The sequence below is a fragment of the Castor canadensis genome, chromosome 12, assembly GCF_047511655.1.
Source record: "Castor canadensis chromosome 12, mCasCan1.hap1v2, whole genome shotgun sequence".
Lineage (NCBI taxonomy): Eukaryota > Metazoa > Chordata > Mammalia > Rodentia > Castoridae > Castor > Castor canadensis.
This window is the reverse complement of record NC_133397.1, coordinates 68,664,957-68,809,135: the sequence shown is the minus strand read 5'-3', so window position 1 is coordinate 68,809,135 and position 144,179 is coordinate 68,664,957.

The following is a 144,179-nucleotide window of genomic DNA, read 5'->3' as shown; positions in this document are numbered from 1 at the left end:
ATTCTGTAGAAATTTTAAGATGTCAGGACATCAGTATAATACAGACAAAATTAGAAATGAATGCCAGGTAAGCCCAATTCTTCTAAACCTCTTTTGTATCTTAAAGTTGGCTAAAAGGATCAAGTTGGCACTGATTCCCACCTGTCCTGCTTGTTACTCCTCCCCATCCCAATGTGGGACCAAATCAACATCCAGAAAAAAGCTATTTCTGGTGACAGGAAACTTTCATTAACCCGAATGGTTATTGATGAAATATTAAGAGGAAACTATTCAGAGACAAATGGTTTGTAGACAAAGGGGGAAAGCTGTCACAATCTAGATGCAATCACTTATGCCAGACTTCACAAAACTTACTAAAGTCAAGAGGTTTTAAGGAAATATTCTTACTCATGGCTATTAGAGATCCAAACCCTTGCAGGCACCTCTGACAGAGGGCAAACTCACATTTTTGGCCAAGTTCTTTTATGTAAATAAAGACAAAAATGACATTTCTATGGGCTCTAAACATATCTAGGTAATCTATGCTCATGGAATTATTTTAAAATAGGTATCCCTACATAATTTACTTAACTGGATTCTGTCTGACTTTTACTTCCTCTGTATTATGCTTTATAATAATGTTTACTGTTTTAGACTTAAACAAGTACTTTTGACTTTGCTGTCAGCTGTCCACTTCTTTTGTACTAATTTATCACTGGCCAAAAACGCCTCATTGTCTCAGGATTAAAAAGCAAATGTTCAAAAGTAAACATAAGAGTTACTTAAACTACTTTTGCTGAAAAGCACTGACTCCTTATTTGGATCACAAATTAACTAAAAGTAGAAAAAATATATGATGACATCTCTCTACTTTGTATTTGTCTTTTCTCTGAGTCATTTTCTTTACAGTCACCTATTACCGCCTTGAAATCAAAAAAGAACAAAAATAATCAATAACATCTACATTACAAGGGACTGAAACTATCCCCAACAGTAGACCACCCTCTAGATAACAACTCTGAAACTTCTCCATAAACAAGAAGTAAGGTAATGGTCAACCAGAACACATCTGGACTGCTCAACTGGGACAAAACCATTGTCACCTGTCCCTCGTTCTTTTGTCTACTTAAATCTATAGGCCATATCTGTACCCCAAAGATCCCTTGGTTTTCCTTGTTATGCTGATAACTATTGACCCATACATATTTAACTCATGTCTTGCTTCATCTCCAAAATGTTACATTCCTTATACAGGTGGTCATTCAAAACCATGTCCATAATGTACTCATACTTCTACCAAAAAAATAATGCTATTATTATGCAACCATTCCACGGTCATTCTTGATGCCATTAAGAGACTTCCAGAACTTGTTGTCAATCTCTGACAACAAATAACAGAAAGCTAGAAACAGTGGTCTTCCTGGGCTAAGTGAATGCCATGGATGGTCCTTCTATTGGAACCCCTTATTTTTTTCTTCATTCTGCTATTAGACCTTGTCTCTTTCAGATGCTTTTTCACTTTGCTTTGTCTAGGATATTACCCAAAAGCAGATTAATCCAGTCTGGTTCCTCCTATGGGCCCGCTACAGTTGTCTAGAGCAAGAAGACCCTGCCAATATCCTCTCCCCTTAAGACACCTTAATGCCCCATTGCATCAGGAAGTAACTAAATGAAATTCCATCATCCCTTTTCCAAAAATGTACACATATCAGAAGGCAAGAAAGTTAGAGTGAACAGTAAGGCCAGCCATGTTAGGACAAGACCCCCTCCCCCTACCAGGTGGCTTACTGAAAACTCCCCACCTGACCCAAAAGACTGACAAGGGGACAGTTGTAAATCTTTATCTCCAGGTGGATGCCAAGGACAGTTGAGCAGATGAGTCATCTAACCACAGCCTATCTTCTTTAGTTGCCCAGCAACAGCAACTAATTCTTAGTGACCAACAAGAAAATATTCCCACCTAGATACCTCCCCCAAGCTAGAGCCATGGGCTCTAGCTCTCCTGCTGGAGACCCCATCCACAGGCTCTCTTTTCCAAATAAGTCCTGTGCTGATGTTGAGTTTCTCCCAGCCTATCCTTCCATGCTTCTCTCCAGTCAAACATGGACATGTTACTATAACTATCATACTTTTGGTATTAATTCTATTATCTATACACACACACATATACACAAATTAATATACACACACATTTATAGTCCTAGGGATCAGATGGAGGACCTTGTAATGCTAGGTAAGTGCTCTACCACTGAGCCTTTAGGGTTTTTGAGATTACATCTCACTACAGAGTCCAGGTTAGCCTTAAACTACAGATCTTCCTGTCCATTCCTCCTGAATGCTGGGATTATAGAAATGTACCACTATGCTTGGCTTATTACATATAATTTTAAGCTTTTCCTGTTATATTGTATATCATAATTATTATATATTTGTTCACTATTCAATTAATATGTATCGAAATGTAACCAAAACTGAGTTAAAGAGTTGGCTAAAACAGGGATGTTTTGCCCTCACAAATCTCACTGTTTAGTCAGAAAAATAGAAACATATATGTATACATGATATATATATATATATATATATATATATACACACACACATATATACATTATGTATTTGTATGTGTAGGATATGTTTGTATGTATATGTCTGTATGTGCTTGTTTAAACAGCTACATGCTTATATATGTATAAATTATAGATATAACATTTATGTACTTATTTATATTTGTACTTGTCAATAAATAATCACTTAGAAAACAAAAGCAAGGTAAGGGAATAGGATATAACAGACTTGGAGACTGTTCAGATGAAGGAAAGTAAGTGCAGTCCCAAAGGAAGAGGAGTCCATCCTGGGAAAACCCAGGACGTGAACAATCCAGACAAATGGAATAGTATGCACAAAAGCTGTGAGGTGAGAATGAGCTTGCAGTGCAATAGGACAGCATGAAGGTCAGTATAACTAAAATAGTCATAAAATTAACAGGAGACAGTCAGATAGTAATATTAGGTTAAAGACTTAAAAAAAAATCATTGCAATAATAGCCAAGCAAGGGACTCATTTGAAAGCTATTTTCTTTGTGTGGGTGAAACATGCGTGGAGTATGTGGTAGCAGTGTGTGTGGAGAAGACTGGTTAGATATGGGGTATATTTTCAACTGAAAGCTGAGTTCTCTTGTGGATTAATTTTGCACATGATACAAAAGCAATAGTGTAAGTGTTATCTGAGCAACTAAACAGAGGTGACACTGTATTTTGAAGTGAGAACAACAGAAAAAAACTCATATATCGGCTGAATAAGTATTTGTGTTTGCTAATTGAAATATGTAGACTACATGCCAAGTGGAGATGCTCTGGAAGTGAAGGAAGAGATCCAGGCTGCAGTTTAGGTTTAGGACTCCATAGGGAGGAGATGGTATTTAGCCCATAACTCCTGCTGAAATCACTAAGATTTAGTCAAAAATAGTAAAGAGAAGAGGTATAGGCACAAAAGCTGAGCAGTGATTGGGTGGAAGGGAAACAAAGGAAACTTAGAAAGAGAGATCAGTGCCAGGAAAAGCTCCAGGAGAGTATTGTTACTCAATTGCAGAATTACTTCAGGAAGAAGAGAAACTGCCAAGTATTAAGGAGTGATTTGAATTTTTTGAGAGTTTTGTTTGTTTGCTGTTATCTTGTGGCTCTGGGAATTGAACTCAGGGCCTTGTGAATGTTAGGCAACTGCCTTATCAATGAGCTACAACCCCAGGCCCAAGAGAGTTTTGAGTAAGTTGAAAACTTAAGAGTCCAGAAATGCATTTCAGCAAAGTGGAGATCTTTATGAGTTTAAAAAGAGCTTTTTCAGTGGAGTAATGGAAGGATACTCTGTATGGTGAGTGTTAAAAGACATATTGGAGAGTAAGGAAAAGAAAGATGACAAACATGCCAAGTATATAAATGGGAATGGGGACACCGGGAGGTAGAAACTCCACTTCTGTAAATGGAGGGAACAGAAATTTTAAGGGACACTAAGCATATTTGGTTCTCAAAAGGTAGAAGTGTTTTCCCAGGGATTGCTTTCCCACAACCATATAAGTGGATAATAACAAAATGTGACCTGAACAAGAGTCAGAGTCAGAGAGCCAGGAAGTGGGGTTTTGATGTCCAAGAAAGTACAGGAGTACCGAAGTGTCAGGGGAAACATTAATGACCCAGGATGGACATTGAAGTTATAAGATGGGTGTTGGAATGGAGTATCTGCCCAGATGCAGCCAGATCAGGAGTCAACATGGACCCACAGGTCCAAGTAAGGGCGAGGTTACCTCAACTGGCACTGCTCTGGGGAGAAAAATCTTGGTACCATTGTGCTGTGCAGAATCTGAGTGTGGAACTTGTACAGCCAGCCAAAAATCAGTGGGGAGGAGAAATGGTACTAAATTGGGGAATAGTGAAGAAATAGACACTAATCCTCCTGGAGGAATTCTTGGCATCTCTTATTTCTCACAGTTAAAATAACAGAAAAGATCAGGAGGAATAAGAGAAGGAAAGTTACTATTATGGAAGGGGAAAACACTAATTTTGAGAATAAGATGAAAATAGAATATGACTACATAGCAGAGCAGGAAGAGGAAGGGAAAGGAGAATGAAGGTAGCAACATAGTGGGAAGAGAGTGTGAGGAAATGAGAGAGAGGGTTACCAGCATCTAGGATGTGGAAACTCTGTGACATCACTGCTATCCATCATGGGTACAATCAAATTTGGGAGGTTTGCTTTATGGCTATCCCTGCTTTTAACCTCCAATATTTCAATTTGATAGAAATATATGACTTCAGGTTTATAGACTTGGAATTCTTTTTCTCTGATTTTCTGGAAAATGTGAATAAATATTTGTGTTTTACTTTTGAAGTAAGTTAAGTTCCATTATTAAGTAGATTATTTCTAGGCTGTGGTCCTATGATGCTAATTTCAAATTTTTAATCACACATTAAGTCATTAAGGTGATTGTTTTGCCAGAGGATGATGATGTAATTTGATTTAAGTGGATTTCATCAATTGTATGCCAGAAGGAAGTCAATTCCTAATTCCCTCAGAACTCAAATCACATTCTTACTTTTTTATCCTGTCCTATCCGATGATGAAAGATATAATTTAGTGTTCCGTTGGAAGCAGATGAGAATTCTTTTTTATTTCCATAAAGCTGGTAAGTAATACAAGCAGACATGCAGTTGTTATATGGAGAATGTATAGGATTGATTGAAGTCCTATCAATGTTAAGATAGTGAATATTCCTAAGCAAAATTATGCCATCATTTGTGCAGTCTTGCAGGCAATTGACTGTAATAACTACCATATTATATTTTGTTATTTTATGACAGATTAATATTTTCAATAATTTAATCAAATAAGTAAAATATATGAAAAGGTTTGGTACTCTATTTACTTTATATTCACAATTATAGAAATATCTCTGAGGTATACAAAAGGCTCATAGGCCTGTTTTTGAAATTTTGGACACATGGAAAGGTATTTAAATATGCTTTTGGAATATCTCTCAATATTCATCTCCTGTTCCTCATGAAAACATCTGGTCTCCAGTTTTTAAAGCTGTGGCATATCAAGCTTCAATCCTCTAGTTAATAATGGATATGACAGTTTATTCTTTAAAAGAGGTTTGTGGTATCTTTTGTGGGCTTGCATTTGCTTTCTTTAGTTTGATCCTTTCCAAATTGAGAATGCTTTATAGAAATAGTATTTTTTTTTTCATTTTTCGTTAGAAGAAGACATTTAATCATAAAGAAAAATAAAATGAAAACTAAGTATTTACAGATAAGGGAAATATACAATGATTAAAAATAGAATAAGATGCATAAGCTGTTAGAAGGTGTGAAAGAAGAAGAAAATCCAGGTAATTGTTTCACCTGATCAAACAAAATAAAAATTCAGTTTAGCTAGTTTGCTAATAGTTTAGGACAGTGGAATAATCATAATACCTGTGAATTATGTATTAAGCTCTTACTCTGTGCCTGTCACTTTCCTAATTGTTTGAATATGAGTTAATTTATTAAAGACAGTTTTTCACTCTAAGCACCATAAACAATTTGGGACAGATAACTTTAGTGGGGATTATTGTTTGCATTTTATGATGTTTGGCAGAATCCTTAGCCTCCACCAATAAATGCCAATAGCACCTGCCTCCTGTATGAAGCAACCAAACACATTTGTAGCCGTTAAAACAGCCTGTTGGGGGATACATTTCTCCCATGCTGAAGTTTCACTGACTTAAGCCTTGAAAAAGTGTTACTAAATTCATAGACATTCTTCTTGCATGATTTCTTTCTTTCTTTTTTTGGCAGTACTGGGGGTTTAAACTCAAGGCCTCAAGGCCTCATGCTAAGCAAGCATTCTACCATTTAAGAGACATGCCTTACACTTTTTTGCTTTAGTTATTTTTCAGGTAGGGTCTTAAGCCTTTTTGCCTGGGGCAGACCTCAGATTATAATTATAGGTATGTGCCACCATGACTGGCTTGCTCTTTGAGAAAAGACTTTTTTTTTTTTTTTTTTTTGCCTGGGCTGGCCTTGAACTGTGATTCTCCTATCCCAGCCTCTCAAGTACCTGGGATTCAGGTGTGAGCCAACTGGCCTTCAATATGATTTTTAACAAAACAGAGATAAAAATCATTTAAATAAATTTTCCAAGAGCAGCCAGTAATTATTTTTGGCACTGAGCTTTGAACTCAGGACCTGAAACTTGCTAGGACCCCACTCTACCACTTGAGACACATCCCAGACCGTTTTTTGTTGGTTGTTTTGAGATAGGGTTTGCTTTATGCCAGGCCGGCCTGGATTGAAACCCTCCTATTTGTCAGTCTAGCTGGGCTGACAGTCACACACCACTGCACTCAGTCGTTTGTTAAGAAAGGGTATTGTATAGCAATAAACGCAGCACGGTACTGGCACAAAAACAGACAGGAAGACCAGTGGAACAGAAGAGAGGACCAGGATATGAATCCACACAACTATGCCCAACTTATTTTTGATAAAGGCACTAAAAATGTATGATGGAGAAAAGACAGCCTCTTCAACAAATGTTGTTGGGAAAAGTGATTAGCTGTCTGCAAGAAGCTGAAACTAGATCCATCTTTATCACACTGTATCAACTCAAAATTGATGAAGAACCTTAATATCAGACCCCAAACTCTAAAGTTAGTACAGGAAAGAGTAGGAAACACTTTGCAAATAATAGGTATAGGCAAGGACTTCCTCAATAGAACCCTATCACCTCAGCAACTAAGAGAATGTATAGACAAATGGGATTTCATAAAACTAAAAAGCTTCTGCACAACAAAAGAAATGGTCTCTAAACTGAAGAGACCACCCACAGAGTGGGAAAAAATATTTGCCAGCTATACATTAGACAAAGGACTGATAACCAGAATATATAGGGAACTCAAAAAACTAAACTCTCCCAAAAGTAATGAATCAATAAAGAAATGGGCAACTGAACTAAACAGAACTTTCTCAAAAGAAGAAATTCAAATGGACAAAAAACACATGAAAAAATGCTCACCGTCTCTAGCCATTAAGGAAATGCAAATCAAAACCACACTAAGATTCCACCTCACCCCTGTTAGAATAGCCATCATTAGCAACAACACCAATAGCAGGTGTTGGCGAGGATGCGGGGAAAAAGGAACCCTCTTACACTGTTTGTGGGAATGTAAACTAGTACAACCACTCTGGAAAAAAATTTGGAGGCTACTTAAAAAGCTAAACATTGATCTACCATTTGATCCAGCAATACCACTCTTGGGGATATACCCAAAAGACTGTGACACAGGTTACTCCAGAAGCCCCTGCACACCCATGTTTATTGCAGCACTATTCACAGTAGCCAAGTTATGGAAATAGCCAAGATGCCCCACTACTGATGAATGGATCAAGAAAATGTGGTACTTGTACACAATGGAATTTTATACAGCCATGAAGAAGATCGAAATGTTATCATTTGCTGGTAAATTATGGAATTGGAGAACATCATTCTGAGTGAGGTTAGCCTGGTCCAAAAGACCAAAAATCACATGCTCTCCCTCATATGCAGACATTAGATCAGGGCAAACACAACAAGGGGATTGAACTTTGATCACAAGATAAAAGCAAGAGCACACAAGGGAGGTGTGAGGATAGGTAAGACACCTAAAAAATTATCTAGCATTTGTTGCCCTCAAAGCAGAAAAATTAAAGCATATACCTTAAAAGCAACTGAGGCCAATAGGAGAAGGGGACCAGGAACTAGAGAAAAGGTTAGATCAAAAAGAATTAACCTAGAAAGTAACACACATGCACAGGAAATTAATGTGAGTCAACTCCCTGTATAGCTATCCTTATCTCAACTAGCAAAAACCCTTCTTCCTTCCTATTATTGGTTATACTCCCTTTTCAACAAAATTTGAGATAAGGCAAAATAGTTTCTTCTGGGTATTGAGGGGGTGGGGGTGAGAGGGAGGGGGTGGAGTGGGTGGTAAGGGAGGGGGTGGGGGCAAGGGGGAGAAATGGTCCAAGCATTGTATGCACATATGAATAATAAAAAAATAAAAATTAAAAAGATAATGTGGTATTTATACACAATGGAATTCTACTCAGCCATGAAGAAGAATGAAATCTTATCGTTTGCCATGTAAATGGATGGAACTGGAGAACATCATTCTGAGTGAGGTTAGCCAGGCTCAGAAGACCAAAAATCATGTGTTCTCCCTCATATGCAGACTTTAGATCTAGGGCAAATACAGCAATGTGATTGGACTTTGGTCACATGGTAAGGCAAGAGCACACATGGGAAGTATGAGTATAGGTAAGAAACCCCAAAAACATGATAGTATTTGATGTCCACAATGCAAAGGAACTAATGCAGAAACTTTAAAGTGACAGATATCAGTAGGAGAAGGGGATCATGAACTAGAGAAAAGGTTAGTTCAAGAAGAATCAACTTAGCATGTAACACATTTGTACATGGAAGCTATGCTAGGAATCTCCCTGTATAGCTATCCTTATCTCAGCTAGCAAAAATGCTTTGTCTTTCTTATTATTGTTTATACTCTCTTTTCAACAAAATTAAAGATAAGGGCAGAACAGTTTCTGCCTGGAAGCTAGGGGGTAGGGGGGAAGGGAGGCTGTGGGAGTGGGGGGAGAAATGGCCCAAACATTGTATGCAAATATGAATAAATGAAAAAAAAAAGGTATTGTATGCTTTTTGCCTGGGCTGCCCTTGATCTGTGATGCTCCAAATTTTTGCCTAATAGCTTCAGGCTTGGCCCAATCAATAGAATTGAATCTAAGAACTTCTAAGTCGTAGCCCATTTTCTTTAGTGCTATGCTATATAATCTCACATACTTTATTCTGAGAGAAATACAGTTTATATAACTGACACAGGAAAGTAGACTTTAAGAAATAAAAATTTTTAATATTACCTATGCATGTCATATTTATCCTGAGAAGAGAGGAATTATAAGGAGCAGTAATTGAGAAAGATTTTAGGAAATGTCACTTAAGTTGATCTGATATTGGGTAAGACCCAACAGGAAACACAAATCTGGAAAATTCCACCATGTTATAAAGCAATCTTAAGCACAACCATTCCCTAGGTATTTATGAGTTGTCTGTGTTTTCCATTTTCCTATGTTTTAAACAAGTGAAAAACAAAAATAGCAACAACAAAACATTCAAAAAAGTTGCAATGTCAAAAGAGGTGGCCTGGTTATCTTTGGCTTGTTTCACAAATGATGTCTTCCAGCTTTTCTGTGACTCTGGAGATAATTTAGTAGTGGTATAAGTTGAACTTGTTGATTTTATAACAGTTCTTTTTTCTTTTTCTGGTTTCAAAAGCTGTTCATACACTTATGCTGACCATAATTCTTTCAGCCAGAATAGTTATGAGCCCCTGGAGTATGCTAAACGACCTGAAGCTCTAGCTTTTAGTTCCTAACTGACAAGCATGGAAAACATTAGGAGCATTTGTAGGGGATAGTAGCACATCTCTTATAAAACATTCTGGGGAATCAATTAATGAGGATCTACAATGTCAGTCTACTTTAGGATGAGATATAGCCAATTCTTGAGTAATATGTTCTCTAAATATAAAACAGTTTTCTGCAACTGCTTTCAGTTTTTGGAATTTCTTTCTCTTGATATTAATGCTGTAAGATTTCTACCTGTGATAAGTACTGAATGAGATCAGTTTCTAACTTTTCTTCTCAGAGCCTCATATCCTTGGTGATGATATTTACAGCTATGAACAAGAGTAGAGATTACGCACAGCTGAAGCTAAGTGTCAACTTATATCTTCAGACAGCAAGTAAACTACTTTAACCCATTTTCTTTTTTCTAATCTGGCAACCAAGAGATCTTAGTTCCAAACTAACAGCATGGGCTATTCTCAAAATATGACTTGACTTCTCTGAAATGCAAAGTCCTCATTAATACTGTAGGAGTTTGCTGGTTTTAAATGTTTAGAATGTAATATTTTATAGCTAATAACTGTCTTCAGTATGAAGCCTCATCTTTACATGGTTTAAAGGCATTTCTGAATTTTTACTTTTATGAGGTAGAACTGCATTGGAGGAAGAGATGATCTCAGCATGGTAAAGCTGAGAGGGCTTTGAATGTAGCTCAATGATAGAGCACATGCCAGTCTGCACCAGACCCTGAGTTGGATCCTCCACACCCCAAAACGAACAAACATGGTCAGGTTGAAAATCCTAGAAACAATATGCTGAGTATTTGTTATTTTTTACTTGTCAAGTGTTTTGTTGTTGTTTCAAGTATGTTGTGTTTTTGTAGTATTTTTTAGACTCTATTTTTAGGGTTAGATCTTGCTAACAAAATACTTTTTATTTCCATTAATTAGAAAGCTGGGCTTTGCAAAATGAAGGAAATTCCTAGGACTATTTGATTGTGTTCCACACATAGACTTGTCTGAAGTCAACCTGGAAATAAGATATGTCCACTGGATAAAAATAAATATAAAAAATTAGCCAGTACCTGTTTTGATATGACATCTTGCACTCATTTTCTAAGTCGGTTTAGATTTGATTTAGAATTTCTGACTTCAGTAGATGATGTTCATCCTAAAGCTAAAACAACAGAATTGATTGCTAAAGAAACTGAAGAACGTGTTGCAAGATATCCAGGCTTTTAATGGGAAGATGAATCTACAAAGTAAAGCCATTCCAAATTTACTATGTAGGGATATTGGGACATATTTCCTGACCACCAAATCTTCAGCAAGACCCAGGAGTCACATTCTACCAGAGGAACACAGCAGCTGTCCACAGTAAAAAAGCAAGTCATCTCACATTAATGCAATATTTCAAGGATGCAAATTACACTATAAGACAACATGTGCCCAGGAAAGTATCACTCGGATTTAAAAACAGAACAATTTTCTTCTATGGTTAGTTCAATTTTTTTAACACATAAATATTACAAATTGACTTATGTGCTTTTGGATTCTTTCTGATATTCTTGTACTCAGTGAAGTCATTGCTCCCTTGATTTTTCAATATGCTGACTGACTCTATCATCAATAATTTCTCTATAGCTTGACCAGAGAACATTAACTAAGGCACAAATTGATATTTAACTGTTATTAAATATCGTAAATGATATAAATGACATAAATGATGCCATGTTATAATTTGTTGTGATCATTCAACATTATGTTTTTGAGATTTATCCACACAGATGTAATTCACTAATTGTATTTCTGTATAGCAACCCATTATATGAACTTAACCACAATTTAGTCATGCATTTACATATGGGTAGGTATTGAGGTTATTTCTGATTTATCATCTGATCAGAGATTGCTGCAATGAACATATTATATGGGACATTTTATTCTAGTAAAGGACTTGTGTAGAGATTGACAAATTGTTTTCTAAAATGGTTTGTAAAATTTTCATTCCCTGCAAGTGAATACAAAAGCTCTCTCTTATCCTTATTAATAACTGATGTTATCAAACTTTAAAAGTTGTGAGATTGTATCTTAGGTTAGTATTCCATATGTTTTGATATTTGAAGTTCTCAATTGTATTAAATCTTATACAATCAGTTATTGCAATTTATATTTCTTTATTTAGCTAAGAAGTATTTTGGAAATGTCAAAAATAATTTGGCATTGTTGTATGGAGTGGGTAAGAATGGAGCACAGTTTGTACCCTGGGATCTTCCTTGGCAAGAGCTATTCACTCCCTCTGGGGCACTGGGGTGGCCATTCTCCTTCCCAGGGAGCAAGGAAATGTGGAGACCCCAGATCATTGTTGATTCTTATTCCATTAGACTTTGGCTTTGGAAGGGAAAAATGAGAGAACACCAAGCAATGCCATCACCCTTTTGGACGATATCCTGGCTGCTTACGGAAATACGTGTGTACACAACGTGAAACAAAATAAGCCAAACTGTTCTTACTTTCTTCCCAAATTCTTACAAGGAAAATTATTTGCCACATTTATGTTTTCTGTATGTTATGCATTTTATGGATATTTGGTAAGGTTGAAATAGGAAATCTGACATCTTGCAAATGCTCACTTGTTAAAAATAATCATAGAAAGCATATGCTTCTGGAAATGACTTTTGGAAGAGAAATTGTAGGACCACCTCAGCAAGTAACACCAAGAGATACTGAGGGAGGTGAATCGGGACACAGGAATGGTATTGCACATTATGTGCCTGCAATAGCACACTTGAAGCTGAGTGTTCTGTAAAGAAAAGAGCTTTATTTGCTTCAGGATTCTGGTGATTGGAAAGTTCAAACTGCATGGTGCTGGCATCTGGTGAAGGCTCTCCTGGTGCATCACAACATGGTGGAGAAAAGTGATAGGAGAAATGGCTCTGGGCAGAGACCAAACACATGGAGAATTGTCACTTCATTACCATCCACTCTTCCTTTTCTATTTTTTTTTTTTGGTGGGACTGGAGTTTGAACTCCAGTGAAAAGCAGGCACACTGATGCTTGAGATCCACTTACAGTCACCACCCACTTGTGAGAGAACTAATTTAGTTGCATAATACCTAACTGACTCCACTGAGACAGGCATTCATCTCTTTCAGGGATGGTACCCCCATTATCTAATCACTTACTACTAGGACTAACTCTTAAAGACCCCACCACTCTTTCATGCCATTACATCGGAGACCAATCTTCTAGCACAAGAAACTTTAGGGAACACACTCAAAGTGTATAAAAACCAGAAGGAAGAATAGAAGATGGTTTCTATGCCAGATTGGTCATATTTAAAAGATGTTTTTGTTTTACAATTATTCCACCTGTACATTTTTTTACTACTGACTATATAATTGGCAATGTTAAGTGAATATATATATATACATATAAAATATCTATTATATATGTAATATTTTTACATGGTCTGAAGCATTTGATTATCTTAAAGAAGATGCAGTGATGTAAACTGTTTGTAAATATTCTTTTGTTTAAATTTCATGTGAACTATTGTTTTTTTACAGGAATTTACCCAGTGCAGGTGTAATGCAAGTGGGTTTGCTGGATTATTAACTCCATCTCATACCTCCTTGCTGCTCTCTTTGGGGCTAACCAACATTCTAAGTGTCCTTTCCCTCCTGCTACCCAAGCTACAGTCAACCACCAAGTTCCTCAACACAGGAAGGGAATAGAAACTGGCATAAACTTGGCAAGCTCACTTATGGATCCTTGATATGACCCTCATGGGTCCAAAGGCTTAATTTTATGGTTCACTCATACTTTTTGCAGAAATTAGAACTCCCCCTCTATTTTCTGGGTGGGTACAGTAAACATTTTTCTAGTTGCCACAGCAGCAGCAAGCCCTGCCTTACATCATCCATCCTAGAAAGTGTGGTATTGTTACATACTACGAGGGGCAACCCCACGATTTCTAAATAGTAAAAGCTGAGGAGTGCAATTAATGCTTAATATAGGTTGATAGATATTTTTTCTTGTAGTTTTGATTATATTTTAAGATGAAATAAATCAAAAACAAAATTCCAAATTGTATGTCTATTTGTGGTAGGTTTGATAGGGAGAGAGATAAGAGACAAATGCCATTCCTAAGCATTGGCTATTTTCAAATTTGGCAATAGTTTCATAAGAAGATACAAAACATTATCACATATTATCCAAAGAAGAATTTGGGAAGGGAAAAATATATATTCTTTTTCCTTTTAAATAAGCCATCCAGTAATTCTAAGAATTAGGAAGAGGATATAATTTTATAGGGAAAGTTCAATTAATTAGAGTAGAACAGAAAGAAATGTGATGATGGATGCTTTAAGGAGAGATTTTATGAATGGTAGGAAGAGTGGAGAAAGAGAGTTCCAGTAGAAACAGAAGTTTTAGATTTCACAAGCATGTCACAAAACAGGGGCTTGAGCAATAAGCCCTGGGAAATTTCTGAGTAGTTTAGAGCAGATGGTCTAATAACATGCTGTTCCCCCTGTAGTTTCTTCTGCATGTAAATAATGATACAGTTAGATGGAGATTTCTTAATTAATAAGTATTTTTTCTTCTGTGTTTCTCTCACAATGGGATAACTAGGATCCAGGTTGATCTTTTGACTTTGTCTCCCAGATTTGGTTCAGTTGATTGTTTATCTCTTTTTCATTTTATATTGCTTATTTTTAGATTTTGCATGGTTTACTTCTCTAATATTGAAATTCAGAAACATTTCAGTCAGAAATATTGCATCTGAGCCTATAATTCCAGCACTCAGGAGGCTGAGGCAGGAAAAATGTGAGTTCCAGGGCAGCCTGCTTCAAAAACAAAAACAAAAAAGAAATGCTTCATGTGAGCCTTTATTATTAAGTCTGGTTTACAGAAAAGATCTACTTCCTTTAAGATGAAGAAATGGTTCCCCAAATGTTGCTTTAAATAGTATATATCCTTATTTAGTCTTTTCTTTCTTTTTCAAGCATTGTTATATTCAATGTCTTGACTCTCTGCTCCATCTCTCTTTTATACTTCCTATTCATCTTTACTCTCTTTGTTTAGTTTATTATACATTAATGTTAGTCAACAGGCCAATTTTAATTTTGAATGTTACATTTGTGTTTCCCCTATATCAGAGAAACCTTTCTTGATTTTAGATATGTCACATTTCTCAATAACTTTCTTCTTGAGAAACATCTATGCCCACAGCCCTGGCTTACATTTCTTTTGCTTCTCATTGAAAGCTTCAGCTTCTTTCATAGTATGAATCTTGCTCCAAAAGTGAGTGCTTTCAAATTTTGCAGGAAGATTCTTGCTATATGGTTAGGTTAGCCTCAGTCTCAAACTCTCACTCCCCCTGTCCTGGGCTTATGGTTAGGTTAGCCTCAGTCTCAAACTCTCACTCCCCCTGTGCTGGCCTCACCCAAGTGCTGATATTATAAGCATGTACCACCACACCTTGCTCCTTCTTTTGGGCTAGTAAGTATTTTCATGAGTCTAGCAATTATTTTTCCTCCTTTTCCTTCCAAATTGGCTGTGACCACAAGATAGTACATCATCAAAACTCTAAGATTTGAAAGTAACTGAAAGACATTTTCATATATAGTCTCAGCAAATATGTTACTTATGTAGCCTGCTCAAAAAAACCTTAGTTGTATATATTTTCTATTGTACCATTGATAAGAACTCAATAATAAGAAATTTAAAATGGGAAGATTTCCCTTTATGTTAAATTATGTCTGTTACCATAAAGATATATTTAAATAAAGGAAAATAAAATTAAGTAAAGTAAGCTAAAGTGTAAGATTTTTAGACACAATTTGCCTATATTTTGATGTCAACACAGTAAATTACTGTCTTATGTTTGCCAGTTTCCTTTTTATTTTTGCTTAAGTCCTCATTTTACTATTTTAATACATATATACTGAAAATGGGCAAGGATGAATTTTCAGTATTTTATTTGTTACCTAGAAGTTAGAAGTCCATGGAACAATTAGAATGTACACACACATGCACACACACATGCACACACACATAAAAGTATTCTGGTACAACAAAATATGCAAAGTCACCTCCTGCCTTACAGAAGTTTTGAAAAGTTGTTTAGATGATGCAGTTTATTGCAATTTTAAGGAAATTGTGAATCAAGAGGGCTTTAGATATGCCATTCACACATCAGAGATCCTCATCTTAAGAAGGATGCTGATTGCTAAGGAGAGGTCAACAAAAATGAAGACAGTGAATCACAATATATCCAGCTACCTTAGAGAAGGTGAGGCAGGGAAATAATAGAATAGATGTCATCAAATATTTGAAGAGGATAATAAATTTATTCTTCTGTGCTCCAAATGGGAGAAGTAAAATTAAAGGACAAAATTCAGTGAGAATATTTTTTTCAATGAAAGGAAGACATTTGTAATAGAACCCTTTGTTGCTAGAATCACTGAAGCAGGAGCTGGATGGAAGTTGGTAAGATTTTTGGGACTGGGGGGAGGTTTCTTTCAGGATCTTGAATGAGCCTTTCTTCTCTGAGCTCATGTAATGATTCCACTAAATATCATGTTTAATTTCACCAGCGTTTTAGAGGTTAGGAGTATTTTTTTCTATTCCATTCAAATGAACCTTTATAATTAAAGGAGTATTTGAATTGTGAAATCTGCAAAGTTAAATTTCGTTGCACTTAATTGAGCAAAATTAAAATACCTAGTGACATCCTGGCTAGAACATTAGCCATATTTACACTGGCAATTAATGTCTAATTGGACACTAGTACTCAATTTAGTAGTAATGAAATAATGGCTAAAAATACCAACAAATGTCTTAAAAGATATGTGAAATACATCCTGAAGCAATTTTCTTAAAATGCCAATTTTACTTTGATATTTAGAGACTGAGAGGTGTGATTGCTGATGAAAGTCATACTGTAATCTTATGGCACATGGCTATGCATTATGATTTGAGAGATATAAAATGCTTTTCATAATTCATAAGAATTTTAAAAATAAATATTTTACTTTTGGGAAAAAAAATTTAATTAAATGTACTTGTATGACATAGAAACTAAGAGAAATGACTTTGCTAGCAATTCTAAGCACATATAGGACAACTTTCTGTCATATAACCAGGTAAAGTATGAGGAAGCAACAGAATCTTTGGAATTTTATGACTTATTATGCAAAGAATTTGAATTGAAATTAACTTTTGATGTTGCTGACAGCTTGGAATTTTCCTGCCCAGAAACTTCAGACCTTTGTTATGCGTTTTGATTTCTCATTAACCTTTATAGGGTTTGCCCTGATAATTAAATCACATGTATTATGAAAAAAAAAAAAGAAATTAACTTTTGAGTACCAATTATAAAACAATTATATGTTGTCAATTAAATATAGACTTATGATTTAATTGACATTTGAGAAAAAATTGTCTTATAATATTAGATGAAACTTTGCCAGAATGTGTTACAGAAAGACACTTACTTACTGTAATGTCTTCCAGATTTGAGCCAAGGAGTAGTGTATTAATCAGGATTCCCCAGAGAAACATTTTATATATATACGTATATATATATATATATACATATATATATACATGTATATATATATATATATACGTATATATATATGTATATATATATATGTGAGAAGAGATTTATTATAAGACATTTGCTCATGCAATTACGGAAGCTGGCAAGTCTTATGACCACAAGGTGATTCAGTAAGCTGGAAAATCAAGAAGGATGATGGTACAGTTCCAATCTAAAGTCTCAGAGACTCAGGACCCAGTAAAAGCCCATGTTTCAATTCACATCAGAAGGCAGGTAAAATCTAATATCCCAGTTTAAAGGTAGTTTTGCAGTAGGAATTCTCTTACTTGGGGAGGTACAAAAGACACCTTGTTCTATTCAGGTCTTCAGAAATTTTTATTTATTAACTAAAAAAAATTTAAATTATTCATTTATTCACATGTGCATACATTGTTTGGGTCATTTCTCCCTCCTGCCCCCACTCCCACCCTCTCCTTCCCCCCCTTCCAGGCAGAACCTGTTCTGTGTTTTTCTCCAGTTCCACTGAAGAATAGAAATAAGCAATAATAAGAAAGACATAGCATTTTTGTTAGTTGAGATAAAGACAGCTATACAGAGCAATTCTTAACATTGTTTTCATGTACAAATCTGTTACAATCCAGGTTGATTCATCTCTAACTGATCTTTATATTGGTTCCTGATCCCTTTCTCCTGTTGACTTCTGTCCCTTTAAGGTTTCTGTATTAATTCCTCTGGAGTGGGGACATCAAATGCTTTCATGTTTTGGGTTTTCTATCTAACCCCATACCTCCCATATATGTTCTGCCCTTGTCATGTAACCCAAGCCCTACAACATTGCTATATTTGCCCTAGATCTAACAACTGCATATGAGTGACAACATACAAATTTTGGACTTCTGAGTCTGGCTAACCTTGCTCAGAATGATGTTCTCCAGTTCCATCCATTTACTTGTAAATGATAAGATTTCATTTTTCTTCATGAATGAGTAAAATTCCATTGTGTACAGGTACCACATTTTCTTGATCCATTCGTCAGTAGTGGGGCATCTTGGTTGTTTCCATAACTTTGCTATTGTGAATAGTGTTGCAATAAACATGGATGTGCAGGTGCCTTTAGAGTAACCTGTGTTGCATTCCTTTGGGTATATCCCCAGGAGTGGGATTGCTGGATCATATGGCAGATCTATGTTTAGATTTTTCAGAAGCCTCCAAATTTTTTTCCAGAGTGGTTGCAGCAGCTTGCATTCCCACTGGCAGTGTTCAAGGGTTCCTTTTCCCCCACATCCTCACCAATACATGTTGCTGGTGGTGTTTTTGATAGTGACTATTCTAACAGGAGTGAGACAGCATCTTAGTGTCATTTTGATTTGCATTTCCTTTATGGCTAGAGATGGTGAGCATTTTTTCATGTATTTTTTGTTCACTTGAATTTTTCTTTTGAGAAGGTTCTATCTAGATCAGTTGCCCATTGCTTTATTGGTTCATTGATTTTGGGAGAGTTTAGTTTCTTAAGTTCCCTGTATATTCTGATTTTCAGTCCTTTGTCTGATATATAACTAGCAAATATTTTCTCCCACTCTGTGGTGGTCTCTTTAGGTTAGAGACCATTTCTTTTGTTGTGCAGAAGCTTTTTAATTTTATGAAGTCCCATTTGTCCATCCTTTCTCTTAGTTGCTGGGCTGCTGGGGTTCTATTGAGAAAGTCTTTGCCTATACCTATTAGTTCCAGAGTGATTCCTGCTCCTTCCTGTACTAACTTCAGATTTTCAGGTCTGATATTAAGGTCCTTGATTCATTTTGCATTGATACTAGTACAGGGTGATAGACATGGATCTAGTTTTAGTTTCTTGCAGATGGATAACCACTTTCCCAGCAGCATTCGTTGAAGAGGCTGTCTTTTCTCCATCATATGTTTTTGATGACTTTGTCAAAAATAATCTAGGCATATTTGTGTGGATTCATATCTGGGTCCTCTATTCTGTTCCATTGTTCTTCATGTCTGTTCTTGTGCCAGTACCATGCTGTTTTTATTGCTATTGCTTTGTAATATAGTTTGAAGTCGGGTATTGTGATACGGGCAGCATCGCTTTTTTTGCTGAGTATTGCCTTTGCTATTCGTGGTCTCTTGTGTTTCCAAATGAACTTTAGGGTAGATTTTTCAATCTCTGTGATGAAAATCATTGGGATTTTGATGGAAATTGCATTAAACATGTAGACTGCTTTTGGTAGTGTAGCCATTTTTACTGTGTTGATTCTTACAATCCATGAGCATGGGAGATCTTTCCATCTTCTGTAGTCTTCTTCAATCTCTTTCTTCAGGGGTTTATATTTCTCCTTGTAGAGGTCATTCACATCTTTTGTTAAATTTACTCCTAGATATTTGATTTTTTTTGAGACTATTATAAATGTTATTGTTTCCATGTATTCCTTCTCAGTTTGTTCATTGTTGGTGTATAGAAAAGGTAATGATTTTTGTAAGTTGATTTTGTATTCTGCCACTTTGCTATAGCTGTTTATGGTGTCTAAGAGTTCTTAGTTAGAGTTTTTTAGGTATAGGATCATATCATCTGCAAATAGGGATATTTTGAGAGTTTCTTTACCTATTTGTATTCCCTTTAGTTCTTCTTCTTGTCTAATTGGTCTGGATAGAAATTCCAGTACCATGTTGAAAAGGAGTGGGGATAGTGGCCATTCTTGTCTCGTTCCAGATTTTAAGGGAAATGGTTTTAGTCTTTCACCATTAATTATAATATTGGCTGTAAGTTTGTCATATATAGCCTTTGCAATGTTGAGGTACATTCCTTTTATTCCTAGTTTTCTTAGAGCTTTTATCATGAAGTGGTGTTGGATCTCGTCGAAAGTTTTCTCTGCATCTATTGAGATGATCAAGTGTTTTTTGTCTTTTCTTTTATTAATGTAACGTATTACATTTATAGATTTGCATATGTTGAGCCACCCCTGCATCCCTGGAATGAAGCCCACCTGGTCATGGTATATGATCTTTCTGATATGTTGTTGGATTCAGTTTGCCATTATTTTATTGAGGATTTTTGCATTGATATTCATTAAGGAAATTGGCCTATAGTTCTCCTTTTTGGAGGTGTCATTGTGTGGTTTTGTAATGAGAGTAATATTGGCTTCATAAAAAGAGTTAAGCAGTGTTCCTTCCCTTTCTATTTCATGGAATAGTTTAAGGAGGATTGGTATAAGTTCTTCTTTAAATGTCTGATAGAATTCAGCAGAGATTCCATCACGTCCTGGACTTTTCATTCTTGGGAGATTCATTATTGCTGCTTCAATTTCTTTTTGTGTTATAGATCTAGTCAGGTGATTAATACCCTCTTGGTTCAGTTTTTGGATGGTCATATCTTAAAATCTGTCCATTTCTTCAAATTTTTCAAATTTATTTAAGTATAGGCTCTCAAAGTAGTCTCTGATGATTTCCTGGATTTTTGTGGTATATGTTGTTATCTCCCCTTTTGCATTTCTGATTTACTGATTTGAGTTTTTTCTCTCCTAATATTAGTCAGGTTTGCCAGGAGTCTGTCAATCTTATTTATTTTTTCAAAGAACCAGCTTTTTCTTTCATTAATTCTTTGTATGTTTTTTTTCTATTTCATTGATTTCAGCCCTTATTTTAATTATTTCTCTCCTTCTGTTTGTTTTGGGGTTTGATTGTTCTTGTTTTTCTAGGAGTTTGAGCTGTAGTATTAGGTCATTGATTTGAGATCTTTCTGACCTTTTAATGTATGCACTCATGGCTATAAACTTTCTTCTTAGGACAACCTTTGCTGTGTCCACAGGTTCTGGTAGGTCGTGTTTTCATTTTCATTACTTCCAAGAAACTTTTAATTTCTTCTTTTATTTCATCAATAACCGATTGATCATTTAGCAATGTGTTGTTCAGTTTCCAATTGTTTGCATGTTTTTTACTGCTGTTTTTGTTGTTGATTTCTAGTTTTAATGCATTGTGGTCAGATAGAATGCATGGTATTATTTCTATTTTCTTATATTTGCTGAGGCTTGCTTTGTGCACTAAGATGTGACCAATTTTGGAGAAGGTTTTAGTAGCTGCTGAGAAGAATGTATATTGTGCAACAGTTGGGTGAAATATTCTATAGACATCAGACAGGTCTATTTGGTCTATGGTGTGACTTGGTTCTAGAATTTCTTTATTGATTTTTTGTTTGGATGACCTATCTATAGGTCATAGGGGAGTACTAAGGTCTTCCACTGTCACTGCGCTGGAGTTTATGTATGTTTTTAGGTCCTTCAGAGTACGTTTGATGAAATTGGGTCTGTTGACGTTGGGTGCATATAGGTTGTTAGTTGTTATTTCCTTTTGGTCTATTTCCCCTTTTATTAGTGTAGAGTGTCCTTTTTTATCTCGATTGATCAATGTAAGTTTGAAGTCCACTTTACCCAAGATAAGTATTGCTACCCCTGCCTGTTTATGGGGGCCATTGGCTTGGTAGATCTTTTTCCAGCTTTTCAGTCTCAGCCAGTGCTAGTTTCTGTCAATGAAGTGGGTCTCCTGTAGGCAACAGATTGTTGGATTTTCCTTTTTGATCCAGTTTGCCAGTTGGTGTCTTTTGATGGTGGTATTAAGTCCATTAATGTTTAGTGTTAGTATTGGTAGGTATGTGGTGATCCTTGTCATTTAGTTCTTTTTGTTGTTTAAGGGTTTGATTATGTGTAGCTGAATCAGTATTACTCTTTACTTTTTTGCCTTTTCTTCTCCTGTGGCTTGGTATTGCATGACCTTTCATGGTTTTGTTTGCTTTCACTTTCTGTGTGCAAAATTCCTTGAAGAATCTTTTGTTGTGGTGGCTTGGTGGTCATATATTGTTTTAGTTTCGGCTTATCATGGAAATCTTTTATTGCTCCATTTATTTTGCATGACAGTTTTGCTGGGTAGAGTATCCTCGGGTTGAAGTTATTTTCATTTAGTGACCAGAAGACCTCACTCCATGCTCTTCTTGCTTTGAAGGTTTCCATGGAGAAATCTGCTGTGAGTTTGACAGGTTTACCTCTGTATGTTATTTGTTTTTTCTCTTACAGCCTTCAATATTCTTTCTCTAGTCTATGTGCTTGTTGTTTTAATAATAATATGCCATAGGGTAGCTCTATTTTGGTCAAGTCTGTTTGGTGTTCTGGAGGCTTCCTGTACCTGGATGGGCATTATTTTCTCTAGATTTGGAAAATTTTCTGTTATTATTTTGTTGACTATATTACACATTCCCTTTGCTTGCACCTCTTCTCCTTCTTCAAGTCCCATGATTCTCAGATTTGGTCTTTTAATGGTGTTATTGAGTTCTTGCATATTCCTTTCACAGGTCTTAAGCTGTTTTACTAATAGTTCTTTGGTTTTCTCCTTTAATTACCATTTCATCTCCAAGTTCTGAGATTCTGTCTTCTGTTTGTTCTATTCTGCTGGGTAGGCCTTCTATTTTGTTTTGTATTTCTGGTTCATTCTTTTTTTTGAGGTTTTCTGTGTCATGGGTTACTTCCTCTTTAATGTTGTCAATTTTCATCCTTAATTAATTTATCTCTCTATTTATGGTATTTTTCTGTTTCATTTTTGTTTTTATTTAGGGCTCCTATGATTTCATTTATTTATTTTTGTGTTTTCTCACATTCTTTATTTTCATCTTTTTGGATTTTTTTGAGTGCCTTTTGTACGTTTTGGTTGACTATGTCTAGTAACATCTCCATGAAATTCTCAGTGATTACTTCCAGGATTTCTTCTTTCACTGTGCTCTTATGGCTTCCTTGGGTTCTTTGGCATAGTTTATCTTTATTTTGTTGGAGTCAGGATCTCGGTATTTGTTTTCTTCATTTCCCTCTGAATCTTATACTAATTTTTTGAGAGGGGGAGAATGGTTTCCATATCTTTCTCATCTTTTCATATTTCCACTTGGTATTGTTTCTGTCCCTGGAGTATGTGTAATTTAGTGTTAGCTGAGTTACAATAGTGAAACTAACAAAATCAAGGAAGAAGGAGAATATAGAGAAAGCAAGAGAAGTAGAAGGAAAAAAAATTAAAACTAAAAAATAAAAAAAGAGAGTACCAAGCAAAACAGCAGGGAGAGATGTAGGATGATCAAAGAGCAAACCAGCCAGCCAATCCTTTAAAGGAAGGCAAATAAATAAACAAATAAATTTAAAAAATTATATTAAAAACATAGAAAATAAAATCACCAATTCAGGAACAGTAGAATTTCTGTCTTAGTAGTTCTGCTGTTAGTCCTTTAGCTTCCAGGCCTGTCTGTGTCTACTAGGCAGGTTTAGAGCCCTCTTGTGGCAGGTGACAGGTGGTTGGGTTCCCATGGGCCTGCAGGCAGAGGCCTGTCTTTGATCTAGCGGGCCTTTGGAGTGCGTGCCTGGTGTGCATGAAGGATGCAGGTTTGGCGGAGTGGAAATCGTGTGTGTCTGTGGATCACTGGCTTGGCAGGACTTAGGAGCATGGTCCCAGCAGAAATCATGTGGGCCTGTGCAGGTCAGGCCTTCAGAAAATTGAATGAGGCCTATGTGTACTGCAGAGGGCCATATGCTTTACTCAGTCCACTTGTTTAAATGTTAATCTCACCTTAAGAAATACCCAGAATAATGACTGACTAAATATGCAGGATTCTTTTGACACAGTCAGCATAGCACAATATTAGCTATTAGAGTTAGTATTTACAACCAAGATCCAAAGTTTTCTTGAAAAATAATTTGAAATGATTTTGTTACAATTCTATGTTATTAAGACAGCAACATATACTGACATAAGTATATCATCCTGGAAACTTTTGGGCAAATTACCACTAACAAAAACCAATTAAAAATCAAAACCAACAAAACAACCAAACAAAAAATTATTTAAGACCACAGAGGTGGTCTAGTTTTAAATAGTGTCCAAGGTAAAAAATTGTTATTGGAATAATTATTATCATTATTATTGTCATCACCATCATAATTTTTATTTGGAGATAGTTCATAGAATAAAAACATTTATAGCTTTGTTTGTAGGAGAAAATCTGTAACCATACAAGGACACTTTTGTTATATCAGTAGTACCAAGATTTTTATAAAAATTATGATTAACAAAAAAAAACTAAGCACATGAGATAGCAAACATTACTGACGTATCTAAAGAGTTTTTTGAACTACTTATACTGATTGTTTAGTACATAGTCTCAGAAATAATAATTTCAGAAAATGGAAGCTCATTTCTCAAAAAGCTGACATTGTATTTCAATATCCATGTGGCTCTGTAGATGGATTCAGTCTTACTGGGTTTATCAGGCTATGGAAGCAGAACAATGACTGCCAACATCTCATTTAGAGGTGAAAATATAATGCTGTTACTACATCACTTTAGAATTTACATTTTCACTATTTAGATTTGCTGTTGTTTCATATGTGTTTGAATATTTCGACTTTATGTTCTTAAAGGATGTTGTGTGGCTCATACTGAGTGCTCTGCTGGACACACAACAGGTGCTCAATGAATATCATTTGTTCAGATGGTAGAAACAGATCTATGATATATATTTACACAAATGAGTTGATTTTTGAAAACTCCAAAAAGTTATTCACAATCAGCAGACCAACTGAAAGTAAAATGAATGGCCATGAATTAGCACACAAACCAGGGTGTTCTAGATGACATCTCTTATAAAGTTGAAGGTATCCCAAATGAAATTGTGATATTCAAAAATCCTGGAGAGGCTGAGTGCCAGAATAAAAGAACACATTTTGGAACGTAAGTTAGTACAACCACTATGGAAACAGCATGGAGGCTCCTCAAAAAAAAAAAAAAAAAAAGTAGAACTGCCATATGATCCAGCAATTTCACTTAAGGGATATACCTGAAGGAATATAAGTTAGGTTGGAGGAAAGGAACCTGCACACATACATTTATAGGAACATTATTCACAATCACTAAGCTATGAAAACAGCCAAGATGCCCCACTACTAGTGATGAATTAAGAAAATGTGATATTCCTATTTAGGGTGTTGGTACAAATGGCAGTGGGGAGTATATAAGGAAAGGTTGTAGGAGAGTGAATATGATGGAAATACTATGTACACATGGATGTAAATGGAAAAATGAGACCTGTTAAAACTATTCTAGGAATGGGAAGAAGGAGGATAAAGGATACTGATGGAGGAGTGAATTCAACTATGATATATAGTAAGAACTTTCGTAAATGTTGCAATGTATCCCCAATACAACAATAACAAAAATAAGAAAACATTCATGTTAAAATTGAGCTTGAGGAATATAGGTAGGAAAAAAATCAATAATAAATAGTAGTAAATTTAGAATAAATATCAACAGTGTCATTAGTGAAATCAAGTTTAGGGGTAGGAAAATGTTGAATAGATTATAAAATAGACTGTCAGGAAAAGTAACTTGGTTCTATTTAGTTAAATAATTCTAGAGTTTTGTTGTCTTGTGATTTTTTTCTAAAGTTTATTGGCTGTATTACTATAGTCTTTGGAGAAGGAGAGGTTATCAGATTATGAACAAGAATTACCTTCAGAATAAAAAGCAAAAAAGTCCTACTTTTCTTTTGGAGTAATTTTTCCTTCTGATTTCTATCTTCATTTTCATTATGTCAGATTAGAATACTGCCTTATACCACCAATGAAAGAGGAGTGTGCACTTTTTCTAGCTGGTGGGCTAGAAAAAAGTCAGGGCCTACCTACGAAATAGAATGGAGCTTTGCGTTCTCTTCAGCTGATGTGATATGGTTACATGGTAAACTGAATTTTTAAAGCTCATAACTTGGTTTTGGGCTTTTTGCTTGAAATCTTTTGCTTATCTATATTAGAGGCTGCATAACACAAAGGGAGGTACATCAAAGTAAAAATCTAGAGACAGAATCTATATCTTCATCTTATACTATCTACAATTTCAACACCTTCTGTTTCCCTATTTACGAAATGTAATAACACCTCTATTACCTGTTCTACAAAACATATATGTTAATGCTTTCTTGGGAGGTACAATCCCAGTGGAAAAAAAGGGAGGGGGAAAGGGAAGTGAGGCACAGCAATAGGAAAATAGGAAAATAAATATAATATGATCCATTGCTGAGTGAGCTACAACTTCCCAAGAAAACATGGCCATTTGCTACACCAGGTCGTGAACTAACACTAAATCCTTAGCTCATTTTTTTTCCACCCCCATGAAAAAAAGAGAAATAGATTTATCTGCTAGTCCCTTTCATTTCTTCTCTTCTCTCTTTTTGGTCAAATTTTTGTTCATGCCATATTAATTTCACTGTGCTTCCAAGTGAAGTTATTGAGTCCACTTATGAAGCTGCTGGAGAAATTAAATCTTATGACTCACAGGACAAAGTTTCTTCCTAGCCTGTCAGTCAAGGGAGACACTACGTTCTCTTATCCAAAGTGAACGTTTTTTTGAGCTTCTGTGTCTCCTTCAGTAGCTGGCATAATGAAAGTTGTGTCACAGCCCAATCCTTTCCTGAGGGAGCCATAAGATCAGGGGATATTAGACAAAGAGCTCTAGTGATGGTTGCCAGGGCTGTTTGTTGAACAGCTGGATAAGTTAGTAGAAGTTATCTGGGTGCAAGCAAATTGGGCTTAAAACTTGAATGATTTAAGAAAGAATGAATTAACCTTTCTAAAAATGTGCCAGTTTTTATTCTTGTGAGACATATTGAAGAAATTGCAGGCTGTTTATATGGTACCAGCTAGCAATATAAGATCGGTAAGACCTGGTAGGCAGAGTGTTCTTTTATACTACCCTAAGATTTTAGGGATTCTGGTAGAAGTAATGTACTAGTAAAGCTATTAAAATTATCCTAATTTGCCATCCAGGAAAAATAAAGTATGCTGCAGGATTATTTTACACTTAGTGATAACTCATACAAATACTTCAGTTAACTGTTTATGAGCTGTGCAAGTATCTTTCTACCTCAGCAATTAAACATCATTTCTGGCTCTGGCTTGGAAGTCCTTTAATATTCCTCAGATGGGCAGAAAAATGTGCATAATAAACACATGATATCAAGTAGGATTGACATACCTTCAACCCTCCTTTCCCTTTTTCCTTCTCTCTATCAAAAATCTTATCTTCCTCAATATAGAACTTTACATTGAAGGAGAAGGATCTCAGACACCAGCCAGTTGGGGTGGTAAACTCCAACTTAAATTCAAAATTGTATCCATATGATGCCATCTAGTCAGAATGTAATTAGAGTAGCAGTAAAATGATGAAAAGCAAATTGCACATTTTTCTTTTAATTATTTTGCATTTCCTTCTTTTGTTAAAGATAAGAAAGCTAGTTATAAATGCTTCAAAATGAACATTGTCCTACAGAGTAAAGTAACAACAGGGCACGTGCAGCATTGTGAATCCTGCAGCTGAAAAACATTCCAGCAACAGGACTCAAAGCTGCAAATAAATTACACAGAACTCTGCAAAAGTTTTAAACAGCAACTATGTGAGTACAAGTTTTTCTCTCTCTAGGTAAGGGTCAAAACTAATCAGGCAAGGAATTTTATTCCTGAGATGAAGGAATATTGCTCTTGTTTAGTGAATCAGTACTTATATAGTCTATTTGAGAAGCCAGTGCCTCTCTTATATAAATAAACCATTCATTTGGGAAAAATGAAGTGCTGTAAAAAGTTTGAAAGTGCTGCACTTTGTGAGCCAAATGTACTTGAATGTATCTATGTGTGTGTTAAAACAGTTCTTGCAGTAAATGCTGTAATGCAAATATTTACCATGGTATGAAGAATTTTTTCCCCTAGTAAATTGTTACTGTTTCAGTTACTATTAAAGTTGTTAAACAAATTGACAACTTCTTTTTTTAAATTAGGATATATTTTTGTGTGGGGGTAACTTGTTGTGACAATTCCAAATAGGTTCATATTGTACATTGGTTAGATCACCTCCGCCCTTTCTCCTTCAGCCCCCTCCCTGACCCACTTAAAGCAATTGTGAGAGTTTTCTTTGCTCTATTTCATATGAGTGTAGAATAGTTTTGATTTGGATTTTTTTTATAGCCAGGAAAGTTGAACACTTCTTCATGAATTTCCTGCCCATTTGTACCTGTTTCTTTAAGAATTTCCTGTTCAATTCATGTGCCCATTTCTTCATTGGGATGTTGATTATTTGAGGATTGGGTTTTTGGAGTTCCATGTAGATTCTGAATATTAGTCTCTTATAGGATGAATAGCAGGCAAAGAATTTCTCCCAATCTGTGGGCAGTCTCTTAAATCTAGTGACTGTTTCTTTTGCTGTGCAGAAGCTCTTTGGTTTGATACAGTTCCAATTGTTCATTCTTTCTCTTCAATGATGAGACTTTTGAGTTTTGCTTACGAAGTCATTCCTTAATGCCTACATGTTCTAGTGTATTTCCTACTACTTCCTGTGGTGGTTTTAATGTTTCAATCTTTAAAACCTTTCATCCAGTTTGAGCTGATTTTGGTATAGGGTGAGAGGCAGGGATCTAGTTTCAGTCTTCTGCATGTGGATATTCAGTTTTCCCAGCAACATTTGTTGAAGAGACTGTTCTTTATTCATCATGTGTTTTAGAATCATCGTGTGTTTTTCTTGAAGATCAGTTTGTTGTAGCTGTGTGGGTTTATGTATGGACCTTCTATTCTGATTCATTGGTCTTCCTGTCGGTTTTTGTTCCAATTCCATGCTGTTTTTATTGTTATGGCTCTGTAGTATAGTTTGAAGTTGGATATTGTGATAGTTCCAGCATTGGATATTTTGCTCAGAATTGTTTGGCTATTCGAGGTCTTTTGTGTTTCCATATGAATTTTTGTGAAGAATGTCATTGGAATTTTGATAGAGATTATGTTGAACATGTAGATTGCTTCGGGTAGTATGGCCATTTTTACAATGCTGACAATTTCTTTGTTTTTGGCTTGTCTGTTTTAACTAAAAAAATACAGTAACTCAGTACATTACCACGTCAAAGGAAAGAACTATGGATATTATATTAATAAATGTTCTGTAGATTGAATTTTGTACTATAGTACCAATTTTGTACTTCGAGTGTAATTACGAACTTTTTCTGTTCATTTATTTTTAAAGAAGTAGTAAATTCTCTCACAATATCAGAAAGAGGTATGTTATGGTTTGAATTGTGTCCTCCCTAATAAGATATGCTAGAGACCTCACAGCATGACCTTATTTGGATGCATTTGAGATGATATGTTTCAGGGTCTGGGTGCTCCATAGATTATCTTGGGAAAATGATTTAGTCAACCTCATTGTTACTGAGAAGTTGAAGACAGGATAATCAGTTTGATAGATTTTATCATATAGGAATGCAATGATTTGGGGAAAATACAAACAAAATGCTAATCCTCTGTGTAAAGTTTTTGCAGTTGAGAAAATAGCACATATATGAGGAAATAGCAAATGTGATGGGAGGAAAAGAAGTGTGATTATGCAAATAGTAAAGTCTACTCTAGGAGCCTTGTGTAATCCCCACTCTCTGAATGTAAGGGGAACTTGAAATAGGATGGGATTGTACTCTCATGATTATGTCACATTATATGGCAAAAGGGATTTTACAAAAGTACTTATGTTTCTAAATTAACTGATTTTGAGTAACTCAAAATTGGAGATTGTCCTGAATGTGCCTGACATAATCAGGCGAGTCTTCAAAAGTAGGTGGAGAGATTGAAAGCAGGAGAAACTTTGCTGCTGGCCTTGAAAGAGACAATTTATTTCCATGTTGCAGACAGTGTAACATCACAGGAAACAGTGGATAGTTCCTATGTACGGAGAATGGCCATCATTTGCTAGTTGACCAGAAATTCAGGAACTCTGCCCAATACCACTAGTGATCTTGGAAGATAACCATGAACCTGAGAGGAATTCATATTGCTGGACAACACATTTATTTTAGCCTGTAGAGAATCCAGTTATTCTGAATAGAGAATCCAGTTATTCTGAAGTTAGATTTCTGACCTGAGGACTGTGAGATAGTAAATGAATGCTGTTTCGAATTGCTAAATTTGTGGTAATTTATGATATTACAACTGAAAGCCAAAAACTGTCTTCAAATACATGGAAATGGTATACTATTATCTTAAGATCAATTACTCATAATTAAATAAGTATACAATTAAGCACAGGGTAACCAATAAAAATAATTTTAAAAGGTAAAAAATTAAACTAGTAATGCAGTAAAGTAAAATGATTAATAATATTCTAATAATCCAAAAGAAGAAAACAAACAAATTCAGATGGAGCTAATAGAAAAACAACTGGCAAGCTAATAAACTCTTATCAACTATATCAGTAGGTTAATACATTATAAAGTACATAGTTTAAACACATTAATAAAATGACAGCTTTTTTAGTTAAATAAAAAAAATTGTGGTTCAGGCATGGACCACCATGCTTATAATTCCTGTCAGTTAGACTGAAATACTAGAGCAATTGCCTAACAAGCCTGAAGTCCCTATTAGGGTAAAATCCCTATTACCACCAAAAAAGATATATATGCTATATATAAGATATGTAAGAAATCAATATAACTATAAAGAGATAAGTTATAGAAAGAAGAAAATGTCATTCTACCACTAATAGAAATAAAGTAAAATATTTATATTCATATTAGAAAAAATAAACTTTGTAACAAAAATATTACTAGGACAAAAGAGAAACATTACATAATAATAAAGGAACCAATTTTCCATGGAGACATTACAACTTTAAAAGCAAAATCAACAATATAAAATTTTAAAATATGTGATGCATAACTGATAGAACTGTAGAAGAAGTAAATGATTCTCTAATTATATTTTCACATCAGTACTGCTCTTTTAGTAATTAATAGAACAAATGCATAAAAATTTAGTTATACAGGAGAGACCTAAAATTACTCTGCCAACCAATTATGTAACAGGTACAGAATACTCCCCTCAACAACAGTGAAGTAGTTATCTTGAGTTGATGTGAAATATTCATCTAGGTCATAACAAACAACAAATTAAAATTAAATTATACAGTATTTATTCAGATTAAAATACAGTATACTAAAAAATCAATAATCAAAAAATGTCCAGTTAAGAGACCAAATATTTAAAACTGAGCAACACATTTCTAAATATTCCAAGGCTCAAAGAACAGAATATGAGAAGATTAGAAAATATTTCAAGTTGAATGAAGACGAAGCTACTTGTGAAGTTATCATTATTAGAGTCATAGGATTAAAAGTTTATATAAAAAAAGAGATAAGGATCTCTACTTACTCATCTAAGCTTCTAAAGTGGGAAACTTCAATAAAAGAAGCAAATTAAATTCAAGGCAAGAATGTTGAAGGAAATGATAAATATAAATATAGAAGCTATTTGAGAAAAGAAAATAATAAAAAGAATTTTTATTAAAACTGGCCTTCTTGCAGGAAACCAAAAACAAACATAAAAAAGAAAGCATGACTCTGAAAAAATAATAAACCACTTAACATTGATCAAGATGGAAAAAAAAAGGGTTACATCAAAATAAACATATTTGTAGGATTGGTATTACTCTGTAGTAAATTAAATAATGTCAATATTAGACATGTGTGTATATGCATAAGTACATGCACTATCAAACTTTAAATTTTATTTTTCTGTTTTTTGTTGAGATAGCATCTTACCATATAGACCAGACTTGCCTGATGCTACAAATCCACCTACTTTAGGGGTCTGGGGGCCCAAATTTTTTCGATGGTGCAGGGGTTTGAATTCAGGGTCTTGAACCTGCTAGGTAGGTGCTATACCAGTTGAACCATGCCTTCAGCCCTTTCGTCAGTCTTTTACTATTGCCCTAAGAACCTAAGTCTCTGTTCATATTTTTCAATACTTATTTGTATCTCTGTTCTTCAAATTTTATAATTTTTATTAATCTGTGTTCAACCTTACCAAGTTTTTCTTCAATGTTCTGCTATAAAATCTATTCAGTGAACATTTTTATCTTTAGTGTTGCATGTATCAATTCTAAAACTTGCATTTTCTTTTATTTTTTATATATTTCATGTCTCTTTTGAAGTAGTCTATCTTTCATTCATTGCAATCATATTCCCTTTGATCTCATGATCAGGGTCCTATTAAATTCTGCGATGCCTTTTTTTTATAATTATAACATTTGGACATCTCCAGATAGGAATTTGTCAATTTTTGTTTACCTTTGGAAAAGGCTGCATTTTCCTAGCTCTTTGCCTGTCAAGTAATTTTGGAGTACATAGTATGAAATTAATACAGTGGAGTCTCTGGATTCTGCTATATGCCCCCAATGAGTGTTGTATGAAATTTAACTTGATTGGACTCTGAAATTTTAATCCTAAGTGTTGGCAGTCTACCTTAGGCATGTAGAACTTAGGTGTTGATCATATATTAGGGTAAACTTTATTTACTGAGTTTGAAGGGTTTATATTTTGGTTTTTGTTTTGTGGTTGGGGTTTCTCCATCACTTTCTTTTGAACTTGGTTGGCCCAGACTCTTTTCAGTTTTTTCATAAGAAATCATATTTCCAGAAAAAATGGCACATTATTTTTTAAAACAAACTTTTAACTATTCTGCATTTCCACCATGACTGCTAGAGCCCTCTAGGCAAAGCCACATAAATAAAGAGGAACTTGCTGTGTGCTGATTGCATATTCTGTTCAAAGCTCTTAAAACTCTTGCCTACTCTGACAATCTCTAGAGTTGCCAGAGATATTTTCTCATTTATTTAAAAGTTTATAATTGATATATGTAGGAGTGACAGTTTTTTAATCCTATATCTTCAATAGATGGAAAAGTATTTAGATGGTTGTGTGTGGGGGGGTGTTTGACAGATAAAATTTTTTTTTGTGTTCAACATGATGTTTTAAAGTATATATACATTTTGGAATGGTTAAATTTAGCTAATTACACATACATTGCCTTACATAGCTATCATGTTTGTGGTAAGAGCACATAGCACGCACTTTCTTTGTTTTTCGATAATGTGGTACCTCATAATTAACTCTAGTCACCTTGATGTACTTAAGGTTTGCAATTGTATGGATGAGCCTGCAAACATTATAGCCAGGCACAAAAAGACACATTTTACATGATCTCACTTGTATGTGGAAGCTAAAAAGTTGATCTCATGGAAACAAAGTAGAATGGTGGTTACCAAAGGCTGAGGTAGTTAGTCAGAAGAGAAAGGATGGCCTAAAAATATTACTATAGTCAGATAGTTGGAAAAATTTCCAGAAATATGTGTGTGCTTTATCAAAGTATGTTGAACTTTTTGAAAATGTACATTTAGGGCTTTCTCCATATTCTTACAAATCTGAAGAGCTTTTGTTTAGTTTTCATATTACCCTGCTAATGCTGTTTTGTCCACACATTGGGAACAGCTCTTCACTATTGCCAAAGGAGAAAGAAAATAAATGCTTGATCACATATTGTCCATATAAAAGCTATATATACCATGGTATGCTTAGGAAATATTTTCTGATAGTGAATTGGTAGTTTAGTGAGACTAGAAATCTTACATGATTACATGGGTTTTAAAATTAAGAGTATAAAGAAGACATTGTAAGAAAATACTGGGATTGGAATGAGAAGATAACGTATTTAAGAGAAGATTTTCTGTGTAGCCTCAGTTATACTTGAGATTACAACCAACACTCAACTGAAAGATTAGTTTTTACATGTCTTTTTTGCATCTCTTTGGATCATTCATTTGTGATATGGAATCTATCTTCTTTTATTATCCTGTATCCTCTATTATCATAGACTGATTTTTTATTGTTGTGCTAAGTGGGGTGCATTGTTGCATTTGTAAGTGTTCTTACAATATATCAGATATATCATACTTGAATTCACCTCTTCCACCATTCTTCTTTATCCCTCCCTCCCACCATTTCTGGAGTAGTTTCAACAGGTATCATTTTTCCATTTACATACATGTGTATAAAATATTTATACTATATTCACCCTCCATGCCCTTTCCCCACCTTATCTTCCCTCCCTGGTACCAGTCCTCCAGGTAGGACTTGCGCTGCTCTCCTATTCTCAGATTTTGTAAATAAAAAAATGACATTTTTGTTTGTTTAAGATACCTACACAGGGAGTTTTCTTATGACATTTCCATGTATATATGTATTGTAACCTGAATTGGTTCATCTCCTCTATTTTCTCCTTTCTGTCTTAATACCCTTCTTATGGTGTCTTCAACAGGTTTAAAAATTCTATGATCATTCTTGTGAAGGAAGTACATCAACCATATTCTCCTTTTTTACTTCCTCCTTTTATACTCCCCCTCTCATATGTGATCTCCCTTCAGTGCGATCTGTTTTGCATAATACTACTATATTTGTATTAGGCCTGCATTCCACATATGAGAGAAAATGTGTGGCTTTTGGCTTTCTGAACTTGGCTAACTTCACTTAACTTGATGCTCTGTTCCATCCATTTATCCACAAACAACAAAATTTCATTCTCCTTTGTGGCTGAATAAAATTTCATTGTATGTAAATACCACATTTTCTTAACCCATTCATAAGTAGTGAAGCATCTTGGCTGTTTTCATAGCTTAGCTTTTGTGAATAATACTTCAATAAACATGGGTGCAGGTGCCTTTATTGTAACCTAACTTACATTCCTTTGGGTATATCCCTAGGAATGGAACTGCTGGATCATATGGCAGTTCTAGTTTCTTGAGTAGCCTCCATACTGTTTTCCATAGTGGTTGCAGTAATTTACATTCTTACCAACACTGTTTTATGGTTCATTTTTCTCCACACCCTCACTAACATTTGTTGTTGTTTGTGTTCTTGATGGTATCCATTCTAACAGATGTGGGGGGAATCTTAATGTGGTTTTGATTTGCATTTCCTGTATGGTTAGGGATGCTGAACATTTCTCCATGTGTTTTTAGCCATTTGGACTTCTTCCTTTGAAAAAGTTCTGCCCAGTTCACTTGCCTATTTTTTCATGGGGTCATTGATTTTTTTAGGAGTTTAATTTCTACAGCTCCCTGTATGTTCTGGTTATTAATGTCTTATCAGATGCATAGCTGGCAAAGATTTTCTCCCATTTGCAGGCAGCCTCTCAGTTTAGAGACTGTTTCTTTTGCTGTACAGAAGCTTTTAAATTTCATGTAGTCCCATTTGTCAGTCTTATCTCTTAGTTGCTGAGCCATTTGAGTTCTATTGAGGATGTCATTGCCTATGCTTATTAATTTTAGTGTATTCCCTGCTCTTTCCAGCACTAGCTTCAATATTTTAGGTGTTATATTAAGGTCTTTAATCCACTTTTAGTTGATACTTGTATAGGGTGAAAGACATAGATCTAGTTTCAGTTTTCTGTGTGCAAGTATCCAGTTTTCCCAGCAATATTTGTTGAAGAGGCTGTCTTTTCTCCATAGTATGTTTTTGGTGCCTTTATCAAAAATCAGGTGGGCATAGCTGCGTGTATTCATATTTGGGTCTTCTATTTTGTTCCACAGTTTTCGTGTCTGTTTTTTTATTTTTGGCAGCACCATGCTGTTTTTATTGCATAGACTGATTTTGTGATTTTTATAATTTATTGAGTTCAAATTTGTCGTATGCTTGTTTTGTACATCTTATGCATTGTCTTCTAATACAATATTAAGAGATGCAATTCACAAATATGAGAAATATCTTTAGTTCAAAACAGACACACTTTCCATGAATGATCTTTCATGATGGAATTACATCTGGGCACAAACTTTTAAGTATAGTTGGTGAAAACCCTTAGGGTCAATACCACCTATAGATAAGTATTTTGGACTTGGAATTTATGACAGTAAAAACATTGTATTCTCACTTAAAATTAAGTTCTTGATTGTTATTCATCATTCAATGATGATGAATAATGTAGGAAAGAAGTCTGGAAAATGATATTTTTGAACAAATATATATTATATATTGTGTTGTTTTCAAAATTTGCATATTTACTGGAGCTCACAACATTGTTTTACTTGCTGTTATACTACTGGCAGGTATCATAAGCTCAAAAACTTTTCCAAGATTCTGTTAGAAAACCATTTTCCATCTTGTTTAAACTAATCAGCTATCCGTGGGAAGCCATACTTAATAAGGGGGCCCCCAGTAGTGGTGACACAATTTGTATTAGCATTTTCTAGGTAATCCTTTCCTATTTTGTATAATAACTGGTATCCATTTAGTTTCTAAAAATCAGCTCCAGCAGAAATGCCCTTCTTCCCAATTCTTATTCATAATGTCAGCTACTTTTATAATAGCTGCATTTGAAATATATTCATCTTGTCATAAAAAGCAAATCTACCATCTATTGATAAATGTAAGACAGCAAAGGGGTTCGATGGCATTCATAAACCATATCATGCTTCTTTTGAGAAGCATCAGAAAATAATGTGAATAGTTTGAAAATGTTCACTGACAAATCTCTAGCCCATTACTGAAATGTAGTTTATCTCTGTGCTCATATTGATTTTCCTAAAAAGAGTTGAAATTTGAAATACATTTCAAACTTGGAGTTTGTTCTTCTGTAAAGAACTATAAATATGACTCATAAAAATTTTTCAAATATTAATTGACACATACTGAAAATGTATTATTACAAGTGTTTTAAATATGGTTTAAAATATAATTCAAAAGAATTATATCCTATACACGATTTCTCTGTGCATTGCATTTTTACAGTGAGAAAAATGGATTCAAAATGATGAAACAATGTTTCAACCTTTTTCTCAAAGACAGTTTTCTGTCTATCAAAATGATAGACAAGGGGAAAGTTTTAGAGTTAACATTTCAGATCCACTTCTGGAAATAAATTTTTTTAAAACTATGTTTTATGTATCTTCCTGTTTCACTCATCTCATTGATGAATTAAAGAAACTAATATTTAAAGCTTCAAATAAATGTTAGATATTGGTCAACTTACAAAGTAATGAGAGTTTTCTGGGTTTTTTTTTTGTGTGTGATTATCTTTCCCCAAAGCAGTCTCTTAGGAGCGAATGAATTATATCCATAGGATTGATTTTGTCCATGATGCAGCATAATATTACAAAAATGAGATATATTACAGTTAAAAGGTATACTTTAAAAAATAATGTTCAAAATATCAAGACATCTAACCTCTTCCATTTTAATTTCCAAAAATTTGTTGTGTCCTGATGAAAGCACAATACATTATCAATAAACATAATGACTGAAAATAGATCAAAAAGGAGAAATTAAAATATTTTATGTGTTATAAATAAAAATAAATCTCTTTTCTTTCTGGAGTTTTTATAAGTATAATTGTTTTAATGTTAAATAAGAGTCAATTTGGAAGAAATTCCAAAGAAAAAGTTATAACAAAGATTTTGAAGCTCCAATACAATTTGACATATTAGTCAATTTGTCATATTTATAACCACAAAAGGCTTGTGTGTATTCAAAGCACCTATCAAGAGAAATAACCTTCAAATTGGAGTGTGGAAGGGAAAAAGGAAGTTGTTTAACTCACTTTATTTATAGTTTAGCCAGATTGTTACTTGCCATCTTTGTTCTTGCTGGAAGCCTCAAAAGTAAGGTTATTTTTCTAAATCTTTTGAGATGTTGCTACTCATTATAAAGCTTTTCAAGTTATGTTCTCAACTACTTTCATGTTTTCTGACTTCCAAAGCAGTATATCATCCAAAAATCTTGAAATTGGTAAACCTTAATACTCTTGAAAATCAATTGAACTTTTATCTTTGTTCACTATTATTAGAAGTCTTGATACTGTTTCAGCCCACTTTAATTTTGACTACAATAAGGAAGTGCCCCTTTTTATCTAAAGGAAATTAATTGAATATATCTTTCATTTATCCATTTGACTCCATTTCAACTATCATTGACGTAATATGAAATGCAATGAACTATTTCTCAAATAAAGTAACTGCTGAAATGTTTCCCTCCATCTGTGCAAATATTTGGGTACTTTTTTGGACCATTAACCTATAGAAGATTTTTTAAGAATACCACCTCAATATATATTGTTTATTTAAAAAATATTCATTACAATTTCAAAGATAAAAATGATCTAAACAGAAACTGTAAGATTTTTCGTTCTTTCTACTATACCAGCCTGCATTCCTTATTTGTTCACCAATACTCTCTGTTAGCATAGTGCTTTAACAACAATCATGCTATTTAGTTATTTGAAGTCTTTCAATATTTTTCTTCTGCTGTTAGATAAAAGGCATAAGTCTTTCACATAGACACAAAGCTGTGTATTATTTTATCAGATGCAAGTTGTTCAGAACTCTCTTTTATTACTCTTTTCCTCTCAGTGCGTTCTGGCCCCTGGTCAGTATTTTGACCCTATCATGTTAACATCTACCACAAGGCCTTTGTTCATTTAGTTCTATCTTCCTGGAACCTCCAATTCCTATCGTGCACAGGACTTTATCAATCTAGCTCTCATCTAATGAAAAATGCTTAAGATTTAGAACACAACTTAAATGTCAGTCTCTCCCAGTTGCCTTTTAGTTTCATAATTCTGCTTTAAAATATAAACTGTTTTTCAATAAATACTCCAAGATAGCAGGCTTTTGAAAACCTAATTTGTATGTTAGGTGCTCAGTACCTATCTCTTGTATACATGACTGTCTTTTGCTATTATCTATATATATTTTGATTTTGTTCACTTGATATCTGCCTCCTTCCCAAACTATAAGCTGCAAGGTAGTGGGCAGTTCCTGATGGTCTGCATCACACCAGTAAAGTACTTGTCACATGATAATTTTGAACAAATTTTTGCTGTAATTTTTATCTCCATGTTGTAGCCCAAGGATGAACTTGACATATGATTAATGTGTCAGGAGGACCCAAAGGAAAAAGAAAAGGGAAAGGAAATAATTTGTCTGACTTAATTTCCAAGTTAAGAAGATGGTTTATGGAATATAATAGTAAATCCTGTCAGAAAGTAAAATACAATAAAAGGACTTTGATCTATTCACCAGTTGTACAGCATCTGGGTCGGTTCCATAATTTGGCTGTTGTGAATAATGCTGCAATAAACATCAGGTGTCTTTATTGTACCTTGACATAACATTCCTTTGGGTATATTCCTAGAAGGGGTAATGCTGGGTCATATAGCAGTTCTATTTTTAGTTTTTTGAGGAGTCTCCATACTGTTTTCCATAGTGGCTATGCTAATTTATGCTCCCATCAGCAATGTATCAGGGTTCCTTTTTCCCCACATCCTCATCAACATTTATTGTTGTTTGCATTCTTGATGGTAGCCATTCTAACAGGAGTGAGATAGAATCTTAATGTGGCTTTGATTTGCATTTTTTTTATAGCCAGGGATATTGAGCATTTCTTCCTGTGTTTTTTAGCCATTTGGACTTCCTCCTTTGAAAAAGCCCTGTTCAGTTCATTTGCCCATTTCTTTTGATGCTTTGGGAGGTTAGTTGTTTGAACTCCCTGTATATTCTGGTTATTAATCCCTTGTCAGATGTATAATTGGTAAAGATTTTCTCCCATTGTGTGGGCTGCCTCTTCAATGTAGTGATAAGTGGTATATACAACAGAGTTTTATTCAGCCATAAAGAAGAATGAAATCACGCATTTTGTGTGTAAATGGATGCAATTAGAGGGCATCATGTTAAGTGAAGTAAGCCAGGCTCAAAAAGACAAAGGCTGCATGTTTTCTCTTGTATGTGGGAGATAGACACAACTTAAATGCAAGCAATATTATTAAAAACAGGTTATGCTAAGGGGAGGTCACCAACAGGAGGAGGTGAGTAAAAGAAGGAAGTTAAGAAGGTGATTGTGGGTGATGTAATTTCTATACAAGGATAATATAGAATTTTTAACCTGTTATAATCATCATAAGAAGGAGACTAAGGTAGAAAGGAGAAAAATAGAGGGTATGAACCAATTTGAGTTATAATACATACATACATGGAAATGCCCTGTAGAGCTATCTTAAACAAATACAAATGTCTTATTCAAAAGGGGAGAATAGGAAGGTATATAACAAGTCCTGTCTAGGAGTTGTTGTCACTGGGGGAGGGGAGAGAAAGGGAGGATATAACGAAAGACTGAAGGAGGCTGAATGTAGTGGGAATATTATGTACTCATATATGAAAATATAAAATAGAGACATGTTGAAAGTATTCGAGGAATGGTGGGAGTGGAAAATGATAGAGGGCATGAACCAGCTATGATATGTTACAAGAACTTTTGTAAATGTCACAGTGTACCCCTGAACAACAATAATATAATGAAAAAAAGGAATTTTGAGAAATAACATAAATTGAAACTTAATACACTAGCAGTAGGGAGAACATTGAAAAGAAAAAAGCTATTTTCTGACACAAACAGGAATGAAAGAAAAGAAATATACTCAAAAAGATATCTGTGGACTCATCATAAAATCTCAGTTGGGAAGTCATTGATCCTCCTTGTTCCTCTCTTTTAGGATCCATTAAGAGAAGTCACTTGAAGTGAGTAAAAACAAAAACAAAATAATACACAACAATAACAATAACAACAAGTTAACAATGTACTGGAAAACACAGAGGTTGCCTTGACAATGACAAAAAATGAAAAAGATTAGTACTCCATTTGAAAATTTCAGGTGAAAGAATGGGACATCACCATTCAATAGACTAGACAAGGAAAACCCCACAAATGAGTTTGTGGGAAGATCTTAGAAACACGAGGAAAAGTGTGAAAAATGGTACATGAAGGCCAAAGGAAATGTCTTTCCCCTTTAACAAAGGTAGGGTGATAATGGTTGCTAAGATGTTAGGATACTCCAGCGCTGAGAACATACGCGTTCGTAATCTAAAAGGACCTTGTTGTGAAGATGACCAGACCATGAACAGCACAGTTAATCCAAAGCTTCCTATAACCTGGTCTCTCTCTCTCTCTCTCTCTCAATATATACATAAATATATATATTTATATATAGGTATAAATATACAGTTTTATTAATTTTGTGCATTTTGAATCTTAATATATTTAAATATATGAAAGATAGATCATCTGAATAGATGAAAAATTAGGGAAAATCAAAATAAATATATAAAAATAAGATGAAACTGGGGTAAAGTTAGTGCACAAATATTTGTGGAAGTTTTAAAATTTTTTTAAACATGGGTTACAAACTTGGATTGAGCTCTCAAAGACCAAACCAAACCAAAAAAACAGAACTATGAAGAATGAGATGTAAGACATTTACAACAGGTTGGTTGAGCTGAGAATGCAGATTATTTTCTTTGACAGGAAGCTGAAGTATAATCATGTAAGATTTCTTAAATAATTAGGGCTGTGTTCATATGGATTGATGGTAAACAGAAAGGGAAAAGAGGCAGGTATTTTCCTATACAAATACATGTATACTTGGCTCATACACATAATTGGATAATTTAGGTCAGTATCTGCATAGCAATATTTGATATCATTAATTCATAGATACTTTAAAAGTTATTGAATTATCTAATAAAGACATTATTGTGTATGAAAATAAAATTACAAGCTTGGAGATAATTTTTCTATTGATTTTAACAAGCTGATGCATCCGTTCACCTAGAACTTATTTTGAGGAAGTAAAAACTAAACATGTTACATTAAATATTATGTTATACAACATTTTAAATAATATATATTATATTCAAATATATAATTTTCCTACAACTTAACATTATTGTTAGATCTTTCAGGACAGTGTACTTGAAGGCATTGATACTTAGATAATGTTAAACTGAAACTAAAGGACTTATAATAAAAGTACCATTAATCAGAATTACAAAAATGCTGTATGGACTTCAGATGTAAGAAGTTCTTTTTTAAAAAAATTTTTTTAGAAACCTACGAAGTTCGATTTCACAGTGTTTAGATGAATCAAAATCAATGGACGTTAAAAAAAAAACCTCATATTTTTCCTGATAGATACATGAAAAATGTTACAAAGTTTAATAATGGAATACCCAAGTTGAAAGCCTACTAACCCCTTACAGAAAATATAAGCTTCAGCATTTTAAATTATGCTTATAAAGCAGCCATATGTTTCAAACATCTGGTGTAGATTCATGACAAGAAATCATTCATAATCTTGTGCAATTTTATTGCTATGTTCAAAAGCAGTTCTTCTGAAAGGACACTGTTCATCCATTCTATCCACTTATTTATTCCTTAAATTGCTATTGAATTACTCCTTTGTGTCAGAGACTGGTCTGCAGGAGCTTCTCAGTTACAATAGTTGAAAGCTTTTTCCCCATTTTTAATGAAATTTACAAGCCAGTAAGTCATAAACTCATAATTTTTGGGTGGATTACCATGTCCCAGGCATTGTACTATGTTTTACAGAGATTACTATGGAATTCTCATAGTAAGACTTTAAGTGGATATTATGTTTTACATACATTTTCTTGTTCATGAAGTTGACAAGTAGAGATATAGAGTAAAATGTGCCCAAGCTCCCATAGCATATGTCAAGGCTATGATTTATATCCAAGTGGTCAGACTCAGAGTGTTCACAGTGAAACAACTCCCACACATATTATTTTAGGACAAGCCAAATAGACCCATGACTCTGAAATATGCACCCAAAATCTCAGAATGTAACAATACATTCTGAGAAAGTACTTGAGGTCACCTTTAAATATGGAAATTTTTAGCATAATAACTTCAAAAGTAGTATTAAAATTGAAGTGTTAATCTCTCTACAAAAATTTGAAGGTAAAACTTTCAAGGCTATATTTTTGTAGGAATATGATGAATTTATACGTATGATATTGGGCCAAACAAATTATAGTACGGTATTAATTTAATAGCATAAGAAAAACAAGGTTCTAAGTAATGTGTTCTTGGAAGTGCTTAAAAGATGGTCTTAAAACGACTGTAATTTTGAATGCAGAAAACAAAGATAAAAAACAGCTGAACAAGGAAATCAGAAGTTATTTAAGACAGATTTCTAACTTCCTATTTTGCTTAATATTGACTACAAATGACAGTAAAATTATCCACACATTGCCCAGGCCATCAATTACAGATGTCTACAAATCACAAAACACAAATTTTAATTGAATTACTCTACAGTCCAATGTGGGTCTGATATTTGGAATTTCCTTCTGGGGTCTATTTCCATGTTTTTTGATATTTGGAGCAGATTTCTCATTAGGGTGATGTAATATCAGTCTTCTAAGAAGTTCAAAGATCTATAGCATAGCTCAAAGAATTTTTCACCCCGTAGGACCAAATTAAAGATGAAAGGGAATGAAGGAGAAATACTCATTGAAATATAAATATTTCATCCTTATTAATTCTTAAAGCAGGTAAGAAGAATTTTAAAAGGAAAAGGTGAATAGAGCTATGTATTCCTGATGTGAATGTTTTCTCTGTAGTTGGTGACTTCTGTAGTTAAAAAGAATTTATGCCAAAAATTTATCATTTATGTTCTGAATCTTAATTGAGGTGAATCATTTTGGGGCATCTTTTTAACTAGTTTAATGCAATAGGATTTTCTCAGATTGGAATGCTTTTGTGAGAAGTATCTGTAAACATAATGGAAATGTTTACAGGAAACAATAATAAAATGCTGATAAACCTTTCCAGTGTGTCGTTCCCTTAAATCCCTACTATTGCTTATTATCCTCATTTATTACTAAAATTCTTTTGAACACTTGACAATAACCACAACAGTAATATCAACATAAGTGTAAAGTATAATACAGATAGTCAACATCACTGGAAAAAATTGGAATCATTCTAATAAAGGCACTTGGTTTGAAAATAAAAACTCTCATTTGTATTCCTTCCTTCCTTCTTTCCTTCCTTCCTTCCTTCCCTCCCCCCTTCTCTCTCTCTCTCTCTCTCTCTGTCTGGCCAGGCTGCTGTGAAATTTGTGATCCTTCTGCATCTGCCTCTTGAATGCTGGAATTTCAGGTTTCTGCCACCTCATACAGCTAAGTAACCGTGGTTCTAAGCTCCAGAAGATGGAGCAGTGATTCTTTCCAGAGCCAGGTAGAAGTTTAGGGTCTCCTATTTGTTGCCATCTCTTCATAAGACAGTCCCTAGGAAACAACTTGACAAGACATATAGTAAGTAAGGACTGAATTTAAAACTTTCCTTTTGAATTATAGTTCCTACAAATGGTAAGCTTTGCTGAAGACAAGAGAGCTTGAGACACACATTTCATTTTATTTATAGAATTTATTTTCCAAGATTAAAAAGCTTTGGCTCACGTTTATTATATTTATTTTTATTTATGTTTAATATACTTGCCATTTCTTTATATTATTTACATTATGAAGCACATGCACAATGTGAGTTTAAGATCTTTAGAAATACCTGTTATAGTAGTTATTAATAACACAAAACTTTAGTAATTTTAGTGAGGGTAATGTGATGAAATTTATTTTGCAAATTGAGAATATTGGTGGTATACTTTAGGGTACAACATTTCCAGAGTTTGGTTCTAAATTCACTTAATTTCTCTTCTTGGTTTCATTACAGGTATAACTGAGAATGACAATCCATGAAGGGACACATAGATCCAAATGAGAAAAGTACTTCATCATTGCTACGTAATATACTAGGCTTTTTACTTTTATTCCTTTCTACCATGTATTTAATGTTTTATGGAAAAAGTCTGTTTTGGAAACTTTAGTAGTGGTGTTCAGAAGCTTTGTTTATAAAGTAAGAGAAACAAATTGCATTTTTTGTTTTTTTAAGTGATAGGTTTAAAATCACAGTAAAATTTTATTCAGGATCTTCACTGGGTGCTTTTGAATAGACAGATTTTTCCCCCAACTTAAATGCAACGAGATTCATTCATTTTGATAATGAAATAATTTAACATGGAAAATAAGTCAAGAATGTTCTTACTTTCAATAGATTATTTTTTTAAATAATTTTTCCATGCTTGGTAAAATTTCACTTTTAACTTAAAAGAACAATTGGATGAGTATTATATTTGCAAATATATCTTCTAGGAAATAGAATGGTGGAAAAATGGGACCATTGCTAAAGAACATGGAAATCAAACTGAAGAGTATTGAATTTTATCCCAGAGAATAAATATCCATGAGTCTGTATTATTATAAATAAATAAACAAATAATAACGAAATGCAAAAATAAATGAAAGAGAACTGACAGCTCTTTTTCTACAGAATCCTAATTAATAACATGAAAAGAATAAGGGATATATGAAATCATCATTGTGTGTGCAACACAGTAATAACTTTTGCAATCTACAAATTAAGCCCCAAATCAGCAAGCAAAATGGAAAGATAAAAGGACATCTGAATAGTTTGAAGAAAATGAATTCATATGCACTCAGTACAGGGGAAAATTAACCTAATAGTGGAGGATAATTGACAGATCTCATCTTAACCAGGTGATTAAACTAAACATCATTTACAATAATACACATTGATTTAATGTGCCTAAGAAAGATGTAATGTAAATCCTGAAGTGTCCTTGACAAAAATGTGTGTTGCTCTTTTTATTTTATTTTTACTATCATATTATTGTTATACATGGGATACGTTGTGACATTTATAAAAGTGTTTACAATCTATCAAAGTTAAATTCACCCTTTACATCATTCTCTTTTATCCCCCTCCCATTCTTAGAATAGTTTCAACAGGTCTTATTTTTCCATTTTCATACATGAATACACAATATTTGCACCACATTCACCCTCCTACACCTTTTCCTTATATTCTTCCCCCTTCCACTGGCAGCAACCCCCAGAAAGGACCTAATTTACCTTCCTGTCCTCCAATTTTGGAAAAATACATTTTTGCTTGCTTAAGATAGCCACACAGGGAGTTTCATTATGACATTTCCATGTATATATATATTGTATACTGAATTAGTTGATCCTCTTCATTAATGTGTATCATATTCTATGATGAGAAAGAATTGGAATATACCAAACTGACTAATATTCACCCAAGATAACAGTCATGACAAGCAGAAAAAGACTGAAGGACTTTATAGCTTGGAGGAAGACTAAAGAGATAATGAAATTGCAATGTGAAATTCTGGATTGGATGCTGGAACATAAGTATGTGATAAAAATGGTGAAATTCAAATAATGTCTATGATTTATTTAATGTTGAAGATATCTAGATTTCATCATTGTCCAAACATCATAAGAGTACTTACTTAATCATAAATGATGCATTATATTATACACCTAGGCTCTTTCTATGTATATGCATGTAAGTGTGGTATAGCATATTACTCCTGGGGCCATGATGAACAACAACAGAGATTAAATCAGGCACAAGAGAAAGTGATTCAATTAAAATGTGCTAAACTTGAGATGTAGGAGGCTGCTTTCCAGCTTAGCAAGACATATTGTTTATAGTAAATCTGTCTTTCCTCATTCTTTTTTTGGGTAACTAGAAGGAGCATAGTCTAAAATAATAAATTCATAAATGAGTATAGTTGTTTATTATCACTATCATATATTATAACCTGTACATAAATTTTATATGCTACATATGACAAGCAGCAAACAAGGTTTGTTTACAGCAGCATCACCATAACAGGTGAGACTGCATTATGTCATGATGTTACAATGGTTGAGCTTTTCACCAACCAATGGGTTTTCAGTTTCAAGATAATCTTATGGGACTACCATTGTACATATAGTCATCACTAACCAAAATGTCATTGTCTGGTACATGACTGTACTATTGTACCAATGATGATTTCATTATTTTGATAATTACACTGTGAGATATATATATTCACATGATATGAGTGTCAGGTATTCATGAGATCTTTGTACTACATGTTCAAACTTTTATGTGAACCTAAAAGTATTTCAAAATGAAAATCCAAACATAATATTTCTTCTGGAAAGACTATGGCTGGCAGTTTCTTGTCAACACCGAAAAGGATATCAATTTGGGGCATGAGTCTTTGCTCAGGGAAAAAAAGAATTACAATTCATTTTAAGTTGAACAGTGCTTTAAGAACTTTGTCATGAGATACCAGTAACTTTTGCTCTGTACAAAAGAATTTTCATGTTTATCCCTCCCTCATTTCTCAGTGCTATTAAAGGTTGCTGTGTTTAATGTTTTGTTTTTCTGATTTTAGCAATTGCCAAATATTTTGTGTCCCATAATCTTAATCCCTAAAACTTCATCTTTATTCCTTACCTTAGTGAAATTCATATGTATTACAATCCATGTATTGCTAGCCTGGAATGAGTCTATAATTATATTCACTGAGCTCTATTTATAGTTAAAACACTTTTTTGTTATTATGTTTGAGACAAAGTCTTCCTGTGTATGTAACCCAGGCTGGCTTCAAACTCCCTATCCTCCTTCCTCACCCATCCAGGTGCTGAGATTATTGTGTGCACCACTATGCCCAGCTATAATTTTTTGTTATTAATGAAGTTTTGTACTGTTGAGAATGTACTTTTGCTGTAAATATTTATTAGTGTTTGAAAATGTAATTAACAGCTCATAACTATGCTTTTATCCAACTCTAAAATAAACATCCCACAATTCATGATCTGTACTAGCACTGGTTACTTCTAGTTTTAGTTGTTTTTTAAAGTTAATTCTTCTAATAGTACTTGCCCACAAACAATATATCTTCCTTTGCACTATGCTGTTTTTCTGTGTATCATTTCAGTTGCTATTATAATGACATAAATCAAGGATTTACTGAATTTGTAAAGGTTTTGCCTTTTGATTTTATGAAAAAAATTACAAATGGAATATTTTTATTTTATTTTATGATTTAGAAATTGGGGAATAGGTCAAATTGTAGAGCTTGGTCTTCATGAGCTGGATGCTCAGATACCAGCTAGTCTTGAATGCTTTCCACAGCCATTATCAGCTATCTCCAGCCATGTTATATGCTGAAGGCAAGGCTTAAATCCTAATAATATTTTATACAGTGTCAGGGGTTGTCATCTGCTTTCCTGATCTACTGATGCTGTCATTATCTCCTAGTGACCAGATAGAGGTACAACCTATCAACTCAACCATTTTCTCCTATTTGCATTATTAATATTGTCTTCAATCAGAAGTTTCCTTGAAAGACAGCTTGCAAGCAAGCCACTTCTCAATATTTGAAATTTGACCTCTTTTGGAAAGAGAATATACAATCTATAAATCCATTTGATCAAGCTTACACCGTCCTCAGTAAGCCCTCTTGGTAGCGCTTCAGTAGTGGAGCCCCACTTTTCTCCCCAGGTCACCTTTGTTCACAAGACTGACCTGGTGGCACCTGACAAAAAGTAGCAATAATGTCTTGTGTCACATAAAATGTTAATAAAGATGCATGTCTGATTTTTTTAAGCATAAATTAAATGTAAATTCTAATATTGTCTTTAAAAATGTCTCATCCACTTCATTTAAGAACTGTGAAGACTAATCTTGTACTATTTTTCGGCATTGTACCATCCCAGCAATGGCCCTTGGGCAAGTTGATTTACATGTCTGAACCTTAAAATACTAATCTGTAAACTAAGGGTAATCTTGCTAAATTCAAGAGATTTTTAGAAAATATTAAATAAAATAATGGATGTAAAATCTTCTGTACATATCTGAGAAATAGAAAAATGGTTAAAATGAAACTTTGGATGCTGGGATGATAGTTTATGAGTAGTAATAACAAAGATATCAATGGAGTAATAATAGTACTACCAGATACTACTACAGTTTTACTTTTAAATTCAGGTGTACAATTCATAACTTAAAATGCACACATCTTAGATGTCTAGCTCAGATCTTTCAAATATTTATTTACCCATATTAACATCATTATCTATAACCTTATCCTCATAAAAGATATGGAAATAAGATATGTTTGGTACTTGTTTTGTTTTCATAGTTTTATTTAGTTGAGATTTTCTAATGTTATTTATCTAGTGCATGAAAATAAAAAGAAAGCAATAATGAAAACCTGACAGGGAAAGCATACAGCTTGATTTATCTTAGTTATCATATGACCTCAGAATGACTGGTGACAAAAAGCCAATTGGATAGTAATTAATACATAATGACTTGTTAAGTTCCAACATTAGGATAGTATCATAATTCCTCTGTGCTTAAATGCCAATTTTTTCAACTGACCTTTGGATTTTTTTTTTCATCCACAAATCCAGATGTAATGACAAGAACTTCCCAATTCAAAACGAGAAAAGATGGAATTGATGAATTGTCTTCTAGGGTTTGTGAAAGTAAGAATGTGTATGGCAAAAATTTTAAATGAATGCAGAGGCCAAAGAGATAAATTGGTAAAATAGAACTGCTCTAAGTGATAAACAATGACTATATGAAGCTTTGAGATACAATAAGATCCATTCAACCCCAGGAATTGGGAATGCTTACGGTGAGCAAATTCACATGTGGCTGTCTCCAGGGACAGGTGCTATCAAATAACATCACATACTCATTTCCATGTGAGAGCACAGACCCCTCAATCATCCTACCCTATAGCTTTTTATTTCCCAGAAAAGACAGAAATCTATACTGTAATGGGAAATATTCCAATTTTTGAGTGTTGACATGCAATTTAAATGCAAGTCCATGTGTGGATCAACAGTTTGTGGAAAGAGAAAAAGCACCTGCAGGTTAGAATGTGGTCACAGCAACCAGTGTGGACCTCTGGTATCATTTCCCAGCATTTCCTCACAAATCTATAAAAATTAAAGTCATTCGTGTAAACACAGCCTCAACAGACAGCACACAATTCTCTAGAGGTGTATTATTTTATTGAGTAATATATTCATAGACTCATATTACTGCTTTACAGGAAGTTCTTTCTTTTCTCTTTCTCTTGCTCTTCATTTGGAAGGATCATTGAAAATGTTAATATTAAATTTCATTGCCTGCAGTATCTTTGTCAAGTAGGGAATGATATATTTACTCTCTAGAGAAATTCTTTTTTTAAAAAAAAATGAAAGTGCCTACTATCCTAATTTATTTTTTGATGTCCAATTTTTATTTGGATTTTAAAAATTCATGTATCCTCACAATTATGAATCAATTTAATTAAACATTTCTTTGCCGGTTCTTGTAGGGTTTCAAGAAAAAGTGATAATCTGCCTCATGCATACTTTTAAATTTTACTTTAAAATGCATACTGCTATTGCTAAATCCACTTAGTTCATTCTGTCTTGAATAACAGAGCCAATTTCCCAGCATCTTAATCATTTTCATTGCCTCTTCCTGGATCACCTCCAAAGTATCTGTATCCTTGAACTTGTATAGCTTGTGAAGGAACATAATCTATAGTGCTAATTAAAGCAAAAATTAAGTATTAGTAAGTCCTTTTTTGACAGTGATTGTGAAAGTTCATATTTCATAAAATGGTGTGAAATGCAATAATTTTCACTACCCTATACTTGCCCTCCACCTTTAGAATTACTATCTGCTTGAAATAATTTGATAATTTGGAACAGCAGGAAGTCAGGATACAGAGTGTATGAAATGAAAGTGGTAAGGAAAGACAAATGATTAATGGAGGGTGGATGGATGGTATTCTTTAACTCCAGCAGTCAGAGAATCTTCAAGAGAGAAGAGGCATGAGCTCCAGTCACAAGTTATTCCTGTTCTTATATTTTATGTGTGGTTACTTACACATTTCTTATGCATTTTCAGTGCTGAAAAATTCCTTGCTTCTCAAAGCATTCTATTTCTTTTTTAAATAGGAATTATCAAAACATTCTTACTCACATTATACCCAAACCTTTCTTCTTGCAAGCAGTGTTCAGTGAGTACGGAGGGAACAAGCATGGGATCTGAACTTCAGAAATCCAGTGTACTTTACCATGGTTGTTGTTCTATAGAAAAGTCCCCACTACCTTAGATATCTTGTTTACATTTCACATTGTAAACAAGGAATTAAATAGCTCACAGAAATTTGCAGGCAGAATTTATATAGACTTGAGCTTTACAGGAATATTGGGACATTCCAGGATTTCTGTCCAAATCTTGCAACCATTGTGGTATGTGTGTGCCTAAGTCAGAAAGCTACTTGGGAGGTCATAGCATGTAATTATGACCCAATTACAGACATACTTAAAGTAACTAACTAAAAAGTGTATTTGTTTAAAATCATCCTAGACTTAGATGAAATAATTGGATAACCATGAACACAAATTAAGTCAAAACTATACTGATTTAGAGGGTGTACATTATTTATTAATTTTGTAACTTCCTGCCAAATCATTTGTTAAGTCAGGAGGTATAAAAAATTGTATACTTGAAACAAATAATTTCCACACTACAAACTGCAGGAACTTGGGCATAGATGTTTCATTAATATAAACATATTTTTAAATTTTTAAAAATTAGAATATGTTTATTGTACAGGGGAGATTCATAGTGACAACTCCAAATAAGGTGATATTATACATTGGTTAGATCACCCCCCCCCCCACCGTCTCTCTCTCTCAACCCCCTCCTGGTCCCACTTAAAGTACTTGCAAGAGGTTTCTTTGTTCTACATCATACAAGTAAATGAAGGCCATCAACCATATATCCTTACCTTAATCTCCTTCATTCACCCTCCCCACTCTCACATACCCCTCCACAATCTTCCTATTTTATAGTCCTGTCTTTTGCTACTAATAGTTAAGTCGATGTTCAAATGGGTTTCTTAATGTATTCCTGCTGTGAGTATACTCTGCTTTGTTATGTTCAACCACTTCCCTTACCCTTTATCTCCCACCTCCCATTGTTCAACAGCTTTCAGTACATATCCTAATATCCTCTACCTTCACAGATATTATTTTATGGTAATTCTCTATCACTCTCTTTTCCTTTGCCTCCTTCCCTGAGTTCCATAGAGTAGATCCACTATTGCAAACATGCTCTACATATGAGTTTTTATATGATCATGTTTGTTTTTGTGCATGTTTATCTTTTAGATGTATCTTTCATGTATGAGAGAAAACATGCAGTCTTTGCCTTTCTGAGCCTGGTTTTTCACTTAACATGATATCCTCCAATTGCATCTATTTACCATTAAACCACATGTCATTATTATTTATGGCTAAGTAAATCTCCATCATATACGTACATCCATTCATCAGTTGTAGGGCACCTGAGTTGTTTCCATAGCTTCACTACTGTGAATAGTGCTATGATGAAGGTGTGGGGTGTCTCTATTTTATTCTGAATTAACGTTCCTTTGTGTAGGTGCCTAGGAACAGAATTACTGGGTCATATGGCAGTTCAATCTAGCTGTTTGAGGAATTGCCATTCTGCCTTCCATAATGGTTGTGCTAATCAGCATGCCCACCAACTGTGCATAAGGGTTCCTGTTCCACCACTCTTTGTCAGCATTTGTTGTTATTGCCCTTGAGTGTGGGCATGTAACTGGGGTGAGATGAACTCTTAGAGTAGCTTTGATTTGCATCTCTTTTATAACCAAGGAAGTTGAAGATTTCTTCATGTACTTATTGGCCATTTGTACATCTTCCTTTGAGAATTTCCAGTTTAATTCATGTGCCCATTTCTTTACATTCTATGAAAGTTTTCAGTGAATCCATGTTAGTGTATCAGTGTATATTCTGTATTTAAGAGTTCCTTTACAAGCATTTTCCAAACTTTTAACTGGATTGATATTCATGAAATCTTAATATCAATATGACTAGTTCATGAAGATGTTTCTAGTATAAACAAAGGTATAAGTAACAGTATGAAGATAATGTGTTTCTTTTGTAAAAAAAAAATTAAAAATTCAGTTTTGGCTATTGCAATGCTCAAGATCAACTCCAAAAATGCCATGAGTGGGCAATAAACCAGTTATCATCATTATAAACAAAACTAGTGAATTAAAAAAAAGAATTGCTATTTATCTTCATTAACTGATCCTTTGATTAATATGAAGTAAACTTCATTGTCTCTTCTGACTAATTTTACTCTGAAGTCTTCTTGATTAGATCTGAGTATTGCCACTCTTGCCTATTTGTGGAGTTCACTTGCTTGCAAAACTTTTTTCTACCCTTTGACTCTAAGCCAGTGTGTATATTTTCAGTGAGCTGAGTCTCTTGTAAGCAACATATGGTTGGGTCATATTTTTTAATCCTGATTGCTATTCTATGTGTTTTCACTGGGGTATTGAGGCCACTGACTTTCAGTGTTAGTATTGAGGGACATTTTTATTCCCATTGTTTACACTTTACCTGTTCCTTCTTTACTGATCTGCTTAGTCAACCTTCTTTACTGCTCTGCTTAGTCAAAAGGGTTCATTCTTTCTTGCATCTTCCTGTCTCACTATAGTTTCTTCTGCTGTGTATAAGAGTCCTTTATGTGTTTTCTGCAGTACTGACTTGGTAGTCATGAATTCTTTTATTCATTTTTTCTTGCTGTGGAAGGTTTTAATTTCTCCTTCAATTAGGAAAGATAGTTTTGCTGAATAGACTCGTATAGGTTGACAGTTGTTTTCTTTCAGGGTCTAAAATATGTCTTTTAATGATCTTCTTTCATTTATAGTTTATGTTAAGAAATCTGCTGCTATTCTCCTGGGTTTGTCTTTGTATGTGACTAATCTTTTCTCTTGCAACTTTCAGTATTCCTTACTTGTTTTGTATGTTGAGTGTTTTGACTGATTATTTTTAAGGATCTCCATAGTTTTATTGATTTCCTCTTTCATATACTGCATGGTCTTCTTAATTTCATTCATCTGTTTGTTTGCACTCTTTGATCTCATTTAGTTATTTAGTCACATCTTTGAGATTAGACCAGCTTTTGTGTTTCTTCTTTGAGCTAATTAATCATTCTTACTATTATTTTTTGGAATTCAGTATTTGATATTTCTTCCTCTTTGCTGTTGGTTAGATCCTTCGTGGTGGAGTTGGCTTTTGAGGAAGAGCTATTGCCTTGCTGCTTCATATTTATGCTCTGAGATTTACTCATCTGTAGTTGTTTCTAGTTCAGGGTTCCAATCCCATTGTTGGAATTTTATGAGGGATTGTTCAAGACTGGACATAGATTGAGCTCTGATGTATCTTCTTGTCTCTTTATTGTGGAGTAGAGGTGCAATACTATTCTCCTTTGCTTCTTACTCTCTGGGTGCTGAACGCTACCCCCCGTTCTACTTAGGGCAAGTAAACTTAGCTATTAAATCTGCTACAGTTGTTAACTTTCAGCCTTGAAATTACAGTAAACCTTAATGATGATCAGTTATTGCTACTGTTCTAGTATCTTGGTTGTCTATTGGAGAAAGAATGTATCTTTGTGGTCCTGAAAAGCTAAAGGTAGTAGGAGTTTTGTGATGGGAGAGAGATAGAGGGAAAGCTCCAGTGGGTTATATAAGGTGAGAAGTTTATGTAGCAGGACGTGATGGTAGCTTAAGTATTAGAAGGGGATGATTAGAAAGACTGGGATGTGATGATGAAGAGAGTCATTAGATGTTGAAATGGGTGAGTGGGGGGATAACAATAGAGAAAGTTGAACACATGAGCAAAGAGATGCGGACACAACAAAATTGCAAACTTGACATGGGAGTCAGTTTAACCACTAATAGTATTGTTGATGGAGCATGATTATTTGTGGATGAACAGTGAAAGAGGAAATTAAAAGCTAGGGAGTGGTTGTGGTTGTTAGGTGGATAGTGTTTGTTGAGGAGGGTTATAGAAAGGGGGAGAAGAAGTGGCATAAGATTAAACACTGAAATGCAGATTACAGGGCTCTCTTATGATGATGGCACATAGTGGGAAGGGTGAAGGATATGGCTTATAAGAAAATTGGAGGGTGAGAATGTGAAACTACTATTGGAGTACACAATACAAAAAGATATTGAAAGCTGAATATAAAATCTACATCACAGTCTTAACACAAATTTTACATTAAAATATTTCAAATTGTTTAGTATTCTTGAGAACAATTTACTTTCTCCCACCTTCTGAGTGGGGGAAACTGAGACTTTCAGTCCACTGTATGGCAGTCTATTTTGGATACCTGGCTCTGGAGTGGTGTCTGATGATGCGGAGGAGAGAGTGTTTGGAGATCTAAGCTCCGTCTCTTGTCAGTTCGCCAAAATCTCATGTCATCACCTGTTGTAGCTTTCCCCTTCTTCTGGCTCCCCAGAACTTACAGTCTATAGCTGTGCTCCAAGGCAGGCTTTTGCCAGATGTCCTCAGTGACAGAAGACTCTGGTGCCAGCAGTTACTTGAAGGCTTTCACTCCCAAGGTTCCTGTGTTTGCCCAGTCCAGGGTCCTTATTCTAAGGCAGTCACGTGGAGCATGTCAGCTTTTTCTCCTGGAGTTCCAGCAACTTTCCTCTGGGAAAGGGATATGGGAAACCTTACACCATGCACCAAACTAGGTTCTTGTGGTGCAGATTACTGCTTTCCTCCCCTCAATGGAGGAGCTAGTACTCCTGCTCTGTGAGGAAACAGCAGGGATTCTAGGATAGGTGCAGTGGGGAGCACTAGGCCTCTGTGTGCAATGGGAGAATCAGGCCTTCTGGCACCCACAGAGCGGTGGATGTGGAACGTGGAGACCACTTGTGTGTGACAGCGGGTTTCTGGGCTCTGAGTAGTGTTGACAGCTGCCCGTGGGACAAAAGAGCCAGTGAGTATGAGCTTTCTGGTGTCTTTGGGGCAGAGGGGCCATGGGACTGCTTGTGTGGGGAAGTGAGCCTCCCGCAGTGCCAACCCATTTTTGCTGGCGAGTGTATGCCTTCTGATGCCCACGGAGCAAAGGGAGCCCTGGGTCCTGCTTGTGCAGGGGCACAGGTTTCCCCAGTGCTTCAGGGCATGGGGTGGTGGGTGGCAGAGCAGGGGTAATGTGGAGCTCAGAGCCTCTATGCGTTGAGTGGAAGCAGGACTCACCTGCTGAGCTTGGTGGAGTGGAGCAACAGAGCCTTCAGGGACAGGAAAGTGGAAGTGCCGAGTTGTGAGTGGTATTTTTTCACATAGTTGCTTCTCTCTTTGTGGGTTGGAAGAGAGCTTTGTTTCTCACTGGTTATGGGACGTCATGGATGTCCTGGGGAACCCCCAGTGTCTTCCTTTGTCAGGGTTGCTAAGCACTGGGATTTAGGGATGTCAACAATCCACCATCCTGTCGCTTCTCTCAATATATTTCCTGGACTACAGTGTTTTCCTTGTTCAGTGAAAACCTGTCAAATCCTGCATATATTGAACCTTTCTTAATTTATGATGCATTGTTTAATTAAACAATTTGCTTAATAAATGCAATAATTGCGAAAAAACTCATATATATGGAAGCCTTTTTCTAAAATCCAAAAGTACATCACTTCATAAAATACATTAGCCTTTACAGTTTAGTTGTTTGATTAAACTATTTTCCTTTGAGCTGGGTTAAGGACATATTATTTCCAAAGAAGAGAAGAAAAAGTCATCTATGCAATTTTCAGGAAAAAATTAATATTTTAAAAGATGCAGCACAGATTGTATAGAAAAGAGCTATTAGGGGTTAGGGGTATGGCTTAGAGGTAGAGTATACTTTCTTAGCATGTGTAAGGATCAATACCTAACATTGCAAAAAACATAAAAACAAAAGAGTATGTGTTGGTCTTTGAAATTTTTATTATAATTTCATTTGTGTCATTCTTGGTACTATGGTGAATCCACTGGAAAGATATGGTAAGGCTATTAACACATTCTATATCATTTGTAACATTTCAGGTATCATAAGGATTATCTATTTAAGGAATAATTGGCCTACATTTCTTCCCATGACTGATGTAGAGCTATTTTTTTTCTACATGTAAGATTTTTTTTAATTGCTGTTGTATTGGGGGTACATTGTGACATTTACAAAAATTCTTACAATATATCACAGTTGAATTCACTCTCTCCATTAATCTCCTTTATCCCATTTCCTCATTCCTGGATAGTTTCAACAGGTCCCATTTTTCCATTTACATATATATGTACATAATATTTCTACCATATTCACCCTCCTACACCTGTTCCTTATATCCCCCCCCACTACTATCAAACTCCCAGACAGGACCTGTTTTACCCTTCTGTTCTCCATTTTTATTTTTAAAAAAAAGGCATTTTTGTTTCTTTAAGATAGCTACACAGTGTGTTTCATTGTGGCATTTCCATTTATGTATGTATTTTAACCTGAATTAGTTAATCTCCTTCTTACAGTGATCTTAGCAGGTTTAAAGTTTCTATATTCATTCTCGCATAGGAAATATATCAAATCATATTTACCTTCTTAATGTCCTTCTTTTACCCTCACTCTCTTATAGCGTTACCTGTTTTTCATAATATTGCTTTATTTGTATTGGGTCTACATTCCACATATAAGAAGAAACATGTGGCTTTTGGCCTTCTGAACCTGGTTAACTTTACTTGGGGTGATATTCTTCAATTTCATCAATTTACCTGAAAATGACAAAATTTCATTTGTCTTTGTAGCTGACAAAAATTCCATTGTGTATAAATACCACATTTTCATAACCCATTCATCAGTAGTGGGACATCTTGGCTGTTCCCATTGCAGCATTGTGAATAATGCTGCAATAAACATGAGTGTTCAGAAGCCTTTACTATAGCCTGATTTACATTCCTTCAGGTATATCCCTAGGAGTGGAATTGCTGGACCTTACGGCAGTTATTTTTAGTTTTTGGAGGAGTCTCCATACTGTTTTCCATAGTGATTGTACTAACTTACATTCCCACCAGCAGTATATAGGGTTCCTTTTTACCACATGTTTGCCAACATTTGTTGTTTGTGTTCTTGATACTAGCCATTCTAACAGGAGTTAGGTGGAATCTTAATGTGGTTTGATTTGCATTTCCTTTTGGCCAAGGATTTTGAGCACTTCTTTCATGTGTTTTTTTGGCCATTTGAACTTTTTTCCTTTGAAAAAGCTTGGTGCAATTTGTTTCAAGTACTTTTCCATTTTTGTCAACATGTAGCATCCTATTACTGTAAAGTAAATGGGCACATTATCATATATTATTTGTATAATGAAAAACAATAATTTTAAGTATATCACTGGAAAAATAGTAGGATCTATATCTTCTTAATAGAGACAAAAATAAAAAATGTTTGTGCATAGAATGCTTTGACTTGTCTATTTCAGTTTATACAGTACACAAAAGTTATCCATTAAGTGCTGTACCTGATGGATTTAAAATCACATAAATAAACTTCTGGTTGTGTTCAAGGCCCAGGAGCAATTGTAGAAGCTATCATGATTGTTCCTCTCATAGCTCAGAACTTTGCCCAGAGTCAGTGCAATCATAGACATTAAACCAACAAACAAGGCAGCTCCTGTTTTGAGGCAGAGAAAAATAAGCTGCCACAAATGACTCACAAGTTTATTATTGCAATTGATCACATTTATGAAGGCCTCATAAAGTTGCAAACAGTTATAATACAAAAAAGGCAGTTATAGGAATGCAAAGTGGTCTATCACTACCTCTTGATGACAGCTTTATTACTGCTATGGACCAATATTGTACAGGGGAATCTAGTAGCCATACGTTATTTTGAAGTGAAGCAGCACGGCAGGCTAGAGTATTACTGTGTAAAATTTATTTTTTATGAGACACAATAATTATATCAAACAGTTACCAAAATTGTGGAAACTACAGGATCTATTAAGATACCACAACAGAGACATCTCCTTTATATTCCTTGGGAACAACAATAAGCATTACTACCTGGGTAGAGAGACAGATTCTCACAACTCATCCTTGGCGTGCCTACAAGTGACTGTCACAGATGACTAGCAAAGATGAAGCTTAATAACAGTCTCATGGAGAACACCAGAGTATATAAAGGGACTCTCCCAAGGATAGGGATTTGGCATTCATCAGCATCTAATTAGACTATTAAATTTCTGACTATGAGAGTCAGAAGGAAAGAGGTTTACTATCACCTGCAAGCTGTTGCCTCTTCATTCTTGAACAATTTTACTAAAAAGATAAGAAACAAGAGACATGAACAATATAATTAATTTCCTTAGGTGCTTCCTTATAAGCAAATCTGATATGTCAATCTTTAGATGAATGGGATAATCAAAATGTCACAATGGGAGTTTCCAATATGTTGACTCCACTTCAAATCCATGTCTAGGAATCATCACAGGAATTACCAAATCCCTGAGATTGTGCTGAATTTAATTAGAGACTCTTCAGAACTCTAGCATCTCCTTTGGAAGCTGTACTGCTTGTATTTTTTGTTACTCATTTGAAAAAACTAAATTTGTCTACTGGGTATCAGTTGAGAACTGTGCAGAATGAGAACTAAATCAGAATTTATTCCTGAAAATTATGACTAATGTGAATTTGAATTGTAAATTTGAAAAATATTTTTACAATACTTATTTGAATCTTTGAATGAATATAGCAAAGATGTCTTTGTGTAACTAACATAGAGGCTGTTTATACACCTGAACATTTTAATAACCTGCTTATTTATCCAAGATGAGTAACTTACGCTAACTGGCTATTAAGGTAGCTGTTCTGTTTTATTTGGAATTTCTCTCATTCTTCCTTGTTACCCTTCTAACAATTTCCCATGTCTATATATTGGCTGGTATTTCTACTTGTTTCATTTCTACTGTATTTGGCATTCTGTCATCCCAGCTATCACTCTTCTTGACTCTGACTTCATGAAATATATCTGGTATGATCATCCCCCTGTTTTTGTCTTCCAGTGTCAAAAGTGAAGGTTCATGCCTGGGGATATGTACCCTGTCTTGTAATTCAGAGACTAATAATGCATTACTGAAGTTGTGGTGGTTTTTTATTTAAACTTAAAACAGTGTAAAATAAAAATATATCCTTATAATATTCAAACAAAAATAGAAATACATAGATTAGTCAGTCAAAGTCCCTGTTCACATATGAACAAATCTACATCTTCTCTCAAGGTTTTTTTTTATAGGATTGTTTTTCCTGATACTATTTTAAGCAAAACTTGATCTTGATTTTATTGTGCTGAGTCTTCTCACCTATCTGGCAGTTTTATCTGGTTGTGCATGATACAAAAGTCATTCTGACGGATAGCTCCGCTGTTGTCTCCACACTTACCCTCTCTTCTCCTTTCTGAGTCCTAAACAGTCTTACCTTTGTGGTATGTACTGTAGTGTTTTACTCAATGTTTTCTGCTTGGGTTTGGACAAAAGGAGCATAAGTGAAAGTTCACAGTGTGGTTGGAGAGTAAGGAAGATGTAGTTATTCCTCTGGCTCTTGTCCTCCTTCCAGATTTTCAAGACTGTTTCTACCAATGACCTCCTGTCCTGTGAACCACCTTCTCTAACAGCCACTTCCTCAGGTACTGGCTACTGTTTCCTTCCTCTTAAGCCACTGAATAGTAAGGGAAATCATGGTGCCAGCCCGTGAGGTCTGATTATCTTTTATATTCACACACTTTCTGCTTAAAAAAATAGTTTTCTTTAATTACTCTCCAATTGTCTTGTCACTGGAACTTAAGAATTTTATAGTACTCGGACTTGATATCCCATCAGATTAAGTGGATTTTTATTCACATATTGCTTTGCTACTCATCAGTTTCTTCCTTTGTAAGATGAGCAAAGCAAAAGTGCAAAGTTGATTTCTGAGAATTAAATGAGATCAGATATGCAACATACTTAGTACAATGCCCATGCCATGTACATTATCAGTAATGTGGCCATTTTTAGATAGAAAATTTCTTTGCTGCCTGTCCTCTACCCAGTCATTCCCTGCATCAAGAATATGTTTGTGTTATTTTGCATTTTACTATTGTTTCAGTGATCCATTCCTTTTAAATGCAATAAAATTAAAATTAACTTGGCATGCTATCACCAAGATATTCATTATACATCTCATTAAAATTCTCAATAATATTGGCAAAAGAATTTCATCTTACCCTGAATATATATTTTTTCATTATTTTAAGTGTTTTTCTGTAAAATAAAGGAAGGGTATCACATTAATTTTTAGATGTTTAAATTTTCATTTATAGTGTGGCTAACATACATTTTTACTTTTGGGCATTTATTATCCCTAAAGCTATTAGAATGTGCAATTTTCAACCTTATCACACTTATTTAATATCATATATATATATATAAAACTTTTGAGTGAATCCCTTAGAGTTTTTGTTTATATCTTATAGAACCCAAATATCTCTCCATGCTTTATAGTATGGTAATCTCTTTCTTAACATTTAGTTTTGAATTTGGTAGCACATAATTTTGGAGTGAACCCACTGGATCCTCAAAATAATGATACTTTTCCCATTTCCTAGTCTTTATTTTTCATAAACTTAACTCCGTTTATAAAAAGCCAAAGTATAGAGAATTTCTTGAGTCCAATTCCTAACCAGATTAATGGCTTGAAGTGAAAATGTGATTTCTTCTCCTACATCTGCTATAACTAATTCTAGTTGTCTTAGGATTCCTCAACTACAGTTTGGCTGAGTTATTGTCTCTATCTGATTCTTTTTTAGATGAAATCAATAAAGCATCTAGAAATGGATGTTTCTTAGGCTTCATTATGAACAAAGATGTTTTCCTTCTTTAAATTCTGTTTATGGTTCAACATTCAAAATCATGAAAACACATCAACATCTTTGCTTATGGAGCTTAATCTTTAATGTTATGAATGAACAACTGGCTGAGATTAATTAAGCAGTGTGTTCAAAATTACAAAGATAGTTAAAGATAAAATGATGGTAAAACCTAGTATAATGCACAGGAAAGAGCATTGGTTTCGGGAGTATGAATCTCATGTTTACATTCTTGCTTTAGTCTAAGTAATGCAGAGTAGTACATTACCTCTGGTTTTGAATTTGAAAATAAGAAAGAAAATATTTATCCTAAAAGATTTTACCATGGGCCAATTGAAATAAGAGAGATGGAAATGTGCAAAATTATTAGTTTGCTGATTCTCATGCTTTTGTGCCTATCATACTACTTTGCACTTTTTTTATGCATAATCTTCAACTGTTACAAATCTTAAGTGACTATTCATTTTATAGTAATCTTAACTTGACCATTGCTATTCAATGCCCTCCTTATTAATATTTATTTTGAAGGACATAATTTTGGGTTGTTTGGTCTAGATTTACATTTTATTTTCTTTTAAAAAATAAATTATTTTAGAGTTCTTTGGTAAAATAGTGGATTAGAAGCTTTCTCCCTGAGACTGTATGAGTGAGAAGAGTCAGCGAGTGGGAAGAGAGTCATGTAACAAAAGAAAGGCTGTATTGTGAGGGGAGGAGGAAAAGAAGAGGATTAGGAGTCAAGAACATTGTAATAGGACATTTAAAAAGCATTGAAAACCAGTAAAGGTAATGCAGAGAAATATAAGAAATAGTCCACAGATCCAACCCTGGCTGCAGGTAGGAAAAGTTGCAACCACATTGTAAGCTAGACTGGCAATCTTAGCTATAGGAATATTCCATGTTATAAATGTGGAATACACATTCATCCCAGCAGCCCATGAAATTTTTTCAACATTTTACCCCATGAAGCAAATATTTAAAAATATTTAAAATTTAAATAATTTGTTGTATTTTTTCAGATCATAATGTAATAAAATTAGAATTCAATAACAAATCACAAAAATTATACAACACACACAGATATTGGGCAACACCCTTTCTTTTATTGTATTGGGGTTTGAACTTAGGGCTTCACACTTGCTAGATAGGCATTATATCATGTGAGCCACACTTGTAATCACGGACAACATACTTTTGAATGAAAAGTGTATATTTGAAGAAATAAGAAACTGATTTTTTTTTAAACCCTAGAATCAAATGGAAATGAAAGCATGCCTTTCTATAACTTTTGGGATACAAAAAGTTTTTAAGGAATTCTATAAATATGTGTACCTGCAATTAAAAAGTCATAAGTACTAAGTAAATAACCTAATCATGCATGTCAAAGTATTAGAAAATCAAGATCAAGTCAAAGCCAGTTCTAAGAGATAGATGAGAGTTATAAAGATCGAGTAGAATTAGATCAAGGGCAAACACAACAATGGGATTGAACTTTGAGCACATGATAAAAGCGAGAGCACACAAGGGAGGGGTGAGGATAGGTAAGACACCTAAAAAACTAGCTAGCATTTGTTGCCCTTAACGCAGAAAAACTAAAGCAGATACCTTAAAAGCAACTGAGGCCAATAGGAAAAGGGGACCAGGTACTAGAGAAAAGGTTAGATCAAAAAGAATTAACCTAGAAGGTAACACCCACACACAGGAAATCAATGTGAGTCAATGCCCTGTATAGCTATCCTTTTCTCAACCAGCAAAAACCCTTGTTCCTTCCTATTATTGCTTATACTCTCTCTACAACAAAATTAGAAATAAGGGCAAAATAGTTTCTGCTGGGTATTGGGGGGGGAGAGGGAGGGAGCGGAGTGAGTGGTAAGGGAGGGGGTGGGGGCAGGGGGGAGAAATGACCCAAGCCTTGTATGCACATATGAATAATAAAATTTAAAAAAAATAATGAAATGGAGACTCAAAGAACAATACAAAAGAGTAATGAAACAAAGAGTGGGTTCTTTGGAAAGATAAATAAGACTGACAACCTGTAACCAAGCTATCAAAAACTGGAAGATACAATTAATAAAATTGGAAATGAAAAAGGGTTTATTATAACAGATATCACTGAAATTCAGAATTTCATTATGTCATATTTTGAAAACTGATATTCCTGTGAATTGAAAAATCTAGAAATGAGATTGAAATTGTAATAAAGAATCTTCCAAAAAAGAAAAACCAAAGCCCTGATGGATTCACTGTCAAATTCTACCAGAACTTTAAAGAAGAACTACCATCATTATTCTTAAATTTTTCCATAAAACAGAGAAAGAATGCTTCCAGACTCATTCTATAAATCAAGTATTACCTTGATGAAAAAAATGGATAGAAGAATCAATACAGTGAATAGCTGATGGACCTGGAACCCTGGTCTCTCACAATTCCAGAATAATACATCAGATTGGTGGTGGTGAGGATCAGATAACCTGGCTTTTTTTGCCAACTAAGATAGTGCCAACACATAGAGTGCACATAATGTACAGTGAATGAGCCTTAAATCAGCTTTCTATAGAACACAACAGCCCTGGAAGTTTGGGTACTGCAGATCATCATCTGTAAGCCTTCTTTCAGGAAAGTCATCCTCCCCACCTTTAATTAATTAATTAGTTAGTTAATTGAGAGGAAGCTCTTTTTTTCTTCTGCCTTAGAAGTGGAAAAAATTCAATGCAAAAAACTGCAGAACGAATCTGCAATCATCTGGCTTGTCCTGGATCCACCATAACTCTCGGGACACAGAAAGTCAGACTGTTGTCTGCCTGAACCATCCTGGAGCTGACCCAATTTTCACAAGGCCAAGTGAATCTGTAACTCTGCCAGGTGGCTGCAACACATCTTCTACTCTGGAAGGAATCACATAGTCAAGCACAACTGGCAGGCAAGTTGCACCTCTCCTGAACAAAATTGGTGGCCAAATAAATGAAGGGAAAGTTTCAACTTTGCTTGGTGGGGGGTGAGGCTGAATATTGTGTGAATCCAGTGCGCTCGTGCGCGTGTGTGTGTGTGTGTGTGTGTGTGCTGGGAGTGAGGTGGCCTAGCCACATTTTGGGGAAAGAAAATAACAGCACATTTGACCACCTTGGAAAAACTGGTAGTGACCTGAAACTGACAGACTTCCAAGAGAAAAGCACTCAACCAAAAAGCTCAATTCTATCTCCCATTCTTGCTCTCTGGGAAGTAGGCATAGATGACTACTCACACACCAGATCCTGCTGAGACAACTTCAGACAACCTGCCTTCACCAGAATGTCTACCCACCAAAAAAATTCTGTCCTCAAACACTCTGAGTGGGTCTCCCCAAAAGCTGTCTGATGGGAAGGGTGACATCTGTTGCACACAGACCAGTATACCAACCTTAAGAAGGGCAGAGACATTTAAAATGCCTGTCAAATTGTCAGCACCTGGATTAGAAATCAAAGGAAAGAGTCCAGAACACTCATTGAACTGAGAAGAAACACATTCCTCTCCATAACATGTATATATATATATATATATATATATATATATATATATATGTTATGCAGATACATGCATAATATATATACATAATATATACCTATATATACACATACATGTATAATATATATGTAATATATATATTAGTTTTAGTTTTTTTAATATTTAAATTTGTTTCAATTTGTTGCTACTTATCTGCCTTTTCCATTTTGTCCAAATTTGTTTGCTTAGCATTCTTTCACTTTCCTCTCCCTCCCCAGTCTTTCTCTCCTCTTTTTCTCTTCCTTTTTTCTCCTTACTTTCTCTCCTCTTCTCTTTTGCCCCACTGTCTCTACCTCCTCCACACTAACCACTCACTGAATAGTCTATTATACCAACCTTATAAATTACCCCCATCTTCCCTTATCCCTCTGCAATTTCTGAAAATAGCACTCTCACTCACAATGACTGAACTACATCTCTACACACATTAGGGCCTTATTAAAGCCCCTGTGCCTTACACCTCTTCTCCCACTCACACCATCCTCACTCCATGCTAGTTAAGCAGTCTATTTCCATGCAAGCAATTATTATCTTCCCAATGCCAGTTATTTATAGATAATATTGCCAAGGTTTTTTTTATATATTATATAAATAACTGGTTAGGCATTGAATGTGTGAATTTGTTACTGCTAAGTTATACCTACAGGTCAGGGAACAGAAATCATACAACTACCGAGCTAACAACTGAGCTAGTCAGAGCATAGAAATTAAAGTCAAAGAAAAAAACCCAAGTGATTAAAACCCTCACCTAACTAAACAAGACATGAGCAAACACAAACTAGAAACATGGGGAGAAAAAGAAGGCAGGGGAATATGATTCCTCAAAAGTCTAACAAAAACATAATAGAGGATTTAGTGGGAAATAAAGGGGATGAATCCCCAGTTGCTGATGTTAGAAGAATGATGATACAAATGTTCAATGAGCTTAAAGAGGATAAACAAAAACAACTAATGAATCCCAAGAGAACATGGATAATGAACTTGAGAAGACACAGAAACAACTAAATGAACACAGAGAGGATTTTTAACAAACTCTGAAAGAAAACTAAGGAGATTATAATAAAAGAGATAAATGGAATAAAGAAGACAGCACAAGATATGAAAAAGGATATACAAAGATAACAAAGATATGGAAAGTCTCAAAAGAAAAAAGTATCAAACAGAAATTCTGAAAATAAAAAGTTCTCAAGTTAGATTTAAAAAAAGCCACTCCAGGAGACTAGAACAAGTGGAGAACAGAATTTCAGGACTCAATGACAAAACAGATATTAAAGAAAAAACAGAAGAATTCTTAGACAAAAATCTCAAGAGCTTCAAAAGGAATATGCAAGGACTTAGTGACTCCATCAAAAGACCAAACCTATAAATCATGGGCATCAAAGAAGGAGAAGAAGTTCAAACCAAAGTTATAGGCAATATATTCAACTAAATAGTATTAGAAACTTTCCCAAATCTCAAGAAAGAGATTCAGGTACAGAAAGCCTCCAGAACATCAAACAAACATGATCAAAATAGAATCTCTCCATGACATATTACAGTTAAAACAATTAACAGAGAGAATTGAAGGCTATAAAAGAGAAAAATCAAATAACACATAAAGGTAAACCCAACCAAATAACACAGATTTCTGAACAGAGTCCTTAAAAGCAGGAAGGGTATAGAGTAAAATATTTTGAACACTGAAAAGAAAATAATTTTAGTTCTAGGACAAACTACCTGGAAAATCTACCATTCAAAATTGAAGGAGGAATAATAATCTTTCATGATAAACAAAACTAAAATAATACATGGCCTCTAAACCATCACTACAGATTCTGAAAGGAATCCTATACACAGAAAATGAAAACAAACATAGCCATGAAAGGATGGGAATTATTAAACCTTCGAAAAGACCAGACAATTAATCAGAGAGTAACTTAGAATTAGTTGCACACATACAAACCCTTATACAACAAAAACAACTAAATAGCAGGAATTACCACTTACTTTTCAATATTAACATTGGATGCTAAAGGCATTTATGCTCCCATCAAAAAATACCAATTGGCAAACTGGATTAAAATGGAAGACCTGACAATCTGATGTTTACAAGAAACCCACCTTACAAACAGAAGCAAATATTGCCTTTGGTTGAAAGGGTGGAAGAAGATTTACCAAGCTAATGACCCCCAAAACAAGCATGAGTAGCAATACTTATATCACATGAAGTGGACTTCAAACCTAAATTAGTCAGATGAGACACAGAAGGTTATTTCATACTAATAAAGGAGCAATACATCAAGAGGAAATAATAATTGTTAACCTATTTGTACCCAATATTGGTGCACTCAACTTCATTGAACATACACTACTGTACTTAAAAACACAGATAGACCCCAACACAGTGGTGGTGGGAGACTTCAATACTCCTCTATCACCAATAGATAGGTCATCCAAACAAAAAAATTAACAAAGAAACTCTAGAATGGAAGGACACCATTGATATAATGGACTTGACAGACATCTACAGAGTATTCCATCCTGCAACTGCATAACATATACATTCTTCTCAGCAGCCAATGGAACTCTCTCTAAAGTAGGCTGCATTTTAGGTCACAAAACAAGTCTTAACAAATAAGAGATAACTGAAATAACCTCCTGCATACTCTCTGACCACAATGCAGTAAAAGTAGAACTCAACAACAAAGGAACACTGGAAAATACTCAAACACCTGGAAACTGAACAACACATTGCTCCATCATCAGTGGGTCATCAAAGAAGTAAGGCAGAAATCAAATTGTTCCTGGGATTCAGTGAAAATAAAAGAACAACCCATCAGAGCCTATTGCATACACACAGGGAGGTCACATACGAAAGAGGGATGATAAAAGAAGGAAGTTAAGAAAGTAAATATAGTGGATGTACTTTCTACACAAAAATGAATATAGAATTTTTAAACCTCTCGAAATTACCATAAGAAGGGGACTAAGGTAGAAAGAAGAAAAATAGAGGAGATGAACCAGTTTGGGTTATAATGTCTATATACATGGAAATGTCACATGGAAACTCCCTATGCTGCTGTCTTAAACAAACAAAAATGTCTTTTTTTTTCTTTTAGAAAATCAGACAATAGGAGAGATGAGTAGGTCCTGTCTGGCAGATTTGGTACTAATGGGAGGCATGAGGAGATGGGGAAAAGGTGTGGGAAGGTGGATATAGTACAAATACTATATACATATGTATATAAATGGAAAAATGATACCTGTTGAAACTATTCCAGGAATGGGGAAGGGAGGATAAAGGAGAAAGACGAAGAGGGTGAATCCAAATATGATATATTTGATACATTGTAAGAACTTTTGTAAATGCCACAATGTACCCCTACCCAGCACAACAATGATAAAAAATTTAAAAAGTGGGTAAGGATACAGCAATGACAACCACAAAAAAACCCCAACACTATAGACCAATATTTCTGATAAACATAAATCTTTAATAACAATACTTACAAATCAAAATAAACAACACATTACAAAATCCTGCACCATGGTTAATTTGGTTTCATATCGGGGTTGCATGGTTGAATGTACACAGATCAGTGATGGTAATACAGCATATGAACAGAATCAAGGACAAATACCACATTATCATCTCAGCAGTTGCAGAAAAGTCCTTTGGCAAAATTCAACATCCTGTTTTGGTAAAAGCCCTGAAGTAGCTAGGAATAGAAGGATCATACCTCAAAATAATAAAACATATGAACCAATCTATAGCCAAAATTATATTGAATTTGTCAAATCTAAAAGCATTTCCTCTAAAATCAAGAATGAGACAAGTGTGTCTAATCCTTCTTCTCTTATTCAATCATTGCTTGAGTGTTTAGCCTGAGCAATAATAAAAGAGAAAGAAAAGGAAGGGATACAAATAGGAGAGGAAAAAATCAAATTATACCTATTTTCAGATAATATAATCTTATACTCAACAGAGCCTGAAGACTCCACCAGAAATCTCTAAACTCATAAACTCCTTCAACAAAGAACCAGATTTTAAATCAGCATACAAAAATCAGTAGTTATTTTATGTATCAATAATGAACATGCCGAGAAAGAAACCAGAAAGACAATTCTATTCACAATAATCTTTAAAATACCTAGGAATAAGCCTACCTAAGAAGGAGAAAGATCTCTACAATGAAAAACATAAAACACTGGAGAAAGAAGTTGAAGACCTTAGGAGATGGAAAGACCTTTCGTGTACATGAATCAGCAGATATAATATTTGAAAATGGCTCTTCTGCTGAAAATGATATGTTGATTCAATGTAATCGCCATCAAAATTCCAATGACACTCTTCACAGAAATAGAAAAAAATACCTAAAGTTAAATGGAAACACAAAACACCCTAAATACACAAAACAATCCTGAGTAAAAGGAATAATTCTAGAGGTATCACAGTATCTGACTTCAAATAACACGACAGAGCCATAATTGCAAAAAGCGCACGGTACTGCCACAAAAACAGACACATAGAGCAATTGAATAGAATAGAGAACTCAAAAAATAAACACACACAGTTGCAGCAATCTGATCTCAACAATTATTCCAAAATATATGTTGGAAAACAGACAGCCTCCTCAACAAATGGGGCTTAGAAAACTGGATATCCACATGTAGAAGACTGAAAGTAGGTCCGTACCTCTCACCCTGTACAAAAGTCAATTCAAAACTGATCAAAGATTTTACGTAAAAGCCGAAACCTTGAAACTGTTAGAGAAAAATGTAGGAGAAACTTAAAAAATATTTATTAGGATACATTCGTTGTACAGGGGGTTTCAGTGTGAAAATTCCCAGTAGGCTTATACTGTACATTTGTTAGATCACCCCCACCATCTTTTGCCCTCTACCCCTCCTCAGCCCATTTAGGGCAATTGCAAGAGGTTTCTTTGTTCTATTTCATATAAGTATATGAGGTCCATCAACCATATATCTTCACCTTAATCTCCTTCATTCCTCCTCCCCCTCCCACAAGTATCCCCCTGCGTACACACACTGTATCTATTTAACAGTGGTGTCTTTTGTTATTAATGTTTAAGTTGATGTTCAAAGGAGTTTCTCAGTGTATTCCTGCTGTGGGTATACTTTACTTTGGTCTGTTCAACATTTTCATTGCTCTTAGGGGAATCTCTTAAGATATAGTAACAGGCAAGATTTTCTGAATGGGGCTCCAGTTGCTCAGGAAATAATACCAAGAATTGACAAATGGGATTGTATCAAATTGAAAAGTTATCCACAACAAAGAAGACATTTATTAAGATAAAGAGACAGTCCTCAAAATTGGATAGAATTCTTTGCCAGCTAGACAGCTGACAGAGGCTTATATGTGAAGTTTATAAAGAATTCAAAAAAAAATACCAAAAGAGCAACTAATTCAATCAATAAATGGACAAATGAACTGAAGAGTTTTCAAAAGAAGTACAAAGGGCAAATAAATACACAAAAATATGTTCAATCTCTTTGGGCATGAGGAAATGCAAGTCAAAACTACATTGAGATTTAGTCTCAACCAATCAGAGTGTCTATCATCAAGACAACTAACAAAAAATGCAAGGGAGGATGCCAGGGGATAAAAGAACCTTTTACATTATTTATGGAATGTAAATTAGTCCATCCAATTGTGGAAATCAGAATGGGATTGTCTCAGAAAATCTAAGATACAACTACCATATGATCCAACTATACCACTCCTGGGTATTATTTTGAAGGAGTCAAAGTCAGCATACAATAGACATAGTATATTAATTGCAGCCATGTATGGAATTAACCTAGGTGTTAACAGATGAAAGGATAAAGAAAAGATGGTATATAAAGACAATGAAGTATGAAATTATGTTATTTGCAGGATAATTGATGGAACTGGAGATCATAATGTTAAGCAAAACGTAAAATTGGAAAGACAAATATTTCCTATTTTGTCTTATATTTAAAATCTAAATTTTAAAAAAAGACATGAAAATATATGACGAAATATTTGGGAAGATAAAGGGTTCATTTCTTTTAGCTACGTTTAAAACTAAGTCAGTCTTTTTTGTTCTATAGATTTAGTTTTCTAGTTCATGGATCACTCTCAGGTTTTGAATATGCAATATATGTTTTAAATGTACAAGCATTTTCCCTGGTAGAAATCATTGGGAAAGCCAAGCATGTTGGCATACTTATAATTCCAGCACCCAGTGAAGGCTGAGGCAGGACGATCATGAATTTTTGAGGCCAGCCTCGGCTACATAGAGAGACCCTGTCTCAAAAAAGAAAACCTTGAAGTCAAGATACTCATTAAGTCCATTACTTCAGATCATGGCTTCACTAATTCTCTGGAGTGTAAGCATAAATCCAAGGAGTTCTGCTTATTCAAGTTATGTAGGGAAAATCATGTTCCCTGAATTGTTTAAAAAGTTTCATCATTCACATCTTTGGTTAAATTTTATTCTAAAGTATTTTTGTGGTAAAGCAAGGAGATAATTTCTTGTACTGTTTATTTTGTATCCTGTTCCTTTTCTGAATTTTTAATTTAAAATTCCAATAAACTTACTTCTTAGAACCTTTAGGGTTTTGCACGCACATGCACACACACACACACACACACACACACACACACACACACACACACACACAATCAAGTGTAGAAACAGGGACAAAGTTAACTTTCTCCTTTCCAGTTCAGATCCCCTTTACTTCTTTCTTCTACCTAATTTCTTGGCTAGAATATCCAGTAGTATGTTGAGTAGAATTGGCAAAAGTGGGCATCCTTGACTTTTTCCATAGGGTAGCAGGAAAGCTTTCAACTTTTTTTCTGTTCAAAATGACATTAGTAGCAAGTTTGTTATATATGTTCTTAAATGTAATGAAGTACTTTCCTTCAGTACTTCATTTGTTGAGTGTTTTTGTGTGATGAAAGGATATCAAATTTTTTCAAATACCTTTTCTGTATCTTTTGAAATGACCATATGGGCTTTGTCCTTCATTCTGTTAATGTGATAAGCCGTGTATATTGTTTGTTTATATAGAACATCCTTGTGTTCCCACTACTCAGATTAACAAATGAGCAAAAGTCTAGAAAAGACATTTCTCAAAATAAGACCTATAAATGGCCAACAGATCTGTAAATATGCCCAACATCACTAATCCTTACAAAAATACAAATCAAAATCATAATGAGTTATAATCTTACTCTGATTAGAATCACCAAAAGGACAAAAACCAAAAGTTGACGTGGGCATAATAAAGGGGAACCCTTACACAGTTTTCATGGAAGGTATTATGTAAGTACCTCAAAAAATTAAAAATAGAGCTACCATATGCTCTAATAATCCTAGTACTGAGCATAAATTCAAAATAAATTAAATCAGCATTTTGAAAATATATCTGCACTGTCATGTTTGTTGCAATACTGTATAATAGTTAAGACATGGGATCAATCTAAATGTCTATCAGCTGATGAACTGATTAAGAAAAATGTGGTACATGTACACAACAGAACACTATGTGGCTTAGAAAAAGAAATCCTGATGTTTGTTACAGAGTGGCTATATCTGGAGGGCCTTATGTTAAGTGAAACGACCTAAGCACAGGAAGATAAATACCAGATGTTTTCATATATGGAATCTATAGAAACTCACAGAAGTAGAGAATAGAACACTGGTTACCAGAGGATGGGGAGAATAGGGGAAGAGGTTGACCAAGTGATATAAAATTACAGGTAGGAGAAATAAATTCTGGTTCACTACTGCACAGCAAAGCAACTCTGGTTAACAATATTGAATTGAGTCTTTCAAAATCACTAAAACAAAAGGTTTTAAATGTTCTTACCAAAAAGAAATGATGAACGTATGAGGTCATGGGTAGGCTATAAATGTCAATAAAATTATTACCCAATATATACGTGAATCAAGACATTACATTTTACACTGTAAGTATAATTATGTGTCAGTTAAAAAAAAAGCAAAACAAGAACAACAAAACACAATTTTATCACTCAGGTTTCTTGACGTTTTAAAACAGGAAGTGATTTATACATGGAAACAGAGCAATTTCCCCTTATCTGTGTGGGACACCTTCCAAATCCTCCAGTGGACTCCAGAATATGGTATGATAGCATTGCTGCTGCTACAGGTGGTGCAGGAATGTTCAAGTCCTCCACTATACAACTCTGCATTTCAACAGCAGTTGCCAAATCAGCCCTAAGGTCGCCTCTTCCACGCTTCTGATTTCATCTGAGTACTCAGAATTTGTAGGAACGATTTCCCACTCAGAGCTTCAGCTACAAGGGAGTCTGGGAAATGTTCACTTTAGCTTTCAAGACTTTTAATGAAAGGATGTAATCTAAAAGTAGGTTGAAATTGACTCTGAGTGAGTGCCAATTTTCCTTATACAGCATGCCCTTCATGTTGGACATAGTGTCTTAGTTTCAATGGGTCCTCAAGAACTTCAAAGCACTCCCAGTGAATACAAATATAGCATCAACATAACTGTCAAAAGCTGGCATTTTTTACAAATTTTTGATCACCTTTGTATTGTGATTCTTCCATAGAGTCTCTTGTGGAGAATCCCTCTATTTCAGACATTGAGACTAAAGTTTTCTATCACAAACTTGGAAGCCACTCAGAAAAGTAAATATTTGTATTACTTTTTTGAAGCCTTTTTCTCAACAATCAGTTTCATAGTCTTATATTCTTCCAGGCAAACATGGCCTCTTCATCTGAAAAAAATAAACGACTTCAATTTTCATTTTATTTTTAAGAATGTATCAAATGAAAGAACTGTACATATACAACTACCACTGCAAGTACAGCTATGCATTTTATGCCTGAAAAGTTATTGATTATATTCTCGAGGAAAACTGATGGAAGCTTCATTAGTACTTCCTTTGATTTTTAATACTCATTCATTTCACAGAATCAAATTATTTTTTTCTTGGCATAACTAGAATTAATTATGGGCAGTTTTTCTAGGATATCAAAGTGAAGAGAATGTTTTTTAGATGTGAAATTATAATTCTAGTGGTGAGTCTACCACAACCTTTTATGAAAAGTGCTGGCTGTTCTCTGGGCTTCTCTATAAGTTATGAATTTCAGCTATTTAATATTTTCTATTATTCTTCTATAGTTTACATCCTTGATCACATTCCAAAATTGAAAGTAGTAGTAGTCAGCTTTCTATTGCTGTGACAAAATACTGGGAATAATCAGTTTAATAGGAGGAAGTGTTTATTTTTGTATTGTAGTTTCAGAGATTTCAGTTTATGGTTGTTTGACTCATGTGGGCCTGTGGCAGAGCCACAGGAAGGGGTCAGGATTCCTTCAAGGGTGCTCTTTCTGTGACCTACTTCCTCTAACTAGGTCCCACTTGCTAAGTTTCTACCACCTCCCAATATTTCCATTAACTGGGGACCAAGCTTTTAACACATAAGATTTTTTAGAGGATGATTAAGATCTAAAGCATAATAAGGAGTTATTGAGAAAGAATTATCCAATGTAGAATAATTATTATCCAAAAATGTGAAGAACATTTAGGAGCACAGATTTTCCCTAAAATATTTTCGAACAGATCATTTCTTACTTATCCTTTTAAACTAAATTTAAGAAATCACAAGTATTTTTACCTTAACAGAAGAGACAATTAGTTTTCATGTTACAGCAGTAAGGGAGATGGAGATAGATATCTGTTAGGTTTAAGACATTCTAATCAACACAAATAAAGTATAAGTCTGTTACTGCATTTCAATTCATGGCACCTCCTTCCTTCCAATTGCACATGCCAGAAATTTCAGCGATGATTACTTCTCAATATGTCTTCTATTTCAATGCTGGTCCGAGCATTGAAATCCCCCTCACAATCACTAATATTTTTGCCAATGTTAGTGACAAAATTGCAGTTTTACTTGCTTTGGTCCTCACCTTCTTGATCCAACATGATAGTCACAGTGATCCCTTCAAAACTTACATAGGGCCCTTTACCCTTTTGCTCACTATCTACTGTAATTAGCTTGCCAGAGCTGCCATCATAAAGTACCTTAAACTAGATGGAATAAAAAAGAGACATATTTTTCTCACACTTCCAGAGCTAGTCATCCATGATCAAGGTGTTAGCAGGGTAATTTCATTCTGAGGATTTTGAGCAGGACTGTTTAACATCTCTCTCCTAGAGTTGATTGGTTTGCTTGCCTATCTGATATTCTTGTATGAGAAGCATCATGCTGATCCCTCTCTTCATCTTCTGATGATATTCTACCTTTGTGTGTCTATTTCCAGATAAGAATTTTTTTATAAGGACACAAGTCATACTGGATTGGTGTCTATCCTCAGAATCTCAGTTTAACTAATTACATCTGCAGTGACCTTGTTCAGATGAGATCATATTCTGAGGTTCTCGAAGATTACATATGAATTTTGTGTGGATAAACTCAATCCACAGTGTGTACTAAGGCTGACCTTCTCACACAGAATGAGAGCCGACATCTTTATACTGGTTTAATGTGGTGTTGCATGACTGGAATCTCCATTACTTCTCTAATCTCCAATTTAGACATCTGCTGTAACCACCCTCTTACCTTGGAATCATTGCTGTCATGATTCCCTGCAACATGATTTCATTCAGATGACAGACACATGTATAATGTCCTTGATTCCCTCATATATTTGCTTAGTGCCACTTTTTACTTTTTAAAAAATATTTTTATAAAAATATAGTAGTTATCTGGGGGGGGGTATTGTGACATTTACATATGTGCTTACAGTGTATCTTAAATAGATTAGATTAATGCCCCTCTATCATTCTCTCTTGCTACCTCTCCCCTCTTCTTAGAACAATTTCAACAGTTTTCATTGTTCTATTCTCATACTATAATACAAAGTATATCAACCATATTCATCCCCATTCACTCTCTCTGTTTACCCTTTTCCTCCCATTGGTACTCATCCCTGGACAGGACCTGTTTTACCTTCCTGTCCTTCATTTTACAAATGTGTATTGATTGTCCAAAGGGGTTTCACCTTGGTATTTCACTCATGTATATCATAGTTTAATCAGATTAACTCCCTCTATTATTTACTTTCTCCGTTGCTCTACTCCCCTATTATTCAACAGCCTTCAGTGCATTTCATTGTACTATCTTCATACATAGAAGCAATATATTTTAATATTATTCACAATTATTCTCTTTTCCTCCCTCTCCCACATCTTTGCTCTTCTCACAGACAAAACCACACTTGCTATCATGTTCTCTCTCTCATATATGTGTGTGTACATATATATGCATATGTACATAAGATCATATATGTATTTATGTGTATATTTACCTTTTAGCTCTACATGTGAGGGAAAACATGTGACTTTTGTCCTTCTGAACCTGGTTTATTTCACTTAACATTATGATTTCCACTTACATCTATTTACCTGTGAATAGAATATAGTTTTATTCTTCATTATGGCTGACTAATACTCATATATATATATGAAATGGCTTTATAAATAAAAAAAAAATATATATATTTGGTTGTGGGCCATCTGGGCTGTTTCTAAACTTGGCTGTTATGTATTGTGCTGCATTAAGCATGAGTGTGTAAATGGCTCTGTTGTATCCAGCTTTACATTCCTTCATTTATATGCCCAGGAGTGGTATTGCTAGATTCTATGGCAGGTTTATTTTTAGTTTTTTGAGGAAACTCCATATTGCTTTCCATACTTGTTGCACTAACTCACTTTCCCACCAACAATTAATAAGTGTTCCTCTTTCCCCACATCCTAGCTAATATTTGCTGTTGTTTGTGTTTTTGATGCTGGCTATTCAGACTGGTGTGAGGTTAGATATCAATGTTGTTTTTTTGATTTCCATTTCCTTTATGGCTAAAGATGTTGAGCATTTCTTCATGTATTTACTTGCCATTCATACTTACTCTTTTGAGAATTGTCTGAATTTCACTTGTGCATTTATTCAATGACTTCTTGTTCCTTTATGGGGTTAATTTTTGAGCTCCCTGTGTATTCTAGTTATGAATCTCTTTTCAGAGCATAGCTGACAAAGATTTTCTCTCATTCTGTAGGATGTCTCCTCAATCTAGTGACTGTTTCCTTTGGTGTGCAGAAGCATTTTAGTTTGATGCTGTCCCATTTTTAATCCTTTCTTTTAATTGCTAAGCTATTGGAGTTTTATTCAGGAAGTTATTACCTATACCTATATGTTCCAGTATTTCCCTATTCTTTCTTGTAGTAGTTTCACAGATTCAGATCTTACATTAAAGCTCTTTGATTCATTTTGAATGGACATTAGTATGTAATGAGTCTGGTATCTCGTTTTGAACTTCATTCAGTATCTAGTTTTTCCAGCACCATTTGTTGAAGAACCAGTCTTTTTTCCAGCACATGTTTTGGGCTCTTTGTCAAAAATCAAATTACTGTAACTACATGGATTAGCGTCAAGGTCTTCTATTCTGTTCCATTGGTCTTCATGTCTGTTTGTTTTTGTGCCAGTGCCATGCTGTTTTTATTACTATGAATCTGTAATATAGGTTGAAGTCAGGTATTGTGATACCTCCAGTGTTGTGGTCTTTTTGCTTTTAATTACAATAGCCACCTTAGAAGAAATTGGATCTGCCCCATCTATTATTTCTATTACCCTTTAACTGCCTAGCATAAGGAAAGGCCCAACATTAGTGAACTGAATGCTGGGTTAATGGTCCCTTGCCAAATTATAATGAAAGGTTATCTCTAATGGAGAGGGCAGAATACTATGGGACTACTTATTGTCCAGAGAACCTGAAGGCGGACAAGAGAGGTAATTAGCTGAATCTGGTGTTCTAATATAAGTTGGATTACCTCTACTTACACAGAGAAAATGAGTGTTTATATCATATTTTAAGTGAGGGCATCTTCAAATTTGGGAGAAGAAATATGTGTGCCAACCACTAAAGGATAAAGTTCAACAGAAAAATTCATGGAACAAAGGATCAGTTCATAATGATTTTTCTGTTTTATGGAAATGGGACTCAATTCATATGCACTTGTAATCATTAACAATTGATACAGAGTCACCTAGTAAACCTGAACAGATGGACAAGTGAATGAGATTTCTGGAGCTGAATCACACAACAGCATTATAGGCAAGAAAATTGTAACCTCTTCTGTAGCTGCATCTGGAAATGTCCTATTCCCTTTCCTTCCATTGGTTTGTTTTATTGAATAATTTATGAGATATCCAAATATTCTTCTAATAAGTTATCTTTTTGTTACCTAAAGAGATAGTTAAGGAAAATGTTTGCTTTTTTTAAAGTAAAATTTAATTTAACATTAAAGATTTCCAACAAACAAAAATATTGTAACAAAAGCTCACTTTCCTTTTTATACACCACTTCTTCCACTTTTTGATCTTGGATTCACCTTTCTTTTCATAAATAATTTATAACATAATTTGTGCATAATTTGGTTATGCAATTCAGAAATTAAAGTTGATTTCTTAATCTTATTCCACTCTATTCTGGCCTGTATTAATACTGGAATTCTGTGATCAGCCTAACATTCATTTTTAGATAAAATTTATTGACTTTCCCATTTTTAAGGCTTTTCAATCTCTTTTGGATTCTACAGCTTGATAATATAATATCTAATATGAGTTATCTCCATTTGTGTTGTTCAGAAAATTGTGCATGTGGAATTTGAGAGTATAGGTTTGTAATCAATTCTGGAAAACACTCAGCAATTATGTCTTTTAAGATTGCCTCTCCCATTCTTTCTCATTCCAATGGCAAGAGCATACTCAACATCCCTCACATCTTCTCATTTTGTATACATTTCCAGTAGCTTTTCTTCTTAATAACAATTTTTCTTCCCTAGAGTCACTGTTTCCTTTTCAATCCCATTCTTTTTTTCTTCTTACAATGTGTTTCTTTCTAGAGTTTTGATTACCTTTTAAAGCTCTTTCATGTTTCCGTATTCATATTTTTTGCCCTGTTTATTATCTTTTTCCAACCATCTTAGAGCTCAGCTCCTATTGCCTATTGTAACTGACTCTGAATCACAGTAAATTATTTTCTCATTCCTTTGCATCCTGTAGCATGAACTCCTGCTTTGGTGAGTGGTAAAAGTCACTGTGGTAGGCATTGCATCTCCAGTGAATTCTGAAATATTCCACCTGCTGGGTTATATATTTGCTTCCTAAGAAGTACCCTGGCAACATTACTTACCATTGTCATGGTAAAGTTCACATCGTGGATTCTGGATTTACATGGATATTGTAAAATCATTCCTAAACCCGGTGGTTGCACATGCTGTTGGATTTTGTATTTTAAGGGAGAGTATCTTTTCCTTTTTTTTTTTTCCAAACAAGAAGACACCAGATAGAGGCAAACCAACTTCATTGTTATGTCCCTGTGCTGGAGGATGAGTTTCTATTTCCTCATTGTTTTCTTGTAATAACCCATTTTTGTTTATGTGCTCAGTTCCAACTGTCTATACTACACTTGATCAAAACCCTTAGTAACTGAGGGACGAAATTTCCTGTATTTAATCCTTGAGGGCAGTCTCAGAATATTTTTTCATTCTTACATATGTGATTTTCACTCACCTGTGCAGGGATTTTTTGGCTGCATTTTCTTATTTTCCTTAAGATCTTATGTATACTTTCAAACATTTTTTATGATATAATTCCCTAGTATTTCTCATGTAACCTTATTTTTCCATTATGCTTATTTTTATCTTGAAAATATGCAGGACATCATTATCAATGTCTGGTTCTACTGTTGAATATCTTTAACCCAACTCTTTCAAATTTTATCCAAGTAAATAATATTTTAAGAGACAGAACTATTTAATGAGCTGAATGTTCTTTTTAAAATTTTTATTGGCATAATTAATTATATAAAGAGGTTTCATTATAATTTTATATACATGCTTATAATGTAGTTTGATCAAATTAATTCCATCTATATGACTCTTTCTTAACACCTTCCTCCTTCTCCATTGACAATTCTTTTTAATATAGCATATAAATTAGTAGGATATGCTTAATTCATTTCACATGTCTAATTCTGCTCAGTGTCACTAACATGTGAATCAACTTCTCCTTTTGAAGGCTGGAACACAACCTGTAGTGAGCATAATTCATGGCAAAACTCCACATCCTTCTTTGCAGGGAGACTCTAGCTACATCTTGGCTAACAATAGATGGTATTGTTTTAACAGAGAGAATGCTGAGTGAGACACGGATTCTCTCTCAAGAGTAGGGACAGCCTGAGATTCTTGACTTAAATGACACACTGGTGATTAGGAGAGAAACTGATCTACTGCCAGGCGCATAAGACATTTGTAATGACAGTCACATTGCTAAAGGTTAAATAAGCCCAGGTAGGTAAAAATAAGAAAATAAAGGCAAATATTTTATTTTAAAAAATCTACTTAAAGTTAGAATCTTTTTGTCTTAATAGTGTGAAAAGCTTGGAATCAAAAAGTACAAGAATAAATAGTAAGTAATGCATTAGAGTTGAGAAAAAAAAGATTTTTTTCATATATTTAATCCATTCAGCTTGGACCATTAACTAAAACATGCCCAGAATCTGGCTCTGTCTTAACCATCACTCTCTTCAGCCATTTGGTCTCAGACACTTCCTTTTTTTACCAGGATCATTGCAAAAGTCTTTAATTGTTCTTACAAGCACCACTCCCAGAATCTATTTTATCACAAAAATGTTTTCTCACTTTTAATTTTCAAACAACCAAAAACTTGAGGCAACTATAATGACAACTGTATGATGCATCCATCACTAGCTTTCAGTAAGTCTCAATGTTTTGCTGATCATTTTATATCTCTTCTATATTTCCTAATTTGCTAGTCCTCTAATAGTTCTTTAAAATTGAAACTGATTAAATTAGATCAAATTATCATTCAACATTCTATTTAAAATTGTAGCCCACCTAAAACCAGTTCTTTTCCTTTTTATTTACTTTTTTTTTATTTTGATTTTTTATTATTGTGCTGAGTAAGGTGTACATTGTGCCATTTATAAAAGTTCTTAAAATATATCTTACAATGTATCAAATATATCATACTTGAATGTAGTGGAGGTATTTCCTTCATCTCCCCACTTCCCCCATTCCTGGAATAGTTTCAACATATACCATTTTTCTGTTTAAATACATGTGTACACAGTATTTACCCCATATTCATCCTCCTTTACCTTTCATACCTTCTCTCCCCTCCTACTGGGACTAATCCCCCAGGCAGGACCAGTTTGGTCTTCCTAGTCTTAGGTTTTGTATAAGAAGAAAAGAAGATGGGAGTATCCAAGGTGGTGACTAGAGGGCAGAAGCAGACAGCATGAGCTCTGTAAATCAAAAATTTTGCTGAGATGCTGGAGCCACACTTGGAAGAAAAAACCACCAAGAAGAATCAAAACTCTGACACCCTGAACCTCCAGCCCATACAAATCTTCTCCATGCCATGTTACACTGAGAAAACAGGAGGGTTCCCATGCTGCCAGATGCTGCCTCCAAACCTGCATGGGAGATGCAGACCAATAGGTGAGCAAATAAGCAGCATGTGATATTCCCACAGCTACCCCTGGGATAAACCAGCATAGCCTCCTGGACAGTCTGACCCTTGCTCTGCAAAAACAAAAAACAAAACAAAAAAACCTGAATAATAAACAAGGAACTGAAAAGGAACATGCAGCAGAGGGGGCGGAGTGCTCTGAGTGCACTGGAGAAGGGGGAAGGACAAGGAGCTGATCTCCACGTGAACTTTCAGTAAACAAAGACTGGAAAGATAAAAGGGCCAACAATGAGCTGGTGATAAGCTGCTGCATGAAATAGGGCAGATAGTGGTCCACAAAGCTCATCTCTTGAGCCAGTGAGCAACATCCAAAGTCAAATGACATTGGAAAATTGAAAACAGTCAGCAAATTAGCATAACAGCAGAGAGCCAGCTGACGGATCTCTGAGCTTTTGCCAGACAAAGGGTGCAAGGCAAAGAAACAAGTCCCCAATAAATCAACATAGCGAAAACCCAACTTCAAAGCAGGATGGCTAGTGGGCCACAGAGCTGATCTTCAGAACTTAAAGACAAGCCACACCTCACTGAGGGAGGAGCTGACTAAGCAGCTGCTGCTGAAAGACAGGAAAAAAAACCTGGCAAGTCTCCTCAACCACCTGACGAGACTGACAGCTTCTGCTTAAATACCAACATCAGGACTGGATGCTGAAAGAGTACCACCAGAACTACTAAGAATTCTATTATTCCTGAACCTGGAATTTTTTTTTTATGCATTTGCTTGTTTTGTTCTTTGTTTGTTTGTCCACTACCTCTCGCTGTTGATTTCTTTGGTTCTCTCTTTTTCTTTTTTTGTTTTGTTAGTTTTACTACTGTAAGTTAGCTAATACTAAATTACACACAGACCAGAGATAGAAACAGCACTAAATGGAGTGATGGGAAGATGAAAAAGGGATGGAAACTATTCTTCTCCCCAAATAAGTTAATATAGAATTCAGAGGGAAATGAAGAAAATGGACACCCAGTTCCAGACTCCAACAAAACAAAGATAAGGAACCCAATGAATCCCAGAAGAACAACCTGAAAGAAGAACTCCTGCAAGTAATCACTGATAATTTCATGGAGATGTTATGAGACATGGCCAACCAAAACATACAGAAGGCACTCAAGAAATTCCAAGACAACAAAAATAAAGAATATGAGAAGACACAAAACAAATAAATGAACTCATAGGAGCCCTAAATAATAAAAGAAGAAGAAAAAGAAAATGACATTTTTGCTTTAAGATAGCTATACAGGGAGTTTCCTTGTGGCACTTCCATGTTTGTATGTATTGTAGCCCAAGTTGGTTCATTTCCTCTATTTTTCTTCTTTCTACCTTATTTTCCTTTATTATGGTGGTTTAAACTGATTTTAAAAAGTTCTATACTCATTCTTATGTAGAGAGCACATCAACCATATTCACCTTCTTAACTTCCTTCTTTTTTGTCCCCACACCCCCTGTTTATTACTTCCCTTAGCATGACTTGTTTTTCATAGAATTGCTGTATTTATACTGGTCTATATTCCACATATGAGAGAAAGCATGCAACTTTTGGCCCTCTGTGCCTGACTAATTTCACTTATGATAATGTTCTCCAGTTCCACCCATTTTCCTGCAAATGACAAAATTTCATTCTTCTTTGTGGCTGATAAAATGGAAATATGAATTAATACAACCACTATGAAGAACAGTCTGGAGGCTCCTCAAAAAACTAAAATAGAACTGCCATATGTTCTAGCAATTCCACTCCTAGGGATATACCCAATGGAATGTAAGTCAGGTTACAACAAAGGCACCTGCACACCCATGTTTATTGGAGCATTATTCACAGTAGCGAAGCTCTGGAAACAGCCAAGATTCCCCACTACTGATGAATGGATCAAGAAAATGTGGTATTTATATAAAATTGAATTTTATTCACCTTTATTTTCATTACAGCACTATTTACTAATGTAGCCTCTCTGCAGATATATACTTAGTGCTTGGTGTATAAAAGGTGCTCCATAAATATTTGTTGAATATTAACACTGGCTATATTTTGCAGTTTTTAGTGAAATGGATATACTAAACATATTCTAATCACTGACATAATGTGCTATTTTTATATATTTTTAAAATTTCTATAAACATGCAGCTGTGTTATAACCTAACAGGCAAGTGGAGCATTCCACTTTCCTGTCACACTCTGCTGTTTGACAGCACAACAGATGCTCTAGGAGACACAGACTTCCTAGAAGTGTAATGACTTCTTGTTCCAAGTTATATCAACAAGGTCTGTGTTACTGGTGGTGGTGGCTGTGACAGGACTTTTCATTGAGCAAAGCTCCTCTGAATTCTTTGATTGACTAAGCCCAAACTTGGGCTTCCTTCCCTGACTTTGTGGAATCCAGTTTGAACATGAGTTCTGCTGAGTCATTTAGTAAAAGCCCTGACCTTTGGTATCTGCTCACACTCAAATATTTTAACACTTTCAGCAATAATCCCACCAAGTCCGTTTAGACAGAAACACCTTATCCTTGCTGTTTCTTTTTAGTAATTTTTGAAACCCTCGCCTTCAGCCTTGCTTCTTGGTTATGAATTCCCACTTGTATTTGCTGAAGGTAGATTTGAATCCAATCTCTCCCATTAGAGACTCCACAGCAGGGGTTCCTATAGGTGTCACCACAGTCCCCCTTTGAGTAGAGTCTGCACTACCATATTTAATGTGTTTTGATCATTTTTTCTTCCTTCTTTCCTTCCTCCCTCCCTTCTTCTCTCTCCCTGCCTCCTTTCCTCCACTCCCTCTTTTCCTTCTTTCCTCCCTCTCTCCCTCCCTCCCTTCCTTCCTTCCTTTCTTCCTTTTGGAGGTACTGGGGCTTGAACTTGTGACTTTGTGCTTCTGAATCAGGTGCTTTACTACTTGAGTTGTGCCTCCAGCCCTTTTTGCACTGATTATTTTGGAAATAGAGTTTTGCTTGTTTTCCCAGGCCATCCTATCTTAGGTCTCCTTCTGTTGCTAGGATGACAAGCACATGCCTCCACAATCAGCCTTTTTCAGTTGAAATTAGGTGTCACTAAACTGTTTGCCTGGAACTGAGATCCTCTGGATCTCAGCCTCTCATATAGCTTAGAATGACAGATGTGCACCACTGTGCAATCTTCTCATTCTCAGCCTCCCACGAAGGTAGAGTTACAGATGTGAGCCATGGGTACCCAACTTATATCATTTTTTTGTTGAACAGGGGTAGGGTGATGGGCTGGTCAATATTTAACAACAAGCTTTCAGGGGGAGAACTAAAGAATCTGATCAACAGCACTGCTATGTTGAATGGTGTTAAATGCTCCCATCATACCCTATATGAAGCCTCCAAAAGTGGATGGGGAAAAGATACACACTAGCTTGTCAGTTCTAGAACATCTTTCTCATACATTTATGAAAGATGCAAGGAACCTCAAGAATCTAGATGAAGTCTAAGGAAATGATGGATGTGAATTCAATCTGGCTTGCTGCTTATTTATTTATTTACTTATTTGCCATGCTGGGGAATAAACTATACCCCGTTCCTATCATCTGCTTTTATAAATAAAATTTTATGAATCATTGCCATACCCATTCATTCATATCTGTGGCTGTGACTGATTTCACACTAGAAAGGCTGTAATTGTAACAAAGAACATGTACAGCACACAAAGCCAAAACAATTTGTTTTCTGGACCTTTTATGGAAAATATTTGGTGACTGCTGGCCTAAATTAAAATAAAATGTAGCAAATACATTATGTGTTGGTTGGTTTTGAAAGTTTATAAGGTTTGCTTTTACAATAACTTGCTTAATAATAAGTTTATATTATCAAAATTTAAATCATGGTGTGTTTACCAATAAGTTAAAAAATTTCCCAGCAATTTAATAATTCTGTTAGCTAGGTTCAATACACCACAGGGGAAAGGAACTTCTTTTTTTCATATTTTATCAAAGTAATTGTATAAAGATATTTCATTATGAAATTTCTCTATATGTGTCTAATACATTTACCCTTTCTGTTACTCTTTCTTAGCCTCCCTCCCTCCTCTCCTGTCCTATTAACAGTATTTAACAGGATTCTTTTTGCAATTTTCATACATATACATTGTACTTGGATCAAATTGACAAATCTGTTATTCTCTCCTTTTCTCTTAAACCCTGCTTACCCAGTCATATTTTTATAAACTTAGCAATTAAAAAATATTTTGCTTGATATATACCTACCTACGAATATAAAAATTTAGTTATTGTACAACACATTTGTTTTAAATACCTCTAAGTATAATTTGGAAAGTCTATCATTGGCCAAAAACAGTCAGTGAAGAGTTTTGGACCCTTAGGAGGGGAGTTAACAGTGAAGAAGACAGATAGAAACTAAGGCACTGGAACTGACATTAAGAAGAAGGAGACACATAGAAATGTGGGAATAGAGCTGTTCAATCAGGAGTAATATCATGTGCAAAGTTCCTATGACAGTATCCAGTTAGATGTATCCAAATGACAGGAAGAAAGCCATTATAATGCTATTATACATGATCCATAGACTAAGAGATGATGTATGAAAAGTAAGTGGGGACTTTGCAGGTAATGAGTTCCAAAATATTTCTTAGTAAAATCAAAAGCTGCTTAAGAGGCTAGGGCCTAACTTAATATGATGGACATTTTCTAAATTGTGTGGAAAGGGGGCTGGCTGTTAAGGGCAAGAGTGAGATCAAGGAAACCCATAAGGAAACTGGCTTAACAAATGGAAGTTACTTGTACTAAAGCCATAAAACTGAAATGGGAAAGAAATGTTCATACCACCATATATTCAGATACATTTTAGAAAGCAATTAAAAAGTCTTTTTAAAACTTTTCCCTCTGAATTACTTAAATGGTCACATTATTATAACATTCAACACCACATTTCTGCTACAGTCACCTTCCATATTTGCAGGCACTGTATCTACACATTCAGCCAAATGAGGATAGAAAATATTTGGAAAAAATTACAAATGTATTGAACATGTACAGACTGTTTTCTTGTCATTCTTTATTAAACAATGCAGTATAATAATTTACACAACATTTTATTACATATTATAAGTATCTTATATTATGAGTATTGTTTTATGTAATGTAGAGATCAGTTAAAGAATCTGGCAAGATATGTGAAGGTTACATACAAATACACCATTTTATATACAGAACTTAAGTACTCATGTGTTTTGTTATCCAAAGATGATCCTAAAAACAATCCTCTATAGATACTTTTGAATCTATAGGGGATTTTCTCCTCACCCAAATGGTCCCATAAACAGGTTCTAACCTGCATGGTGGAATAGTGTCTTATCATTACTTTCTATTTATATAATTCATATTGGCTATACTCATGAACTTGCAACTCTACCCTTCAGCTCCTTGCAGTATCTTTTTTCTTAAGCTCATTCTAGCCAAAACTCAAGAACATATATTGCTTGTGTGAAATACAAATACATAACTGAGAGCTCATGCCAAAGGAATATTCTCATCTGTCTTTTTAGGTTACAGGACAAGAACAGATGGGAAGAAAATGTTCTATTTACTTTCTTTTATTGATATAATTGTAATGCTAATTTTTAGAGACAAATCTAATTTGTTGAGGAAAAATTAGAGGATGAATATGCAGCATATGGTATTTAAAAATTTTCCCCTGCAAAAAGGTCAGCTTGTTGTAATCATTTTTGCCTTAAGGCCTATGCTCAGGGAAATGTGGAGAACAGAGAACTAGCTGGGCTACAAACTGTCTAGTTAACTCTGCCAATATGGTGTAAGTCTACACATTGATTTTTTGTTTTGTTTGCTCACTTGTTTATTTGTTTGTTTGTTTTAAACCAGTGCCTCCATATGTAACCCAGGTTGGCCTCAAACTCATGATCTTCCTGATTCTGTTTCCCATGGCTAGGATTATAGGTATGTACCAACAGAACAGCTTACGTATTAGTATTTTGTTGTTGTTGTTGTGCTGGGTGGGCGTACACTGTGGCATTTACAAAAGTTCTTACAATATATCCAATATATCATACTTTAATTCACCCCCTCCATCATTCTCTTTTATCCCCCTGACCTTCATTCCTAGAATAGTTTCAACAGGTATCATTTTTCCATTTACATACATGTGTACACCATATGTGAACTGTATTCACCCTCCTGTGCACTTTCCCCATCTCCTTTCCCCTTCCACTAATACCAACCAACCAGGCAGGACCTGTTCCACCCTACTTTTCTATGATTTTGTAAATGAAAAGAAAATGACATTTTTGTTTGGATAAGATAGCTACACAGGGAGTTTCCTTGTGACATTTCTATGTATATATGTATTATAACCTGAATTGATTCATGCCCTTTATTTTTCTCCTATCTTAATTACCTTCTTATGGTAGCTTCGGCAGGTTTAAAAATTCAATGTGCATTCTTGTACAGAGAGTACATCAACCATATTCACTTCTTAGCTTCCTTCTTTCATACTCCCCTTCTCGTATGTGGTCTCTTGTTAATGTGACCTGTTTTTCATAATATTATTATATTTGTATTAGGTCTGTATTCCACATATGAGAGGAAACATGGCTTTTGACCTTCTGAACCTGATTAATTTTACTTAAGATAATGTTCTCCAGTTCCATCTACTTACTTGCAAGCAATAAAATTTCATTCTTCATGACTGAGTAAAATTCCATTGTATATAAACACCACATTTTCTTAATCCATTCATCAGTTGTGAGGCATTTTGACTATTTCCATAGCTTAGCCATTGTGAATAATGCTGCAATAAACATGGGTCTGCAGATGCCTTTATTGTAATCTGATTTATATTCCTTCAAGTATATCCCTAGGAGTGAAATTGCTGGATCATATGGCAGTTTTTAGTTTTTTGAGGAGACTCTGAACTGTTTTCCACAGTGGCTGTACTAATTTACATTCCCACCAGTGGTGAATAAGGGTTAGGCTTTAGTCTTTTAAGCATTACTTAACCAGTTTTCCTATCCCCTAACTCCATTTGTGTAGAGAACATGTCTAACAGTCTTAGAGTGAATTTTAGTGTTTCTCCTCCTGGGCTTATCTACTTTTCTACTTTCTATGTGGGCCATGGGTAATCAATGATTTCCACAGTGTAGTATGATGACAAATTATTCATCAATATTCAGTTAAGCCTGGTTAAGTGTCACAGGGACCTGGGGTTAATTTATAATTCTGGCTCTTTCTGGCCTCTGACCTTCAGCTACTTGGTCTTAGTTTACTGGTATTTCCTTATATCCCACTTCACACATTTGTTATAAATATGAGATGAAAAGTCACACAGTGACAAGTATTTTATACTTGTTTTTAGGTAAAATAAAGTGTAAAGTCAGGGATTTTATTGATTCTGTCTAGAATATGTGGATAAACTAAATATCCCCACAAAAATAGGAAACATAAATCATGAGATAAAATTGAATGAAAGAGATGAGATGTTTGGAAAATAAGAAGGGGTTAGTGTTGTCTGTATTAACATCTTTTGACCATAATTCCAACCTTTGCTGTGCTCTGCAAATATTCTTCTCAATGTTTTTCAGCATAATTTCAACAAGAGAAATTTTCCTTGACTTTTCCAAGTGGTTAAGATTTGGGTTCCTCTAGTACTGTTTCTTCTGATAAGGTAACTATTAACCACAGATTGTGACTGAATCTTTGATATGTAACTATAACCACAGTTTGTGACTGAGTCTTTGATACATAACTAGTGCAGCTGAAAGCATAAAGTTTTTATTTTGTTTAATTTTAATTATTTTAATTTTAAATTAGAAAATTATACTCAATTCAATTATTAGAAAACTGTGTTTGGAATAATTTGGATATGTTAATCTTTGTGTGTCTGTGTGATCCTGAGGTTTGAACTCAGGGCTCTGTTCCTCCTAGGCAGGTGCTCTATCACTTGAGTTGAGTCTCCCACCTGTGTGAATCTATTTTTTAGCTATAAAATTATGAAATCTAAAAATAGATTAAGTATTTCCTGTAAAAACTCAGTGTTTAAATGGAAGTGTTCTTTAAGTATAAAATACTTATCAGATTTCAGAAAACATTATATAAAATAACTCACAAATAGCTTTTATTTACTGATTGGTTTTGGATTAATAACAGTTGAAATTTTGGAGGATACTAAAATATATTGTTAAAATGAATTAATTGTCTTAACTCTGAAAAATATTACTGTTATAAACTTTAACATAACATTGTGACTAATATTTCTATGAGACAACACTGCTCTGGCTTTTTCTAAGGGAATAAGTAAGGGACTTAAGAGTTTATGAATTCACTTAGATTGGATCTATATACCCTTTGAAATTGTTCAAGCTGAGTTTGATCTTTTTCTATGTTTGTTTCATTAATTAAATAATTTTCAAATGTGTAGAGAAGGTAGAAAGTATCTAGTATATACACACTTTTATCTAACAAAGAAGATAGAAATTATCTAATACATATGCTTTTATCTAACAAAGAAATGGCAACCCCCAAACTATGCACTGCTGTTTCAATAAAGGAAAAATCTCACCAAGAAGAAAATAACTCATTGAATTTTATATTATTGCCAATTTTTGTAAATGTTTTATGTAATCTCAGTTATTTAAATTTGCCTACTGTTTCTTCAACATGGGCAAAGCTAAGAATTGATTTTGTTCCTTTTTCATGCAGCATCTGTTTAGTATATCTATAATACTTTCCTCTCTCAGTGATATAGTTTAATAAAACTACATGAACCACTGCAAAGTGACCCATTTCATCCTCAACCTATGGTGCCCTGTCCTTGGATGAAGATCCTAGGGTCAATTTGATCCTTTGCTCTAGGAAACTTGCCTTTTCAAAGTTTCTAATGTTTGGAAAATCCCATTTCTGCCTCATATATATTTTTCTCATTAGTAAATAGCAGTCTTAACTGTTTTCTTAGGTAGTTTGTTTTTCTAATCATTGGTACTCCTAACTTTAATGACATTCTGTTTGTCTCTCCAGTGGTCTTTAGCATTGTGTTTATGATTCTTTTATTTATTTATTTTTTCTATTTTCATAGACAGTCCTCAAATTTTCTCAAGCATGATTTCACTACCTTGGTTATAGCATTTTTCATTTTATTTTCTCCAAATGTACATATACATGTTTTTTTTCTTCTTTATTTTAGGGGGGGATTACAAGGTATTAGGATATATGCTCTTTGAAATCTTACCAATTTCCAAACTCATTGCAGAAATTAATAAGACAGAAATAAGAAAAGGAAATAGAGAGGTATCAATTATCTTAGAATAGGGATAGATCACTTTTTTAATGTGTCAGATTATAATTAGTTGAATTTTTTTCTGTAGTTACAAATTTGTATGTAGTATTATAAATTTTAAGTTATGTTTATGCTATACATATGACTTGGTAGATAGTTTTACTTACTAACTACAAATAAGAAACAACTGTAAAAACTGGTAGATAGGTCCATATAGTTTTATTTATTGGTTTCAGAGTACAATTATTTAACTAATCTACTGTTAAAAATTTGATATTTTTGCCTTGTATATATATATATATATATATATATATAATATTTTAAAAGCATAGATTTTGAAGTATTTTTGGTACTTTAAAAACTTTTTCATTAAGATGAATTCTCAAACACTAAATAATTAAGAGACTTGGGTTTCCTTATTTCTTTGATGACACACTGATCATGGCCCAACATGTTGTTTTTCTCCAGGTGCTTGAGTATTTTCAGCTGTTTCTTTTGTTGCTGAGTTTCAGTTTTGTTGTGTTGTGGTAAGACAAATGTTGGCAATAATGTGGGGACAAAGGAACCCTTATACACTGTTGGCTGGTATGTGAAATAGTACAACCACTATGGAAAACAGCATGGAGGTTTCTCAAAAAACTAAAAGCAAACTGCAATTTGATCTAGCTATACCATTCCTACATATATCCCTAAAGTATAATTCAGGTTAAAATAAAGGCACCAGCACACCCATGTTTATTGCAGCATTATTTGCAATAACTAAGCTATGGAAACATTAAAGATGTCTCACTACAGATGAGTGGATTAAGAAAATGTGATATTTATATACAGTGGAATTTTATTCAGTCATGAAGAAGAATGAAATTGAGTCATTTGCAGATAAATACATGGAACCTGAGAACATCATCTTACCTGAATTTAGCCAGGCTCAGAAAATCGAAGGCTGTATATTTTCTCACATATGTGGAATATATGGCCAGTACAAATACAAGCAATATTATGAAAAACAAGTTATGCTAAGGGGAGGTCACATATGAGAGAGACAGTTTAAAAGAAAGAAGTTAAGAAGATAAATATGGCTGATGTACTTCCTGTACAAGAATTAATATAGAATTTTTAAAGCATTTAAATCACCACAAGAAGGGGACTAAGGTAGAAAGGTTAACAATAGAGTGGATGAAACAATTTGGGCTATAACACATATGAACATGGAAATGTAACAATGAAACACCCTATGCACCTATCTTAAACAAACAAAATGTCTTACAAAACCCCTAACAGAACAGTAAGGTAAAATAGGCCTTGTCTGGGAGGTTGGTACCAGTGGGAGGGAGGAGAATAAAAGAAAAGGGTACAGGAGTGTGAATAAGGTGGAAACATTTTGTACATGTGTGTAAATGAAAAAAATGAGACTTGTTGAAACTATTCCAGGAATGGGGGCAGGGAGATAAAGGAGAATGATGGAGGGGGTGAATTTAGCTATGATATATTGCAAAAACTTTTGTAAATGTCACAGTGTACCCCCAGTACAATAAAAATAAATTAAAATAAATAAATAATAAATTAATAAAATTATTTTTATTAATTTATTAATAAAATAAATAAAATTTAACAAAAATAAATTAAAAATAAAAAGAGACTTGGGAATTCTTCAGTCTTTTAATATTAATTATCATATTCACTCCAGGAATGTGATGCCAATTTATATCCAACATTTTAGGTATTTAGTGATTAAGAACATGTCTTATCATTTTTTCATGCTATTGTGAAACTTATGTATAGAGAACTATGTTATCTTGGTATAATTTTGTGTGTCTTGCAGACATTGTTCTTAGACAAAGAACTATGTCAGTTTGATATAATTGATTATTAATGATATTGAATATTTTTGTCAAATATTTGCCACTAACATTAAAATCTGTTTTTGAGATTATTTTCATTGATTGCTCATTTGGACCAGAATGTTTCTTTTCTTGTTAGATTCTTTATTAGATATTTAGTTACAAATATTTTTGTCAGTTATATTTTCAAACAGTACATCATTTGTTAATTAATATTTTGTTGTAAAAGTTTTAAATTTTTACTTAGTCTAATTTTATGACAGATTAGTGAGACAATTAGAAAATGACCATGATAGGATCAGTGACATGTATTTTTCCAAGTTTTTATGAAAGCTTAATATCCACACAATGATAATATCATTATTCTTTGTCTCATAACTCTACTTCAGGCTAGTAATAATGTCAAGTGTATATAATAAAAATCCTCAGTAATAATTTTTAAACATCTCACCTATGTCTAATAAGATCAAAGATTTAGTCAAAATTTGTTATCATTTCTCTTTTTTACAAAATTCTTGATAAAGTTTTGGTACTATTTTATAAAGTTAAATGTAATCTGTTTGGAAGAAATTTGCATATGTTAGTTATAATCCACTTTTATTGACATTGGTGTATAGAGATTGAGGTGATCAATATACTTCTCTTTATTTTTGCTGTGATTATAAGCACTAAATGCCCTTGGTCATTTCAGTATCTTGAAATCATATGCAATAGGTAAAATGTCAACAACTTATTACTTGTTCTCTGAATCGTATCACTGTTTGCAATGTGAACAAAAAGAGTATCTATAAAATTATGTATTAAACACAACTAATTTGTTCTTTTTGTTTTATCATTTAAAGGCCAATTGTGAAATCTGAAATATTTATAAAAGGAAAGATAAAAAATGTTGCAATTAGTCTTAGATGTTTAAACGAACTTCTGTCAGTCATTTATTTAATTTTCACAAAGATAATAACCTCTTGCTATGATTTTTCTGTTACTTAATATTTATATTTTTACTACATTCATTAAGGGGTTTGTTTCTGGCCTTAATTAGATGAACGATTGAGTGGAAATGAGAAATAGTTGAGATGTAGGGTAAGACCTAAAAAGAATGCTGTATGGAATTTCCAGTAGAATTTTATTAAAGGAAAGTATAATAATGTCAAATTTCATCAAAAACAGTAAAAAAACCAAGATCTAGAAATAACCCATTGGAACTAACACTTTGGACATTGATTTCTGAATTTAGGATTGGCCACAACCTTCACTCTACTATGAGAATAATCCTTTTAAAAATACAAATTAGACTGCACTTCACCTTTACTCAGTTGAGCCTTCCAATTATTTTCTATCTCCTTTATAAAGGATCGTAACTAAATTCTTTGATTTTACAAAAAAGGACTTCCTTCACCTGTTTATCTCTCCAACCTCATTAATTGACATTTCCCAAGTACATTTTTAATCCCTTTCCATACAATTATTTCCAGCTACTTAATTGTGATGAGCATCTGTTAATTCCAAAATTTTTGCCCACTTCCTGCCTGCCTTAAAAATTCCTCCTTCAGACCTTGGTTGAAATCCCAGTTGCAAGGCCTTCCCAGGCATCCCCAGGCCACAGAAGAAGGATCATACTTATTGTCCTCTACTTATGACCTTCCATCCTCATCCCTTTAACTTTACCTTTCATTCATTGGATATATTTGTCTCTCATAATAGACTATAAATTCTTTGAAGTTAGGAATAGTGGCTTACAGAATTCTTGTATGTACAACAGCTTCCCCCAGTGCTTGGCATATGTAAACATCTAATAGGTATTTTTTGAATAAGAAAGAAAATAAATGAATGGATACATAAATAAATGAGAAAATAACTGCTCTTAAAGACCTTGGGGAAAATTGAATGACTTTTGAAGTAATACAAGTTATATGAATAACACAGACAGTTTGGTCTCCAATGTTCCTTTGCTACAAAATTTGATTTAATGTCAAGTGAGGAAAATAGATATGGTGGCTTATTTCATTGACTAAGCATTTTGTGGGCCAAAAGAAAGCAGATGTGACTAGTTAGGAGGGTATTTGTCTTGTAAAGGGCATTAGGGCTGTAGAGAAAAGACTATGCAATCACTCTTTTCAAAGAATGCAGAAGAAAATCGAGGAGGAGTGTAGTAAGTGGCAATTTTGTAGCTGGCTGTGTTCCTTCAGTTTGTCATTGTCACCAAGAGGTTGCCAAACCACAGATCTATACCAGGAAGAAATTAAATATAATTTGTTTAACTGAAAACATTCAATATTTGCAAACACATAGAGACACTTATATCTATATCCCAAGTTAAAATATCAGCTCAATTTGCATCCAAACCATAAATTAACAAATGTTATTATTAGTTGCTCCTATAAAGTAGAATTTATATCATCCTGCATATTCAGCAACACTCTGTAAAGATAAGAAAGCTTACCAGAATCCTAAACAAAAGGATAATTTTTTAAGCATACCATGATCCTTAACAAAAGAAAATTAGAAAAGAGTAATATAAATGAACTTTAAAATAATACTTATTATTTGTAATAATAATATATACAAATAATTTTGATTTATTTGTAACACTCAAATGTTGATTATGTGAGCAAATACTATTAATACTGAAATCAAAGGACTTGATTGAAAAGTAGAAGTCTTAAGTCTATTCATCCTGCCTTTTTAAAAAATCATTTTAACTAGTGTTCTTAGCTAGGATGAGTGAAAAACTAAAATGTACTAAATACTACTAGTTCCCTTGGTTTTCTAATTATTCTTCTTTTTTTCTCTTCTTTAAAAGTTTTGTGTTAGAGATAAACACCCAGCAAACTGCATTTTCTCCCTTCTCATGGATAAGTTCATGTAAAAGGATATTGCATTTTCTTGGAACACCACACCTACTGTTTTCCAGGAAAGGTGAGGGATGACTATTCTGCCTATTCATATGATAAATTGCAATGTGGGATGATAATTTACTGAACTATTAATGTATATGTATTTTTTTCTTACACTTCTTTTCCCTTCCCATAAAGATGATAGATGGGCCCTTTTGGCATCTTTGCCTGGTAGGAGTGGGCTGGACTATCAGAGCTTAGGGGTTATGATATATAGGGAAGGAAATAGAAATGGAAATGCAAGGGTTACATTTCCAAAGATATGACAGTGACTGAGGTCTTCAAATTCTGTGAGTGAAAAGATCTTTATGTCAGGTCCAGAGCATAAGGCATGTCCTGGGAGTGGAAAAAATTTGCATGGTGCATTCAATAGGGGAGATCATAATTTGCTCAAGCACATCATGAATGTGGCACAGCCCCTTAGATAAGGGAGATATCTTTGACAAAGTAGTAGTTAGGGCAGTCCTATGAGGCTTAACTTATCTGCATATGCTCACTTCAATGAGTGTCATGTTCCTCTCAAAGTGAACAGCCCATTGTTCTGATAGGAGGAAGTATCATTGTCAAATATGATTTGATTGAAATGAAGTAATGTGACATTTCTTTGTTACTGGCAAGTTTGTGGAGTGAAATTCATCCTTGCTAAGCGCATTACATAAGATTATGTACTAGATTATTTATTAATTAGATGTATAAGATCCTTAACATATCAGATGGATATAAGAAAGACATATGTGTAAGAGATCATGGAATGCTGGAAAATTTGGTAAGTATAAGGGTATGAGGAGTTTGAATTCCCACATTGATGCTTTTGAAGACATCAGGATACCTAGAAAGCTTTTGTCACAGACAGCTCTTCTTCTCCTGTACCTACCTAGTCTATTTCCCATTTCAAACCTCAGTCTGCATCTGTCACTGTGGATTTGGTCCCTCCTTGACTAATAAATTCAAATAATTTTCTCACAACAGAGGAACCTATGTTGAGTCAAATGACTTTGTAAGTAATTTTTGAAATATGGTAGGATGAGGCCCCAGAGACCGTACCCAGGCACTGTGTCAGAGAACAATCCTCAAGAACACGTTGCCTTCTTACCTAATCAAACCCTCAGAAGTACTGCTGAGTATACTTATTCTGAGTAAAAATTAATGTAACACACGAATAGGTGTAAGCACATTTAAGTTGGTAGAAACAAGTAACATATATTTGTCTGTGTTATCACACATTGAGAAATCATAATGTGTTAATGGATGCTAGTTATACTGATATTTCTATTATTAGTCTTGTGATTTATTCACTTAAATATTTTAATGATTTCAAATACATTGAAGTAGTATAAGAAAAAATAAATTTTAGGACAAAAGTGTAGCATTCCTAACAGCTAAAGATTTTAAAAAGACCAGAAAGCTTATTTAGAGATATTTATACGTCTATGCACATTTGGAACATTAGAGCCTTAGAAAAAAATTGGCAAGACAGGATTTATTTTGTTGGGGTATCTGTATTTTTAAATGTGTCAAGATATCTTTTCATTTTAGGGAATAAAAATTATATGGTAAGAATAATTCTGTTCACAGTAGGTTAAGATAGCTATTATTTCATATTTCATTCAGCTTATATTTGTGAATGAATTTCTGTACCCCAGGTGCTAAGTTCAGTGGTGGGGCTTCAGTGGTTAAAGTAGAAAATCCATGGCAGGGCGTTTAAAGTTTAACAAGAACTATAAATGTAACTATAATCATAAATTTAATCATAATTATAAATATATGCCAATTATGACTGTAAGTATAATTATGACTATAAATATATCTTTAATTATAGCATTGCTATTCAAAATTATTTACAACTACCAATAAAGGATATATAGAATATTTTTGTGCCTGTTTTCACTTACCAAGAATTAGTAATGGCTTTTAATAAGTAGATAAAGGAACATTCTGCTTAGAGAATATTTTCTTTGGAAAAGGGGTTCTTCTACCAATGGTGAGAATCATAGGACTCCATTGAATTGAAAACTACACTACTTCAACTTTCCATTTCCATCTTCTTAAAAACATTTGTACAGAAAATTAATTCCACTGCTATAGTAAAGTACAGTGTTTAATATTAGTTATGAATGGCTTCATCTTACAAATCCCTCACCTTAATATGTTACAACCACCATCTTAAGGTGATACAACATTCCCGAAATTCGTTCAGCAGATAAACACACAAGATAGAAAATGACCCTTTTTATTTTAAAGAGGCAACAGAAGGCAGGGGACATTGTTACTCCAGGAATGAGGTAAGGGTCAAGAGAGAAAGCAGCCTGAAGTTGGGCTGTTGCAGTAGACATGGAAGAAAAGTATGAATATCTAAGTAATTATAGGTAGACTTAATGAGTGAAGAGACATAAGGAGTAAGGGTGAAAGAGGCAGATGGGTGGCTTGGATGCTTCTAGCCTTGATGCTTAGAAGAGAATGATGTAACTTTTATAAATGAGAGATTCAGGAGGGCCAAGAAGTGTAGGTGTAAATGTTTGGTTTACTTTCAAATATGTTAATGACTTTCTCTCTCTCTTGCTCTCTCTCTCTCTCAGATTGAGTTTCCAGGGTCTTGTGCATGCTAGACAAATGCTGTACCACTTGAGTTATGCCCTCAGTCCTAAGTTAATGACTTTGAAGTATTGGTGAGCACTTCATGTAAAAATATCTTTCAAAAAATGAGACATATAGGATGACATTTCTAAGATAAGGTAGGCCTGGAAACTTGGCTCCCTAAGGCCTTGATTTCAAAAAAGACCTTGAATGACCTCTTACAGAATCCTCTAAATAAGAACTCTAGGTTTTACAATTTCAATCAATTTATATTGCCTAATTCATAATTTTCACATCTACTTTCCTTACTAAAACATTCCAATCATATGTTTGAACACAGAATGAGTTTTAATTTAGTGCTTGGAAAGAAAAAGGTATAATGGCCATTGAAGTCTATCTACAAAGAGCTATAAGAACTGAGAAACTGCATGCTTTGGAGATACTAGAGAAAATTGATTTCTTACTTACTAAGGCAAAGTGCACATTTCTGCTGAAAACACCCATCACTTTAGCAGCAGAGTGGTAGCAAATGCTTTACTCCAACTCCCACACTTTGACATCTATCAGCCCTAGACAGCAAAGTTTTTAGGAATTTCCTAAGTCCTTGCCAATTTACTTCTTCACGTTCATCAGGTATTTCTATTCTTCTCTACTTGTGGATGTAGAACTCTTGAGTATTTAATATTAGATCTTGGAAGTGGTAGGAAACACTAGTCTCTGATTTATTGTATTGTATTTGTATTGTCATGCAGCTTCATTCATACCCTTGGCATCTTGCAATTTTAGGTGATTCTTCTCCTGTACTTTGATAAAAATCTAAGCAGTATAACTGGTAATTTTTTTTGGATTGCTTATGGTTTATTGATTTCTATAACTGGCCTTTGGTGAATTGGATACTTGTAATAATGGGTATTGATGCCACATATTTATAATTCTGGGACAATAGAGTTAAATAAAGTAAAGATTCTATTTTTGTTTCTATAGCCATATATACAGGCTACATCTCCTACAAAGTCTCTGATAGATGGGCACACTACGACAAAGACCTTGGCAATATCTTGTATTTATTCTGGAACAATACTTCTCAAATTGGTGAGTAATCCCTTTTTCTTTACTCTCCAATATAACACAGATGGGTATTTTTACAAAATGTTCTGTATAAGAGAAATCCACTCACTCCATATTGGATGTTGTGACAGCAATATGTATAATATGTTACTGCATACATTTCTAAAAAGTTTTTCTGAATTTCATTCTTACCTCATTGTGGACCAATTACATACATTTTTATAACTTTAGTTCATGGGCCAAAATTTGGATCACACTACATTTAGAACATATACAAGTATGTTGAAGTTCTACAGAAATGTTAGGCGTGATTTATTTAAAGTTTAAAAATGATGAATTATATCTAAAATTCCTCAAAGCTGTAAAGTTTGATTTATGATTAAATGCCATTCTTCAGTCATTTCATTTCTTTCTGGAATCCTAATCCTTAGCATCTTCAAATTAAATAAAATAAGCAATTATAATTATATCTCCCACTATTTACTGAGTCCTTAGTATGCATTAGGGACCAGGATAAATAATTTAGAGTCATTATTGCATGTAAGTCTCACATTGACTTTGTGAGGTAAATAATTTTATAGATAAGGACCTGAGGTGCCAAGAGGTTAATTATCTTTTCAAAATCACATAATTATACCTCTACTGCTTAAAACCAACAAAACATCTGTAATCCCCCCCACCCCAAAAATTAATTAGATTACAGCCTTGTTAGTTTTCCAGCCCTGATTATTTATTCTGGGTATCATATTAGATTCTATTAATACCCAAGACTTGAATAAGGAGATATTATAGACTAAATTTTCTAGGTTATCGTACTGTGGACCTTTGTATACTTACAGAAAGCAAGCTGGTATTGCCTATGCAAACCAACCGAACATACCTGATTGCAGAAAATGCCAGGACAACTTATCAATCACAAATAATCGTGGAAGAAATGACAAAAGGAAATAAGATGGTCTTATTTAGAACTATCTAATTTACCCCAACAATTTAGGGAAAAAAGAAGATTATAAAATATTTTATGGTAGTTTTCAGTATACCCCACGTATCTTCACCTTGCTTAGTAAAATGTGCTGAACACTTTTTATCCTTGTAGTAGTTGAAGATAGGTTTTTCCTTAATTTGGTTAGGAAATTGTTGATATAGTTGAGTGAGATGTTCTTTTTTTACTGCTTCACACATCTTTAATTATGGAATAAAACAGCACTTTTTTGGACCCTTATAGTAAATAACAAAATTCTACCATTAAAATGAAAAAGATGAAGACATTTTATGCCCCCATTTCCACCAAGAAACACTAGGAAGATGGACACAGCTAACAAATTTATATATTTTCTAATGTGGATAATAAACTACCTGCATTAGCACAGACTCATGGGATCACAAAATTTTGTAACTTGGTAAAATTGGTTGCACAGCCTATTGGAGACAATTCATGAAAAACAAAGTGTTTAAAAGCAGAAATGTGTTCAGATGATTCTGAAAGTGACTTTTATTTTTGTTTAGGCTACCACAGGACAATTTCAAACTTAAAGATTCAGCCAGGCAGCTGTGTACAGTTTTATAAGTTGTCTGTCTTCTGTATTTATAATAATTACTGACAGACTTGCAGCTCACATACAAATACAAGTGCTATGGGCAAAGCCAGGCACCACACTCTGTCAATCATTCTGTGAAACACTGGTGCAAGGATTAAGCATACCATAAAGACATGCAGTTGATAATTGTCAATCTTGGAAAAAAGGTATTATTACTTTCTTCTGGTATGTGGGATAAATTTCAGGGTGATAGTATACATATAGTGGCTACTAACTGTCATCAAAATTCATTTTTCAGAACATAAGTGGGGGTGACCATAATACTGTGTACAATGGCATATGAATTTATTATCATTCTGAATTATATTGATTTCACTTTTTGCTATCTTCACTTCATGCCTCTCCTTTTCTTCTCTTCTTTGTCAATATTTTCTCTTCTTTGATATGCTTGCCATGTTTTTCTGGTGTGAAGCACCAGTTACAGTTAGATTTTTAACTACTTCTCATAAAAATGCAAATAATCTTTAAAAAGTCTTTAATAAAACATGTATATGTATAGACACGCAGGTATAATACAATCTGGTACATAGGTTGGGAAGATCTGTGACTCCACTGTATTTATTTAATAAATAGACATAGATTCTTTGTTACTCATCTTTTTCTTTTTCTTTTTTTGATCAAGAATACAAATTTTTTTTCTTTTATTATTCATATGTGCATACAAGCCTTGGTTCATTTCTCCCCCCCTGTCCCCACCCCCTCCCTTACCACCCACTCCGCCCCCTCCCTCTCCCCACCCAATACCCAGCAGAAACTATTTTGCCTTTATTTCTAATTTTGTTGTAGAGAGAGTATAAGCAGTAATAGGAAGGAACAAGGGTTTTTGCTGGTTGAGATAAGGATAGCTATACAGGGCATTGACTCACATTGATTTCCTGTGCGTGGGTGTTACCTTGTAGGTTAATTCTTTTAGAACTAACCTTTTCTCTAGTACCTGTTCCCCTTTTCCTATTGGCCTCAGTTGCTTTAAGGTATCTGCTTTAGTTTCTCTGCGTTAAGGGCAACAAATGCTAGCTAGTTTTTTAGGTGTCTTACCTATCCTCATCCCTTCCTTGTGTGCTCTCGCTTTTATCATGTGCTCATAGTCCAATCCTCTTGTTGTGTTTGCCCTTGATCTAATGTCCACATATGAGGGAGAACATATGATTTTTGGTCTTTTGGGCCAGGCTAACCTCACTCAGAATGATGTTCTCCAATTCCATCCATTTACCAGTGAATGATAACATTTCGTTCTTCTTCATGGCTGCATAAAATTCCATTGACTATAGATACCACATTTTCTTAATCCATTCGTCAGTGGTGGGGCATCTTGGCTGTTTCCGTAACTTGGCTATTGTGAATAGTGCTGCAATAAACATGAATGTGCAGGTGCCTCTGGAGTAACAGTCTTTTAGGTATATCCCCAAGAGTGGTATTGCTGGATCAAATGGTAGATCTATGTCCAGCTTTTTAAGTAGCTCCACTGTATTTATTTAATAAATAGACATAGATTCTTTGTTACTCATCTTTTTCAAAAGATGTAGCATACCTCCTTTTCCTTAAATGTAGGCTATATTTACCGATTCATTCTTAACAAATAGAATACGTCAGAAGAAAGACTATGATGTTCAAGATTAGCACATAAAACACAATAATGTTTACCTTCTAACTCTTTTATTGGTTAGCCTGTCAGCTGCCTTATCATAAGAACACTCCAGCAATCCTGTAAGAAGTTCACCAAGAAGGAGCCCTATGAGGAGCAACAGAGCAAGGAATGAGGTCTCATGCTAAAATCTATGTTGAGTTTGCTGTCTTGGAAGCAAATCTTCCTGTACCAGTCAATCCTTTAAAAGATAGCACCTCTGCTATTTTTTTTTATTATATGAATAATAAAAGAAAAAAAAAAGAAGATAGCACCTCTGGATAAACTACTATATGAAGCTTCATAAGCCAGGACCACCTAACTAGGCATCTCTTACACTCAGAAACTGTGAGAAAATAAACACCTGCTGTTTTAAGTTACTATATTTTGAGTTAATTTGCTATGCATCAGTAAATAACTAATATGCCCAAGTCCCTACACATAATTCTTTGGACAGTTCTTGGCCTATTCAATCCAAGGTGGCTAAACCATTAAAATGTATTTAAACAAAATACCAAGAAGTGATGGCATGGGCCATTTGACACTAAAAATCACTCTGACTTGTGATAGGTTCTGTGTGTTATGTCAATTTCATCTCATAAATCATTCCTATACTTAATGGAATTCAATACATAAATCTAAATACCAAAACTCTTTTATTTACTTAATATATCCTGAATATACACTATATATGGGCATATATTCTAGTTACTGGTTATACAAAGATACAAATGTAAAATGATTAAACTTCTACCTAGAATGATTGCTTCATTGAGGAATATGTAAATCTAGCCATGCTATTTGGTATTTCTGTTTGGGGTTTGTTGATGCAAAATACATTTACTATGGAATGTATGATTGTTCCTTAAACTGAAAACTGAAACTGTTCTTCTGTTTCTGGGTATGTGTGCATATGTGTGTGTGTGTGTGTGTGTGTGTGTGTGTGTGTCTGTGTCTTTATATGTAGGTATGTAACAAAATCATTTGTAGTAATTGTCTACTTAATTAGTCATTTCTTGTTTCTCCTGGATGTGATGTTGGAATGGCTTTGTGTATTCAGTTTTCCATCACTGCTACAAAATACAGAACAGAAATCATCTTGAAGGAGTAAAGGATTATTTTGGCTCATGACTTCAGAGGTTTTAGGCCATTCACTTGACTCTATTGCTTTTGGGCCTGAGGTCATGCAGAACAGCATGGTGGGAAGCACATGGTACAACAAAATTGCTTATCTCATGTTGACTAGGAAGCAGAAATGGAGAGAGAGTGAGGAAAGAGTGTGTTGAGGTCAAGATATAACCTTTAAGACATAGCTTTAATTATCAACTTTATCTAAGTAGGGTCTACCTCCTAAAGTTCCCACCACCTCCCAATATCCCACTAAGTTCTATATCCATAAATGTGTTGATCCATTTATGAGGACTGAGTCTTCACTACTCAACCAGTCCCCAAAGGCTCCACCTCTGAATACTGCTGCATTGGGTACCAAGCCTTCAATACATGAGCTTTGGAGGGACATTTAAGATTCAAACCATAACGAGCTCTATTGAAGAAGAAAATATGATAAAGCAGAATGATCAAGAAAATAGTCGTTCAAGAGAATAGTGGATAGTTACTTAGAATAAGTAGAAATGTTTCTGAAAGATCTTTATGCCATAATTCTGTGCCCTTTCCTCCAATACTTTTTCTTAAAATTATTATCACCGAATAAGGACTGTTTCCATTACTCGTAATTCTAACTAATGTTCTGATTTCAGAATTCTCATTTGTTTAAAAGTAAAGATTCAGTTGGTAATAATTCTATGTGTTTTAAGGTACCTCTCTCACTTGCCTATTTTATCTATATTCTCTCCATCTTTTCTGTTTTATTTGACATTATTCATTTTTCCCTTTCTTTCCACTTCCAGGAAGAGTCAAAGAAAAGTTAACTGGTTTTTGCCGATATGCAATCCTCAGTGACCTTACCCAACACCACAACAATAATGTTGACATTAATCATAAATCGGATTTCTGATCTTTAGTTTTTTATCTTTAAAATGGGGTCATGTCCCCATGAATCAATTAATTCCTGCAAAAATCAAATATTTATTTTGAGTTGTCTTCCTTCATAGCCTTGTTCTGTGATATGATAGAAAATCCTATCTTAAGTCTGTGTAATTAAGTCCTTATCTGCAAAATGTGATAGTGCTGCTGGTGTCCATCATTTTAATAGATGTGTTCCTGAAAACTGTTCTCAAAGGTGCATATCATATTTTGCTATTTACCCCAATATATTTGCCTAATTGCTATAATAATACAGAATAAGATATTTTATATACTTTTATCACAGTGCCTGATATATTTTCCTCACAATCTATGTACTGTTTTATTAGCTGAACAAAATTTTTGTGCTTCTTATGAAACAGATGACAACTCTGAATCTAGTGACCTAATTTGAAGATAAAATAATCAAGCATTAAAATATGATGAAGCATAACAGCCTGCAAATAAGGAATCATAAAATTTTTAAGGAGAAAATCATTGTCATATGCTTTTTCTGTTAGAAAAATGAACAGAATCTCTAGAGAAACCTACAATGTGGATAATTATATGTATGATAGTTAAGGAGGGGAATCACAAGAGGCTGGACTGAAGTTATTATGCTGTTCTAATAGAGACTGAGGGAGTAGTCAGTACACAATGAGTAGGAACCAGCGAGTTTGTAAATTATGCCTGAATTCCTCAAATGCCTGCCTCTGACAACAAATGACAATATTTGCTGCTGAGTTACTTTTTAGTGTGGAGAAATCACTCATTCGCTTGACATGGCTCTCCCACAAAGGGGGCTTCTGTTGTTTCACCTTTGCAATTTAAAAATTTATAGTGAAATTAAATTCTATTACTTACTGTGGCTGTGTACCTTCTTAAACTACCATTAATCAAAAAGGCAGAGAATACAAAAGGATGATTTTAATTCGGCATCTTTTAAGAACTGAAAAGAAGCAGGAAAGAATAGAAACTAGACAAAGGCAAGAAGAGAAGAATCATGTATTTTGGGACCTTTTATGCTAACAGTTGTAATAAATTACTCTTTAATTCAAAGCATATGCATTGAATTAGTAATGTATTATTTGGGGAAATAAAGCCAAAACCGTGTTACTTCTACATCTCACACTTTGTTGACATATTTAAAAAAAAGTACTTGTGATGTTTTCATTTAGAGTTTTCACTTAGTCTCTTGATCTTATTGATCACTTTGAAATGGAAAACTTGGCTTGGAAATGCCTTCAGTTTTTTAACAGACCTGGGATCCGCCACTTGTTCTCCCTGTTATATGCATTTTATGTGGCCCTTTAAAAATGCATCCACCAATTCTTCTACTTCTCCTATCAAAGAGAGTTACCTATATTCTCTTCTCCTTGAAAATGTGCAGATGTTTGTGATTGTTTTGAGCAATAGACAGTGGAAGTGACTTGGAGCCACATGCCTTCTGAGTGCAAGTCACACAAACTCACTGTGATTTTTGCATTGTTGGCTTGAATACTCGTCCTTGAAACCTTTAACTGCCATGTAAGCAGTTTGTTCTGTCATGCTGATGTGCTGTAAGGAAGCCTAAACCAATCCATGTCAATGAACTATGAGGAAAGGTCTTAAATACAGACTCTAAGATTCTGGGAGGAGAGAGATTTGCCAAGATGTCCACAGCTGTTTAGCAACCCATTGCTCTCACTAATAGCCACTATTTAGCTTTAAATGGGTAAGGCACCCAAACTGTAATCACCCAGCTGAGACTTTTCTGAATTGCCAAAATCAATACAGAGAGTAAAATAACTTTATTAAAGTATTTTAATTTTTGACTGATTTGGTGTGCTGCAATAGATAACAAGAACATTCTCTGAAACTAAGTAAAATGGAGTTGTTTCCTATATTGTAGGATGAGTGGGGTTTTCAGATAGGGGATCATCAACTGACACAAAGCTGGTACTCAGTAAATTAGTGCAAATTCACTAACAAATCTGTAAACTGTATAAACACTCCATAAATACATAAATAGAGTTAGTCAATATTCCACCTTCCTAGTGCAACAGGTATGAAATTTTCTAAAATATTTTAGTTGAATGAGTCAAATCTGACTTGTTTAAATCAATAAAATCTGTGTCAAGCCACAAATGCCTGGATTAGAAAGGTAGTTGTCTCAGTCAGTCTGCTTTCTCCCTGCTTTGGATAATATGAAAGCCACAGAGAAAGTACGTTGCTGTGAAAGGAGTTTCCCTTTTCAATAAGGAAAGGCCCTGGTCATCAGTATCTTCCAAGTGCCTGTTTAATTTGTTCAAGGAGCTACCAGTGACAGTGGTCTGCAGTGGTCTGTCAGGGTTCTCTTTCTCATGCTCCTTGGGTTTTCCATCCCCCTAGTGGCTGTATTGAAAGAGGACCTGTTGAAAGACCCACAATCCTGGTACCTTTAATAACAAAGTCAGCTAATTTGTTTTTCCTACTTGAAGCAACACATATTCACATTATATTTTGCTCCCACAATATCAATTGAAGACTCACCTGAGAGACCTTTGACCATCTTTATGGTCCTGCCTTGGAACTCATCACATTGAATTAGCTACTTTTTAGTAGAAACAAACCTACTACCAAATTTTTCTTCATGATTTCACTTAATATTTGATAAAATTTGATATTTTAATATTGATTTCATAATTATAATCTTTTATCCTTACATTAAAATATTTTTAATACTTTAAAAAAATTTATTGGCTTTCATATTTTTATGTATAATTATGGAGCAGATTATTCTATAGGCATTTTTGGTATATTTTGTTAAAAAATAAAAATGTGAAATACTGGTTTGATTCTTTGGTTTAGATCAAATTACTCAGTACTTGACAATGTTATTATTCTTCATACTGTATACAAAGACATATAGTTCTATATTCATGTATCTTTACATATATGTATGTATATAACATACATCTATGTGTAGTATGCAAATTCAGCATCTGGTATGTTAGGCACTGGATTAAAATTGTGAATTAATCAAAATAATCATAACTTTTTTTGTGAATATAAGACAATATGAAACATAGCTGTTTTATTAGATCAGTTGCTCTGTTTTGGAGGCAAATTAATTTTGATTTCAATGTTGTGCTTTGCAATAGTTTTATTGTTAAACAAGTATTAGCAATGACTTGAACAATCTTCTAAAGATTCAATTAACTTATTAAGAAGTAATATCATGTTTCTGAAAAGTCAAAGAAAAGTTCATCACTTCCCAAAAGCAATCTAAAATTTTAAAATTCAGTTATAATTTGTTGATTGCGGGACAATTTATTCTATTCTGTATGTTAGCTTCAGGGTAAAGAGATGAATGCAACTGTTATTTACTGTTCTTATTATGACTGATATGTGTTTATTTAGTGTGGTTTTATGCATAAACCAGAGACCATAAAAATACCATTCTGCTGTAAGGGTCCCTTTGGAAATTAAGCATTCATAGAAAATATCATTTCTGCACTTAATGAAAAGATATCTTTCTTATTTTCTCCAGTTTCACATTATACACAAAACACTTGCTTAGAGTTATAGAATTTATGGGAATTCTGCCTCAAAACTCCATCTTGACAAGAATAATATGGAAATAATTTTTCTCCTGTTCTCCCCAATATTTCACATAGCCTCTCTCAGTTATGTTTATAATCCCGATGGCTCTGAAGCATTTGGTTTCTACTTAGAATAAAAGCGAAAGGAGCAGTATGACCTAATAAGAGAAGCTTCCTTTGATAGCACATTTTGTTTGACTATGATGTTTTTTGTCTTATACTGATAAGTTCTTTGGCTCTAAAGAATCATATGAATTCCTGCATCTTTTGGTTTTCTGATTTTTTTTCAAAAATATCAAATTTTTGTCTGTACCATTTTGTAATGCCCACACTTTTCACTCATATAAATAATGGACAGGAGTAACTGTGGCTGTTCTTTGGAATCATGAACTCATAGAGACAAGGTAGCATATCTTGTATTTTACCAGGAGGCAGAAAAATATTAGCATTAATCAAAGGCAAAAAGCTCGCATGTAGTCAAGTCAAAGATTCTCCCATTTTGGTTGGGAAAATTGCCAGCATTTTGGTAAGTCAAAAATGGTACTATTCTTTCTAGTCAAGGGAGGGAGGAATCCTAACTGTTAGGACTGTTAGCTGTAGAACATATTGTATTGTTATTTTTAACCACAATTTTATTGTCCTACTTCACCCTTCCATCTTACCAGATCTAACCTACAACTGATGTTAACTATTAGGCTGGACTGACTAGTTTCCACATCAAGCATAATTTAAGAGTATTTCAGCAGCGTCTCCTCCTCACCTACTGGAATTCAATACAAACCACCATTCTCTGTCACTGATCAGAGATCTCTTTGCCCATTCATTTGAAGGACATCTTGTGTTGTTGCTACTATCCATCTCTACTTACTAATCCTCTTGGTTGCCTCTAAATTGTGTCACATAAATTTAGCATTTTATTTCTAAGATATAGACACCTTTTAATATTTTTTTAGCTTGTTAGGATAATAGATTGCTCAGTTAAGGCTCATCAAACCCCAACATACATTGGTTCATCAAGATAATGATCTTATTCATGTTTCTGCTTAAACAGTAATTGGACTTGCTTCCTCCATGATAGTCCATCTTTCTAAGTTCTGTCATTTGCATCACTGTGCATTCCTTTTATTTGTCCCTCTTGAGAAACTCATTAATTTAATTTTGCTTATAATTTCAACTAAAACTATTGCAATAGTCTTTGAATACTATAATAATATACCATTTTAGATTGTTCATCTGGATAGTTAACATCTTTTACTCCATTCTTCATGTTAGTTGACGAGTTTAGTGCTATGTCTCAGGGATATATGTCATGGAATCCTGGATATACAAATGAGAAATGACTGGTTATGTGTACAAACAGAGGTCTCATTCATGATCTGTAAGTAAACCCATGAAGCCAACCTGCTATCTATTGCAATCATTTCAGGAAAGCAAATAACTCTCATAGCAATTGTCTTAAAATGACCAGAAGTTGAAGCATAAATAACAGCTTCCTGAAATTTTTTTCCTAACTGTGGCCTAACTGGAGGAAACTAAATTTGTTCCTCTAGTCCATCACATATGTTGTCCCACTTCTACTTAGACTACAGACACTGTCCACATGCCAATCTCTTCCAACCAGGGTGCAACAGAACTTTCTCTATTTCCAAAATCAAGCCTTCCCAACCCTCTGTCTTTGAGTGGCTGTCTATTGCAAGTGATGTTAGCTGTTTCCCCTCCAAGAGCAAGCTCTGGAAAGACAGCTTTTTCTTGCTCTCATTTGGTCAATCTTCATTTATTTCCACATTTAAAACCAAACTGCAATATATTATGGGACAAGAATTTTTTTTTTTAAGGATAGTCTGTCTTTGATGGAACAGAGACAGGCGACTAGGAGATGTCTTAAAAATCTAGAAATTCCTTTTTTCAGTGAGTGCCAATTATATACCAGATTTCTATTTAAATACTATGACTAGAGAAAACAGGCATATTTGCTGCCATCGTGTAGTGAAATTTTAAGAAAACAAGGGATATGCATAAAGTGAAATAAGAACATACAAGGAAAATTCAAACAATGATAAGAATTCTGAAAGCCACATTCTGTTCAAAATGCACTGAAAACATGTGTCCAAATATGATAGAAAGATCTTATTTTTGCTAGAAAATAAGAAGCATATCATTTTCTTACAAGGAAGTTAGGAGGGTGATTACCAAACAATAGTAGATGAGAGTAAATGAGTAGAATTATCAAAGAAAAGAAAACAGAAACCCAAGAGACCATATACTAATATAAACTGAATGTTAAGTACAAGGAACATCAATATGCTAAGTCACTTAATCCTAAAGAAGATAGAAATATTTATATTCATTTAAATCTTTTAAATGATGAAATTGAATTCCAGAGAGATGATGTAACTTGCTTAACATTCAATAACCAGAAGTAGAGAAGCTGGGTTGGGAAACAGTTGATTAACTCCCTAGCCTGGATTTTAGAGCACTTCATGTAAATGTAAGCAAATATGGAACCAATTACCTTCTGTTGTACAAATTTGAACGTCCAGAAACATAAACAGCAGAAGTGTTTTCACAGTTTCTATTTTAGCATTTAAGGAGGTGCTTATGTGAATTAATAAGATAACACTCTGGAATAATTGTATGGAGTTTGTTTTTTTAGATTAAAAAGAGAATCTAGCATTATTTAGCCAACATCTATAAAATAGAAATAATAATTTAATATTCATGAACATTTTATTATAGCAAATATATAGTTTGTGGTATAGTTTATATATGAAAATCTAGGAGGTAATTATAGTAAATATTGTTGTATTATTTGTAATGTTAAAAATAAAAACTTTGTAGAAATTATTTAAGGAAGAGCCAATGATCCTTAAACACATAGTGATTGATGAGAAAAAGAGGGTGCATGTTTAAAACTATTAATCATTCTGAATAAATCTTTGATGAAAAATCATAACATTTTCATCTCTTCTGTAATATGTTCAATTCCAGTGCATTCCTTTTGTGGCATCCATAGTGTCTGAAATATAGTAATTTCTCAGTAAAATATTTGAACACCACATAGATTCATTAAATAAAATATGTATTTAAACAATAAAAAGATACTAAAATCAAAATTATTTTCACTAAATTTATGCTTTCTTGTTATTTTCAGTTTCTTGAAACAAAAGATGCAATATAGTAGTGTTTTGCAGTATAGTAATAGTGAGCAATGCTTCAAATCTATTAGCAAATCTTACATGCTAATTTATTTACTGTTCATTAAAATTGCTGAAATTTGCTAGGAATATTTTTTTTAATTAAGTAACTTTTGAGGTGTTCACTAATTCATGTTTTTGGTATATTTTTCTCTTTATGTGTATATATGTGCATGCACACACACATAACACATGCTCAAGCTTGCTTCCTCTTGACATTTTCAAATGTCATTTTAATATATGAAATGCTATTATATGATAATAAGAAATCTGTCTTTTCCCTTGAGAAATGTACTTAAGGGAGACTGAATGAAATTTTTGAATGAAAACACTGAAAATGAGCCAAGTATAATTAAAATAGCTTGATACACAGCAGGGAGTATGACAGAATTTTTCTGTGTTTCTAATGCCCTGTTTTTTTTTTCTAATTTTTAATGTCTTCTCCACTGGCAGAAAGCATAGGAAACATACCTCCTAAGAAGAAAGTATCCAGACTATTACAACTGCCTCAATTTTGTTTCCTTATACATTGTGAAAACATGATCCAATTTTAAACAAACTGAAGGAAAAATGGGCACTATTACAATATTCAATTTCTTGAGTATTACATATATGCTTTTAACTTTTTGAAATACCTTGTGAGTAGTGATTAAGAAGAAAAACATGTTTTCTCTTCTTTGTGGAATCTGGGGGGGTTGTGGTTAAAAAAAGTCTATGAAAGTAAATAGAGGACAACTAGGGAAATGGAAGGGGAAAGGGAAAAAGGGAGAAGGGTAAGAGAGATTAGAAAGAATAATAGCAGAAGAGAATATGATCAAAGAACATTCTTTTTGTGTATGGTAATGTAAAAAACTCCTTACTTTATAAAATTAATATTTGATAATAAAAGATAGAACAGATCGTCTCTTATTTTCTCCAAAAGTTTATAACATCTTAAATTGTTTAGAATATTTACAATATTAAAATGTCAGAAGTCCTTTTTCTTTCCACAAATTCTAACAGATAAATAAAAGATGCATTATTTTAAAATCATTTTTAATAAGCATCTTTGATTGATGGGATCTTCAAACTTTTTAAATCACTATTTTATGAGTATGAAATAAAATATTCAGACAACTAAAAATATGATTTTTCTAACTCAGGAGTAATCATAAGGACTATCTAAAGACTGTGTCTGTCATATGTGATAGTGTACTACCTATAGAGCCCACTGTAAAGTGAAGAAAGGACTCTAATATTGTTTTAGTGTTATATGTTTCAAAAAATTCCATGTATAATAAATGAATAGATGTGTGCTTATTAGAACAGGCATCCATATAGATCTGGAGTAAGCAAGAGAAAATTGATAATGGAAAAATTACCAACCACCTCTTTTTGGAAAATAAAATATGTTAAAATGAGAAATCATAACATTTTAACATTCATTAATTAGTGTCAATATATTTTATTTATTTGTTTTTATTAATGTATAAGGGATACGTTGTGACATTTAGAAAAGTTCTTACAATATAGCACAGTTGAATTCATTCTGTATATCATTCTCCTAGTATCAGTATTTTTAGGGAAAATACATTATATTTTGGTCTTGAAGTCTCCTGATGGCATCAGGTCATAATACTCTAGCTATTATGACAAACATCTGGTAACACGTTTTGGTTGTCTCATCTCAGAATTTGGTACATGTTGAACAATTCCTCACTTGCCAATTAGAACTCAAATAAATATGGATATTGACAGACACAATCTTCTTTTTTTTCAAGACACCAATTAACCAGGTTATACTGATCACTGTCAGTAATTAAAAGATGATTTACATCACCCCTCTCTTTTCCCATCAAAACTTTAGATACATATACATATGAATTTTGTCATATTGTCTTTCTGCTTCTTCCTTCAATAAGGAGATGGCATCCTCCTTGTTAGATTTGTAGCAGAGCCCTGTCTTCCATCTCTGCTTTGCAATAATGAGCTGCTGTCCTTGTCACACTTTACCTTACAGTGGCCATAGAGACTGCAAGTAAATTCATGACAATCATCTCCACCTTGCACAAAAAAGGAGTTCAGAGACATTACACCTACTCAACCAGTTCTTCAGGGATTGTGTGTGGATGGATGCCTGTCCTCTGTGTAACTAGTACACAGCAGGGTAGAACACATTATTTACTGTGGAGATGGTGCATAACTAAATTGACAATTGAACCACTTCTCCCAGGAAATGCAGTTTGAATCTGAACAAATTCAATACCTTCTAAAATAGAAGACTTAAGTAGGAACAGAATTTCAAAATAAAATGCTAAAAACATGTAGGACTTGGGCTCAAATTATTTATCAAACCAAAAACAGGAATATCTCAAGTCTAAAAGTAACTAACTAAAGTGGACATGTGTTAGAATTAACAAACAAGGTTTATAAAGTAGCTATCATAAAAATAGTCAACAACCAACTAACTATGAATGCTTTTTAGAAAAACAGAAAGTCTTGGTAACTTGGTTTGGTAGTACCAAGTTGAAAGAATATAATAATCAAAATAATGTCATAGGATGGGCTCATGCAGAGTGTAGGTGCAGAGGAAATCGTTAGTGCACTTGAAAATATGTCAATAAAAATTATCTTATTTCAACACCACAGAGGAAATAGATTGGGAAAATGAATGACTCTTAAAGTTCTGTGGGACAATGATGGAGGAAATCATGTCTGTGGCATCAAAATTTCAAAAGCAGGCAAGAAGGCAATGCTGAGAAACACTTCTGAGGAAACAATGGCTTAAAACTTCCCAAATGTGAACAAAATCATCAACATACAAAGTCAACCTAAACAGACAAACTCAACCAAGATCAATGTGGAGACACAACATAAGCAAATGGCTGAAAAATTAAGAAAAACATCTTAAAAGCAACCAGAGAGAAATGATCCATTACCTAATACTCTATGTGAATAATTCAAGTGACAGCTGTCTTCTCATTAGACACTATGGGGTTCAAAATGAAGTGACACATAATTTTTCAAGGGCTGAAGGAAAAGAATTGTTAACCTAGAATATTATGTTCACAAAACATTCTTCAGAAGCAGAGATGAAAGAAATCTGTGCTCTGCAGCAGCTGAGATACTCCATAAGACCAGCTAAGCAAATTCTTTAGCTTGAAATGATAGGATAGCTCAAAAACACTTGGAACAGGAGACAAGAATAATGAGCAACAGAAAGGCTGAAACTACAGATAACTATAACACTTTTGTCTGCCCAGTTTTTTCAAACTATGCCAGACAGTTAAGAACAATCAAGATTGGGTTCCAAGATGGCAACTAAGGTACAGAAGCACCTAGCATGAGCTCTGGGACTCCAAAACCACCCTGAGATGTTGGAGCCATACTTGGCAGAAACAAAGCACCAATCAGAATCAAACCTTTGACATCCTGAACCCCTAGACTTTGGAGAGCTTCCCCAAAACACGTTACATTGAGAAAACTTGAGGGCTGCCACTGCTGCCTCAGCTGCCACCACTAGCTCCAAATCTGCCACTGAGACATGAGACAGACCAAAGAGGTGAGTGCCACACATCATGCAGAATTTGTGCAGCCACCCCTGGGATATACCAGCACAGCCTGTGGGCAGACTGAGCTCCTCCTAAAAAAAACTGAATAACAAACATCAAACTGTAGTCTAGAACAACAGCAGAGGGAACAGGAACACTGAAAGGGCACGGGAGAAAGGTGGAGGGGCAAGGAGCTAATCTCATCATGAACTATCAGTAAACAAATGCTGGAAAGGCAGGAAGGCTGAGAGTGGGTGGGTGATAAGCCTCTCCCTGAAGCAGGGCAGGTTGTGGATCACACAGATTAACTCCTGAGCCAGTGAGTAGCATCCAAAGCTTCAAAAATGAAAAACAAATAGTGAACTGTCATAACACATAGACAGCAGAGGGGGCTGACAGAACACTGAACCTTCCTCAGAGAAAGGGGGCAGGGCAAGGAAAAACCCTCAGTGTGGAGATCCCAGTAAACAAGCACAGTGAAAAGCCACCCCCAAAGCAGGGCAAGGAGTGGACTACAGAGGTGATCTCCTGAACCTTAGGGAAGCATTCAAACTTGAATTGCCTCACCTTGCTGGGGGAAGAGCTGATGAAGCAGCTGCAGGAGAAGAGTAGCACAGCTATCATCTAGGGAAATCAATAGCTCTGACTACCTGCATGATCTGGCAAAACTACCTCACCTTACAATTTCAATTTAACTGGTAGACAGAAGAAAAAAATACTACTCACAAGTCAATCACCTGGTGAGACCATGTCAGAGCAGCTGCTTATATGCCAATACCAGAAGTAACTCCAGAACTTAAAATAAGACTGAAATTCTATTGTTCCTGAACCTGGTGTTTTTCTTTTTTTTCTTTATATTTTTTTAATTTGTTTGTATGCTTTTGTTTTTGTTTTTTGTTTGTTCATTTTTTCCCTTTGATTTTTTTGTGTTTTTTTATTTGTTTGTTTTGTTATTGCGGGTTTTCTATTTTTATTTCCATTACTATTATCTTTTTTCTTTCTATACTATCAACTTTACCATTATCATCTTCTCATCCCTACTCAAACCCCCTTCACTCTCCTTCCTTTTCCTGGGCTAAAATACATTGCTCCCCCTCAACAACTCATTCTGTCCATTCTCACCCACTCTTTCCCCAGCCCTCACCTTCCCTTCCCACTGACTCCCAACCTCTCACCAGACTACCCCTCTCTCCTACACACACATCATTCACTGACCAATCTAGTATTCCAACTTTACATAACCCAAAACCCCTGCAATCCCTAAAATAAGCACCATCTACTACAACAGAAATACACCCAAACACACACAAGGACCACAAATATCAGCAGCCCCCACACTGCTTCCCCCACACACCCATCCTGCTTCCCACCTTCCCCTTTAGTGACACCCTATCCAACTCCCTAAATTTCTATAGCTAGCCTTATAAATGTTAACCCCCCAACTCTCACTGCTTATAGGTATTACCAACAAAGGGTCTTCTATGTAACATATAAACTACTGGTTGGGTATTAAACCTGTGAATTAGTTACTACAAAATTACAAATGGACAAGGGACAGATATAGTACACTAACCTAGTTAAAAACCCAAGACACCAACAAAATAAAAATTAAATCAAGGAAAATAGGTGACTAAAACCACCAAATAACCCAACAAGAACAGAGTTGCACAATATCAAGTGGAGTAATGGGAAGAAGAAAAAGGGATGGAAATCACTCTCTCCCCAAAAAATAATTTAATACAGAATTTAGAAGGAAATGAAGAAAATAAATACCCAGTTCTGGACTCCAACAAAACAAAGATAAATAACACCAAGGAACCCAGTGATGCCCATAAAAACAACTTCAAAGAAGAAATCCTGCAAGTAATAACTGAGAATTTCATGGAGATGATACTAGACATAGTTAACCAAAATGTAAAAGATGCACTCAAGACATTTCAAGACACTAAAAATAAATAAAACAAGAAGATACAGAAGCAAATAAATGATCTCATAGTAGCCCTAAATAAACACCAAGTGAAACAAAGAACACCAGAAATGGAGAGATAAATGAATTAAAGATGAAAATAGAAAATATAAAAGAGGAAGGGACCCATGATATGGGAAACCTCAAAAAAAGAATCAAACAGAGACAAAAAACACAGTGGAAGGCCACTCAAGCAGACTAGAACAAGCAGAAGACAGAATCTCAGGACTTGAAGATAAAACAGAAATTAAAGGAAAAACTGAAGAACTGTTAGTCAAACAACTCAAGACCTGTGAAAAGAATATGCAAGAACCCACCATCTCCATCAAAAGAACAAACCTGAGAATGATAGGCATTGAAGAAGAAGAAAGAGAAGAGGTCCAAGCAAAAGGGATTCATAATATATTCAATAAATAATAAGAGAAAATTCCCCAGATCTAAGGAAGTTATTTCAGGTACAGGAAGCCTTCAGGACACCAAACAAACTTGATCAAAATAGAACTTATCCATGACAAATTCTCATTAAAGCAACAAGCACAGAGAATAGAAAAAGGATATTGAAGGTTGTAAGAGAGAAGAAAAACAAAATTTAAAGGCAAACCCATCAAAATCACAGCAGACTTCTCAATGGAAACCTTAAAAGCAAGAAGGGCATGAAGTGAGGTAATCTGGATACTGAATGAAAATAACTTCAACACTAGGATACTCTACCCAGCAAAACTACCATTCAAAATAGATGGAGCAATAAGTCTTTCATGATAAGGAAAAACTAAAACAATATATGACCACCAAACCACCACTACAAGATTCTCCAGGGAATTCTACACACAGAAAATGAAAGCAAACAAAACCATGAGAAGACAGGCAGTATCAAACCACAGGAGAAGAAAAGAAAAGGAATCAGAGAGTAACTTTGATTCAGCTGCACACAATCAAACCTTTAAACAACAAAAAGAACTAAAGGATAGGAATCACCACATACCTGTCAATATTAACACTAAATGTCAACAGACTTTACTCCTCCATGAAAAGACACTGTTTGGCAAACTGGATTAAAAAGGGAGATCCAATAATATTTTGTTTACAGGAGACCCATCTCATTGACAAAGAAACACTAACTTAGGGTGAAAGGCTGGAAGAAAATTTACCAAGCCAATGACTCCCAAAACAGGCAGGAATATCAATACTTATCTCATATCAAAGTACACTTCAAACTTACATTTATCAAATGAGATAAAGAAGGACACTGTATGCTAATAAAAGGGGATTACACCAAAAGGAAATAACAATTATTAATCTACATGCGCCCAATCTTATTGCACCCAAGTTCATCAAGCATACTCGAAAGGACCTAAAAGTGCATATAGACTCCAACACAGTGGTAATGGGAGACTTTAACACCCCCTTATCACCAATAGATAGGTCATCCAAACAAAAAATCAATAAAGAAAATCTAGAACTAAATCACACCATAGATCAAATGGACCTAGCTGGTGTCTACAGAATATTTCATCCAACTTCTGGACAAAATACATTCTTCTCAGCAGGCCATGAAACTTTCTCTAAAACTGATCATATCTCAGTACATAAAGCAATCCTCAGCAAATATAAGAAAATTGAAATTATTCCCTGCATTCTATCTGATCACAATTCATTAAAATGAGAACTCAACAACAAAAATAATAGCAGAAAATACACAAACAATTGGAAGCTGAACAACACACTGCTCAATGATCAGTGGGTCATCAATGAAATAAAAGAGGAAATGAAAAGTTTCCTGGAAGTTAATGAAAACAAAACATGACCTACCAAAACCTATGGGACATAGAAAAGGCAGTCTTAAGAAGAAAGTTTGTAGCCATGAGTGCATATATTAAAAGGACAGAAATATCTCAAATAAATGATCTAATACTATATCTCAAACTCCTAGAAAAAGAAGAATAAACAAAATCCAAATCAAGCAAAAGGAGAGAAATAATAAAAATAAAGGCTGAAATTAATGAAATAGAGACCCCCCCCAAAAAAAAATCTACAAAGAATCAATGAAAGAAAAAGCTGGTTCTTTGAAAAAAAATAAACAAGATTAACAGACCCCTGGCAATCTGACTACAATGAGGAGAGAAAAAAACCCAACTCGATAAAATCAGAAATGCAAAAGGGGAGATAAAACAAACACCACAGAAATCCAGGTAGTCATCAGAGACTACTTTGAGAAATTATATTCCAATACATTTGAAAATCTTGAAAAAAATGGACAAAAATCTAGATACTAATAACCATCCAAAATCAACCCAAAATATATTAACCACCCAAACAGATGTATAATATGAAATGAAATTGAAGCAGCAAGAGCCTCCCAAAAAAAGATAAGTCCAGGACCTGATGGATTCTCTGCTGAACTCTATCAAAACTTTAAAGAAGAACTAATACCAACTCTCTTTGAAATAGAAAGAGAAGGAATACTGCTTAATTCATTCTATGAAGGCTGTATTACACTCATCCCCAAGCCAGACAAAGACACCTCCAAAAAGGAGAACTATAGCCCAATCTCCTTAATGAACATCGATGCAAAAATCCACAATGAAAAAATGGCAAACTGAATCCAGCAATATATCAGAAAGATCATTCACCATGACAAAGTTGCTTCATCCCAGGATGCAGGAGTTGTTCAACATACACAAATCTATAAATGTAATACACCACATTAATAAAGCAAAGACAAAAACCACTTGATCATTTCAATAGATGCAGAAAAAGCCTTCGACAAGATCCAACACCACTTCATGATAAAAGCTCTAAGATAACTAGGAATAGAAGGAATGTACCTCAACTTTATGAAGGCTATATATGACAAACCTATAGCCAACTTCATACTTAATGTAGAAAAACTGAAACCATTTCCAAAAACTGAAACCATTTCCCCTAAAATCAGGAACGAGACAAGGGTGACCACTCTCCCCACCTTATTCACCACAGTCCTGGAATTTCTAGCCAGAGCAATAAGGCAAGAAGAAGAAATAAAAGGAATACAAATAGGTAAAGAAACTGTCAAAATATCCCTATTTGCAGACAACATGATCCTACACCTCAAAGACCCCAAAAATCTACCAAAGAATTCCTAGACACCACAAACAGCTTCAGGAGTGTGGCAGGATACAAAATCAATTACAAAAATCATTAGCTTTTCTATACATCAACAATGAACAAATTGAGAAAGTATATATGAAAATAATTCCATTTACAATAGACTTAAAAAATCAAATACCTAGGAGTAAACTTAATAAAGGATGTCAATGACTTCTACAGTGAGAATTGCAAACCTCTGAAGAATGAGACTGAGAATGACTGCAGAAGGTGAAAAGATATTCCATGCTCATGGATTGGTAATAACAACATAGTAAAAATGGCTATACTACCAAAACAATCTACATGTTTAATGCAATTCTCATCAAAACACCAATGGCACTCATCACAGAGATTGAAAATACTACCCTAAACTTCATTTGCAAACACAAGAGATCACAAATAGCCAAGGCAATACTCAGCAAAAAGAACAATGCTGGACATTTCACTATACCCGACTTCAAACTATATTACAAAGAAATAGCAATAAAAACACCATGGTACTGGCAAAAACAGATCTGAAAACCAGTGGAACAAAGTAGAGGACCCAGTTATAAATCCACACAGCTATGTTCACCTTATTTTTGACAAAGATGCCAAAATCATATGATGGAAAATATCATATTCAGCAAATGTTGCTGGGAAAAGTGGTTATCTGCTTGCAAAAAACTGAAACTAGATCCATGTCTATCACTCTGTACTAGTATCAACTCAAAATGCATCAAGGACCTTAATATCAGACCCGAAACTCTGAAGCTAGTACAGAAAATGCAGGGAATAGTCTGGAGCTAATAGGTGTAGGCAAGGACTTCTTCAATAGAACCCCAGAAGTTCAGCAATTAAGAAAAAGGATGAACAAATGGGACTACATGAAATTAAAAAGCTTCTGCACAACAACAGAAATGGTTTCTAAACTGAAGAGACCACCCATGGAGTGGGAGAAAATATTTGCTAGCTCTACATCAGACAAAAGACTGATAACCAGACTGATATACAGGGAGCTCAAAAAATTAAACTTCCCCAAAATCAAAGAACCAATAAAAAAGTGGGCCACTGAACTAAACAGAAATTTTTCATTAGAAGAAATCCAATTGGCCAAACAACACACAAAAAAATGCTCACCATCTCTGGCCATAAAGAGAATGCAAATCAAAACCACACTAAGATTCCACTTCACATATGTTAGAATAGCTATCATCAAAAACAGTACCAATAACAAATGTTAGTGAGGATGTGGGAATAAGGAACCCGCATACATTGCTGGTGTGAATGCAAGCTAGTAAAGCCATTCTTGAAAACAATATGGGGGCTTCTTAAAAAACTAAAGATAGATCTGCCATATGATCTGGCAATCACACTCCTAGGGATATAACCAAAGGAATGTGACTCATGTTACTCTATAGGAACACTATTCACAATAGGCAAGTTATGGAAACAGTCAAGATGCCCCACTACTGATGAATGGATTAAGAAAATGCTGTATATACACACAATGGAATTTACTCAGCTAGGAAGAAAAATGAAATCTTATCATTTGCAAGTATATGGATGGAACTGGAGAACATCATCTTACACGAAGTTAGCCAGGCTCAGAAGGACAGAAATCATATGTTCTCCCTCATATTTGGACTTTAAACCTAAAACAAATGCAGTAATATTATTGGACATGGGTCACAAATTAAAGGGAGAATACATACAAAAGGAATAGGGAAAGGTAAGAAACCCAAAACTTGAAAGTGTTTGATATGCCCACTGTAAAGGAGTTAACATAGTAACGTTAAAATGACAGAGGTCACTATGGGAAGGTGACCGGGAAGTAGTGAAGAAGTCAGGCAGAGATGAATCAATTTGGTTGTAATACACATGTGCATGGAGGCAATGCTAGGAGTCTCTCTATATAGCTACCCTTATCTCAAACTAGTAAAAACGGTATATCTTTCTTATTATTTCTTATGTATTCTCTTCAACAAAATTGGAGAAGAGGGCAGAACAGGTTCTGCCTGAAAGTGAAGGTGGTTGGGAGGAGGCAGAGGTGGCGGGTGTAGAAGAGAGACATGGCCCAAGCAATGTATGCACATATGTTAAATGAATAAAATTTTAAAAAGCAATAAAAATTATGTAATCAGATTCTCAATGCCAGAGACATAATATTTAAGACAACTACAGTGAAGGCAAAAAATAAAGGGTCATAACGTTGGGGGTGTAACTACACTCATTTCACTTCAGGTAGCAAATATTCAAATTTTTATGTTCTTTCAGTTTGTTAACATCATCTTTTTTGTAGACTTTTTTTAAATTAAAAGTTTCCTTAATACTATATTGGTCAATATGTTTCAATTGTTCTTAATTTATTCTAAACTTATTTATTTATCTGGTGAGAAGGATTGAACCCAGGACCTCACACATACTGTGCATGTGCTCTACCTATGAGACACACCACAGTCCCTTTTAATTATATGCAGGATTTCTGTTCATTCACCATTAATATGTGTATTCACTCTTTTTGAAAAATAATTTTTATTATCATATACTAATTTTAGAAAAGTGTTTCATTGTGATATTTTCATACATGCATATAATGTACTTTGATCATGTTCACCTACACCTTTCCTTTCTTTTTTATCCTTTTCCTGCATAAGTTACATCCATTTTCCAGCAAATGAGATAATTTCCTTCTTGCTCATGATTGAACAAGCAATATATCCATTGGATATAAAGCCCATGTTTTCTTAATACATTCATCTGTTGATAGACTTCTCAGCTGATTTTGTAAGTTAGATGTGAAAATTTCCATGATACACAGATATCTTCATAGTAAGCTGACTTTGATTATTTAGGGTATGTATCCATAAGTGGTATGGTTGGACCATAAGGAAATTCTGTTTTTAATTTTTTGAAGAACCTCCATAGTAGCTATACTAATTTATATTCTCATGAGCGGTAGAGTAAGAATTTCTTTTTCCCTTCATCTTTGGCATGGTTGGTTGTTATATGTTTTCTTGATGATAGCCATTCTTACTTGACTATTGGAATATCAAAATTGATTTTTTTAAACTAGTATAAATTAATTGTTTGAAAAAGGTGACTTTGTGATATTTCCATACATGCATATAGTGTATTTTGATCAAATATACCCCTTTTTTGTTATCTTTAAAGCAATTTAGTGACGTTCATTATACTATTTTCATGCATCTGTATAATGTACTTTGATTGCATTTACCCTCATCACTTTATCCATTTTATTTCATACCACCCACTAGGTCTCCCTGACAATCCACCTTTTATAATCATGTAATATTATTATTGCTACTACTTTTGAGGTATACATGCTACATGAGTGCAAATGGGATATTTATCTTTCTGAGTTTGCTTTACCTTACTCAGTATGAGATCTTTCCTGTTTTCTGTATTATTTTTTTTGCAAATTATATAGTTTCATTATTCTTTATGTCTACAGAATACTCTCTCATGTATATATACTACATTTTCTTTATCTGTTCATCAATTGTTGAAAACCTAGACTGCTTTGACACTTTACCTAATGTGAAAAGTGTTTTAATAAACACAGCTATGCAGTTATTTCTTTCATATGTTGACTTACAGTCTTTCCAATATGTGCCCAAGAGTGGTATAGTAGGATCATATTGTAGCTCCATTATTAGTTATTTGAGGAAACCCCATACTGATTTCCATGATTGCTGTACTAATTTACATTGCCACCAACAGTTTATAAGGAAGATTCCTTTCCTTCCAAATTCTTGCAAGCATTTGTTGTTTGTTTCCTTGATGATAGCCAAGCTGATTTGTTTCCTTAATGATAGCCAAGCTGATTAGGGTGAGATGGAAACGCATTGTCATTTTGATTTGCATTTCCTTTTTGGCTAAACATGTTAAACATTTGCTTATGTATTTATTTGCCATTTGTACTTCTTTTGAAAACTGTCTGTTCAATTCATTTACTCAATTATTAATTGGATTTTTTTGTTCTTTTGGTATTTAATTCTTTGTCTGATGAATGGCTGGCAAATATTTTCTCTAATATTTCTCTTACTCTGTGTAGGTTGTCCCTTCATTCTAGTCATTGTTTCTTTTAATGTGCTGAAGCTTTATAATTTAATAGAATTTGCCAATTCTTTTATTTTTTTCTTTGTGGTACTGGGGTTTGAACTCAGGGTATTGCACTTTGTTAAGCAGGTGCTTTACCACTTCAGCCCCACTTCCAGCCCTTTTACTTTTTTTCCCCTTGAGATAGGGTCTGTCTTCTTGCCAAGGCCTATGTGGACTGTGATCCCCCTGTATCACACTTTCTGCCATGAGTGGGATGACAGGCATGAACAAATATGCCCAGATTTTCATCCTTTGTTTTGTTTGCGTACCTTACTGCATTTATTGATTTGCTTATATCAAACCATCCTTACCTTCCTGGAATGAAAACAATGTTATCATCATGTGTGATCTTTTTAATGTATCATTGAATTTGATTATAAAAGTTTTATTGAGAAAAATTTCATCTATATTAAGCAGAAAATTGGATTTTAATTTATTTTTTATTATGTTGTTACTCAGCTTTTGTATAAAGGCAATGCTGGTTTCATAGAATTAGTTTGATATTCTCCTTCCCTTCCCTTTTTATGGAATAGTGTGAGGATCACTGTTAGTTCTCCTTTAAAGGTTTGGTATAGAGCATAAATGAAGGAATCACTACAACAATGGACTTTTCTTCGTTGGGATAGTATTACAGATTCAATCTCTTTGACATTTCAATTTCTTTGACATTTTCAGTTTATTAGAGTATAAGATCTCTAATCTAGTGATCTTCTGGATTTCATTTTTACTTGTCTCCTTTTTTCAACTCTAATTTTATTAGTTTGGGTCTTCTCCCTTTTTCTTTTGGCTAGTGTGACTAAGGATTTTAAATCTTATCTTTTCAAAGGACTAATCTCTTTGTTTCATTAAAACTTGTCATCATTCATTTATTCAGCATTTCATTAATTTCTGCCTTGACCACTGTGCTTTCTATCTACTGACATTGAGTCAACTTTGTTCTTGTTTTCACAAGAACTTGAGATGTAACATTAGGTTATTTAAGATGTCTCTGTTTAATAGAGGCATTCATAGGCATAAACAGCTTTCTGCTTTGTACTGACTATAGGTTCTGGTAAGTTGTGTTTTCATTTTCATTTAGTTTTAGTAACTTTTATTTTTCTTCATTTTTTTTAATGATCCACTGATTATTCAAAGTATATTGTTCAGTCTCCATGTATTTGTAAATTTTCTGCAGTTTCTCTTGCTGCTGATTTTTTGTTTTATTCCATTGAGATCCGACAAGACAGAGGATGTTATATCAGAAATTTTTTATTAGTTATGACTGAATGTGCTGATTCATTTACAACTGAGTCTTTTTTTGCAAACATTTTTATTAGCATATATTCATTGTACAAGGGTGAATTCATTGTGACTATTTGAGTAAGTTATGTTGTTTCAGTTTCATACACATAAACATAATACATGGATCACATTCACTTTCCTTCACTTCACTCTCTTCTTTTACCCTCCCCCATCCCACTGACACCTTACCCTGAATAGGACCTGTTTTACCTTCCTGTCCTTCATTTAAAAAAGTGCTTATTCATTTTTCAAGCGAGATTAGCCATAGGATCTCACTCATGCATGTATTGTACTTTGTTTACCCCCTTTACAACTGAGTCTTTTATTTGACTTATTGAGCTTTTCAAATCTAGAATTTCAATTTTGTTTTTGTGATCCTGGGGTTTGCTCAGGGTCTTATACTTCCAAGGTACTGTACTTGTACTGAGCCACTCCACTGCCTTTTTTGTGTGGGTTATTTTTTAGATAGGGTCTCTCTTTATGCCCTGGCCAGCTTGGATTGTTATCATCCTATTCATGCTTCCCTATGTAGCTAGGATGATAGGTGCACATCACTGTCATTGGTTCAGATAGTGTCTCAATAACTTTTGCCCTGATTATTGCCTCCTGAGTAGCTAGTATGCAGGTTTGAATCTTTGCACCTAACCACTTGAGCCACCATGCCCAGTATGAATTTTTCTTAATTTCTATATCTTTACTGAATTCCTTGCTCATATCCTGCATTGTATTTCTTATTTAATTCAACTCCTTATCTATCTTGTCTTTGAATTCATTCTGTTATTTGTATGTGTCCTGTTTAATTTCATTGATCATTCTTATAATCATTCTTTTGAATTCTTTGAGATTATATTCACTTCAATATCACTAGAGTCTATTATTGTGAAGTTGTCTTTTGGAGAAGTCATGTGGACTTATTTTTAAATATTCCTTATGTTTCTACCTTGGCATTTGTGCATCTAAAGTCAAGTCATTGTTTGAAAATCCTAATCACCTTCCACTTTCAGTTGAAGTATTCTTAATGTTTCTGCACAATTGTATTATAAAAGTGTCAAAGTGTAGTTTCCTATCACTTGATGCAATGTATAGCCCAGCGATGCAACATATAGCCCAGTAACCAAACCTTCCCCCTTGAGCTCAGGGCACTGGGACCAATCCCTCATACCACTCAGAGAAAGGAAACCCTAGCTGTAATTTCTTATAGTTCCTAGTGTACGACTTGGTGCTTTATGTGGGCTTAGGTGAGATGTGGTCAAAGGTTAATCATCCACTTCAAAGCTGCTTTAACTTTAGAAGCTTCCCTTTTTTGTGTCTTTGGAGTTGCTGTTGGCTGCATGGATCTTTGCTGTTTGTAAGCCAGGCAGATTTATATGTACTCCATAAGCCCTCCATTTTGTTCCTCACAGGAACCACAAGTGTCCCAGGCTCTGGTTTTCCTGCAATGTGTCAAAGAGAGGACAGGCGGAAAGGACCACTGAGTTGTGCTTTGGCCTGGGAGAATTTTGGTAATCAGGCACTCTCCCTTCAGTCTCATTGTCCCAGGCTCCAACCAGCAGTTAGCCATCCCTGGAAAGGGTATTGGGAAATATCCCATGTTCAGATACACAGGACATGAGCTGAGAGTTCTCAGTCCTGCCTGGCTGCAAATACACACAGAAGGGGGGCAGCTCCTAAGCACTCCATACCCCGGCTTAATGCTCTGTTTTTGTAGTGATCCTGTTGCAAGGGGCCTCACTGTTTGCAGATAAGGCAGAGCCACCAATCATCCTGTATTTCACTGGCTGACTTTCCTACTGCTTGCATGTCTTAGCAGATCCAAATTAGATCTTCTCACTGTCCATAACCTCCATTGTGGGTTATTTCCCACCCAGACATTGTGGCAGTGTGTTGTTAAACTACTTGAGCCATGACTTTCTATTCTTTCAAGTCCCCGGAGTGGTTCATTCTGGACCCCCTCTCAGGAAGGTGTCTTGTTATCTCTTGGAGATATGGTGAGTGACAAAATATGGTTTCCTCCAAAGTTTGCCTGCCACAAAAGAGCAGTCCCTATCATACCACGTTCCTGCCCTTAATTTAAGGTTTGTGAGAAGTGTGGGCTTATTCTGTGCCTAGAATTTCAAGTTTGTTACCAGGGATGCCTTGCTCACCTTGTGGTTGTTGTTTCAACTTTCTCTTCCCACCATGGGAGGAGGTGCTCCAGACAATATTTTACTTTTCTCTGTTTTCTTTCTATTTCTCCATGCTTTTCAGCTGTCTTAACACCCATTTTATGATTCCTAATGCACATCCTCTGTTTCTTCATATAATAGCCTATTTTTTGTTACACTGGCTCTTCTTTTTCATGCCATCACACAGATGAAGATTTTAGCCCACCATCTTGTCTGATAGTCCTCCTCGATGCTGTCATTTAAAGGGGTTTTCTATTTCTCTCAATTATTCTACATTTATTCATCAGGTATGGTGAATATTTCTTAGACATTGTTTAAAATTGTTTGCCTTCCCCATGTTCAAGATTGATTGTCTTTTTTCCTCGTATTTAATGTTGTCATCCAAATGTGCAGTTCATTTTTTTGCATGATGTAAAGTATGAGAAGAACTTATTTTTCCATGTAGAAATCCAGTTGACATAACATCATTTATTAGGTAGCTCATCACTTAATAAATTTGCAATTGTTTATCCTTGATCAGTATCACATTGCACTAAATAATGCAGCTTTATTCTAATTCATGATATTTCACACTGTAAGTTTTTCAATATCCTTAAGATTTTTTTTTCATAAACAGGTATTAATTTGACAAAATCTTCCTGTCTGCATTCATTTAATTATAACATCTACTGTTACAAATAGTTTATAGTATAGAATTTAGTATTATTATATAATATTTCCTTTGTTCTGAATTTGGAAAGTTATATCGGTTACTTTTTATGATTTTCTAAGGTGTTTGTTTTGGTTGACATATAATGTTTCTACTTATTTTTGAGACTCAATGTCATGTTTTGTTTCATGTGTTTATATTGAATAATGAGCAACTGAGGGTGCTGAGTGTATCCACCACTGGAAACTTTTATTATATCTTTATGATGAGTTTATTCAAAAATCATTTCTTCTAAGTATTTTGAGATACAAAATTTTATTTTAGTCATATCCACCCTGTTTTGTCATAGAACACTAAAGCTTACTCCTCCCATCTCACTATAACATTACATCCACTGACTGACCTCTCCCCAAACTTTGGTAACCATATTTTACTTTCAAAGACAATGAGATAAATTGTTTAGATTCCCCCTATGTATGAGATCATATGTTTGTTGCTCAGTGTATGACTTTCCTACTTTCTGTGAATGAACATGTACTACAGATTCATTCATGTTATTGCAAATAACAGAATTTTGTGCTTTTTAAAAATGTTTAAATAGTATCCTCTCCCTCTAACATTTTCTGTCAATTCATTCATCATATCCAAGACCTTATGACTAGTAGATTACTTATAAATGTTAAATTACCCTGTATTTTTAAAGAAATCCAACTTTGTTGTGGTAGATTTTACATTTTAAATATTTTTATTTGCTGACATTTAATTCGCATTTTGCATTTGTGGATGACAGAAATTGCTTACATTTTTCCTTTTAATGTTCTTGCAAAGTTTTGAAGTTTGTTTACTTTATCATGGTTTTGTTTACTTCACTAAAAATTTGGAAAATATTCCTTTTTCAATTTTTTGGAAAGCATAGATAAAATTGATATTATTTCTTCCTTAAGTATTTGAGAAAATTCACCAATTAAGTTCAATTAATTTAAAGATTTCTTTAAAAAATATTTTTTTCTGCTATGATTTTAATATTAGCAAATTATACTTTATTTTTAATTAATTTCTCTGGTTGTCAATATATTAGTCTTCTAAAAACCCAAATTCCTTTATTATACATTTAATTTCTATTATATTATTTTTACTCATTTTATTTGAAAAGTGAATTTTTAGCCTTTTTGTTATTCAGTTAAAGGTAGTGTGTTTTCTTCTCCCTATAATTTTATTAAGATTTCCCATTACTGCTTTTTCAGTAGTTTTTCTATGACTTATCTTGTGATTACAAAAAATTTATTCTACTTGAATGTTAATCATTCTTAGTTTCTTTCTTCAACATGACAATCTAGTTGTTTTACTTTAAAATATGTCTGTCTCATTCATTTTTCTCTTATGAGATTTCTAATATGTTTGTATTTTTATTATTACTAATGTCTTACTGGGGGTACATTATGACATTTATAAATGTTCTTACAATATATCATAGGTGAATTCACTTCCTCCATTATTCTCCTGTCTCCCATCCTCCCATTCCTAGAGTAGTTTTAACAAGTCTCATTTTCCATTTATATATATGTGTACATAATATTTCCACCATATTCACCTTTCTATACCCCTTTTTTATATCTTATCACCTCCCACTGGTACCAAACCCCAGGCAGGACCTGTTTTACTTCCTAGTCTTTGTGTTTGAAAAAAAAAAAAGACATTTGTATTTGTATAAGACAGCTCTATAGGGAATTTCCTTGTGACATTTCTATGTATATATGTATTTTAACTTGAATTGTTTCATGTACTCTATTTTTCTTCTTTCTACTTAGGTCCCCTTTTTATCGTGATTTCAACAGTGTTAAGAATACTATATTCATTCTGTACAGAAAGTCTGTCACCCATATCCACCTTCTTGACTTCCTTCTTTTACCCTCCCTCTCCCAATCTCCCCTTAGCATAACTTGTTTTTCATAATATTGCTTATATTTGTATTTGTGTACTCTCAAACATGAGAGAAAACATGCAACCTTTGTCTTTCTGAGTCTGGTTTACATCACTTAACCAGATACATTCCTGTTGCATCCATTCAGCTGCAAATAACAAAATTTCATTCTTGTTTATGGCTATACAATTCCAGTGTACATAAATACCACATTTTTAAAAACCATTCATCAGTGGTGGGGCATCTTTGCTGTTTCCATAGCTTAGCTATTGTGAACAATACTGCAATAAACCTGGTGCCTTTATTGTAACTTGACTTATATTCCTTTGGATATATCCCTAGCAGTGGTATTGCTGGATCATATGGCAACTCTAGTTTCAGTTTTTTGAGGAATCTCCATACTGGGGTTCATAGTGGTTGTACTAATTTTCATTTCCACCAGCAGAGTATGAGGGTTCCTTTTTCTTGACATCCTCACCAACATTTGTTGTTTGTGTTCTTAATGGTAACCATTCAAGAGGAATGAGGTGGAATCATAACCTGGTTTTCATTTGCGTTTCCTTTATGGCCAGGAATGTTGAACATTTCTTCATGAGTTTTTTGATCATTTGGAATTTTTCCTTTGAAAAAGGTTTGTTAAGTTCATTTTCTGATTTCTTCATTTGGTCATTGAGTTTGGTTGGGAGTTTCATTTTTTGAGTTTCCTGCATATTCTTGTTATTAATCCCTTGTCCAATATATAACTGGAAAAGATTTTCTCCCATTCTCTGTGCTGCCTCTTCAATATGGTGACCATTTCTTTGGTTGTGCAGAACCTCTCTAATTTCATGTAGTCCCATTTGTCTACTTTAGTTGCTGAGCAATGTTAGTTTATTTAGGAAATCATTGCCTATATCTATTAATTACAATTAAGTAATTAATTAATTCCTTGATTTTTCTTGCACTAGCTTCAGAGTTTCTGGTCTCATATTTAGTTCCTTAATCTACTTTGAGTTGATACTTGTTCAGGGTGAAAGACATAGGTTTAGTTTCAGTTTTCTGACAGATATCCATTTTTCATAGTAACATTTGTTGAAGAGTCTGTTATTCTCCATCACGTTATTGGTGTCTTTGTCAAAACTCAGGTGGGCATAGCTGCATGGATTCATATCTGGGTCTTCTGTTCTACTGGCCTTCATATCTGTTTTTCAGTGAGTTTCATGCTATATTTATTGCAATAGCTTTGTAATATAGCTTGAAGTTGGGTATTGTGGTAGCTCCAGCGTTGTTCTTTTTGCTCAGTATTGTCTTGGCTTTATGTGGTCTTTGGTGTTTCTAAATGAAATTTAGGGTTGATTTTCAATCTCTCTGATGAATGTCATTGGAATTCTAATGGTAATTGCATTGAACATGTAGATTGCTTTTGGTAATATAGTCTTTTTCACAATATTAATTCTGTCAGTCTATGAGAATGGGAGATATTTCCATTCTCTGTAATCTTCTTATTTTTTTATTCAATGTTTTATAGACTATATTGTAGAGTTCTTTCACTTCTTTTGTTAAATTTATTGCTAGGTATTTTTTGAGGCTATTGAAAATGGAATTGTTTTCCTATATTCTTTCTTAGTTTGTTCATTGTTGGTGTATAGAAAGATGACTGTTTTTTTTTTTTAATTGATATTGTATCTTGCTACTTTGCTAAAAGTATTTCTGACATCTATGCATGTTTGGTGGAGTTTTTTGGATCTTTTAGGTATAAGATCATGTCATCTGTAAATAGGGATAGTTTGACTTCTTCTTTTCTATTTGTATTCCTTTTATTTTTTCTCTCTGTCTTATTACTCTAGCTAGGAATTCCATTTAGTATCATGTTAGGTACAGGATTATCATATATAGCTTTGTAATGTTGAGGTTGTGTGTTTGTGTGTGTGTTTGTGGGTGTGTCTTATTCTTTCTTCTTTTTCTTTTATTTCACTCAAATTTTTCTCATTTGTCAGTTTGGATATGTCCAACAGCCTTATCTTTCACTTTACTAAAACTTTCCTCAGGAATGTCAAGTTAACTAATAAAAATATATACCGAGTTTTAAAATTTAGGATTGTATTGTGGTTTGTAGAGTTTTTATTTGATAATTTTCAAGATTAATTCCAGTTTATTTTATTTATTTCAGTTTAATTTATTTAGTAAAATACTTAATCTCAGCTGTTTTTCTTGAGTTTATTTACCATTTCATTTGAAGCAAGTCAATATGTTATACACAATTTCCATCACTACTGGCATCATCCTTTGACATGCTAATATATAATGTATCTGCCATTGCTCTGATGATGTGTTTGAGTAATCCATTATTGTAGGACATCGCCTGGAGTCAGGACACTTTGTACTGGATATTTTGAGTAATTAATTATAAATGTTGAAAGGGAGTTGAAGTACAGAAGGTAAAAATAATTTAATGGATTACTAAGTATGTGAGAGTTGAGCTTCACCTTCCTATTTTCTAATTTATGAAATCATGATTTGTTGAAGTGGAGATATACCTAGTGAAAAAATATTATAGTAATAGTAGAGATAAATTATATTTATGGGCCTTATATCTTACTGAAGTGATTAAAGCATGTTAATTGCAGGTTTTGTAGTTCTGCAAATCATTTGGAACTGAGTGTATAATTGAGTGTGGATAAATATGACTCAGTCATTAAAATTAGAAAAGTAGCACTGACCTTAAACTGAGACATAGATATAAAGCCATGTGTGATTTAATCATACAGGTCTACAGTGTGTAAAACAGTGACAGCAACAAAAATCTGCTTCTCCTTACAGCTACAGATGAAGGTATTGACTAATTTTATTAAACTTCATTTAAAAGAAGACCAAACTTTTCATCATATGATTAAGCACAGAGAATGGTTCTAGTAGGTATAACAATGACTTTCAATTTATGTTAAAGGAACTGTCATTAGACCCATATTAGAAGCAGGTTCTATCCTAATATGTATGTTGAGGAGCATTTCATGAGCAGTCTTCTCTTCACCATTTTCCCTTTCTAGGTAATGCCTCTATTTAATCTTATATTAAATATAGATATATGTTCTCTGTTTTTACAATGCAATGTAATGTAAACAAAATTCTTATGCAAGTAACAACAGACATAGGAATTTGAAATGAAAAACAAAGTCTTAGTCTGATGTATTTATCAGATGTTGGCTTCAATAATACAATAGATATACAACCTGGTTATTATTGTATATGCATATTTTATCTCAATAGTCTGGTAGCTCTGATCACCTTCCATCAAATGTGTTTTGTTTCCATGCCATCAATTTTTTTCTTGAGAAAAGATTTTGTGATGTAGCTCAAGATGGCCTTGAACTCATGATCCTTTTGCATTCACCTTCCACATGGTGGAATTACAGGCATGTGTCACCATACCTGTCTTGCCTTTGACATTCTTAATATTTACCTACATAATTTCCATATATTGCTAGTTTAGGAAATAGTAAATTGGCTTGGAATGACATACCCAAACATCCAGAACTTTTTTTAATTTATCAATATACAAGTTAATTGATCTAGGGGAATTATATTATATTATTATTTAAGAAAAGCAGGAAAGATGACTAGTATTTGTTTCTCCATTTCATACAAATGAGAATATATTATGTTGATGTGATTTTTTAAAATTCTTATTTATTTGGTGATCCTCAAATACTTTTTAAATATTTGACACTACTAGATTTTTCCTAGAGTACTGGATTTGAGAAAAAATGAGAAAATTAAATTTAAGTGTAATTTGTTGTCTGTAATTTTAGCATATTATCAGAGAAGCTTAAGTTAGCTTACTATTGTTGTTTTTGCTTTTTGTTTGTTTGTTTTCTTGTGAAAAGAATGAGAAAAAATATATGGACTGTAAAAAGTTATTTAGTCTTCTTACAAAAGTTACTATCATTTTAAGGAAAAAATAATGAATCGTTCTTTTTATCATCTACTTTAAAATGCCAACTAAAAAGGCCTATTTTCTACTTGGGTACACATAAAGTTTGTATATACATAGTTTTTTCATGATAGTATTCATGATGGGTATCAGATTTTGGCTACATAACCACTCTTTTTAGTCTGGAATGGCTATTCATCTTTCCTCAATTTGTTGAAATAGTGAGCAAGTATAATAGGCCATTCATCAGTGCATTGTGGAATATCAATTTAAAATGCAAATACAAGCAAAATTAATGCACTTACAGAATCATCATTATGCACTTTGTGTTTTACAATTTGTACATGCATATATATTTTTCTGTTACCAGAACTGTAGAAAGATTATACAAAGCTTCTTCAATGTTTTAATTATATTTCTTGACAATGACAAACATTCTACCAACACTCTATACTTTTGATATTCTGATAAAAAAGGAATTTCTCAAATGAAAACTATGGTTGTACTAACTTTCCATGTCCTTCTCTGTCACTATTTTCAACATAAGTAGTTAGCTAATAGAGGCCAATACCATGGTAGAGGAAGAGTAAATAATAAGGTCTTGGTCATTCTTGTTCCTTAGAGGGGGCACTGCCTTCTTTCTGTGTTAGAAGAAAGTTCAGGTTCAAATACAAAGCATGTTTAACTGTTATGTCACCATCTCTACTCACTCATTGGTAGATGTACTGGGTTTACCTTTTATCTGCTTTAAGTCTTGCTAAATTCCCACACATGGTTCCACTGGAATTCTGTGCTCATTGAGCATCACAAATCCTGTATGAGAATAGAGGTGAGTGAGTAAGATACAGTAGACATGTATATATATCTCTTATGTTGACATGAGTACTTCACTATCTCATGGACTTCACTTATGAAATAAGTTCAGAATAAAATTATAAAGAATTTTAAGATGTCACTAATAGAGCATTAAATCAGTAGAGGGACTTTTTGGAGTACATAGTCCTGTGTGTTGCACAGGTCATAGGCCTATGAGGTGGCTCTTCTTATACATTTATACTATTAATCAAAATCTTTCTTTGAATACATGGATTATAAACAATTCAATATTTTTTCAATTTCCAAATGGATATGCCTGAGGGACTTCATTTAACATGGTTCAAATCTTTCACCAAATTATTTGCTCTCTCTCTTACACAGCCCAGTGACAAGCACTATCATCACTTTAGTTGTTGGAGCTAGAAACCTGGATCTGGAAAACATTATTGATTAGCTTCTCCTTCTTCTTCACCAGCTACACCTAATATTTGTCAGGTCCTCTCCATCATCCCTCTCAACTATTTCCAAATCTGAAAATCTTATCCACTAAGCTCCTGCAATGAGACAGCTGGCCATTAATATTTGAGTAATGGAATTCCTTCTTCTGTGTTTTTCCTCTCTAGTTCTTTTTCATACTGAGCAAGATACATATCTAGAAATAGTATCATGCCATTCTTCTCCTTAAAATGGCACAATGCCTTTCCATTGGTTTTAGGGAAACATTTGAACTTCTTCAGGTGACTTCCAAGGCCATTCTGATTCATGCTAACTTTGTCTACCATTACTTGCTGTTGTTTCTCACTCACATTCTCAATTGTAGCTTCCCATACTAATTTTTATTTCTAGAAATAAAATAAAAATTCTAGAAATAAAATAGAAATTTTTATTTCTCTCTCACTCCATTCATCCTTCCATCTCTCCCTTCCATCTTCCTTTGTGCAAGTATGTACTAAACATAAGCTGACTTTTACTTACATGTATTTCTGTCAACCTCCCTTAACTTTTGACTTCTCTCTGCCTGTTCCAGACTGTGTATTTTTTATGTTTATTTATTTTTGAGAGGGTTTTGCTATGTAGCTGATGTTGGCCTCAAACTCATAGTCCTCCTGCCTCAGCATTCTGAGTACTGGACTTACAGGTATATGCCACCACACCCAGACGGACTGTATATTCTTTAAAGACACCTTCCTTTAATATGCAGGTCTAGTAAACTGCTGCAGTCCAACTTACTTGTCACCTCACACCATGTATCTTGTATTGTCCTTCTCTTTTAGTTTTGAAGCACAGGAGTACATTTACCTATGAAGGGCATGCTTAGTCTACTGTGTACAGTATTGATTTTCCAACACCTAACACAGACTCTGATATAACACATTTTCAATAAAATTTTGTTTTGTTTTTGAGATAGGTTATCTTTTGGTTGCTAATGTTGGCATCAAACTCACTATCCTCTTACTTCACTCTATTGAATAGCTAAGACTACAGGCAAGTACCACCATACTTGGTATCACTACACCTAGCTTCAAAAAGTTTTGTAAATTAATTATTATATTTGATGTACTTCCAGTTTAAATAGGTTATCTAGATGTACTACTTTAAAAAATACAATCTGTATAATTTAAAAGTAGAACAATTGTACCAGTTTCCAATCTATGTATATGTATCTATGTATATGTATCAGTCTCTAAATCATTTATTTTCTTATATGTAATAGATATGGATTATGTTTATATTATGGATTATATACTCTGTATTATATAATATAAAATATTTATACTATATATATAATCTGTATAACCTATATTATCTATAATATAGATCATAAATTTAAAGTTTTTTCAATATACATTATTCTTATATTCTTTTAATTTTTTAATCAAGTGATTTTAATGTTTTTCTTATAAAGTAAGGGACACATTTGATTTACCAATACATTATTCTTTCTTTTAAAAGACACTGGAAATAACATTTTCGAAAATTGCATTAACAATTTACTTCTACATATTATCGAAAGAAAAGAGCATAAAAATTTTAAGGATGTAAAATGTGTAAATTGGCAGTCAGCTTTAATAATAGAATAATAAAAACTTTTAGCTAAAATCTTTATATTTTTGAAGAATAGAAGTTCTATAACTGTTCCAAGTTTGATTTCCATTCAAGCCTGCCATTTTTTTTGTAAAGTAAAAAATTCCAAAATAATAAGTTTTATAAAGTATAATCAGAGTTGGCAGAATACACATTTGTAAAGTTAAAAAGAGAACTTTTCAAAGAGATTTATGATTTTTAACTTAATTTAAACCTTTAAAATTTATTTCTCTAGTCAAAGAAAAATAACTTATTTAAGAGTAAGCATATGTTTACAATAATTTATTTCATTCTCATTTCCTGGACTTTCAAATTATACAGAATTTTATTTATTATTCAATTTATATTTATATCAAATACACTTCTAGATTTTTAAGTTTGAAAGCTCATTGTCCCAATCCTATTAACAACTTAAATTTTGACATATAAAATTGACATAATTTCATCAGCTTAAAAATTGTAATTTTCCATGTGAAATATTATCTAAAAATTTCATATATATTATTTAATAGTGCTTAATATACATTTATGTTTTCTTTGAGAGGCCGAATATTCACTCTGATTTTATTAAAACAAAAGGATGGCAAATGGCCATTCAACATGTAATTTTGTTTGTGACTAATCATCAAGGCCCTATTGAGTAAATAACAGGCATATGCTTAATTAAAAACTAGGCAAAAAGCTGAAGTTCTTTCTTATGTTTCTCATCTTAACTGTTTTTTGGCAGTACCTGGGTTTGAACTCAGGGCTTCCCACTTGCTATGAGGTGCTCACAATTTGAGTTACTTCTCCAGCCCTTTGTAGTCTGCTTCTTTTGGAGAGAAGGCCTTGCTTTTTGCCCAGGCTTCCTATTTTTATACTTCCCACCATCGCTGGGATCACAGGTGCATAACCACCACATGAAAATTTTTCCTTTGGGATGGAATCTTGCAAACTTTTTCTTGGGCTGTCCTGGGACTTGTGATCCTCCCTGACCTCAGCCTCCCAAGCAGCTGGAATTATAGGTATGAACCTCTGGTGTCAGCTTGTTTTTGATCTTATCTCATTTTCACTCCACTCAACAGCTCTTCCTTCATTTTGGCTTAGAAGGGAAGGTTGTTTGATTTGTCATTGTCTGTGTCCACAGGCACATTCATATATCTCTTTGTATTTTAGTAAGGCTTGCAGTCACTTTCCCCACACAAATGGAGAGGGCAAAAGTCTTTATATTTATAATAAACAACTGTATTATGTGCACTTACCTTTTTAATAGAGTTAACACTATTTCCTGAATCCCATGTTTAGCCTCATTGTCTACCAATTTCTGTTCCTTTATTCATAAAGTCTTTGAGTTTCCATTTTTTATTTCCCACATCTTGTCTTCATTCCACATTCACTCCTACTACCATTGTAGGCAATTTACAGTTTAGAAGGTAATAACTTAATTGCACATTCCCTTTGATATTTCAGTTCTAAAGACATATCACCCTTATCCATAGCTTTTCCATGGACCATTTCTTTACCGAGAATTTTAATGAAGTTGAACTATTAAATCATAGCATATCATGCTATTCACATTCTTTTTATCTTTCTAGCTCTTAACAAGCTTCCCAATCACTGCCTCCTACTTTAGTTACTAGATAATTAGATACTGTAGTTATATACTATTTAATATACATTTTATCAGATCTGATATAGACATATATATAATATGTCTTTAATTACCTTATAATTCCTTTCTGATAGCATAGGATCTCTTCAATTTCCTGTTCTGAGTACATAAATCACAATCTTAAACTGCTCATAACTTCCTTGGTTTTCCCCAAGCATAAGTACAGAGCAAAACATTAAATCACTCATCTGTCTTTCCTTTGAATGCTATCCTGTCCCATCATATGATTTTGTCCATTAGCTATAGTTTTTTCTTATGTTTTCCATCTGTCACTACTCATTCTGTTTCCTCAACATTGATCTAATAAAAATTCTTCCTTGATCTATTCACTCATTGGATAAAAGTTAAATTGTGTGTGTACTAGCTATCAGATATTATTACAGGTGTTTGAGATGTACTAGTGAAAACATCAGACATCCTTTCCCATACGAAGTTATATTGTAGTACTATCTTGGGACTCCCTATGGTTATTACTCTTGTGCATTGCCTATTACTGTGTGACAAACTGCCACATTTAGGAATTTAAAACAGCATATATTTTCTGCACATATGAAAACTAGAGGGGTGTGACTTGAGTCCTCTAAGGGAAAAATTCAAGAATTGAGTGGACTGGGCACTTACCTGAAGGTTTTGTGGAATCATTTGCCTTCATCATCATTGAATCGTTTTCTGAGTTTAGTTCCTTGCCTGCAGTACTGAACTCACATATTCTTGTCAGCTCTCATCCAGGGACTATTGTAGCTTCTATAGACTATTGGAGTTGCTGTATCCCCCAACAACTTAAAAAATTCTATCTCCAACAGGGGATAGAATTCCCTCATGATTTGGTTCTCTATTTTCCAGCTACTGGCCAGAGAAAGCATTCTACTCTTAAGGGCTCACATGGTCAAGCCATCGAAATATCATCTCTAGTTTAAGGCTAGCTTTTCTACAGGAAATAAGCATGAGAATAGACTAACATCTCATATATTCATAGGTTCTGGGAATTAAGAAATGGACCATTCATGAGTTCAGGAGAGAGCAGTTTTAGAATTCTACCTTTTCACTTAGTCTTTTTGATAAATTTCCTTTCTTTTATGATCAAGCTTTTTATTGCTGTAACAAACACATAATATGAGATGTCCATCTTAATAATCATTTAAGTACATAATATAGTTTCTTAAGTGTAAGCACAATATAGTGTAATGTTTCTTCAGAACTTTGTCATTCTGGCAATCACCATTCTACTTTGTGCTTTAATTAATCTGGCTGTTTAGAAACCTCATGTACATGGAATTGTGTGGTATTTGCCCTTGGTTGACTAGCACATTGCTTTATATTGCTCTTAGATAAATGGAACAGTGTAATTTTGGGTTGTATGGTAAATCCCAGCTTGGTTTTATAAAAAAAATTGAGAGTGTTTATGTGATTCCTTATTGCCATCAGTAATAATGAGTAATTCATTTCCCCCTGTATCCTTGTCAATATTTGGTGTTAATATTTTTACTTTTATTTTAGTTATGCTGTTGGATGATATTGATATTCCATTTTTTGTTGTTATTTGCATTTCTATAATTATATCAAACATCTTTTCATGTCTAATGTCATATATTTATATTTACTTGCCGCTGTTTTTCTTTTTCCCATTTTTATATTAAATTGTGTTTTTTAATTCTTTTTTAATTGTTTATTCATTTATTCATATGTGCATACATTGCTTGGGCCATCTCTCCCTTCTGCCCCCAACCCCTCCCTCTCCTCCTCCACCCGCTCACTTCCAGGCAGAATCTGTTCTACCCTCTTCTCCAATTCTGTTGAAGAGAAACATAAGAGATAATAAGAAAGACATAGCATTTTTGCTAGCTTGAGATAAAGATGCTATACAGAGAGATTCCTAGCTTTGTTTCCATGCACATGTGTATTACAACCCAAACTGGATCATCTCTACCAAACCTCTTTACTACTTCCCAGACACCTTCCCATAGATTGTGATTTTAGTGTCAAATTTTAAAAGTTTTTTACATATTCTGGATTTCAGTGTTTTGGGCATAGGCTTTTTTTTTTCTTATCTCTGTTTTCTTTGTCTTTTTTGTTTGTTTGTTTTATTATTCATATGTGCACACAACACTTGGGTCATTTCTCCCCTCTGTTCCCACCCCCTCCCTTACCACCCACTGCACCTCCTCCCTCTCCCCCCCACCCCCTCAATACCAGGCAGAAACTATTTTGCCCTTATCTCTAATTTTGTTGAAGAGAAAGTATACGCAATAATAGAAAAGAACAAGGGTTTTTGCTAGTTGAGATAGCTATAGAGGGAGTTGACACACATTAATTTCCTGTGCGTGTGTATTACCTTCTAGGTTAATTCTTTTTGATCTAACCTTTTCTCTAGTTCCTGGTCCCCTTTTCCTATTGGCCTCAGTTGCTTTTAAGGTATCTGCTTTAGTTTCTCTACATTAAGGGCAACAAATGCTAGCTAATTTTTTAGGTGTCTTACCTATCCTCACCCCTCCCTTGTGTGCTCCTGTTTTTATCATGTGTTCAAAATCCAATCCCCTTGTTGTGTTTGCCCTTGATCTAAAATCCACATATGAGGGAGAACATATGATTTTTGGTCTTTTGGGCCAGGCTAATCTCACTCAGAATGATGTTCTCCAATTCCATCCATTTACCAACGAATAATAACATTTCGTTCTTCTTCATGGCTGCATAAAATTCCATTGTGTATAGATACCACATTTTCTTAATAAATTCGTCAGTGGTGGGGCATCTTTACTGTTTCCATAACTCGGCTATTGTGAATAGTGCTGCAATAAACATGGGTGTGCAGGTGCCTGTGGAATAACCTGTGTCACAGTCTTTTGGGTATATCCCCAAGAGTGGTATTGCTGGATCAAATGGTAGATCAATGTTTAGCTTTTTAAGTAGCCTCCAAATTTTTTTCCAGAGTGGTTATACTGGTTTACATTCCCACCAACAGTGTAAGAGGGTTCCTTTTTCCCTGCATCCTCGCTAACACTTGTTGTTGGTGGTGTTGCTAATGATGGCTATTCTAACAGGGGTGAGGTGGAATCTTAGTGTGGTTTTAATTTGCATTTCCTTTATTGCTAGAGATGGTGAGCATTTTTTCATGTGTTTTTTGGCCATTTGAATTTCTTCTTTTGAGAAAGTTCTGTTTAGTTCACTTGCCCATTTCTTTATTGGTTCATTAGTTTTGGGAGAATTTAGTTTTTTTAAGTTCCCTATATATTTCAGTTATCCGTCCTTTGTCTGACATGTAGCTGGCAAATATTTTCTCCCAGTCTGTGAGTGTTCTCTTCAGTTTAGAGACCATTTCTTTTGATGAACAGAAGCTGTTTAGCTTTATGAGGTCCCATTTATCTATGCTATCTCTTAGTTGCTGTGCTGCTGTGGTTTTGTTGAGAAAGTTCTTACCTATATCTACTAATTCCAGAGTATTTCCTACTCTTTCCTGTACCAACTTTAGAGTATGGGGTCTGATATTAAGATCCTTGATCCATTTTGAGTTAATATTGGTATGATATACATGGATCTAGCTTCAGTTTTTTGCAAACTGCTAACCAGTTTTCCCAGCAGTTTTTGTTGAAGCGGCTGCTGTTTCTCCATCGTATGTTTTTAGCTCCTTTGTCAAAGACAAGTTGGTTATAGTTGTCTGGCTTCATATCTGGGTCCTCTATTCTGTTCCACTGGTCTTCATGTCTGTTTTTGTGCCAGTACCATGCTGTTTTTGTTGTTTTTGCTTGGTAATATAGTTTAAAGTCAGGTATCATGATACCTCCAGCATTGTTCTTTTGACTGAGTATTGCCTTGGCTATTCGTGGCCTCTTGTGTTTCCATATAAATTTAACAGTCGATTTTTCAATCTCTTTAATGAATGCCAGTGGAATTTTCATGGGAATTGCATCAACATGTAGATTATTTTTGGAAGTATAGACATTTTTACTATATTGATTCTACCAATCCATGAGCATGGGAGATCTCTCCACTTTCTATAGTCTTCCTCAATCTCTTTCTTCAGAAGTTTATAGTTTTCATTGTAGAGGTCATTCCCATCTTTTGTTAGGTTTACACCTAGGTATTTGATTTTTTTTGAGGCTATTGTAAATGGAATTGTTTTCATACATTCTTTTTCAGTTTGCTCATTGTTAGTATATAGAAATGCTAATGATTTTTCTATGTTGATTTTATATCCTGCTACCTTGCTGTAGCTATTGATGATGTCTAGAATTTTCTGAGTGGAGTGTTTTTGGTCTTTAAGGTATAGGATCATGTCATCTGCAAATAGGGATATTTTGACAGTTTCTTTACCTATTTGTATTCCTTTTATTCCTTCTTCTTGCCTAATTACTCTGGCTAGGATTTCCAGTACTGTGTTGAATAGGAGTGGGGATAGGGGGCATCCTTGTCTAGTTCCTGATTTTAGAGGGAATGGGTTCAGTTTTTCTCCATTAAGTATAATGCTGGCTGTAGGTTTGTCATATATAGCTTTTATAATGTTGAGGTACTTTCCTTCTATTCCTAGTTTTCTTAGAGCTTTTATCATGAAATGGTGTTGGATCTTATCAAAGGCTTTTTCTGCATCTATTGAGATGATCAAGTGGTTTTTGTCGTTGCTTCTGTTAATGAGGTTTATTACGTTTATTGATTTTCATATGTTGAACCACCCCTGCATTCCTGGGATGAAGCCTACTTGTTCGTGGTGAATAATTTTTTGATGTGTTGTTGAATTCGGTTTGCCATTATTTTGTTGAGGATTTTTGCATCAATGTTCATTAAGGAGATTGGCCTACAGTTCTGCTTTTTGGAGGTGTCTTTGCCTGTTTTTGGGATAAGTGTAATACTGGCTTCATAAAATGTGTTTGGCAGTTTTCCTTCCCTTTCTATTTCGTGGAACAGTTTAAGGAGGGTTGGTATCAGTTCTTCTTTAAAGGTCTGATAGAATTCAGCAGAGAATCCATCAGGTCCTGGACTTTTCTTTTTGGGGAGACTCTTGATTGCTGCTGCAATTTCATTTTGTGATATATATCTATTCAGGTGATTAATTTCCTTTTGGTTCAGTATTGGATGATCATATGTATCTAGAAATCTGTCCATTTCTTGAAGATTTTCAAATTTATTTGAATTTAGGTTCTTGAGGTAGTCTCTGTTGATATCCTGGACTTCCTTGGTGTTTGTAGTTATCTCCCCTTTTGCATTCCTGATTCTACTAATTTGGGTTTTTTTCTCTCCTCATTTTAGTCAGGTTTGCCAGGAGTCTATCGATCTTGTTTATTTTTTTCAAAGAACCAACTTTTTGTTTCATTAATTCTTTGTATGGTTTTTTTGGTTTCTATTTCATTGATTTCAGCTCTTATTTTTAT